The sequence below is a fragment of the Lampetra planeri genome, chromosome 4 (assembly GCF_965212315.1).
Source record: "Lampetra planeri chromosome 4, kcLamPlan1.2.h2, whole genome shotgun sequence".
NCBI lineage: Eukaryota > Metazoa > Chordata > Hyperoartia > Petromyzontiformes > Petromyzontidae > Lampetra > Lampetra planeri.
The window spans coordinates 7052435-7164622 of NC_136110.1; the positions used below are offsets into that span (position 1 = coordinate 7052435).

The 112188-nt window shown below is 46.2% G+C and overlaps 4 protein-coding genes and 2 non-coding genes across 8 annotated transcripts; 5 read left to right on the forward strand and 1 right to left on the reverse strand.

Annotated features, from left to right (window-relative positions):
* The first annotated feature begins 9824 nt into the window (after positions 1–9824).
* Positions 9825–9897, forward strand: TRNAT-UGU (transfer RNA threonine (anticodon UGU)). The gene has a single exon. It is a non-coding gene; the product is annotated as a tRNA-Thr (tRNA).
* A 32901-nt stretch (positions 9898–42798) lies between these two features.
* TRNAT-UGU (transfer RNA threonine (anticodon UGU)) lies at positions 42799–42871 on the forward strand. The gene has a single exon. It is a non-coding gene; the product is annotated as a tRNA-Thr (tRNA).
* Positions 42872–47465: 4594 nt separating this feature from the next.
* LOC144717640 (uncharacterized) lies at positions 47466–63483 on the forward strand. 2 transcript variants are annotated; one of them, XM_078593164.1, is made up of 13 exons: positions 47466–48067; positions 50677–50775; positions 51089–51150; positions 51747–51788; positions 51950–52043; positions 52797–52914; positions 53315–53490; positions 56247–56328; positions 58108–58247; positions 58654–59577; positions 60808–60933; positions 62544–62677; positions 62960–63483. In XM_078593164.1, the coding sequence occupies exons 1-13, from the start codon at positions 47932–47934 to the stop codon at positions 63095–63097; spliced, it is 2271 nt and encodes a 756-aa protein (XP_078449290.1). In that variant the 5' UTR covers positions 47466–47931; the 3' UTR covers positions 63098–63483. The 2 variants fall into 2 exon arrangements, with proteins under 2 accessions (XP_078449290.1, XP_078449289.1); XM_078593163.1 differs by having other exon boundaries at positions 47469–48067; positions 58642–59577.
* Positions 63484–65405: 1922 nt separating this feature from the next.
* Positions 65406–78141, forward strand: LOC144717630 (gamma-glutamyl hydrolase-like). 2 transcript variants are annotated; one of them, XM_078593143.1, is made up of 10 exons: positions 65406–65650; positions 67665–67782; positions 68755–68866; positions 69339–69389; positions 69905–69989; positions 72006–72144; positions 72751–72857; positions 75969–76062; positions 76730–76867; positions 77746–78141. In XM_078593143.1, the coding sequence occupies exons 1-10, from the start codon at positions 65645–65647 to the stop codon at positions 77892–77894; spliced, it is 999 nt and encodes a 332-aa protein (XP_078449269.1). In that variant the 5' UTR covers positions 65406–65644; the 3' UTR covers positions 77895–78141. The 2 variants fall into 2 exon arrangements, with proteins under 2 accessions (XP_078449269.1, XP_078449270.1); XM_078593144.1 differs by having other exon boundaries at positions 65491–65650; positions 67665–67808; positions 68727–68866.
* A 3389-nt stretch (positions 78142–81530) lies between these two features.
* LOC144717632 (uncharacterized) lies at positions 81531–85693 on the reverse strand. Its single transcript, XM_078593146.1, has 4 exons — positions 85477–85693; positions 83342–83642; positions 82804–82973; positions 81531–81862 (listed from the first exon to the last, which is right to left on the reverse strand). The coding sequence occupies exons 1-4, from the start codon at positions 85546–85548 to the stop codon at positions 81680–81682; spliced, it is 726 nt and encodes a 241-aa protein (XP_078449272.1). The 5' UTR covers positions 85549–85693; the 3' UTR covers positions 81531–81679.
* Positions 85694–85797: 104 nt separating this feature from the next.
* NCAPH (non-SMC condensin I complex subunit H) lies at positions 85798–111809 on the forward strand. Its single transcript, XM_078593145.1, has 18 exons — positions 85798–85874; positions 87527–87851; positions 88402–88492; positions 90797–90889; positions 91065–91194; positions 94004–94134; positions 94633–94822; positions 97031–97125; positions 97850–98061; positions 98897–99045; positions 99853–99959; positions 101008–101130; positions 101350–101457; positions 101784–101957; positions 102494–102598; positions 109099–109172; positions 109335–109410; positions 110195–111809. Exons 2-18 carry the CDS (start codon positions 87538–87540, stop codon positions 110255–110257), a joined length of 2235 nt encoding a protein of 744 aa, XP_078449271.1. The 5' UTR covers positions 85798–85874; positions 87527–87537; the 3' UTR covers positions 110258–111809.
* The last annotated feature ends 379 nt before the right edge of the window (positions 111810–112188 follow it).

Consider the following 112188-nt stretch of genomic DNA (forward strand, 5'->3'; position numbering starts at 1 on the left):
GTGGTGTAAAGAAGGGCCGCTTATTATACATTTCGTCGAGTGAAGTGCAGGATGCAGTCTTTAGTCAGGACCTGCATGCGTTGCGTTGCACTTCACACTTGCGAGCTTATGACCACGTGTATGCCCAGCAGCTATAATATGCGCCACCGTTCGTCCCGTGTAAACGTTTTGCTGCATATGTGAACGTAATGGGATTGGATCATTATTGCTTTGATGAACACATGAACTGATGTATTGCACAACAACCGTGGATATGCGATGTCATCGCGAGAGTCGTTACATTGCTACCACATCAGCCGGGAGGAAACGGACACGATGTTTCTCCTGCACTGTGTGTGGTTAACCACACAGACATTATTATCTGGTTACATAATAAAATACAAAGATCCCCCTATAACCTTAACAGGCTGTAGGGGCAAAGTTCTGTAAGCGAGCATCTATGAAGGCCGGCACGGCACACGAGTGGGTGGGTGGCCAGCACCACGCCCGTTCGCCTTTGTCTTCCTAGTGGCGATGTTTACGCACCGCACCAGGTACTAATTTGAGGCTGAGTCGAACTAGGGGAGGCCCAGGACCGGTTCAGATAGTCTTCACCGGTGTTGACCGTGAGCGGGAATCGAACTCGGGTCACCGGATTCGTAGCACGGCGTGCTAACCGCTACACCACCGCTCCCCACATTCATGCACGCACGCACGCATACGCGCGCAACATAGATCTGTGCAATATAGTTAAATAAACGCATGCGTGTTCATTCCATCTTACATGGCTATTCTTGCGCACAATAACGGCAATATGTTGGGGAGCTAAATGCCAATGTCGACGTTTGCTGGCCAAGACGTGGGGGCTTCCGGAGTGCGCTGGCGCGGTGTTTTGCTGCTCCTCATGCATTCGATTAGCACGGAATACGACATTACGGTCTGCAGATTGGGTTGCATGGCCACAGTGACACTGCTGTGTGACTGGCCCTTTAAGTTTCCATTCACGATGGAATATCTAGCTGGGAATTACAAGTGTCTTGTGCATGTATAAAGACACGCATTCTGTACATGCGTGTGCACATAGGCATGCCACTACAGCTGTGCACACGTGTGTTTTTGATTGTTGTATACGCGCACATTAGTACATAGCTGGCATGCGCACAGTGTACTGCGCATGTACATGCACACATCTACACAAAGGTGCGTACATACACACGGGCATACCGAGTGTCATCGTGCACGCGAACACGTGTATGTACGTGTGCATGTTGAACTTCTTTCGCACCGTACGTGGCCGACCGAGCCGCGATTATAAACACGGCTTGGATTTACACACACCTGCATAGCATTGTCTTCATTACGAGCTTTTGAAATGATACAAAGAAAATATCTATCTGATTCGGAAAGCGTCTTGATGCGCTAACACATCGCGTGTACGCGCCTCGAAGTGTACTATACACACGGTTATTTAATAAGCAAGCGTAAATATCAGCCGTTTACGATTACAAAGCCGACTGTTGTCATAACAATACTTACGATTACACGGATAAATCATGGTTGAAATGGCCCGCACTTGTGCAACAAGCCAATTTACGATATTCAATATCGTTTGTCTTATATAATGGCTTTTTTGTCCGAATATTATATATGTATTTAGTGTGGTGGGTGTTGGTTAACCCTATACCTATCGCATTACAATTGTTTTTTTACGACAAATATTAACTTGTTATTGTTTTGAGCAAACACCGGCGTCTAACATTTCTCCGGCTCAGCCTTACAGCTAAACATTTTTTTTTATTATTTTGCGACAATATTAATAGCGGCCAGCGCACGGCGCGTATTCGTAAGATAAATAACCTGGAGTCGTTTCAAAATAAGAGGCACCAAATGGTGCGCGTGGGTGGCTCGCTATTTACAAGCGCAGAGCAAACAAAGTCCTCACTCTACACTCTCCGCTATGTTTGCGTTACGAACCTTGGCTGTTAGACTCCGGGCCCTCGCAAGCGCCATGGGCAGAATAATATAGAATTAATTACCGCGCGCGCAGAGGGCGCGAATTTTGGGTGGGTGGGTGGGTTGGTGGATGGGTGGATGGGTGGGTTGGTGGGCGGGTGGGCGGATGGGTGGATGGGCGGATGGGTGGATGGGTGGGTGGGTGGATGGGTGGGTTGGTGGGTGGGTTGATGGGTGGGTGGATGGGTGGGTGGGTGGGTGGGTGGGTGGATGGGTGGATGGATGGGTGGGTGGATGGGTGGGTTGGTGGGTGGGTGGGTTGATGGGTGGGTGGATGGGTGGGTGGATGGATGGGTGGGTTGATGGGTGGGTGGATGGGTGGGTGGGTGGATGGGTGGGTGGATGGGTGGGTTGGTGGGTGGGTTGATGGGTGGGTGGATGGGTGGGTGGATGGATGGGTGGGTTGATGGGTGGGTGGATGGGTGGATGGGTGGGTGGGTGGATGGGTGGGTGGGTGCTGTGGTCGGTGCGTTTTGCGTTTAACATCAATGGCGAGTGATATTCACCAACCGGGATTGACAATCGTGGTGAAGTATGGTTAAATATAAAAAACATGACCGACACAGCGTGGGGAGGGCCTTAACCCATTGATGTTTTGAGAATGTCTAGAATTTAGTTGGTAATAGGGCGAATTTAATGTAAATTATTTGCTGTGGCGCGATGCGCTGTTGTACACATCACAGAAAAACGAATAATACAATTTACAGCCGCTGTCGATTAATCAAATGCTGGATATTTGCTTCCCCACGTGATGTAAGTTTTTGAGCGGTGTTTGACCATACTTCACCACTGTGTGGGTTGGTGAAAGGTGGGGTGGGGGGGTAGGGTACCCGAACTGAGGATCGACCGGTGAAAATATCACTCGCGACTGATGTTACCCCTTTGCCGTGACACCAACGAAGGTCGCTGAGTTCAAAGCGCAGTTTATGAACCACTGCACCACCACCGCTCTCCCAAGAATAATGAAAATAATGGCACGCATTCATTCCGGAAACCCTCACCGAGTCACAATACTGTACTTGTTATGGTGTGGGGTGGGGTGTGGGGGGGGTCGCGGAATGTCTGGACAATTCCATTCGTGAACGTTGAGTATCTGGAGAACACCCGCGCATACGAGGAGATGCCACTCGAAATTCCGCATTGGTGGATTCACCAATCTCATGTCTGCGTGATCCAGCAATCCTCGCGTCGATCACGTGCGATCTGCTAATGTACTGATATATGCAAGCGATGTTCGCACATAGCAGACCAGTTACTTTATGACCCATATTTCAGGTCATATGGCTGGAGTGGTGGTGGAGTGGTCGTGGAGTGGTGGTGGAGTGGTGGTGGAGTGGTGAGTGGAGTGGTGGGTGGAGTGGTTTGCGCATGGTTCGCCACGGTGGCGGCGAGATGTTAACTACCTCGCCTGGTATACAGGAGGTCTTAGGTTCGAACTTAACACTGACGCCTGTATATTTGGAGTTTGCATTTTCTCCTTGTGGTCGCGTGGAATATTTTTCTCCGGGTCCTCCGGTTTTTTATCCCTCCACATTTATGATCAACATCACGCGTTTCGAGGCATTGGCTGCTATACATTTCCACACGATGATAAGCCACTTCGTTGAGCTATCATTTGTGATAGCCAGGTCGCTTCTGTAAAAGAGCCGCATAGCTCAGTGCGCCTTACCTGGTCAAATAAAAGAAAATGTTTACTGTAGTTTAGCATTGCGCTATGAACCTGGCTACTTGAGTAGCGATTCTGGGGTCACGGCTAAGGTCTGTGGCGAGCGATATCTCAACCGGTCGTGGGTCACCCGGTCTTCACCACCAACCCGCATTGCCCATGGCGTAAGGAGGCCTTCATTCAGCAGTGGATTATACATATTATTTACTCCGGCCTACAGATGCAATCGATGTAACCAGGCTCTGTCCGGGCGGGTGGCGCAGTGGTTGGAGTAGACGACTCCAAATCAGGTTGCGAGTTCAAAGCATCGATCAGTCATCGATTCAGCATTTCAAGATCTCCGTGGCCGATAAAACGCGTACCACTTTGCGGGACGTTACCATTGCCTGGCCTATGAAAGGACTCAGCCCCGTCATCAACAAGTGGGTGCTCCACCAGTGATTAGAGCTGTCAACGGGAGATGAACCAACCCCAAGCACGTGTGACTCGTCGAGCCACTTAAGACTTAATCATCACCCATTACACGCGTCGACTGTAATTATCATGAGCCATGTTCTATCCACCGCTGAATGGATGCTTCTTCCCCACGCCGTCGCTACTCCACCGGCCGATCTCATCGCTCCATCTCCTTGGTGGAACCCTCGTCTCGGGCGTGTTTGCCTCCTTTGGCTGCTACTCCGTCACCAGTCTCGTCCATCGCCATCCTTCTCTTGACGTGCCCCGTCCAAGTCAACCGACAGTCCCTGGCAGTAACTTACGATGCCCTCTGCCTTAGTTCTCAGATCCACGTGGTTGTACCGTCTTCCCATTGCTATCCGCAGCACGCATGTGCCCCTCCACTCTTCTTTACGCGCAATTCTCGGATGTTTGCTCCACGTTCATTGTGAGTGTCCACGCTTCGTATTCACGTCCTGCCGAGTAGTATAATGTGCATTCATAATGTAGATAAATTCCCCAAATGAAAAAAAAATGCCTGCTTTCGATGCACACTGGGACGTAGCCTTTCATTCCCACATTAACATCTTGTATCTTTAATACATCTATTTGATTCCGGGCCGCCTTCAATAATTGCCCTATATATATTCCGTATAATATTTTCTGACTCTCCAAACATTATTTAACGTACATTTATATTTATGTGGCATGTATCTTAAAAAATTCGCACCAGCAAAATTATATATTACAATTCATGTATACGATCATTGCATATGAACCGTAGTGTAAACATACGACCTATAGACCATATTATTTTTTGAAGATAAACAAAGTTGTTTAACCTACGAATAGCGATGAACGATTCATATTTTAGTCTTTAGATTAAATAAGTACACTTCATAGTATCTATTTTAGCATAGTTTTTCCCCCAATCATATGCGTATCACTTACATTCTCGTTAGCTATGAACACCTAACGAATACACTATTAATCGATTAACGTAGAATCGATGTTTTTTTATTCGTAGGTCGTTGTGTACAATGAGTCCGGCTTGATGCCGTGAAACTAATCGAAACGTTACAAGTGATAATCTATTACTGAATCGATACGTGATCAATCATCATCGAATCAACGGTGCGGTGTTAAGCATTACTTGTAACACCTATAATGATCATTATTATTCATTACATTGCGGGTAAATGTTGGCTACTTAATTAAATATATTTTGCTTTCATAAAATAACAACTCACACTAATTGGCACAATCCTTCATCACCACCATCATCATCATCATGAAAAGGAGCTAATCGAATTCCTACGGTATGAATACATATTATGATCCTGTTTCTCAAGGGTCGAGACGAGCTATGAAGTGGCAGTCAAAGTCCTGAAGAGCGCACGCACAGTGGAGATGGAGCGATAAAATCAGCTCTTGCGTAGGAGCCGGACGGATCGTTGCTTCTCCAGACCGCGATAGATTGACGGTTCGTTGTGGCAATCATCCAGCAGTGGGTCGATCATGGCTGATGACCACACATTGATTTTGGCGGAGATACACAAGTAACAAATAACACCTCGTTAACAATTGTCGTAACATTAAACACAAATCACATAACACGAGACGTCTTGTAAGACTCTTTATACATGATCCAGTGTGATGCTCAACTACATCACTAAAACATTCAGGAAGATTGACAATGGTCAAGTAAGGTGCGGGTTATTGTTGCGCTTTGTGTTAAATCTGGACTGAAAACTAATTTCTTTCGAAATGCTTTTTGTGTTCAGGCTGTTGCCCTTCTCCGCACCTGTTGGGTACGCGTGCATGTTGAACCTCTTTCGCACCGTACGTAGTCAACTGTGCTAATCGGAGGTACGGCGCGAAAAGAAGTTCAGCATACACAACGTTGTTTACAAGGTTCCGCATTTGTGCCGTGCAAACACCTCCACCCAACATCTGCTAAAGAGTTGACCGCATCAGCCCCTCGTCTCTGCGTTATTTCACCACGGAATCGCTGCTTCTAACTTCAAGTATTTCCCTCTTCTTACGTGCGGGGTGGAGGGGGGGCACCGTTGTTTCGATAGAGAGCTCTTACCAACAAAACGTGCCAATTAGTAACTACGTAAATTTAGTTCTAGATGTAAGAAATAAAACGTGATTTGCAATTTTCATGAGATTAAACAATTGCCACGTTTTGCTCGCGTGACAAACCTTACTAATTGGCTGTTACGGATTCAACGACACACATTTGCGCGATATAACCCAAACAAAAACTTTTTTGTACAAATTTTAAGTAGTCAGACGTCGCCACCTGGCGTAAAAGTAAGAGAATGTCCTTATCTCCAATTGTGCGTGGTTTAAGGTGTGTGGATTTCAATGGGGCAAGTGCTGTTAGCGAGCACCTATTGAGGCCGGCACGGCACACCAGAGGGTGGGTGGTCAGCACCCCAAAAGTCGGTTGTGGCTGCACGGGGGATCTTTGTCTTTGTTGACTTTAATGGGAAGCGGTGGTGCAGTGGTTAGCGCACTGCGCAGTGAATCCGGCGACCCGAGTCCGAATCTCGCTCGCAGAAAACGGCGGTGACGAAAATCCGAGCCGACACTGGGCCTCCTCTAGGTCGACTCAGCCTAAAAAAAATGAGTACCTGGTGCGGTGCGTAACCATCAACAGTGGGGAGACAAAGGCGGCCGGGCATGGTTGTTGGCAAGGCCACCCCCTCGTGCGCCGTTATTCACACTCTGTACCGCAAATGTGCAGCGTTCTTCCGGCTCTCGGTTCGATAGAATTCTAGGATGAGATTGACAGCGCGATCCCAGAAGGGGGTGGGGGTGGAATCGGGGGGGGGGGCTGGGTCGTTATTTATTTATTTATTTGCCTATTTATTTATTTGTGTTTTGTTGAAGTCGTTACCTCTACTCTGTCACGAGGTGAAAGTCAATGGACGCCGTAACAATGCATCTCGCTCCCTGCACACGAATTCATGTCAAATCTCCGCTCCATCTCCCTCTCGGCGTCGTGCTCTGCCGATGAGCCTCAGAGGGAAAACCGAAACCGCTTCGCGAGTGAACTCCCCGGAGCGAACAAACTCATCGATGCTGTTCGATCTATCGCGTGGGTGCCGATACGCGCGCGTTACTTTGCTCGTTACCCTTTAATTAAAACGGAGTGACATGTTCGTTATATTATTTGGGGTCTTTCGGTAAAGTCGCGTAGATAGGTTCAAAGAAAATAACAAAAACTACGACGTTTCGATCGCAACACAATCGACCGCATGCGATCGAAACGTCGTCGTTTTTGTTATTTTCTTTGAACCTATCTACGTGACTCTACCGAAAGACCCAAAGAATATGAATTCCTGCAGTCACGAAAGCTTTAAGTCAAGGTTTAGGTTCGTTATATATATTTAGATGCTGCTGCATTATTTTGATCGGTGCAATATCGTGCTTGTTGTAATTAGGGGCCGTCCATAAATGACGTCACGCACCTGGGGGGGGGGGGAGGTCAGACATTTGTGACGATGCGTGACGAGTGGGGGGGGGTTGAGAAATGTGACGTCACATCAAAATGCGCAACTTTAAATAAATATAGACAACACGTTCTACTTTATTAAATATACTTTTTAATAAATGTTTTCTCCTACAACATCAGAGTGCAGCGCCACATTAAATACGCACTACAATGCCAATAGTTTAAAGCGATTTGAAGCATGTTTTATGGTTTTTGGGGGGAGGGCAGAGCTTTGTGACGTCATATTTGAGGGGGGTCTGACTTTTTGTGACGCAGTGTGACGAGGGGGGGGGGTCAAAAGTCGTCCAAAATCGCGTGACGTCATTTATGGACGGCCCCTTATTACTGTAACATGAAAATTGATGTTTCTCAGGGAAACTCTTTTTCCATTTGCGTTCTGATGCCTTATTTGCAACATGTTGTTTAATCATAATTCTCACTTTCCTTAAATATTTCAAAGATTATCTATAATATACTTCATATTATGCGATTTGTTGCAAATGTTTAATCTCATCATTATGTGTCTTTTTATCTCGAATTGTTCTGGCGACCTGTTGCGCACGTCACGTCTGACCAGTGAACCGATGCTTTTGTTGACGAGACCTCGATTCAAGAGGAAAACAACAAAAAATTAGCTCGCAGGGTCCTTCAAAAGAAACTGAAACTGATACTCTTAGTTTTTTTCGGTAAAGTCACGTAGGTAAAAAATAAAATTAAAATTAATAAAAGTAAAATAAATGGTGATTTTTTATTTCACTTTTATTAATTTTAACTTAATTTTTTTACCTACGTGACTTTACCGAAAAAAAGAGTATGAATCCTTGCGGTCACGAAAGCTTCAAATTTCAAACTGAAACTGAGTTTGAGGTTCCGAGATGATGAGATCCGTGGACGCGCCTTTGGCGCCCTCGGCCGTGAAAACAATCGAACTGCATCGACCGCCAACTTGTGTGTTCGTTCGCTCGCTCCACGACGACGATGACTCGATGGGCGCCGCTCTCGTGAGATCAAGAGCAGTAATCGGATGCGCGTGTTGTTGACGAACGTGTTGATTTCTGTGAAGCAGCAGCATGGGGTCGCGCAACACCGCCAACTCACGACGCGAGTCCACGAAGAGGCTCACTCCGAACTCGTGCGACAATAATCCGGTCTCTCCTCTCGCCTCGACAACTCTACAATTCGTTGCCTTCATTGATCACCCGCCTCGGAGCGACGGCGACGGTGGCGGCGGCGCTGCTGTTGGGGCACTGCGCTGTGAGCCTCTGAAGCCTCGCCACGCCACGGCGGTCTTTGAGAGGTGTTCGGTGGAGGGATGGAGGTGGGGGGTAGATGGAAGGGGGGCTAGTGGGGGGAGAGGCTAGTGGGGGGCGGGGGGCGGCAGGATCAGTTCAGATATCACTCGCTACTGATGTTAGCCGTGGTTGGAAATATCGACCTCTGGTCGCCAGGTCCATAGCCTCGGTGCCCTAACCAATGGGCCACCGCCTCCCTATTGCATTGACGATCGGGCTTACGAACGTTACGCGTAAGAAGTTAGCTGCGATTCGCTCGCTTTTTATCGGCCTTAGCCGTCGCATTCCCACGGGAGGCGAATTACTCGTTTCACCGGTGATTGGCATCGTGTAGACTGTGCGAGTAGTTAGTTAGTTAGAGAGAGAGAGAAACCCACAGCGCTGTGGGAGTTCAGTCTGGCCCTGGCCCTGTCAGCGAACCCTATCGACCTTCATCTTCTTGGTTCTTTCGGTAAAGTCACGTCGAAGGGAAGTAATAAAATAATAAAAATAAAACATAATAAAATAATATAATTCTCACGACGTTTCGGCCACAACGCAAGCAGCCGTCCTCCCCGACAGACCTGGTCTTCACCTCAGGACGGCTGCTTGCGTTGTGGCCGAAACGTCGTGAGAATTATATTATTTTATTATGTTTTATTTTTATTATTTTATTACTGCCCTTCTACGTGACTTTACCGAAAGAACCAAGAAGATGAATCCCTGCAGTCACGAAAGCTTTTAATCAAAACCTATCGGCCTTCCTCGGAGACCCTAAATTTTGTGTGGGAGTAGAGGGGGGGAGGTATCAGCATTTTTTTCGGGTGTTTTCTCGTGAATAATGACACCCTAGCGGTGTCAACTGTCATAGTATCCCCATGCGAGGTCCATTCGATGCTGTGTGCGTTTAGAGTAACATTCGCACATCGACCATGCTTCACCAAGCCCCAGTCCTGGCTCCTTAGCTCAGGGGTTAGAGCACTGGTCTTGTAAACCAGGGGTTGCGAGTTCAAATCTCGCAGGGGCCTTGGGTTTATTTTTATTTTTTCGGTTCGTACTGCATATAACGAGACTGCTGGTGCGGAGTTGAACAACTTTAAAATGGTGCGCCCTTCATTTATGCGGCATCAGAATCAGAATATTTGTTTATACTGAAGGAATCCGATGAGCAATAAAGCTCTTTTTCACTGATGTCCAGAAGGGGCGCAGGGTCAGAACATTCCAGCAACAAATAATGCAACAAACGCGATCGGAGTGCAAAGTATAGGAAAAGTAAGCAAAATACTAAAAAAAATATACGAATAAAACTAAGCAATACTCTTTGGTTCTTTCGGTAAAGTCACGTAGGTAGAAAAATAATAGATCACGACGTTTCGATCGCAACACAAGCAATCGTCATCAGGTGGGACAACCACAGCAATAAAAAAAACTGCTGTGGTTGTCCCACCTGATGACGGTTGCTTGTTTGGCGATCGAAACGTCGTCATCTATTATTTTTCTACCTACGTGACTTTACTGAAATAACCAAAGAGCATGGATTCCTGCAGTCACGAAAGCTTCAAATCAAAACTAAACTATGTTTCATTTCATCTGGTAAAGCCCACTGAACTATTAGATTTGTTTTCCAGAAGTGATCTGGCCACAAATGATAGCTCAACGCCGTGGCGTGTCAAGTGAAAATGTAGTGCGGCCAAATAGTCTAAATAACCTCAACACATGTTTCTAATAATCCATAGGCCTCCCAGCTACCAACCCTATGCAATCATAATTTTAAAGACGTATTCAGTGGATGCCGTGTTGGCAGTGGTGCGCAAGCATCATTTAACACGAACAAAACTGGACACTTGTCAATAACACCCCTTTAAAATGAATGAAAGTAGACGCTAGGCGACGTTTCGGGCAAGAGCTCTTTCTCATAGCACGTGCATCGTTTATGAATGTGCTCATGCAATAATGAGACTCTTAAATTTGAAATTAGACGATCGTGTATCCTACACACGTTTTGTACGAGTTTGCACACGCACGCGTATCTTCCACACTCGCGTGCCTACGGATAATATAAACATTTGAATTACCGGTAAAATAAAAACGAGTGAATTCTAGCGCCACGGAGAATCGATTGCGACGGAGTTAGATCAGAAGGTTGCAAGTTCATGATCCCTGCTAGGCCTCGACATAACCCCCAATCGCATCATCCACATCATCATCATAACCATCCTCACCATCATCATAACCATCATCATCATCACCACCATCCTCGCCATCATCATCATCATAACCATTTTCACCATTATCATAACCATCCTCACCATCATCATAACCATCCTCACCATCATCATAACCATCCTCACTATCATCATAACCATCCTCATCATCATCATAACCATTTTCACCATCATCATAACCATCCTCATCATCATCATAACCATCGTCATCATCATCATAACCATCCTCACCATCATCATAACCATCATCATCATCACCACCATCCTCGCCATCATCATCACCACCATCCTCACCATCATCATAACCATCCTCACCATCATCATAACCATCCTCGCCATAATCATTATCATCATCATCTCTTTCTGGGCATGGTGGCACGCGCCTGTGATCATGTGCTTGTGAAGACAAGGGTTGGCGGATCACACAGAGATTTGTAAAACCTACAACGCCGCTGGATGCGAGTTGGCCACGAGAAGAAAACAACCAGCACTGCGACCAGCCTGGTGAAGTATGCTCGAACAGACCTCACGACCGACACGGCGTGGATAGTAAATCATCCAGCAGTGGATTGGCTGCTTGCTGTTGTAACGAGCTGGCCCGCCCATTATGGACATCTGTGAAAAATAGCTTCATAGCTCATCGGATTCTTACAGTCCAAATAAAAATTGTGTGATTCTGATTCTGACAACGGGATGGATGTTGCACACGCATTTATAATGTTTCAGGTACAAGGTTGGAAGATTGTGACGCTTGAGCTGAGACAAAGCGCAAACAAAACCTCCGATGATGTCGCAGTTACAAACACAAACCATGAACATAACCACTGCCAAAACATCGGAGAGCTATGAGCATACCCTGTAACGACGTGTGCGTGGGTGAGTGTGTGGGTTGGTCAGTGAGAGCGTGAGTGGGTAAATGTGCGGGCTTGTGAGTGGGTGAGTGCGTGAGCGGGTGAGTAAGCGTGTGGGTTGGAAAGTGAGTGGGTGAGTCTGTGAGCGGGTGAGTGTGTTGGTAAGTGTGTGTGTGGTTGGGTAAGTGAGTGGGTTAGTGAATCAGTGGATGGGTAAGTGTGTGGGTTATACAGTGAGTGGGTGAGTGTGTGGGTGGGTGGGTGAATCGGTAAGTCAGCGAGTGAGTGAGCGGGTGAGTGTTTGGTTGGGTACGTGAGTGGGTGAGTGAGCAAGTGAGTGTGTGGTCGGTAAGGTGAGTGTGCGAGCGAGTGAGAGGTTGGGTGAGTGGGTTAGTAAATCAGTGGATGAGTAAGTGTGTGGGTTAGACAGTGAGTGGGTGAGTGTATGGGTGGGTGGGTGAGTCGCTAAGTAAGCGAGTGAGTGAGCGGGTGACTGTTTGGTTGGGTACGTGAGTGGGTGAGTGAGCGAGCGAGTGAGTGTGTGGTCGGTAAGGTGAGTGTGCGAGCGAGCGAGCGAGTGGGCGAGCCGTAACTTCGGCAGTTGGAATCCACACGCTGGGGCTACACGGGGGGATAATTTTGACTAATGCCCTTTAATGAGACGAGCCTGACACCGCCTCCCATTACATCCTGCTAAGCCCTCTCGCCAAACTGAGAGCCACGGTAGCGTTTGCTCAGCTTTACTTCGCTTCCTTTGGTCCGGCGCTGGGACAATGAGACCCATCAACACGTGCGCGCATATGTAATTCCTCCCGATTCACTACCGGCGGGGTATTTCTGTGTGTGCGTGTGCTTTTTCTTTAAAACAAAAAAGGAAAGCGAGAGAATGGTGGCGGGGGGTGACTGGGTGAAAAAGTTCAATTCTCATTCATCTACTAATTGGATAGCCTCGCGAAAAAAACTAAATGGTGCGCATTTCCACACGCCAATTACAATTTCCGTTTAGAAACGGTGGTAGTGGTCAGAGTTGATTTTATGATGATGATGATGATGATATTGGAATTACGTTATGTAATACAGGTATCCCTCGTTTTATGCGGGTTCGGTTTGTGCGATTTCGCGTGCATGCGGCGAGCCTATTACGACCCAAAATTCGTCATGTGCGATTTGAATTCACTCGCATGCGACTATGCGGTCGGACGCGGATCAACATTTTGTGAACTGTCCTGTATGCGCTGCTCGGCAGGCAGCTGTCTCCGACTGCACATCTGTGAAAAAGAGCTTTACAGCTCATCGGATTCCTCCAGTCTGATTCCTCGTGCGGTTTCGCTTTGCGTAACCATCCTTTTTTTTATCTTGGAACGCATCTACTACTATGCCGCTACTTCTCCTACCGCACAGAGCGAGTGAACCCCATACTGGGCAGCTTCCTCGCGCCGTGTTTGCTGGTGGGGCTCATTCAACCCGACTTGATCACGGCGGGGAGCATAGACGTGGGTTATACTGCACTGCCCGTTGCTGCCCCCCCCCCCTCACCCACCCATACCACGTAACCCCGCAGCAGCCGAAACGCCCTGCTGTGCAGTTATTGTTTTATTGTAACGGGCACCAGTGGTGCTCAACCGGGGGTACGCGGACCCCTGGGGGCACCTGGCAGTGTCCCAAGGGGGTGTACGCGAGGTGGTTGATAAATGTGTGGAATAATGGCACGCACGCGAGTCATTTCGGCGAATAATCACGCGTGAATCCGCCGATGTAAAATCACTTCGATGCAATTTAAATCCAAATAGCGACCTAGAACTACGTGGAAGATTTTGACTTAAAACTTTCGTGACTGCAGGAAATCATATTTTTGGTTATTTCGGTAAAGTCACGTAGATAGAAAATGAAAATGAAATATAATTAAAATAAACAAATAAATGAAAATTTAAAGCAAAAAACCGGATCGAAAATAAAAATTAAATTAAATAAAAAATAAAATAAAACTAAAAGCAAAAAAACACGACGTTTCGATCGCAACACAAGCGGTCTTCATCTACGTAACTTTACCGAAAAAAATCAAGAGTATATAGAAGATCTTTCTAAACTCGTCGATCGTAAACAATGTCGGTTTCCAAGAGTGAGCGGCGAGCGCGCACAGACGACGCCACGTGAGGGAGCGTCCGTCGAATTATTGTCTTAGTCGCTTGCAGTTACGAGCAGCTAGTTAGGGTAATATTCATATATAATATTCATATTCATATAGTTAGGGTAAGCTCGCAAAATGGACAATTGAGTTAAAACATCGATGTTCTCTATTCGTAACATTTATTTATCGGAACCGTGTCGGGTCACGCAAAGCGTGTATTTGTTTGAAAGACATTTCAACAAGGGGGTAATAAGTACGGTAGCGTCAGCACAAGCTGCGAACTGCTTCCATATATACGATCAGGTGTGGTACAAGCTCAATGACATGCCGTTTGAGTTTAAACATTGTTGGCGGGGTTTGTTTTTCCTTTGACTCGTCACGGCTGTTGTTGTTGTTGCGGCTGCGGCTGCTGCTGCTTTTATTGTTGTACAAAGACGATGGCGGAGATTTTGCGTATCATCGTGCGCGCGTGATTTTCACAAAGCGTCGTGCCCTCGTGTTTCGTTCGGCGCCTGGGCGGGCTCGAATCTTCCTCGCTCGAGTCCCCCGCCTTCACGACGAACCGCGGGGCCACTAACGACTCGGATTCTGGACTCGCTGAGGAAGGAAGAGAGAGAAGACAGCTCACCATCACTCCGGGGTCGCCTTTACCGTCATCTCTGTTCAACAACAAATCACAATATATTTTAAAACGAAATTTCAACAAAGACGGGGTGTGAAATACATATCGAAGGAGTGTCACGGGATTTTACGCATTCATTTTACGTGACAGAAAAGTGAAGTTTAGTTGTTTTGTCAATCGTAACTTACCACCACTCATCAACCACTATCACCCACCATTGCCATTACCACAAGCTACAAACACCCAACGCCACCATCTTTACCATCGCCACCACTAGCATCACCACCAGCACTACCAACATCACCATCATCACCACCACCACCACACCCAACAATACCACCAAATTCCCCACGACCACCGCCACCACCCGCCACCCCCTCCCCTTACCGTTCTGTTTCTCACCCCCCACGAAGCCCACATCCGATCACTTTCTCCAGCTCGCCTGCACCAAACCCATATAATGTACAGCCCAGGGTTTTCCACGCTGTGTGGTTGTGGGGTTTACTTGACCATATTTCACCAATCAGGTCACAGTGCAGGTTGGTAAGGTGGTGGTGGGGGGTGGGGGGGTTTGTACAAAGTTTGCTGAGCGCAAGCCAAACGGTCAGCAACAAACAGCACTGTCAAAGCCGTGATAATAATTCACGCGCCCCTCATATTGCGCAAGATTAGTATTCGCTTTCTTGGAAAAGAGACCACGTGGTATGGACGAAAGCACCCAGGACCTGTTCAGATATCACTGACGTCAATCCTGGCCGGGAATCGAACTTAGGTGGGTGGCGGTCACAGGCGCAGTGCGCTAACCACTGCGCCACCGTTCCACCACCAGAGTATGTGCGTATTCAATTCAGGCCAAGAACACCCCAGTGTGTTCTTGGCCGGTATCATTCACGAGTGACTTCAATGTGGCAGGAAACCAAAATACCCAGAGATAACAACAACAACAACCGCCATTCGCCACTAAGTGAGGGTAACGTCACCACGGCGCTACGTGCACTTTGAGGCCACGTGAAGTGCTGGCTGCAGGAGGTCACGGGACAGATGCAAATGCCGAGGGTTCACTGAATGAGATGACTGGCAGACGCACCACCTGTGCCCTCTACTGTGCCAGCTTGCTGTGTTTTGGCCGCCCAGCGCTCCGCTCGTTATTGTGAGCGTCGCTCCTCCGCCCTCCGTTGTTTTTGGAGGGCGACTGCCTCCAACTGCACAGTAGCGTCCTTCACGAGCCTCCTCTACAAAGGCCGATCTTGCCACCGCTGGTACCAGTCATCGGCAAGTCAACTCAGCATATCCTCCTGTACCACATCAGTTCCATCTCCTCTCCAGCCCGTGCCCCGCCCGTGTATTCCCCCTCTATCGGGCCAGACAACAGCTGTTCAGGCATGCGAAATGTCGGACATTAATGGCCCACCAGGGGTAACACGCACCACTGCCATCTCCTAACCAGCCGGGTAGCCGCCGTACACCTACAGCACCCGACAAGCCCTGCTTGTTATCACCCACTTCTAACGATGTTGCGATGTAACGACAAATAAATCACCTAGCGCCTGCCCCGCAAACGAGGTGATCGCATGGCTCCGTCGCCGAAGGGTAGACGACCTCTCGGACGCGTTCCATCCTTTGACCCCTACAGGTTTACTAATTAGGCTAAAACCTGCTCAGCTTCCGAGATCCGATTGCGCATTCAGGATTAATTTGGGTCGCGAGCGACGTGTGAACATGCGCGCGCTAATCGCTGTTAATGTAAGTGAGTCACGCTGCGTTGATAAGCAGATCAATTGTAATGCGTCGCCAATGCCCGCCTAAGAATGTTAAGTGGCTATTGTGAACTCATTTGGACGTCATTTACACCAGAGGACGGTGGAGTGGTTGAGTGTCGCGGCGGCGCAGGTGTGGCGGTTGGGAGGAACAGGAACGCGGGGAGCTCCAAAGCACGTGCCGCGAAACGTCGGACTTAGACGATGTATGCATGATAATGCCACATCTTGACACAGGAAGTCCGCGGTACGCTTCTTATCAGGACTAATTGTAACAACGCTACGTCGAGTACCCAGGACAAACCTCTCTCGTTGTCAAGGAGGGTCCTGCGACATTGGGATGTTTGGCCAATTCCATTAAAGTGAGTTTTTTGACCTCTTATGGCAGGAAACCGAGGGGCCGGATTTTTTGTTTTAAACACCCAAATATGCGATGCGTGAAGCTCCGCACAGATGGATTCAAGAACACACTGGGCTTGTACGTTGCGCTGCACGTGCTCGGGATCCCTCTGCGAGCTGTCAGCACGTGGAGCGAACGGGCGGGGGGGAACCCGCTTCGAACAAAACGCGCGGCACAACACGACAAATGAAATCGCACAGCCATCCAGCAAACATTGCGCAAAAACAACAACGTCGCAAAGCGGTGGAATTCTCCTCCGATCGCTCTCCGTCTCTCCCCATCTCTCTCTCTCTCTCTCGTCTCCATATTTCGCCCAGCGCCAGGTTGTCGGCAACCTGCGGCTCCGGAGTTGCGTGCAACTTGTTTTTTTTTGGGGGGGGGGGGGGGGGCGAGGGGGGGTTAACTGGCTTCGTGACGTTTATTTATTAAGGACCACCGTCTCGTGTTCACATTGCGACTCTTTTTTTGTTGTATATATGCATAACGAATTTTGGAAAAAAACAAATCATTCTTCTTGTGATTTTGATTACCGACCCCTGCCCAAGCCCTCCCTACTCATTGCCTCTCTCTCTCTTTTAGGGGGGCTGGGGGGGGGGAATCCATCTCCGCCCACTGCTTGCTCTCCCTTCCTTGCCCCCGTGTCGCCGCCTTTATGTGGCCTGGGTTGTTCTCAGCCAAAGGGATCCGCATTAACTCGGCAGGGCAGCGGAACTTCAAAGCGTCACAGCCACAACTGGCCCGACACGACACAAGCCGCTGAATAGCTGCAACATAAACACACGGGCCCCGGTGTGTTTACTTCGTAGCCCCCTCCTCCTCCTCCTCCTGCTTCGGCGTGTTAAGAAGTTACGCTAAGCTAAAACAGTTACTGCTAATGGTAATAATGATAACAATACAATCGTACACTTCTATTGATGTGCGTGTGTGTTTTTTGTTGTTGTTGTTGTTGTAGCCGTGCCTCTCACGTGCATCGCACTTGTGCAACACAACGGGGCAGGTGGAAACCTTCCGTAAATATCAAATAAATCTCACATTTACTTTCATGCTTCGTCACCATGCAAAGTCGATACGATCAATGCGCAGCACAATGAGGGCACCGCGAGTATACAACCATTGCCCAGATTCTGCGTCTCGGCGTATAAAGCAACACGTGTCAGCCTAAAATTGCCCTTCCAGACAAACACCGCATCATCAATCGGAGTTTGTCAAAAGCAAGCAAACCCCCGGGGGGGGTGGGGGGCGGATTCGACTCTCTGGGTCTCATCAGCAGCAGCTGAATGAGGCTTTGTTCATCATAAACGCCGCTGGATTGCCATGTGTTATTGTTGTTGTTGTTGGCGAGAACGCTCTACTACACAAAAAGTGACCAGAATCAAAATCTGATTCTTTCTTTATACTGGATGAATACGATGCCCAGTCGCGATGCCGTGCACGAACTTGTGTTTTTTTGCCAAGCGGGTTCTAAACAAAAAAAAAACAGATGGGGAACGGGGGGTGAAGGGGGTGGAGTGGCGTGGGGGGGGAGGCGAGTGTAGAGGAAACTAAAAAATCAAACGCCGCTTTTAAACTGGCCAAACGCGTGAGTCAGTATTGTGTGCGCGGTGTGCCTTGTGAACGGCTATAACAGGGGTTGAGGATGGGGTGGAGAGAGGGGGGGCGGGTGGTTGTCATGTTATTTATTTACTGACTTCCTCGCTTGGGTTTTTTTTAATGTGTTCACGCCAATTCTGTAAGTGTCCTGGAAGGGAAGGATTTTAAATGGGCCACCCCTGAGCCTCGGTGTTGCCATCCCCCCCCGCCCGTCCCGTGCCAGACCACGCGCTGCTGCTACTGCTCTCTTTGTCCCCGGCAGGCAGGAGGAGGTGGATCCTGGGGGGGGGGGGGGCATCGGACCCCCGCATCTTTCTCGTACACGTGGGTGCGAACTCATACCCCTCACACCGCCCCCCCACTGCCAAGGTAAACTGAGCCTCTCCCAAACTCAACACATTGCTCATTAACACGGAACCATTGCCCTGGAACGTGACCCATTAACACTGCAACCCCCGCCCACCCCCCCCCCCCCGCAGAGGATAACGATACATAAAATAAGACGTTTCGGGCACTGACCCTCATATATACATTTACCAATCTCAACACATGCAACTCGACACATTTGTTCAATGGCACAGAGCTAAGACGGTGCGCGCAGCACGTGCACAGCAGCAAGGATTGACACACTGAACTCTCAATACAAATGTCGTTGGTTCGATCTCCCGGTGCGGCAATTAAACAATGGGCAAATCTTTATGTTTATTTATCTCCCTACCACCCCCCCCCCCCCCCCCCCCCCCATTCTGTCGACCCGGGTGTGAGTCTTCCCACATCTTCCAATTAGTCTGGCAAGCGTGGAAGAGTAGGCCAAATACCCTCTATTGGGGCTTTCTCAAGCGCCCCTCTAATGGGAGGCTCTTCTGCACAGCATTGGCGTTTAACCACGCCGTTGCAGGGCTGCTCCTTCATCTCCCTTGAAAGAGACGACTTCTCTATCCGCACGCGCTCTTATTCCTGATCTAGAACCAACAAACATTTTTATTTGACAACGTCAACATTCGACTAAAAGCTAAAACTGTTTTATTTGACCAGGCAAGGCCTACATGAGCTATGCATCTCTTTTTCAAAAGCGACCTGCCCACAAATGATGGCACAGCAAAGTGGCTTATCGCGTGGACATTCATAGCAGCCAAATACCTTAAACGAATGTTGATTCTAAATGTGGAGGGGAAAGCCCGGAGGAGAAGAGTCCACGCGACCACGGGGATGGAGACACGCAATCTCCAAATGTACAGCAGCAGGCGTCAGGGTCGGGATCGAACCCACGCAACTCTTGCACACCAGGCGAGGTAGTTAACATGTCGCCACCACGGCGCCATAATAAGCACAATAAAGTACAATGTACATCGCTCTAAAAACGCAACCATTACATTTCCCCGCCACTAATGTGGTGTGTGTATGCAGAATATGAATTGATTTCAACGGAGTCCCAAGACCAATTTCCAAGAGGATCCTGATTTGAGACAATGTTGTTGGCCCAGTTACTTGATGGAGTACATCAGAGGTCGCAACCGGGTACCCGATACCCGTACCCTACCCGATACCCGGCTACCCGTACCCGGCCAGGTACGGGTACGGGTAGGCGTGAGTCACTGGTGAGTAACTGTTTGTCACTCATTTCGGGTAGGGTACGGGTAAGGAACGGGTACCCGTACCCGGCTGGGTACGGGTACCCATTTGCGACCCTGGTGCGGCCGGGTATGGGTACGGGTAAGGAATCAAAACCCGTTTGCGACCTCTGTAGTACATTTATCGTTTCACGTTGGAGTGAACGAGAGAAAACACCAAACTCTGTCAGGAAGCAACGAGTATCGTCATTATCAGCAGCAGCAGTAGCAGCAGCAGTAGCAGCAGCAGTAGCAGCAGCAGCAGTTGCAGCAGCAGTAGCAGCAGCAGTAGCAGCAGCAGCAGTAGCAGCAGCAGTATCTTCTTATAATTGGCTCGACATTTCAGATACATACCTGCAACATGTGATGCTTGAGATCACTTGTGTGGCAAGGATTGCATCCAGCGGTGGGCTTGACGTTGTCCGATAATGAGGAGGATGTTGTTCAATGGATATTTCTCAATTAAAAATCGTACAGAAATTATAAAAGAAAGTATTTTTTTCTTCTTATTTATACCGGGTCGTCGTTCGTGCGAATTGCGTCTCACAATCGCTGGGGAACCAACAGGCAAGCTGAGAGGCACCGTCCAGGCGGTGAGCCGAGGCCACCAACAATTTCCCAAGCTCTGCAGTCCTCGATACATTAAGATGTTTTCAACCATTTAAAGGGTTTTTCTACATAGATGCACAAACATCATCATTATCATCATCAACAAAATCAATCAAATATCATCTTCCATCAATCATCATCATCATACAATTGTCATCATTATCAGTCCACGATCATCATCATCACATCTATCGTCGCTGATGTTTATGGTGATATCGGACTGGCGTCGTGGTTGGTTGAGAGTCCGGGATGTGTGATCTTTCTCGGCTCGTTAGGCAGAGGTGCAAAAGTTGACCAAGCGCCCGCGGTTAAATCGAGAGGCATCAAGCGAAGCGGAGCGCGCTAATGGGCGCCTCGATCGCACCCTCGTCACAACTCCTCCTCCGCCGCTGTGCAAGCAGAGGTGGTGGTGGGGGGGGGGCTCAATAACGACTCCCTTTGTGACGCACGTGCGGCGAGCGTGCACCGCAGCAGCGACGTTCCCACGGCCGAGAGACGAGGTGTGGGCGACGAGGGCACGAGGTGGGTAGGGGGGGTGGAAGAGGTGGAGACGGCGTAGAAATCCGAGTTCGATTCCCGCTTACTTGCGAGCATCACCATTGGGCGAGTGTCTGATTCGGTCGTGAAGCCCCCACCGCCCCCCCCCCTCCCAACTAGTACCTGCTGCGGTTTGTTAAAAGATTGCCGCTGGGGAAACAAAGGCGGTCGTGTGTTCGTGGTGCTGCACGGCATCCCACAACCCCCATCGTGTGCCGTGCCGGCCTCCGTAGGGTGCTACTCGCTAACAGCACTCGCCCCAACAGTCTGTTGAGGCTATACGGGGGAGCTTTGTCTTTGGGGTGGAGGGTGGTGGCTGAGGCCGCATTCACAGCGACATCAGAAGACGACGTCTTACCAATGTTCTGTGAATTAAGGGGACGGTAATTTTGTTTTCATTAAGTTGCATGTGCGGCCATCTGTTGAAGAGATGATCACAATTGATTATTTTCTGTCCTTTGGCAATCCACTGTTAGATCAAAACCTCCTCACTCCGTGTCGGTGATAGAGACGGGGGGGGGGGGGTGGGTGGGTTTCGGGGGTGTTTGACCATACTTCACTGCGCTGGTCAGTGCGGGCTGATTAGAAACAAAGGGGGGAGGGAGAGGAGGTTTAGATGTCACTCGCCGCTGATGTCCGCTCAGGTGGCCCGGTTCATAGCGCAGTGCGCTAACCACTGCGCCACCGCTCCACCTCGAGGCGATGGAACAACAATGGAAAGGAATCAAGTGCTTCGGTGAAGCTTGGAATTATTCTCTTTTGTTTTTTCAATGGAGCGGGGAGGTGGTGATAAATGGTGAAATGCGTGAGTAATTGTGCGTGTGGCCCACTCTGTGTGCCGCGTCGCAAAATCCAATGCCCACCGGTGGAGATACAAAGGCGGTCGAATTTTTGGTCTCAATACCTGCACTGCTGGCGATACCAACTGCCGGCAACGCGCGCTCGGCATGTCATGTACTAAATATGAAGGCTCAGTCAACCTAGGGGAGAGCCGTGCCACGTAGAGTTAACTCAGCCATGGGTCCACAGCGAATGTTGAGCTTGGCTCTGTGAGATTCGGGCACTGACACTGATGCCTAGATTTATGGTCGCCAGATAATCCGACAAATCGCTAACCTTAAACACCCAGTCGTTCATAAAAGTTTAAGGCGTTATAGTACTATAGTAAGAGAGCAAGTGCAGAATCACTGAACCGGAATTGATAGCTTGAGAGCATTTAGCGCGGGGCCCTTGAAAGTGCGGGGCCCGTAGCAGCAACATACGTAGCTATTTTTGCTACGAGGATAATCCGGCACTGCTCAAGATATCGCTCGCCACTGATGTTCGCCGTGTCAAAGATGACATCGGCAGGGCCCGGGACAAATCACGCCGAACCCTCGGTGACGGCTCTGATCATCGGACAGCGCAAGCGCCACCACTGTGCCGATGCTCTCGCCCCAAAGCGCTCTGTTTATTCGCGTGCGCGCCATAACCATTGCAGTCGAGGAGAGAACGCGTCCGCGTGGACGAGCGCCGCGGAGATGGAGCGACGAGATTGGATCGCGTCCTGCAGGAGCGCCATGGGTGGTGCGAGTAGCGCTGGACCGTGAGGGATGGCCGCCTTCATCCAGCAGTGGATATACAATGGCTGTTGCTGCTGCTGATGATGATGATGAAATGATGATGATGATGATGATGAAATGATGATGATATTCTTGTATTGCACCCTTCGAATGTTGCTTCGCGTTTGGACAACACTAAACAACGTGTGATACTGCGCTGGAAGTGGATCCATATCTGAGACGTCTATTGCTTACTGGTTCCTCTGTAGGGCGGTATGATTACCGAATGTGTCGAATTAGGTATTTGTTTTTGCGTGGCTTTTTCTTATACGTCTCGCTAAGCACGTGCCGTTCTTGTAGTGTTGGTAGTAGCTGCTGTTGTTGTTGCTGCTGCTGTTGTCAATTTAGTCTCAGCTGCCCACGCTCTCTCTCTCACTTTCTCTCTCTCTCACGTTAACCCTAAGCTCATTATCCAGCCCCAGTCAATGACCGTGCCCACGTGAACGCACTGCCACTGCACTCGAGACGCGCAGCGGTGTTCATCTCCAACGTGGGGCTGGCCGTGTTTGCTGCCATCGGCGAGTACGACTGCCGTATTCTCACGATTATAAGACGCTTCGGAGAGTAAGACGCACTCCACCCCCCTCTAACCTACCCCCCCCCCCCGCGCAACAATTTTTGTGCCCGGAATCAAATGAAGGTATAGAAAATCACACAAACACACACACAGGGATCGGATTTAAAAGACGAAGCAGCAGCCCCAACGATTCGTGAGTCGTATCAATCCGGAGAATGCGGTATTCGCATCGATTAAAATAAAACGTGAAGACCAATGCTTGATCGATCCACATGCCGGACCGTCGGTCGCGACGGTCGTTTCACCAAACTTCACCAAACTTCACCAAACGTCACCATACTTCACCATACCTCACCAAACTTCACCATACTTCACCAAACTTCACCAAACTTCACCCACGCTGGCCTTGCACGTGTGCGCGATGGGCGCCCCGTCTCTCTTTAGCATATGCTAATCCACTCAAAGAGCTCCCTGCAGTTCTGTCGGCCAGCTCGATGTGTCATTACATCAGCGGCATTGTTTCGAATCGGCCCCTGCAAATGTCACCCCCCGCCCCCTTCAACCTCACCACCAAACACCAACCACCCCCCGTGAATGTCCCACCTCCTCCTCTCCTAGCACCCCCCCCCCCTACCGTGAGTGTCCCACCTCCTCTGCCTGCACCTCCCCCCCGCACCCACCACGCGAGACCACGTGCAATCGGAACATCTCACGGTGGCCGCATCACCTCATTTGAATGTCACAGTCGCGCCATATAAAGACGGTGGTGGCAGCACCCGCTTGCTTCAGGTCACTTTGGCTCGAGACCACAAACCCAAGAGCCTCGAAGCCCTTCGCCTCCTTCAACCCTCGACAGACAAGAAGCAGACACCGGCCACCGCCTAAACCCCCCCCCCCCCCCGCTACATCCCCGTCCCTCTTCCACGGCGTCACGATGCAGGGCCCTTCGATCATCCACCGCGCCCTTGGAGGACCCTTCTATTACTCGGCTCTCGTGACTGCTCCGCCGATGATGCTGCCCCCGTCCGCAGCGTCTCAGGTCCTGCACTTCGCGCGTCCGCTCCTGACCACTCGGAGTCACCCTCCGTCGCCTTCCTCTTCCCCGCTTTCCCCGGCACTCGCCGCCGCCGCCGCTCTTCCATCGCCGCCGCCGCCCCCACGTCACCCTCGCCCGCCTGCAGCCGCCGAGGACACCTCGGCCGGGAAGAGGCCCTCGTTCAGCATCGAGGCGATCCTCGCTCGCTCGTCCGACTTCGAGTCGAGGAGGGCTCCTCGCGACCGCGCGGTCGCGGCGTGGACGAGGCCGGCACAAGCGGGGCCCGACTCGGGCACGCAAGCGCCTGGGTCCGCGGGCTACCTCCGAGGGGTCCCTCCGTCCCCCTTGATGTACCCCGTTTCCGCGCTGGGATATTACCCCTGCTCGTGCCACGGCACGGTCCTGCGCGGCCGCGGTGAGTATCTTCCCCGTCGTCGTCATCTTCATCACCATCACCGTCGTAGTCTTCATCATCATCACCGTCATCATCTTCATCATCACCGTCGTCGTCATCTTCATCATCACCGTCGTCGTCATCTTCATCATCACCGTCGTCTTCATCATCATCACCGTCGTCATCTTCATCATCACCGTCGTCATCTTCATCATCACCGTCGCGAGTCTTCATCATCACCGTCGTCATCTTCATCATCACCGTCGTCATCTTCATCATCATCACCGTCGTCGTCTTCATCATCACCGTCGTCATCTTCATCATCACCGTCGTCATCTTCATCATCACCATCGTCGTCTTCATCATCACCGTCGTCATCTTCATCATCACCGTCGTCGTGATCTTCATCATCACCGTCGTCATCTTCATCATCACCATCGTCGTCATCATCATCACCGTCGTCATCTTCATCATCACCGTCGTCGTGATCTTCATCATCACCGTCGTCATCTTCATCATCACCATCGTCGTCATCATCATCACCGTCGTCATCTTCATCATCACCGTCGCGAGTCTTCAGCAGCAGCAGCAGCAGCAGCGTTCAACACTTTCGGTCGCTAAGAGTAACGTTCAAAAAGTAAAACGCGAGTAGATCTTGATGCTTGAAGGACACATCCACCTCTGGAAACTCGTTTATTATAAATATTATTACTGCTGCTGCTGTTGCTGATGATGATTATCGGCAAAGTGATGCGTGTGGCGTTGCGTCAAATCTCGGAAGCTAAACGTGAACGAGCCCGGTTACTCGTGGTGAGCGCCGTTACTTCTAATGGGAGACGGCCCCTGGAAGATCAGGGGTGTTGTAGACTCTGGTTGCGAAGTGGCTGTAGAGAGGTGGTGGTGCAGCAAGCAAGAGATGTTTGAATCCATCTGTGTGGAAATTGTAGCGTGTTATACTCGCGTATGCGTGTTGAGTTGTCTCCGGGTTCCTCCTACGCAAAGCCGCAATCTCATCAATGGAATTGGCCAAACATCACAATGTGGCAGAGACCCTCCTGCAAAATAGCCTCGAGACTTGCCTGAAAATAGAAAGGGCATTACTGCGGTCATTGACGATGATCGATATATCGGTCATTCACGATGATACATATATCGGTCATTCACGATGACCGATATATCGGTCATTCACGATGATCCATATATCGGTCATTCACGATGATCGATATATCGGTCATTCACGATGACCGATATATCGGCCTGTAGTCGCTGGAGGGGCGTGCCTCCAGCTTGAGGCGGCTACAAACTCCACCCCGCGTTTTCCAGTCCCAGGTGATGCACAAAGGCAAGGGATGATGATGATGATGATGCTGCTGCTGTTGCACCAGAGATGCTCAGCGTCCGTGAGACCAGTTATTCTGGGAAGCTGCACGGACGTCTGGTTGAGAAAGGAAAATGTTCTGATTGAGGAAGTCCCTGCCAGACCAGTTGCTACTCCCAATGCGCGTGCAACGTGATCATTGAAACAAATCCCGGTATGGGTTTCGTAGCCGATTCAACCTGGAACCACGAGACGCCACTGTCTATGCCAACCAAAGGTTCATCACCCAGTCTCATATAACTTAATTAAAGTTCATGGGCCCAGACTAGCCGTGTAATAAGACGGAAACCACCCTAAGGTGCCCCCCACCCTCCCCCCGTGCCAAGCCACTGCTGGATAAGCTCCCCTCCACGCCGTGCGGTTCGCGAGGGTTACTTGACCCTACTTCACCACGCTGGTTAGTCGGCAGTGCAGAGTGCGTACATTCAATTTGCTGCACCGCCATCTGCTTGCCCAATTACGGAGCAGAGCCGCGCAGCCGCTGTCTTGGACGGTGTTGAAGCCTGCGCCGAGCGCTGTCCAGGCTTCAGAATATTCCGCTCAAGTTTCCGAGATGTGACGAGAGAGAGAGAGAGATGGAGCGCATGCCGGCTGATTTACTCATCGGGCAGGACTACGTACATGTAAGCCGTGCAATGCTTCCCCGTTTGTGACTTGTTCATCGGCTCAGTTGCATCATGGATACGCACGTACTTTTTTCGAGCCACGACAGTAAATTTATTTAATCAGGGAAGCGTTCGCGACTGCAGCGAGGAGGTCGTAGTCATCATTAGTGTGACATTTTATATATATTCAGTATATACACACCCGTCGGCGTGACTGGGCTTAGGTAGACGCAAAACTCATGGAGCGCAGGAGATGCATGGACAGAATGGAGAGTTATGCACACACCTCGGCAATGGCATTCTAAATGTTGGCAAGAAGGGTTGAAACTCTTTTTTTCGATATGATAACGAAGGGTGGTATGCCACTTAAGTAAAACACGTTAGAGTTAAGAATGATAATACAAAACAATCTGCGGTATTTTATTCAATTAATATAAAATAAAATCGTTTACAGCCCTCTATCAATCCACTGTTAGATAAAGGGCTCCCACACTTTTCGGTTACGGGCAGTTGTGTGACCATACTTCACCGCAATTGGTAAAGTTTGGGAAGGGATGGGATGGGGGGGGGGGGGAGCGATAAGGGGGGGGGGGGGGGGGCGAGAGGGGGGGGCCAGAACCGCTTCAGATGTCACTCGCCTCTGATGTTACTCGTGGCCGGGGATCGAACTTGGTTTCGCCGGGTTACCTTGCGCGGTGCGTTAACCGCTGCGCCACCGCTCCACCCCCGGCCCTGGGTCGCGTGGATTGGTGAAGTAGCAACCCGCGAGACGGGCACTCCGCGTATGTAGTTGGGAGGGAGAGTCGGCTGGGAGAGGGGAGTGGTTCTTCATCCTGCAGCCGATTGACTACAGAATTAAAGATCCTCCGACGATAAAGTCACGTGTCTTTACCGAAAGAACCAAGAAGATGAATCCCTGCAGTCACGAAAGCTTTAAATCGAAATTTAAACCCTCCGACGACTTCGAGTACTTTTTTGTGCATTCGCAGTCGACTCCGAGCGCTACGAGCCCTGCGACTTGAGCAATGAGCGATATCTAAGCCGGTCCCAAGGCATCCCCCGAGGTGGACTCAGCCTCAAATGAGTACCCGGTGCTGTGTGTAGTAAACATCGCCACGAGGGAGACAAAGGCGTCCGGGCGTGGCGTTGTCCTGCCCCCCCCCCCCCCCACCTCAATCCGCGCCCTGTCCTCCCCACCCTCTCGTGTGCCGTGCCAGCAGCCTGCCTGAACAAGTGTTCGCCAAGCGGCCACTTGCCCCAACAATCTGTTCAGGCTCGACTGCGGCGCCTGGTGGCCTTTAGTGGGGCCCCTGGCGTGCCCCCCCCCCGCCCCCTCCCCCCCCCCCGACATTTTCACGACAGACGAGACAACACCCACCCAGCCATTGTCGTCGTGCTCTCCAAACCCCGGTGGTTTCAAACGCGTGGCGGCACTCACGCTGATGTCTCATCGGCGAAAGTGCTCCCTCACTCGCCCCCGCCCCTCGCAAAATGTAGTGGAGATCACTGATCGATTCTGGATGTGGAACCGTCACAGCACGACTGCTGCATCAGTCGCGCTGTGACGGTTCCACCTGAAGACGGAAGCTTGTGTTGCCTCCGAAACGTCGTGATTTTTATTTTATTTTTTATTTTTTACTTTTGTTAATTTAAATTTGAATTTTTTACCTACGTGACTTTACCGAAAAAACCTAAGAATATAGACCGATCGAATGTATATGAATGGTGGTGGGATCTTTGTCATTTGCAGGGGATGCATACTTTTATTAATTTATATTTTTTTACCTACGTGACTTGACCGAAAAAACCCTAAGAATATCACCGATCGAATGTATATGAATGGTGGTGGGATCTTTGTCCTTTGCAGGAGATGCATGCCCGGCGCACCGCGCGGCTCTGCACGGCCCGTCGGCCCGTGCCCGAGGCAGCAAATCGAAGCGCCTGAGGACCATCTTCACGCAGGCGCAGCTGGAGCGCCTCGAGAAGGAGTTCGCGCGCCAGCAGTACATGGTGGGCACCGAGCGCTACTTCCTCGCCTCGTCGCTCCATCTCACCGAGGCACAGGTACTGCCGCTCGCTCATCCTGCGAATGTCAATGTATCAAGGCCGTAGCCGTGGAGTCAACATTGGGGGGGACCAAATCTTCCAGGGGGGTCTGGCGGTCCCCCTCCCCGCCAGAAAAAAAAATCTAAATTTGAAAACGAATTTCCTGGCTAAAATGTAAAAAAAATTCACTAACACGTAAGATGGACTTTTTTTTTTACAATAATGTGTAATAGTGTATTGTATTGTATTACATTGAGCTGTTTTTTTCTTTTTTTACCTTTTCTTGTTTCATTGTATGTAATGGCAGAGATTAGGGATTAATAAAGTACAACCATAACCACAATCATATAAACAGAAATCTATTTTACAGCAATATTTTGGGGGGACATTTTGAGCATATATGAATATTGGGGGGGGGATGTGTCCCCCCCCCCCCAATATGTGTCCCCCCCAATATATATTATAATTACGGCCTTGAAGTGTATTTATTCATCGACCAATGCGTGTGGTAGTGGGGCGGTTAACACGCTGCGCTACGAATCCGGGGGACCCGAGTTCACGTGCAACACCGGTGATGATCATCTGAACCGGTCCTGGGCCTCCCCGAGGTGGACTCAGCCTTAAAATAAGTGCCTGGAGTGGTGTGTAAACATCGCTACTGGGGAGTCAAAGGCGGCCGGGCGTGGTGCTGGCCACCCACCTCCTCGCGTGCCGTGCCGACCTTCATAGGTGCTCGCTAACAGCACTTGCTCCTACAGCCTGTCAAGGCTATACGGAGGTGGGGAGGGGGGGTCTTTGTCTTTGTCTTTGTGGGGAGCGAGAGAGCGCAACGGTTGACGCGCCGCGCTCCGAACCCGGCGATCCGATCTCAAACCTCTTCCCCCGGCGCGCGTGCAGGTGAAGGTTTGGTTCCAGAACCGGCGCATCAAGTGGCGCAAGCAGAGCTTCGAGCAGCAGCAGGCGCGCCTCGCCAAGCTGGGTCTGGCCCCGCTGCCCACCCCGACCCCAGCCCTGGTCTCGGGCCAGATCCAGACGGGGACCTCAACTCCGGTAGCCGCCCAGATCCCCGGGCCCTCGACACACGGCGGCGGCAGCGGTAGCGGCAGCAGCAGCAGCGGCAGCAGCGGCGGCGGCAGCGAGAGCGACGCGGAGTCGGAACGGGCGTCGGCGCCACTTACCGGCGCATCGCCCCGTGATTGAGGCGGAGGAAGATGGGGGGCAAGGGGGGGGGCAGGGAGGTGCGTTGGGAGGAAGAGGAATGGGGGGGGGTCGTGATGAGAAGTGACGCGTGCACTTGTGCCACTTGGGCTTAGAGTTCCCAGACAGGCGCCTTTGGAGAATCTCATCGTTCCCGTTATTGGTCTTCATGTGTTTCTGCTGCTGCTACTGCTGCTGCTGCTTTTGCTTCTTCCTATTCACATTCATGCTTTGAGTTCATCTTCAACTGCTGCTGCGGCTTCATTGTCTTCATCTTCTTTGATCGCATCATCGGCTCCTTCTCCATCGTCGTCTCCATTGCTCAGTTTCTTATTCAGCTGCTTCGGCAGTTGCCTCTTGAGCTACTTATTTTACGATATCTTATTTGGCTTGTTTGTTTTAATTCATCAACTGCTTCTCCAACGTCTTCTATCTTAATGTTTATTTGATTTAACGGCTTGATGTTCAACATCCGCTTTATCGTCAGCTTCATCTTCCGCTCTAACTGTCAATGTCTATTTATGGTCACCTTACCAACTTTCTCCTAATTTAGCTGCTGCAAGAATCTTCATTTATTTGTGCGCGTGTTGAAGCTTCTCTCGCTTCGTACGCAGCCAGCCGGGCTCATCGGAGGTGCGGACATTGGGACCCAAACAAAGCCAAGGCAAACGGTTCCTCGTCAAGATGCCTCAAAACCTTTGATTGCAGTCCCACCAACCAAACATTTCTTCATTCTCAGCGTCGCATTGGACCGTAATAGCCTTAATTGCCTTCAGCATTTCAACGTATACTTTATTGCGTCCTTACTGTTTTTTTTAACCCGTGAACATACATCTGTGTATATGTATATCCCATAGAGGTAGCAGAACATACCCTCCGTTGAACGGAGGGGTGTACATATTGTATATTATAGTTGCTATTATTACTACAACTACTACAGACCTACTCCGACTGTACCTGCTATCTTGTGAGTTAATTAAATAGAACAATGTCGTGGTGCATTGTGGGCAGGCCGAGCTTACAATCTTTGTAACTGCTGCATTATGTGTGCGTTTGTTTTATACTACAGATTAATATTAATAAATATAGTTGATTCTACCTGCGTATGTGTGTTTCTATAAGCAAAGTAATGTTCCATCATGCATGAACAATGTGTTGAGGATTGTTATGATTATTATTACAATGACGATATTTCGCCTTGACACAAACCACGCATGTCAATTGCTTCACGACAACACTGAGTTCAAACGGCCACGTAGATCAATCGTCGCCCAGCCTTGGTCTATCCACTGCTCGATGAAGGCAAATCTCCCACCGCAGTCTCCATCCTTCACGCTCCCGCGATGATGCAGCAATTCACCTCGCTCATCCACCTGCGCTGATCTTGTCGATCCGTTTCCGCGGCGGTCGTTCCATCCTTCAGCTGCCATTCCGTCACCAGGCTCCTTCAGTCTGGCACTGACTTGACGTGGTGGTGGTTGTGGTTGTAGTGGTGGTGGGGTAGTGGTGGTGGGTGGTGGTGGTGGTGGTTGTGGTGGTGGCGGTGGCGGTGGTGGTGGCGGCGGCGGAGGCAGTGGTGGTGGTTGTGGTGGTGGTGGTGGCGGTGGCGGTGGTGGCGGCGGCGGAGGCGGTGGTGGCGGTGATGGTAGTGGCGGTGGTGGTGGCGGTGGCAGTGGTGGCCGCGGTGGAGGCGGTGGTGGCGGTGGTGGTGGTGATGGTGAAGAAGCTGGAGGCCACTCAAGACTTGAGTAGTTGTGCTGGATATTTTGTGTGTGTGTTTAGTTGTCCTTCCCCCGCACCTCCGATTAGCATGGTGAGTCATCATCATCATCATACAGGAAAGCGCGTTCGCTTTGTCATGCCGAGCCTATACACTTTGTAAAGGCGCAACCCTGCAATTGCTCGCTGTCGCCACTGCTGGACAAATGGCGTCCACTCAGAAATATAATCTTAATTTAGACTGAGATGAGATGAAGATGTCCAGAGGAAGCTCCAGAGAGCACCCCTACAGCTACGTTTGGCCTACTCTTCCACGCTGACTAGACGTCTCGGAGGAGTGGGGGAGTAGCCACGCTTTACCCCACCACACGCGGCCTGCCCAACGACTCACCGTGGTGTGCACATTGACAGCGCTTCCTGCAAACTGCTGGGTGGCCCCAGGCGGTGGTTGGGATTTGCTTTAAATAAAAATGTCGTTGCGCATTTTCTTGGTTCTTTCGGTAAAGTCACGTAGAAGGGAAATAATAAAATAATAAAACTAAAACATTATGCAATTATCACGACGTTTCGGCCACAACGCAAGCAGCCGTCCTCAGGTGAAGAACAGGGCTGTCGGAAAGAGTTCATTCAGACGCTGTCTTTCCGACAGCCCTGTTCTTCACCTGAGGACGGCTGCTTGCGTTGTGGCGGAAACGTCGTGATAATTTTATTTTATTACGTTTTAGTTTTATTATTTTATTATTTCCCTTCTACGTGACTTTACCGAAAGAACCAAGAAGATGAATCCCTGCAGTCACGAAAGCTTTAAATCGAAATTGTTGCGCATTGTTGCAACTGACCGCGCAGGGAGATCGAATCGAACTGGCGACGACCTCTGCATTTTCAAACCGAGTGTGCAAACCCAGTGCACGAGGGCACAATCCCTACATACGTATATAAACTATTTAAACACTATTTTTTTATTTTACCAGGTAAGGCCCACCACTGAGCTATACAGCTCTTTTCCAGAAGCGACCTGGCCACAAATGGCTTATCGCGTGGAAATGCATTGCAGCCGAATACTCGAAGCGCACGTTGATTCTAAATGTGGAGGGGAAAAACCGGAGGACCCGGAGAAACATCCACGCGACCACGGGGAGAGAGACACGCACACTCCAAATATACAAGCTTCGGGTCGGGATCAAACCCACGACCTCCTGTGTAGCATGCGAGGTAGTTAACATCTCACCACCGTGGCGCAGTTCGTTTTTTACTTGTGATGTAAATTAGTTTGCGGGGAGATTGTTGGCACACTTACATGGGTTGCTTCATAATGCTGTATATATTGTGCTTATAATGGTAAAATAAAAATGTCCACGAATACAAAGCTGTTCCGATTGCAATGTCACAGCTGTTCATTTGTAAACTTTATTAAAACGTCCCAGTTTATTTATTTTTTAGGCCACACAGTGAAAGGGCGACCTCCAACTATAACATCAGCTTTTTTGACTCTCTGCTCTTAGGACGGTCCATTGTCCGAAACGTCAGCCTATTAAATATATTATTTGCTTATCAGTCAATGTTAATTAAGTATTTCGTCAATCGGGCTAATTATTGTGAGTTGTGTATTTATATACAGGGGTCCCAAAAGTCAGGACTCATCGGGTTATTTAATGTGTCTTAACACTGGCATTAAGCATAATAAATAGTTTATTCATCATCTTAATATTGTAGTTGTTATCGTTACTAAGATCCTGTGGGGTCAACTCAAATAGGTATTTTACAAAACTCGACCGAGAACCCTGAATAGATTGATACGAAACATAATTGATTCATGTTCAAAGGTTGCACACCCGTAATCTTTAAACAAAGTTCTACATTTATTTAAATAAGAGACTTCACGCACGCATTAATTGTCAATTGAAGTCAGTTTGAACATCTGTTTTTTAATAAATGAAATAAGCTCATGTGATTTGTTAAAGAAAATATAATAACCCTGTGTGTCCTGACTTCTGGGCCACCCTGTATAATGGTACGTCGAACTGGAACCCCGTGGCATCAAGAAACCGTCTTTGGCTGAAAGATCGACAGTTCAGCAACATTGCTTCAAACACACCTGACCCTTATAACAAAGGTGTTTGGGTTAGATCGCGTCAGTATAAATGTGGCGTATCCCTCCACCACCCGACACAGCCAACTAGTAAGGGATTTGTCACGTAAACAAAACGCCAATTAGCTACTACTTCAGCCCACCGGTGTGTTGGAGAGTATATCCACAACATTTACATCGATTTTCCAAATCGCCCGATGATGCTGGATGTTATTACCAGCAAAACGTCGTACTCCAATTGTAAATGTGGATTTACACTCCAACACACCGGTGGGCTGACGAAGTAGCTAATTAGCGTTTTGTTTACGTAACAAATCCCTTACTAATTGTCTGTTTTGGGGGGGGTGGAGGGTTACGACACCTTTATACTTACGCGATCTAACGCAAAAGCCTTTGTTATGAATAATATTGGTGGCGAAAGCCTCCGTGTTAATCCTGACTTTTCTGATGAGACACTGTTTGTCGAGACCGGACAGACAGACGTAGTGACTGGAACGAAGACACGCGGCCGAAGGGACACACCATGTGCCCGGATATTGCAACAAGTAGCCTCTGGGCTGCCTTTAGAAGAAATAACCAAGTACTAATTTGGCTCAAGCCGAGACTAATGTGACTTCAGAAAAGCGATTACTCGTAAAAATGAAGAGGCGGCCCATCACGTGAATTAATCGTTCAGTACATGGTCACGTGCGTCCATTCATTCGCCGAGATTGCGTTGAGAGCCCACCGCTAATTACAGCGACCAGGGGAAGATTTAGAAGAGGGCACCAGGGTGGTGGCTATGCAGTGGGGGGAGGGAGGGGAGAGTGCCTTTGTGTTTGTGTGTGTGGAGGAGGCTCGTGAAGGACGCTGCTACTGGGCAGTTGAAGGCAGTCGCCCTCCAGCAACAACGTAGGGCAGAGGAGCGACGCTCACAACAACGAGCGGAGCGCCGGGTGGCTAAAAGAAAGCAAGCTGGCACAGTAGGGGGGCACAGGTGGTGCATCAGCCAGTCTTCTCGGTCATCTCAGTCAGTCGACCCGTGGCACCTGCTGGGTCTGCCCCGTGACCTCCTGACAGCGGGCGTGCGACACTTCACGTGGCCTTAACGTGCACCTAGCCTGGCACAAGCGCCGTGGAGATGTCACCGCCACCTAGTGGCGAATGGCGTTTGTTGTTGGTGCGTGTGTGTGATGTGTGTAGGTGGAGCGGTGGCGCAGTGGTTAGCGCGCTGCGCTACGAAACAGAATCAGATCGGAAGTTTATTTTCCGAGTAAAGTCCATTGAGCTTTTTCGAGGGCGACTCGGCCGGCAGACAACATCAACGCCTTCCAAAAATCCGGCGACCCGAGTTCGATTCCAGCTCACGATCACGAGTAGCGGCAGCCACGTGTAAACATCAGCAAGGAGAAACAAAAGCGGCCGGGCGCAGTGCCGGTTAGAAAATCCCTTCGTGCTGCTGTGCCCGCCTTTGTTGAGGCTCGCTAACAGCACTTGCCCCAACAGTCTGCACGGCTATATGGGGATCTTTGCCTTTTGCATGTGAACCTTATGGCGGTACCTCGAGGTCACCATAGTGCCCCGGCTCTCGCATAATGTCCGTGATGCAGTCACGTTTAGTCTGTTGATGGTCGGCGAGGCGGCAATCGACTCATCTAGACGAGCTGTACACGATGCAACTATTAAAAGTTTAATTTTTCGATAGCGGATTTTTGTATGCTGATGTTCGGCGTTTCGACATCGCGGAGTGTTCTTCTTCTTGGTTCTTTCGGTAAAGTCACGTAGAAGGAACATAATAAAATAATAAAAATAAAACATTATAAAATTATTCTCACGACGTTTCGGCCACAACGCAAGCAGCCGTCTTCAGGTGGAGAACAGGTCTGTCAAGGAAACAGAGTCTACGTGACTTTACCGAAAGAACCAAGAAGATGAATCCCTGCAGTCACAAAAGCTTTAAATCGAAATCGCGGAGTTTGGCACTGATTTCGGATTGATTGGTACCCCAGTCGCGGAGTTAAGTACACCCCTGGAAAAAATAGTGTCCCAGAAATAAAGTATTTAATTGCCTCGGCAACTTTGTATTATTTGGTACTCGGGGTACCGCCATAAGGATCATGTGTTGTCGTCCTTCGAGTGCGAGTACTTATACATGAGTACACATACAAAGATCCCCCGGATAGCCTTTAACAAGCTGTTGGGGAAAGTGCCATTGGCGAATACCAAAGTACATTATTGACTTTCCCACGATGCAATTCATCACTCAGATTCGTTAACATTTCCTAAAATCGGTTCACACGGTTTTTTTTTTTCAACTAAACGTTTCATCGATACTCAGTGTCTACTCATGAAAAAAACTGACGCAGCGCTGCTCATTTTTCAACTTTCCTCAGGGATGCCCCAGCTCCTCACGAACCCACACAATGTAAAAGTGCATCCTCTGATTATAAAGTCCTATCAATTCTCCCTCCACTCTGTCTGCACTTAAAGGGGGTTCGTTGGCCGATACGTCCACCGAATAAAGAGATGTGTTATGAGTGTTCTTATGCGACTGAAGAAGGGAGCGAACTGGGATTTTTTTTCGGGGGGAGTGGGGGGCGCAGAGAGGGACAGAGTGTGGTGAGGGTTGAAGAATATGATGATGAGAAGCAGGTGGTGTAACAGGATGAGAAGGAGATGAGAGTAGAAGATGGAGGAGGAAGAAGAAAATCTATTATTCAACCTGTATGCGAATCTTCGTAAGTCGAGTGTTCGTAAGTCGGAGCCTGCCTGTATTCTCCCTCTTGCAAGTCACCGTTAATGAAGAATGCGCGCGGTGAGTGTCTTTTTTTTCCAACGCAGTGAGGGCGAGAGAGACAGAGAGACTTTGACTTTTAAACAACTTTTATTGCCGCCAGCAGCAAAAGCACTGGAGGCGATTTCGATATGAAATACACACAGTCACCAGCAACACAAATGAAATATAAACGCTACAAATCGACGTGCTGTGGCGCTACAAACACCGCGCACAACACGAAAGAAAAGCCACGTGGTGGCTGTGGTTGTGGTGGTCATCGCGCACGCCACGGTGACGAGCGAGCGCTTCAGAAGGTGAACGTGAGGGTGCCGTGCACGCTGGTACAGAGGGAGAGACACAGAGAGAGAGAGCGGGGGAGCGGGGGAGCGGGGAGGACGAGTAGGATGATAACTTTGATGAGCGCCCAAGAGTTCTGTCTGCGTTCACAAGGGAGCTTTGTTCGCGGAGCCGAAAGACGCCGGGAATCCACGCGACTTACCCCCCCCCCCCGCTGCTATTGTATCCATCCTGCCGTAATGAGGGAGAGGGCTGCCGTGGAGCGGCATGTTTGTGTGTCTCGCTCGCTCTAGACGCCTCGGGGCCGGTGCCTGGCTCAGCAGCGCCGTAATTGGCTCTCTCCCTTCCTCTGTTATTGTGGCGTGCCAGGCGGAGTGACTCACTCTCTCTCTCCCTCTCTCCACCCCCCCGTCCACGCACTAATCTCTTTCTAATGAGCAAATGTTTAATCGCGATGGGTGGAACATGAGATTTGTGAGGATCCGATCGCTCACGCTGCCCTCTCCTGCTCTTCCTCCCGTCTCCCCCTCTGGTCCCAACCTCCCCCACTCATCCCATCTTAACGTTAGAGAACGGCTCAATAAAAATAATAATAGCACACACCTCCTTGTCAATCCAAAAAAACACCACTATAAACTATTTGTATTTTATCTAGTAGAGCCCACTGAGCTATAGAGCCCTTTTTTTCCCAGAAGCGACCTGGCTATTACACATGCAAGCTCCACGGAGTCGCTTGTCGCCATGTGGACACGCAGAGCCGCCAGTGACTCGAGACGCAGGATGTGACAACACTCCACGCGACCACGGGGAGAGAGAGAAACGCAAACTCCAAATGTACAGCAGGCGTCAGGGTTGCAATGGAACCCACGACCTCCTGTACACCAGGCAAGGGAGTTAACATCTCACCGCGCACCGTGAAGGTCACAGGGGGGGGGGGTTAGTTGTTTGACCATACTTCATGCACAGTGTTGAGTCTATGGGCAGTGTTGAGTCTATGGGTAGTGTTGGGTCTATGGGTAGTTTTGAGTCTATGGTTAGTGTTGAGTCTGTGGGTAGTGTTGAGTCTATGAGTAGTGTTGAGTCTATGGGTAGTGTTGGGTCTATGGGTAGTTTTGAGTCTATGGTTAGTGTTGAGTCTATGCGAAGTGTTGAGTTATGGGCAGTGTTGAGTCTATGGGTAGTGCGAGTATATAGGCAGTAAGTTGAACTTCTTTCGCACCGTACGTAGTCACCCGTGCTAATTTGACGTCGCTCGTCATTCAGCCGCCGGCAGCCATTGAAAGGAGTCTAACTCAGCTGGGTGGCCTCAAGCACGCGCGGAGCTCGAATCACTGCGCCACCGCTTCACGCATTCGACGCAGCGTTACACGTTCTTTCACCACTTACATAACGCCGCCGTTGCTGTTGTTGCAAGCACGCTTGCTGGTGATTATTACACAAGTAATATGCTTAACGTTTAACGTCTCGCATGTATCCTCATAAAGTATAGATACATAAAGCGCTGCTAGAGAGAACACGTGGTGAGGCCAGCCGACAAATTTTCGGCTGCCTTTGTCTCTCCAACGGCGATGTTCACCTAACCGCACAAAAGCACTCGTGTTTAGGTCGAGTCGACCTGCAGGAGGCACAGATCAGGTACAATTTCACCGTACACCATGAACCCGGTGACCTGAGTTCAATGCCCCTGGTAAGTAGAACTACTTTATTTAGCCGAGTTGGTCCCCCCACCCCCACCCCCGTCCCACCGATTCACGAAACCCATTGTCACCAGCGGGGTGAAGTATGGTCAAACAAGTAAAATAAAAATAAAATAAAAATCAAGTGATACAGCAATCGTGCTGTGACGGTTCCACCTGAAGACGGAAGCTTGTGTTGCCTCCGAAACGTCGTCATTTTTAAATCCTTTATATTAAGTTCACTTGCTTGCTTGCTTGCGCGCTTACGACCGTGCAAATCTTTCGGTCGTTTTTAACCCACTTCCCGTGATCCAATCGAGCTGACATTTTGCACACAGACTCGTTGTGCGTGACAATTTATTTTTAGGGAAAAAAATTCATATTTAATTTAAAATACCAATGTGATAAAAATGAAACTCTTACTCAAGAAAAACAGAAATGAATAATAAAATAAAACCGATGCCACGCATATAAAAGATTTATAGTGAAAAACTTTGTTTTTGCGGGTTAATTTTTTATTTTATTTTTATTTTACTTTTATTAATTTTAATTTCTTTTTTACCTACGTGACTTTACCGAAAAAAACTAAGAATATGAATCCTTGCAGTCACGAAAGCTTCAAATCTAGAAAGGTCAAACAACCCCGCCACGATCGACACGGCGTCAAGGGGACACGTTCACACAGCAGTGGGACTGACAAAATAACCCTTACGGTCACAATCAGTAATATTCAATTAGACTACAATAGTTGGTGCGTTTAACAGGATTTAAAGGGATTACGGGGGTTTATCTCCTGCGGAGAGCTTCAACGCAATCTGTCACATTAATACACAACAATTGGACGAGTGCTTGGCTTATTATGTGCATGTATATAGGGCACGTCTAGAGGAAATGTAATTATCATTCACAAGCTTACAAGCTGCTGTTGCTGCTGTCGGCGGTGAGGTGGGTTTAAGGGGGGGGGGGGGTGTTTGACCATACTTCACTACGCTGGTCAGTGCGGGTTGTTGATGTTTGGATGAGCGGCGGGGAGCGGCTCGGGCGAACGAGACGGAGACAACGCCCGACTGCTTACCGCCTGTGAAATTGAAACTTGCTTAGGAAATTAAGCAGAGTCTGTGTGTTGGGGCTTGGGGGGTAATTGGATTAGCAGCGTTCGCGTTCCGGGGTAGTGGCCCGGAATCGCCTCTGCCCGATGCACCACCGCCGCCACCGCCACCACCACCACCGATACCACCACCGCCACCGCCACCACGTCGTCATCTCCTGTCGTTCGCTCTGCCGGAAAATCCGAGTGAAATCTCAACGTCTTGCCCGCGACGTTGAAGCCACGTCCGTGTGTGTATTTCTGTGTGCGCGTGTGTTTTTCTGTCTGTGTGTGTGTATTTCTGTGGGTGTGTGTATTTATGTATGTGTATTTCTGTGCGCGCGTGTGTATTTCTGTGTGTATTTATGTGCGCGTGTGTGTATTTCTGCGTGTGTGTGCGTGCATTGGAACAGTAGGGGGGCACAGGTGGTGCATCGCCCAGTCACCTCAGTCAGTCGACCCATGTCGCCTGGGTCTGCCCCGTGACCTCCTGCCAGCGGGCCACTCACCCACTCGTGTGCCTATCCGACCTTCATAGGTACTCGCTCACAGCACCTTCCCCAATAGTCTGTTAAGGCTATACGGGAGGATGTTTGATTTTTGTGTCTCGCGCTCAAGGTCACCAACATCAGTGACGATAATTATCGGTCCTAGGCCTCCGGTAGGTCGACTCAGCCTCAAATTAGTACCTGGTACGGCGTATAAGCACTGCTTTACGAATCGGGTGGTTTGATACTAAGCGCAGTGCTTTAACCGATACATCACAAGCCAAAGATCCCCCCTTATAGCCTCATCAGACTGTTGGGACAAGTGTTGTTAGCAAACACCTATGAAAGCCGGCACGGCACACGAGGGGGTGAGTGGCCAGCACCACGCCCGGCCGCCTTTGTCTCCCTAGTGGCAATGTTTACTCACCACACCAGGTACTCATTTGAGGCTGAGTCGACCTAGGGGAGGACCGGGACCGGTTCAGATAATCGTCACTGGTGTTGGCCGTGAGCGGGAATCGAACCCGGGTCGCCAGGTTCATAGCGCAGCGCGCTAACCGCTACACTACCGCTCCCAACAACATACACACAGACACTAACATAGGCTCCATCCATATGCCCACTCTCTCTCTCCCTCTGTCTGCCAACAAAGGGGACGTGAGACGTCTCGTGTGGAAAGATCCCGATTAGGATGTTTGAGGTTTGCGGCGACGGATTCCGTGAAATTCTCGCTTGTCTGGCCGCTATGACCCTGCGGAGGTCATGGGGGGGGGTGTGGGGGTTTCTCTCTGTTACCCCTTGGGCAGTTTGAGCTCCTTCTCGTTATTAAACACGCGTATCCCATTGGCAGCTTGTGGGTTACCCCCCCATCCCCCCCCCCCTACCTAAACAATGGTATTGCTCAGTGTCCTTCACTAATTTCCAGAGGGGAGACACTTTCGCCAATAAAACAGCGTCATAGTGAGGACCGCCACACATTTGAAACCATTGGGGGTTGACAGCAGCACGATGATGATGATGCTGATGGGGTGGGTGTTCTCACATGTTGTGTACTGTCAGGGGCCTCACTAAAGGCCACCAAGAGGCAGTGCCGGATGAAGCAAGTGCCGGGGCCTGTAACATATGTTATAAAGGGGCCCGACATAAAAAAAAACACGTAAATATTAAAACACTAATTTGTAACTTGCGTAGTAAAGTAAATATATTTTTTCATTTGCTATACAGACAGATATTACGACAAATCGCTAACCTTAAACACTCAGTCGTTCATAAAAGTTGAAGGCGGTATAGTACTATGGTAATAGAGCAAGTGCAGAATCACTGAACCGGAATTGATAGCCTGAAAGCATTTAGCGCGGGGCCATTAAAAGTGCGGGCCCCGTAGCTACTACACATGTAGCTACTACACATGTAGCTACTACACATGTAGCTACTACACATGTAGCTACTACACATGTAGCTACTACACATGTAGCTACTACACGTGTAGCTACTACACGTGTAGCTACTACAGCTACTACACGTGTAGTACACGTGTAGTAGCTACTTATGCTGCTAGGATAATCCGGCACTGCCAAGAGGCACCCAGTGCTCCGCGGGTCTTGCGATGAGAACCCACAGGCTGGCAGAGCTTACAATAATTATTATTATTATTGGACAAGTTGTGGAATATCATGCACGCATACGCGCGGATTCGGCGGATAAGAAACGCAAATTAAACGCGCAATTCCCATTGCGTGCCAAGCGAAGCGGGCTCGTGTTGGGCAGCGTGCGCTCTGTGCTCAAGGGTTTGGTGGTCGATGGCGGAGGAGCGGCACAGCCAAAACGGGGAAAACCGCGCGCCCTGCAGAGGACGTCCATCGCGGACGACGGAGCAAATCAATCGTCGTCAGCTCGATGGTGCTCGGGAGCACGTGGATGGTTGCACCGCAGGGCCGTGAGAGATGACGACAGCTTTGGAGGGTCCGCCTTCATCCAGCGGTGATGATGATTCATCAGCCAAGCTCAGAGCGAGCTTGATTTCTCTCGGGTTTGCAATGCGTGTCACGTGAATGGATTTGATTGTATAGCTCCAAATTACGTTGTGATGTCGAGTGATTATTATAACATTCCATAGTTACAGTCCCTCTATCGAGGGGCGTCCCACGCGGTGTCGGGCCATAGGGGGTTGCTTGACCATACTTCACCACGCTGGTCAGTGCGGATTGACGAAGGGTGTGGGTGTGTGTGCCCCGCACCACCCACCCCGCTCCCCACGCACGGGACCGATTCCGATATAATTTTGCCACTAACGTTAACCGTGACCCTAAAAGAAAAATTATACTGGCAGGAATCTCCTGGTTACACCAGCCCACAGGGGATTATTGTGTCCGTCGTGCAGGGAGGGGCTGGGTGGGGAGGGAGGGGCTGGGTGGGGAGGGTGGGCCTGGGTGGGGGCTGGGAAGGGTGGGGCTGAGTGGGGAGGGGCTGGTCACCCCGTGGTGCCCTTATAAAACTCAACGTTCAACCTACTCACGCCGGCTTGTGCCCGCCCTCACAGTCGGGCATATTTGCGGAATACAACACGCCGCCGTTGACCCTGGCAATTGACCGAGCAACCCAACGTTCATACCAGCTCCCTCCGAAGGAATGTTATTTATCGCTCAATATCGTGTTTTTTATGGTGTTTGCTGCTCGTAGTGTGTTTTTGTAGAGGAGGGATAAGACTCACAAGGGGGCTCCTTAGCTCAGGGGTTAGAGCACTGGTCTTGTAAACCAGGGGTCGCGAGTTCAAATCTCGCAGGGGCCTTGGGCTTATTTTTCTAATACAAACATCTCGATTAATAAAAAAAAAATCCATTGCGTTTAACAACGACGACGACCGTGTGGTGTAACGGTAGAACGTTGGCTGACCAATTGCAACCAGCATAGACGTTCGACGAGGTTTAATTTGTCTACTTTTAATATCTAAATTTTGGAGCTTTCGTGACTGCAGGAATTATTCTTTGGTTCTTTCGGTAAAGTCACGTACTTGCCTGAGTGTTACACAATGAACGTGAAATGATACATGCCAATTGCGCAACAGCGAACGTGCATTGTTAACCCTGTCCGTGTCATCTCTGCGCGTTCAAGCCCGGGCTGCCGCTAGATGGCAGCATTGCACTTCTCGGCGTGGGATTACCGTATTCTTAGATCGGGGGACGGGGAAGAGAGAAAAAAACGACCCTGGCAGACATCGTCGAACAACGCAAACGTCCAGAATGAACGCCTCGTTTGTAGTATGGTGTATGTTGAATTTCTTTCGCACCATACGTAGCCAACCGTGTTAATTGATTTGATACCCCAAACATTGCACCCTATTTGGCCTTGACACTCCGCCCTCCTCCTCGAAGAAGACGACACTGGTTTGTTTAATTTCGTTTGTTTCATGTATTAGGTGTAGTCCTGTGAGCCATGCGGCTCTTGACTCGGTTGCAACCGCAACAAACAAAAACATGAACAAGAAACATCTTAAAGTGACTACGCGCAACAGAAAAATCCAGGAAAAACCAGCAAAGTATTCCAGAAAGAAAAAAAAACACGCTGTGTGCAAAAATCCCAGTGGGATGCAAGTCAAACAATAACAACCATAAGACAATTTAGATTAAAGTTATCAGGCTAACTCTGTACTTCAAACAAACATGGCTAAACCATACGTTTACCGAATCACCAAAATAAAGCTATGAAGTAAACAATGTAACAACAATCATAGGAACTGTGATTCAAATGTAACAATAAACGATATCCATAACATGTACGACCAAACTTTGCAGCCATTAGCTGCTGGTGGAACCACCAACCGCATCGGAACATCGACAGGCACATGCGCACATCTCATTCGTGTGCGTGAATTTAACACGTTCCTTCGGAGTGGGCAGGTAGGAACATGGTTGGACAGCGCATTCGTGCACGACAGCCAGACAACTCATACCTGGTGGGCAGTGTGGAAGCTGTTACTACCTGTATAAGTGTAGTGTATCGTGTCGTGTATAGTGTAGTGTGTAGGTTAAACGTTGAGTTTTATAAGGGCACCACGGGGTGACCCACCCAGCCCCCTCCCCTTGCTTAGGCCCCTCCCATTACCCCCCTCCCCTAGGCCCCTCCCCTGACCAACCCCCCATATCCTTAGGCCCCTCCACGTGACCCCCCCTCCCTTAGGCCCCTCCTCTGAACCCCCCCCCCCTCAGGCCCCTTTCATGACTCCCCCCTTCCTTAGGCCCCTCCCCTGACCCTCCTCCCTTAGGCACCTCCCCTCTCCGTACCCGGCAGTAGGTCTCCACCAATCAAAAAGCTGTTTGTAAGGTCTCCACCAATCAAAGAGCTGTGTGTATTATATATTTATTTATGCACGTCAGACAGACAGAGAGTCAGACAGACAGACAATTAATCCCTGGTGGGCAGTGTGGAACATTGTTCCTACCTGTAAAACCCAAGCTATGGAACCGCAGTACAGCAGTGTTCACTCATTGTCAGGGGGGGAGGAGGGGTGGGGGGTCACTTTGGCCGATGAGACATCGTCAGTGTGAGTGGCCGCCACACGTTTGAAACCATTGGGGTTTGACAGCAGCGCGGTGTATCATGGGACCTCATTTGCCAGTAGCAAAATATACTAATAGGGGTTTTCCCCTTTTTTCTGGCAACAAAACTGACACCTTTTGCAAGGAATCATGTTTATTGTGGTTAATGTAGACATGATTCCTTGCAAAAGGTGTGAGTTTTGTTGCCAGGAAAAAGGGGAAAACCCCTATTAGTATATTTTGGTACTGGCAAAGGAGGTCCCATGATGTAGCTGCTTACCCCGAGCTCTCATTACTCTGGTAGTGCGTTGTCTTTGAACTGTGTGCCTTTTGGCGCCATCTGGTCGAACACCATATAAGACTAGGCTCTAAAGAAAGCTGTCTCTGGTGTGGACCAATCAGTTTCAAGGACAATGCATAAATGATCAGAGTATTGTTTTTAGTTTGCATTTGACTGCAAGTATTGTGGTTAATGCAAACATGAGTCCTTGCAAAAGGTGTCAGTTTTGTTGCCAGAAAAAAGGGGGAAACCCCAATCAGTATAGCAGCACGGTGGTGACGGGGATGGTGATGTCACGTGTTGTGTATTGTGGGTGGGGGGGGCACGTCAGTGGGCCACGGGGCCTTGCTGCAATGAAGAACGCTGACATTGTAAAACCACTCGACTCTACGCTCCTTCAACGGAGGAGGAGGAGGAGAGACATCATAACTGCACCAACTCTCTCTCTCTCCTGAAGCCCTCTCATCGCTGCTAGCAGACATCGATATTGTCATTTAGCTTTCTGAACATCTTGCCGAAACAACGGTAGTTTTCGAATTCCATAATATTTATTTTGACAGCGGGCACAACTTTTGTAATTCGTATTATTACTTTCTGAAGTGTATAATATGGAGATTACGGTGCCGTAATAGTATTACTGACGTTTAAATGTATATATGCATTCACATCTCCGGGCCATTCGATGATGACGGATTTGCGATTTGATTAAATAATCGATTCACAGCGGTGACCGAGAAATCGAACCCATTCATAATGCAGCGCACGAACCACTGCGCAACCGCCCGGAGCGAAATATCACAATCTAGTATTGCCATCAAATTGTGCCAATGTCTTCACTTTTCACAGATATGTCGCAAGATAGATCCCGCTATGCCAGGGTTTCCCAAAACGCCGGTTCTCGCAACCCACCGCCACCACGCTCCATCTCACCAATTTACTCATCCCATTCAAATTCTCTCGTTCTACGCTGCACGCGCCTGATGATTGCTAAACACGTCCCACGTGGCGCTTTAAGCAATTGACGCTGTCTGCGTCAAGCTGAACACGTGTACACGCCTATTTAAAATGTTATTCATTTCTCAATCATGGGCAGGCCTCTGCCTTGAACAGCCAAAAAGCACAGGAAAAACAGGAGAACACATGACCATAACCCGAACAGGGGATCCTTTTGTAACAACCAGTGCCCTTACAGCAGATGCACAGAGTACGACGCGATAGAACTTCCCATCCTACACACCCTTTAAGCAAAAAAGCAAAAAAAGTTCACCGTCGCGAAGGAGGATACATTAATCCACCCATCCTGCACGGCCGAGGGCATTCTCAACCAGCACAATTCAACCTATGCCACACGGGGGTGGCGGCCACCGCCATTTCAACACGTGTACACGCACACACACCTGCAAGACGTGTACACGCACACACACCTGCAACACGTGTACACGCACACACACCTGCAACACGTGTACACGCACACACACCTGCAACACGTGTACACGCACACACCTGCGACACGTGTACACGCACACACACCTGCAACACGTGTACACGCGCACACCTGCGACACGTGTACACGCACACACACCTGCAACACGTGTACACGCACACACACCTGCAACACGTGTACACGCACACACACCTGCAAGACGTGTACACGCACACACACCTGCAACACGTGTACACGCACACACACCTGCAAGACGTGTACACGCACACACACCTGCAAGACGTGTACACGCACACACACCTGCAACACGTGTACACGCGCACACCTGCAACACGTGTACACGCACACACACCTGCAACACGTGTACACGCACACACACCTGCAACACGTGTACACGCGCACACCTGCAAGACGTGTACACGCACACACACCTGCAACACGTGTACACGCACACACACCTGCAACACGTGTACACGCACACACACCTGCAACACGTGTACACGCACACACACACGCATATATAAGTCTCCATTTGGTTCGGCGCTACTAACGCAGAGAGCGTTAATTGCTTAGCGCGTCGCGACGCACGTGTTTAACAACTATCGGGTGCGCGTGGAACGACTTCATTCCGACTTGAATGGTAGGAGTACATTGGTAAACGTACTCTTAGTTTTTTCGGTAAAGTCGCGTATGTAAAAAAATTGAAATTAAAATTAATAAAAATAAAATAATAATAAATCACGACGTTTCGGAGGCAACACAAGCCTCATTTTTTTTTAATTTTAATTTAAAAAAATTTTTACCTACGTGACTTTACCGAAAAAACTAAGAGTATGAATCCTTGCAGTCACGAAAACTTCAAATCTCTAGAATTGGTAAACGTGTTTAGTAAATTGGTAAACGTGTTTACCAATTTACACGTGTACACACAATTTACCAATGCATCACCTTTCAAGTCCAACTTGTTTTTTGTACACGCTGCACACGCCTGATGATTAATTGTCAAACGCGTCCTACGCGGCCAACTGATAACAATCAGCACCGTCCTCGTCACGCGGGACGCAACACGCACACAATGCATTTATCTACATTCAATTCACCGCTCATTACATCACGTAAAACAAAGATGATCTTTCCGGCACGTGCAACGTGTTTAGCAAAAATCCGTAAAATACGGGTGAACACGTGACGCCGTTTAACTTGTATTTTTTAGAGGAGGTAACATCGGTCGGATAGTGAGGAATTGGCGTTGGGTTGCAAGCCTCTCCGCTGATATTTTTTTTAAAACGACAAGAGACACAAAACACGCCAACATTCTCAACGCGGATCGAGAGAGATTCCAGGAGCGGCACCACATTGCTCGCCACCCGAACTTGGCCTGAGCTCTCATCTGCGCACCTCCGGTGCCCGATGCACCGCACTGCCGTGGAACAAACCACCACAAACGCTTCTTCAAAACGTGACGCGCGCGCACGCGAACACAACTATCATAACTTGTAGATCTTCAGCCGAATTAGGGGAGCTGTGAGCGTGGTTAACGCGGAATGCCCCGGCCCTGTGTCGGGCGTTTCTGAGCTTTGGTGCGTTTAATGGGTACGTCTGTCGAGGCCTCCGGCGAAGTTCTCTGGATCGTCTCGTCGCCCCGGTCCGTGATGACGGGCGGGAGGAGTGCGAAGGTTGCGGCGTCTCCAATGCTACTCGCGCTGCTCGTTATGCTCGCACAAGGTCGGTGGCGTTGACGGATTGGCCGTTGTCTTTGTTCCGACTACGCGAGTCCTCCTACGTTAGTTGCCGAGCAGTCGGCAATTATTTATTTTTAACGAAATCTTCTAACGCTGTGTAGGACAGGAAAACGACTTTTTTGAAGGAAAGTTCTGGTAATGGCCCAGTCAACGAACGTTGACCCCCCACAACGTTGTCGGAATAACGTTGGGCTCGACGTCCCATGTTTACCGAGGTTATGCTGTGGTCGGTTTGATGGTTGGTTTGATTGAAATGGTTTTCAAAATCGCAGTACTGCACTGCTCCGTATTGAGATGCTCGAGGTTTTATTCATTTTTAAATCCCTTTATATTAAGTTCGCTTGCTTGCTTAGGACCGTGCCAATATTTAGGTCGTTTTTTAACCCACTTCCCGTGATCCAATCGAGCTGACATTTTCCACACAGATTCGTTGTGCGTGACAATTAATGTTCGTGAAAAAAAATTCCCAAATTTTACACTTTTTAGGACAAAAATATTATATTTATTTACCAATTGCTTAATGGTGCAATGCAATCATCTGACCCATAGATGGCATCCATCTCAAGCCAGAGGACGAGAGGACTCTAGCCACCACGCATATAAAGGATTTATAGTGAAAAAGTTTGTTTTTACGGGTTATACTTATTATAAAATGAAGTCCTTCTGAGTCGGTACATTTATTTACGCTGGAGGAATCCGATGAGCTTTAAAGGGCACGTGCCGATCCACGATCTGACGTCAAAATAAAGCCGCACTCCATGAACGGTTCACCATTGGAACCTCATTTTCCAGTAAAAATATGATGATTGGTTTTTACCCTTCTATCTGGCAACAAAACTGACACCTTTTTTACAAGGAGTCATGTTTACATAGACCACAATACCTGCAGTCATAATGGAAAAAAAAGGCGTGCGCCTTTTGGCGTCATCTGGTCGAACCCATGTGAGACTAGACTCTAAGGAAAGCTGTCTCGGGTGTTGACCAATCAACTTCAAGGACAGTGCATACATTATCAGAGTTGTGTTTTTTGTTTGCATTATGACTGCAGGTATTGTGGTCTATGTAAACATGACTCCTTGTAAAATAGGTGTCAGTTGTGTTGCCAGATAGAAGGGTAAAAAAACAATTATCCATGAACGTTGTCTGCAACATCTGGACGAAAATCCCTCCAGACGAACTCCGTCTATCGAGCAGTGGTGCTTCTTCACCTGGGGTGCGTGCACCAGCTGCGGGTGCGAGATGCACTTTCTGGGGGTGCGAGACGTGGCCAGATCGGTTTTAGAAAGTAAATAATCGAAACACAAATTAAGCACTGGCACGTAAGTGTACAATCCCCTTGCTTCGTCAAGCCCCTGCGTATTTGTTAACGCAATTTTTTTAATCCTTTATATTAAGTTCGCTTGCTTGCTTATGACCGTGCAAATCTTTCAGTCGTTTTTTAACCCACTTCCCGTGATCCAATCGAGCTGACATTTTCCACACAGACTCGTTGTCCGTGACAATTAATGTTCGTGAAAATTTTTTTCCAAAATTTTACACTTTTTAGGACAAAAATATTATTTCATTACCAATTGCTTAATGGTGCAATGCAATCATCTGACCCATAAGTGGCAGCCATCTCAAGCCAGAGAACGAGATGACTCTAGCCGCCACGCATATAAAGGATTTATAGTGAAAAACTTTGTTTTTACGGGTTATACTTGTTAACGATTGAGAACCAAAGCGATGCTGTAGTAAAGGTCGCTCTATATTGTAGTAAAGATTGTCGGTGTGGTCCGCGACGATCCCCCAGGTGAGTCCAGGGGGGGGCTGTGATGCAAACGCATCTTGATGCGGACAACAATTACAATGGTTATACCTTATTGTTTCACACATTAAATTAGTATTTTACTCATGATATTTGATTTTAAAGTTAAGTTTGGTAAACTACCATAACGCTAAGATCTAAATTCCCCCCCCCCTCCTCCTAAAAAAAGTATCGTGGTGTAAAAACCGACGTTTTAATGTTCTGGTAATATGAATAGTGTAGTTCTGGTATTTATGGAGAAGTGAATGCGTTTTGTCACCGGGGTTGGGAGGGCTTGAGTGGTCTTGCGGGCCAAAAACCGAGACACACCCGCTCTACGCTTTGAGGTCCTTTTCCCAAAAGTGGCGTGGCGAGCAGTTGCAGGGGCTGTGCTATTTACCTTTTGTTATACTCTGCGGAGCATTGTTGTGTGCACGTTAAACTTCTTTCGCGCCGTACGTAGCCAGCCGTGCTAATGGGAGGTGTGTGTGTGGGAGGGTACGACAAACTAAGCAGTCTTAAAGAAATTGTTGGCAATGGATAAACGCATGCGCGCGTGGTACGGAAACAATGTTGTTATCTTCTTGGTTCTTTCGGTAAAGTCACGTAGAATGGAAACGTCGTGAGAATTATTTAATCATGTTTTATTTTTATTATTTTATTATGTTTTATTTTTATTATTTTATTATTTCCATTCTACGTGACTTTACCGAAAGAACCAAGAAGATGAATCCCTGCAGTCACGAAAGCTTTAAATCGAAACAATGTTTGTACTTGAGTATGAATCTAACCTGGCTGCGACTTAGGACTGGCCCAGGTGCCGTCTGTGGGGAACCGGCGTCTGGAGCGAGTCCTGCAGGAGAAGCGAAGCGCAGAGCTGGACACGATCTTTGAAATCAACAAACGTGAGTCCCTCGTGTGTATGGGGTGAGGAAGGGGGGGGGCAGTGAGGGCCCCCCCCACCTCCCTCTCCCCCGCTTGAAACCCTGCCCAATGGGTGTGTTATTGGGATCTACCAGAAATCAATACGGGCTTGAAATGCCGGGACTGCCCCGGGATCCATTGAAAGACTCTGGATCCACCTTTATAATGGCATAATAATGAATGTGTACTGCTGGTTGAATGCATTTTCTTAAAAAGTAAACTACTATGTAGTATGTGTATTGCGTGCATGTACGTGGAGACGCCTTATTGTTGAATGTTCCATGTGTCGCTCAGCGTTAATCTTCAATGAGTATTTTCGTGCAACGTTCCTGGTGGAAGCGGACATCGTGAGCCCGGTAAGGACGGTGAGAGGGGTCCACGTGACCTTCTAACTGCGACCTCGTGACCTCGTGAGCTCGTCGTCGGCTTTAGCGACTTGCTCATCTTTGTCGCTGTGGGGCGCTACGAGAGTTTCTGTTCGTGATAATTCGCCTGACGAAGCTGTGTTGCCGTCACCAGCGGAAACGTCGTACTGAAATTGTACACGTTTTGGGTTTTACTCGCCAACGCGCACCGGTGTGCTGAAGGGGCCGTCCATAAATGACGTCACGCGATTTTGGACGATTTTTGACCCCCCCCCCCTCGTCACACGGCGTCACAAAAAGTCAGAACCCCCTCAAATATGACGTCACAAAGCTCTGCCCCCCCCCCCCCCCCCCCAAATAAAACATGCTTCAAATCGCTTTAAACAATTGTCAGTGTAGTGCGTATTTAATGTGGCGCTGCACTCTGTTGTAGGAGTGTTATAACAATTAGTGTTAACAATTAGTGTTGTTATAACACATCTATACTTATTTAAAGTTGTGTATTTTGATGTGACATCACATTTCTCAACCCACCCCCCCCCTCGTAACACATCGTCACAAATGTCTGACCCCCCCCCACCCCCCAGGTGCGTGACGTCATTTATGGAGGTCCCCGAAGTAACCAATTGGTACGTTTTGTTCACGTGACAAACCTGTGTCCGGGTGGTCGTGGTTTAACGACACTCATATTTACGCGATTTTGCACAAAATCCTTTATTATGAATAATATCTGTCGCAAATTCCTACGTGTTAAGCTGACAATCTTTCTAATTGTGTGCGTGCGTCACAGCTCGCGCGAAACGCGGTCGCCAATTTAGGCTTTAAGTGGGCAAAATCGGAAGACGGAAAAGTCTACATCCCTTACGAGATGTACAACCGCTACGGTGAGCGACGCTGCCGTGTGCGTGTACGGTGGTGCCAGGGTGGTCGCGGTAGTGCCCTGTGGCCCCTTCTCCGACGGTGCGTTTTAGGGCCGTTAACCGCGTGTCTGGCACGTTTTTGGCTTCGCTTGAAGAGATCCACTGAACCACCCCCCCCCGGCACCGTCAGAGTAGTTCTTGACGCATGAGAGGTTTCTTATCCGCACGGAGGCAGCTCTTGTACTCCGACTGATGCTCCTACTGTTGTGGAGTGACTCATGCAGCCTGCTCTGGCTGCAGAGTTTGGTGGTACATGTTGTTTACGTCGTTTGTTGTGAAAATTCGGTCACAGTTCCTATGACCACTGTTTCATTGCTTTTATGGCTTTATTTTGGTGATTTTCGAAAAGTTTTTTGGTTTGGCCATGTTTGTTTGTTGTAGTACAGAGTTGGACTGATGGCCTTAATCTAAGTTGTCTTGTGGTTGTTGTTTGACTTGCATCCGACTGGGATTTTTGCACACAGTGTTGGTGTACGGTGCTTTTTCTGCAATATTTTGCTGTCTTTTTTTTTATTTTCTGTTTGCACTCGGTCACATATTCACTTTAAGATGTTTTTTGTTTGTTGCGGTTGCACCCGATTCAAGAGCCGAATGGCTCACAGGGCTATCTTACCTATAAATGAACTTGAAATGAACTTGAACGCTGTTCCCATCTCAAGCTTGAATGAGTTTGAGACCTTGGTGGGGTTGGGGGGGGTGTGGTCTTTCTTTGTGCAGAACTGGAGCAGCAGAGGGCCATACAAGAGGCCATGAATGAGTTTAACGATCGAACGTGCGTCAGGTTTGTGCCACGTGACAATGAAGCCGACTACCTGGCCTTCTATCCCGTCATGGGGTAAGTTGGTGTGTGTGGATGTTTGATTTAAGGCTCTCACCTCCACACCTCGTGGTGTTTTTTTTTATCCGAGTCTGTAAAGCAGTGAGGCGAGTCATACAATTTTTTAAGCCGAGTTTAAGTCCAAACTCTGTGGGGAAATTGCAAAATTGATATATTTATTTATTTAAATATATTTTTTATCTCTAACGTGTACGCTTCATTGCTTATTTACGCTCTCATTTGGCATTTAGTTCATATTTTTTGGACCAGTCCAAATGGGCCAATTTAGAAGACCGCACGACAATTTGGGCCCGTTGTGTTTTACAAATGCCTGGGCCCGATTTTCTGTTTAGTCCCAGTCCCTCCATCGCTCATTTGTGGATGATCATCTGTGGACGACGTGGGTGGTTGGGGACAGATGCTACTCGCTGATGGGGCACCACAGGGGCATGCAGATCGTGTCTCTGGACGAGCGCTGCCTGAAAAAGGGCATCATCCAGCACGAGCTACTGCACTCGCTGGGCTTCTGGCACGAGCAGGCGCGCAGCGACCGCGACCGCTTCGTGTCCGTGCAGTGGGACGACATCATTCCAGGTCGGCACAACCTCGTGTGGACCCCCGTGTTTGGCCATAAAAACGTGGCTCTATCGGGTACCCACACGCCTCCCGAGGTGGCAACTGCTTCCACCGATGCTTTTTCTTTTCGGCATTTAATCTCCTAGGTCACAAAGTCGTGTGGTAGCAATGTCAAGGTGGTAATTTGTTTGTTAAATGTATACAGCATGTAGGAATTTGTTATTGAATGGATTCCATAGTACAGTATGTGTAATAGAAGAAAATAATCTCACGTCATTTGAAAAGCCCACGGCATGTGTGCGTGTTTATCTGAAATGGTTGTTATGTTACGCTCCACTATCTGTCCATGGTGGATGGATACTGCCTGTGGGTGGGGGGGGATACTAGCAAGTAGCATTCGTCTCCCCACGTGGTACTCACCCCCCCCCCCCTTGGCTCATGGGCTATTATTATTTATGGCTACCTCGTCTACTTGTCTTGCTCCATTTCTCACTCTGTTGTCGTCATCGGCAGCCACGTTCTAGCCACTGCTGGATGGATGTCTCCGGCAACGTTGTTTTTCAATCCGACGATCTGCTACAGCGGCTGCCGCGTACGATCCGGTCTCATCCCACGGTGGACCCGGCCTCCTTTAAGAAGCGGCCCTCTCCGTTGGCTGCAGACGCCCTCGTTGGTCACAAATAGATAGATAGATAGATCGTTTATTGTCATTGTCACCAGTACAACGAAATTTAAAATGCTCACCAGTCAGGGCATCATTCATAAATTTAAATTAAATAAAAAAAAATATATAAATTAAATGAAAGATAATCAATTTATACTATATATAAAAACAGCCCAAGTATACCCACATACCCACATAAGGTTACATTTTGTCATTGCACATCTCTATTTCACATTCAATTGTAAACACTATTACTTAATAATTAATTAGCATTATTGAGTGTGGTGATCGCTGTAGGATAAAAGCTCTGTTTGAATCTGTTTGTCCTTGTTTTGACTGATCTGAATCGTCTACCTGATGGCAACAGCTCAAACAGTGAGTGTCCAGGGTGTGAAGAGTCCTTTAGAATGATCTGTGCTTTTTTGATGCAACGTGAACTGTGTAGTTCTTCCAGTGTGGGGAGATGGCAGCCGGCGATCTTTTGGGCTGTGTTGATGACCCTCTGGAGCGCTTTCCTCTGAGCCACTGTGCAGCTGGTGTACCATACACAGATGCAGTATGTAAGAATGCTCTCGATGGAGGCTTGGTAGAAGGACACCAGCAGTTTCTGTGTGATGTTATTATTCCTGAGGATTCTCAGGAAGTAAAGTCTCTGCTGGGCCTTTTTCAGAAGCTCAGTGCTGTTGGCGCTCCAGGTCAGGCCCTCCCCAATGTGGACTCCCAGGAAGCAGAAGTCTGCCACCCTCTCCACACAGTCCCCGCTGATGATTAGTGGTGGAGTGTCCGTTTTCTTTCTCCTGTAGTCTATTATGAGCTCCTTGGTCTTTGCGGTGTTAAGGAGCAGGTTGTTGCCCCTGCAGTATGCTGTCAGCCGCTCCACCTCGTCCCTGTAGGCAGACTCATCCCCCCCAGAGATGAGCCCCACCACTGTGGTGTCATCAGCAAACTTCACAATGGTGTTGCTATGGTGGACGGCGGCACAGTCATGTGTGTAGAGGGAGTAGAGCAGGGGGCTCAGTACACAGCCCTGGGGGGAGCCGGTACTGAGGCTCAGGGCTGTGGATGTATGACGGCCCACTCTGACCCTCTGTCTGCGGCCCGAGAGGAAACTATGTATCCACATGCAGGTGGAATGTGGAATCCCCAGGTCGCCCAGTTTTTCCACCAGTTTGTGTGGGAGGATGGTGTTGAACGCAGAACTGTAATCCACGAAGAGCATCCGCACATAGCTCCCCTGCTGCTCCAGGTGTGACAGTGCAGCATGTAGTGCTGTGGCCACGGCGTCCTCCGTGGATCGGTTCGCTCTGTAGGCAAACTGGTGGGGGTCAAGGTTTCGGGGCAAGCTTCCTATGATGTGACTCCGGACCAGTTTTTCAAAGCACTTCATCACCACTGGCGTGAGTGCTACTGGCCGGTAGTCGTTGTAGCTGGAAATGTGGGTTTTTTTGGGCAGGGGGACTATGGTGGAGGACTTTAGGCAGGGTGGTAAACCACAGACGACGAGCCCCTCTCCCACCCCCTTCTCGTGATGTGTCCCGGGCCAAGCCCTGTCTGTCAGAGGTCGCAAAACGGGTTTTAATTCCTTACCCGTACCCGGCCGCACCAGGGTCGCAAACGGGTACCCGTACCATACCCGATACCCGGCTACTCGTACCCGAACGGGTATTGGGTAGGGTACGGGTACCCGATTGCGACCTCTGGGATGAAGCCGTGTTGCAGGCGCGGGTGGGTTGATTATAGGAACTTGAATTGTGAGAAGAGACAAGACGTTGAGAAATGAGTGACAAACGGTTACTCACCAGTGACTCGCGGCCTACCCGTACCCAGCCACACCAGGGTCGCAAACGGGTACCCGTACCCGGCCGGATACGGGTAGCCGGGTATCGGGTACCCGATTGCGACCTCTGCTGTCTGTGCGACGACGGGGGGGACGCGTTACTCTTACTCCCCCACCCGTCTGCACCTCCGATTAGCGCGGTTGGCTGTGTACGGTGCGACAGACGGTTCAACATACATTTTACGCACGTTACAAAGCTGAGCGCTGTCGCGAATACGGTGTGCGAATCTCGCGTTGTAGCCTTTTCAGCCTTCGTCGTGTGTCGTCGCGCAGGATACGAGCACAACTTCAACAAGGAGCAGACCAACAACCTGGACACGCCCTACGACTACGGCTCTCTACTCCACTACAACCGGTACGGGCGGCGGTGGCGGCGACCCAGCGCTCCGTCGCGTTCAACGCCACGGTGGCGAGATTTTAACTACCTCGCCTGGTATACAGGAGGTCGTTGGTTCGACCCTGACGCCTGTATGCTTGGAGTTTGCGTGCTCTCCCCGTGGTCGCGTGGATTTTTCTCCCCGGTCCTCCACATTTCGAATCAACATGCGTGTTTAGAGAATGTGGCTGCTTAAAAATGTAAGCCACTTTCAGCTGTCAATTGTGGCCACTTCGCTTCTGAACAAGTATAACCCGTAAAAACAAAGTTTTTCACTATAAATCCTTTATATGCGTGGCGGCTAGAGTCATCTCGTCCTCTGGCTTGAGATGGCTGCTACCTATGGGTCAGATGATTGCATTGCAATTGGTAATTAAATATAATATTTTTGTCCTAAAAAGTGTAAAATTTTGGGAAAAAAAAATCACGAGCATTAATTGTCACGCACAACGAGTCTGTGTGGAAAATGTCAGCTCGATTGGATCACGGGAAGTGGGTTAAAAAACAACCGAAAGATTTGCACGGTCCTAAGCAAGCAAGCGAACTTAATAGAAAGGATTTAAAAAGAGCTACCATAGATCAGTGGGCTTTATCTGGAAAAATAAAAGTTTATTTCAGTTTTTTAGCTCTTGCTCGCAGACCTCCAATGCCACCGCCCCATCAGCTCCAGAATCATGCCGCATACGCGATTCGTTATTGTGGTATAATGCGTGTATTTTGCATTTTATTTGCCATACTTGTGCGTTGGGAATATATGGCAGTTTAATTTCATTGAAATGTCCGATTGGGCCAAGGGGGGTGGATTTGATTGCCTTGTTCTCTCACGGGAGCGAACCTTCCCACAATGCAATGTTGCCAGCAACACTTTATAATGCACTTTTAATATAAATTAATGTATTTAGCAATGATTGTTTTAATAGGCGGTTTGTCCATTACACGAGCTACTATTAAATAACTATGCCTATGCCATTTTAAATACTGGCCATCAGAATAGTTTTTATTCAATTACTCATCAGGCCCTATGGTATTAAGCACAGTCTCAAACGCTTATCTATCTCTAGGCCTTGCTCTGTGCCATTTAAGAAGCGCTTTTGCCTTGATCATTGTTTATTACGTTTTTAAGGTCCCAGTATTATTGACGATTGATGTTTAATGATTTACTTCCGGTGCAGCTTGTACCAAATGAAAGCACTCGGCACAATACTTGAAGCATTGCAGAGCTTTCGGCACAGTGGTTCAATGCGCACTGCACGTGGTTAACCCAAGTTAAATTCCTGTCCATGGCTGATATCTGTGGCAAGCGATTCCGAATCGTCTGGTCCGGTGGATCCATGACGGGAGTGTTCGAGATTTAAATGTGTAGGGTTTGGCGGCAAGACATGTTAGAGCCTTTATAATAAAATGTTGCTGTCTCCTATAATTATCTTATTTCGGTGGGGTATCTATAAATGGATCCGCCTGTACACTGCAACTTTAAAATGCCCTTTTAAAACGACACGCAGAAACCTGTGCAAAGGGCACTCCTCGGCCTTTGTGCATTATTTAAAAACCATTAACAGTGTGCTGAACTGCATTGTGGTTAAATTTCGATTTAATGCTTTCGTGACTGCAGGGATTCATCTTGGTTCTTTCGGTAAAGTCACGTGACTTTACCGAAAGAACAAAAGCTTACTAGTATTCGTTTCTGTGTTTGTCACTTTAATGGTTTTGTGGCCTGCACCGGGGTTTCTGTTAAAATCGTGAGCTTTCCGACCGCAGATTTGCGTTCACGAAAAACAGAAGGCCAACGCTCGTACCGACCCCCGAGACGAACGTGACCCTGGGGCAGCGCGAGAAGCTCAGTGACCAGGACGTCTACAAAGTGAACCGGTTTTATGCGTGCAGCAAGCACATCGAAGGTACGCGGTTCTCTGTGCAGTCAAGATGTCTGGTTGCGTTCATGTAGAGTGCGTGAATGGACTGTGACCAACTCGCTTGGAATGAAAGGCCCCATCTCATCCTTGGCAGGATTTGAGCCTGGATAAACTATTGTGCATTAAAAAAAGGTCGTAGACTCGTGCAACGAGTGTTCATTGCGTGTCAAGCAAACCAAAATGCTAAAGTATCGGAGCTAGAATGTTTTGTGCAGTCATTTGTGACCAGGCAGAGAGACCATTAACTCGCTGCACTAGAGGAAGCCAGTTTAGAAAATCGGTGGCTGAAACCTGGATACTAAATATTTACTCGCCTTTCAAGCGTCTGAAATTTGTAGCAGTGCCCTCTAATTTTCCTTTACTTTATTTACTCCACGAGGTGCCGTTCCAGAAAACAAGATGGACAAAAACGTGACGACATCGACGTCAAATTCCTCTTCATCTCGCATTGAAATAACCATTGGCAATGACAATGTCGCTCTAACCACGCCACCTCGAAACGTTTCCGATTCTACCAGCTCGTCTGTGAGCGACGGCATTGGCTCTTCTGCACTTCCAATGAACGTGGCGACTTCCGAATACGCTTCGCAACCTTTGAGTCCTCCTGGAGGCACTCCATCGCAAGAACCCTTGTCGACCATGATTCCGTGTTTAACCACGATCCCATCTTCGGCCACAATCCCGCCGTCAATCATCGCTACGGAGACTACGCGTTCTCAAGATGTCACGAGTCTCCCCGTGCCTGCTGGACACGTAACTGGAACCGCCACGGCAAAAAATACGACTGCCATGACTACATCCAGTGCCAGTACAATATCTCCTTTGGATGCCTCTCCATCGACGAGAAGTGACCACGATACAGCCTCGCAAAGCTCTGTGCCTCAAGCTACAGAATTGCCCGGAGTGGAGGACACGGCCAAACCGGACGCTACTATGCTGCCCGCCGATGGCTTTGGATCATCCGACTACGCAGGACGGACAACCTTAAAATCGCATCCGGACGCTCGCCCAGCAACAACGACGTCTGGTGATCAGCAGCCACTGACCACCAACGGTTGGACACAACCGACTACTCCGCCCGGCGATCTGGTGACCGGCATGACCGGAAACTTCTCTCTGCGTCACTTGCTGCCGGGAAGCGCCCCGCTTGCCGTGCTGGATGAGGCTCTCTGTGACTTCGAGACGAGCTCGCAGTGCCCGTGGGCGCAGTCTATCGCAGATGACTTTGACTGGATGTTGGCGTTGGGCAGCACTCCGTCGTGGAACACGGGGCCCCGTGCCGACCACACACTCGGCCGGTGTGGAACCCGGACCGGTGAGGAGCACCACCGACCCAGCCCTGTCGTTGCGACCCCTTTGTTTTTAATGCTTTCCCGTTCCGCGACATCTGTAGGTTGCAGGGTGGGTCCCGTTCACCGCTGAATCTCGGAACGCGCAAGCGGTTCAGCTTCTATTGTATTTAGAGGCAAAGCGCCGTTGTTTTAAAGACAATGTACTCGTCACAGAACGGTAGTGACATGACCACGCTATGATAGCTGGCGCCAAACTGCCATACCCCCCCCCCTCCCACATGGCCTTGTGGGAGCCTTGGTACCGATAAAGTTATTTTATTTAAAACTGACGTACACGTACGTCATCGAAACGGGAAAGTGTTCAATGGGGTGTACTGAATCTCGGCCGGCACACGCGACAAGGTCGACGTTTAAACCGGCTGTTAGTGAATGTTTAAATGCTAAATTTTGATTTGTAACGATACTATTTGCTCTTGTCCATAGGGCATTCTGTGCTCGCTCTCACGCTTTTGTCTATTTTGGGAAAGGCTATGATGATGCCCGTTGCTTAATTTGCCATCGGTTTTAAATGTACCAATAGTTGAGGCTACGGAGCTGAGTAGATGGCTGGTGATGGCCGGTGCCAGGGCTTTTAACTTCTCGCTAAATTTTTCCCAGGTAGACTGGAAGTTGGCACTAGACTAGTAACTTTCCAGACTGATTATTATCAAGCCGCATTTGTTCAAGCAAGTAAACTCTGGGACCAGTTTTGGCCTGCTCTCCGAGTCTTGTAATCAGAGTGAAGCTTGTTAAACTTACTGCTGGGGGGTAATCAGACGTTATTGTCTAGAGACACAATTGTGAGGAGCGGTAACGCAACGGTAAGCGTGCTACGCTTCGAACCCGGCGACCCGCGTTTGGTTCCCGCTTGCAGCCAACACCAGCCTCAAATGAGTAACCTGGTGCAGTGTAAATCTCGCCACTGGGGAGACCAGGCAGCCGGACTTGGTCCTGGCTACCCACCCTAGTGTGTGTCGTGCCGGCCTTCAATAGGTGCTCGCTAACAGCACTTGCGCCCCCCCCCCCCCACAGTCTTCTATAGCTATATGGGGGGGGGATCTTTGTCTTTTATATGCTTTTACCCAAAATGTTCCAAGGCAAAGCAGTAACGAGGTTCGTATAAAATACATAGGGACGACATTGATGCGGTGTTTGCACCTTAAGAATATATTCAAAGGCTTCTTCTTCGTCTTCTTTCTGGCGAGTGTCGTCAGGTCATTACTTGTACACGGAGGCCTCTTATCCTCGGGAAGACGGTCACACGGCTGTGCTTACCAGCCCCCTCTTCCGAGGGCCCAAGTGCATGACCTTCTGGTACCACATGAGGGGCGCGAGCATGGGTAAGTGAAACGGCAAAGGCACAAGTATAACCACAAACGCATGACAATATTAGAATAGGTTTTAAACCCTTTTTCGCCATTAAATAATAATGCAATTTATAACGCGCGCAAATTTTCGAACGTAACGGCCGCAACTCGGAGGCGCGGAGCCAAGCTCAGAGTCGCTCGAAAGCACGTGGCTGTAGAGGTGAGTTTTTAAGTGTCTCTTGAAGGAGGCGATTGAGGTGATGCTGCGAATGTGCAGAGGGATATCGTTTCAGACTGTTGGGGCTGCCACCGAGAAGTGGCACATAGACATGGCCATCCTGGATCAGGAGTTAAGATGTTACACCAAACGGAAACCTTTTGCAAAGAAGCATGACGGTGTATTGCTTGCATTTGCGTCTTTTTATGAAGATACAAATATGTACGTTTTATTACAGAAATGTTTAAATTATGTTGGGTGCGTTGTGCTCTGACACTTTTGTTTCAATTCACCGTTCTCGTAGAGCTTTGTGCACTATCTTGTGGTGTTTGTAGAATAGCCCACGTAAGATGACGTTATCGAAACTTTGAGGGAGGAGTGGGGGGGGATATTGGGAAGGCCGTCTTCCTGACGATGGTGTAATGATGCTGTGATCTCTCCAACCACTAGAGTGGAAACTAATTGATGGATTCGTATTCTGAATCGTGATTCATCGGCTCCCATTTTGGAGAAGGGGGCTGAATCCTTTCCTCTAATAGTCCATATCTGCAAACATATTCTTGATTCACCAATTTAATAGAACAATGTAGGAGTCTAGAATAAATGCTTCGACCAAGACCCAAACAACACTCGCCCTCCTAATTTTGGCATTCCTCCTCAAAGACGCAGCTGTAAAACCATTTACCACATTTCGATTTAAAGCTTTCGTGACTGCAGGGATTCATCTTCTTGGTTCTTTCGGTAAAGTCACGTAGAATGAAAACAATAAAAATAATAAAATAAAACATAATAAAATAATTCTCACGACGTTTCGGCCACAATGCAAGCAGCCGTCATCAGGTGAAGACCATTCAGACGCTGTCTCTCCGACAGACCTGGTCTTCACCTGATTGACGGCTGCTTGCGTTGTGGCCGAAACGTCGTGAGAATTATTTAATTATGTTTTATTTTATTATTTTTATTGTTTCCATTCTACGTGACATTTACCACATGTGCACATTAGCCTAGTGATGTTCTCATCTCCTTTCATTAATGGTAAATAATAGAAAAGCCTACAGGAGTACAACTGGCCATGCAACCCAAACTATGGAACATGTAGTCCGTGCTCCTTGAATGAATGAGGAACAGAAAAACTACAACTCTGTTTTAACACGTAGGTTTTCACAACCAATATCAACACACCTGGTGTGCTGTACTAGTAACGAGGCATGTTTTGTTTAGGTGACAACCCTTACTAATTGGCTAATCGGGTGGTGGCGGGTTTAAAGACACATTTACGCGATCTAAACCCCAAAAACCTGTTATACACCACCTCTCCCTCTCCTGAAGCCCTCTTGGCGTGGCTAGCAGACCTCGACGGTTGGCATTTATATGTCTGCTATACAGTGCACAAGAAATGTAATTCACCGCTTGTGTTTGTTCCCAGGAACGCTGAGTGTACGTCTTGAGTGCACCGATGGCGCCGATAGGCCAGTCCTGTGGTCCGCCAGCGGTGACCGCGGCAATGCATGGCTCTACGCAGAGTTGGGCATTTTTGTTCCGCCACGACAGCTGTTCAAGGTAAGCAGCCATTTGTCCATCATAGGTGCTGCTCGAAAAACGGCACTTGCCCCAAAAGTGTGTTTTTAAGGCTATACAGAGTTGGGGGGGGGGGGGGGTTGGGAGGACCTTTGTCTTTGTGTGTGTGTTCTTCTTGGTTCTTTCGGTAAAGTCACGTAGAAAGGGAAGTAATAAAATAATAAAAATAAAACACAATAAAATAATTCTCACGACGTTTCGGCCACAACGCAAGCAGCCGTCCTCAGGTGTGTGTGTGTTCTTAAGGAGCTTTTGTTGTTTCAGCTGCACCTTGAAGGTGTCCTCGGTAATGGTTTCCAAGGAGACGCGGCAGTGGACGATGTGCTGGTGTCGTGCAGGAGCTGCGGCAAGGCGCGGCAGTGGCAGCAGCGGCCGGGTTGTGACCGCGATTCGAGGCCGTAGCGGCCGTCCAACGAGCGGCCACGGGGAAGGAATTTCCACAGCCAAATTGCGCGAAACCCGCTCCTGAATGTTGCCGATTGAGAGCGCTTTTCCAGTGCAAGGTTTTTAATGAAACGTGCGGCCTCGCCCGTGTGATCTCTCATTGTGGTGCGCTGCGACTGATGCCACCGCCCAAGAAGAATAATCCGGATGAGATGGTGGAAAGTGAACGTGATAAATCCCCATATAAAATGTGGTGTTTCAAGCGATGTTTTGTTTTTTTACGTCCAGGTTGGATTATTTATAATGGCAAGTAAATGCACGCGTGTACTTTAATTGTCCTCTTCCAAAAGAAAGTATGTTTAAATGTCTTGCAGAAATCAAATAAAATTATGATGTGTGGATAAGCTTACGTGTGAATTTAATTCGCTTTGCTGGTAACCACTGGTCAACACACTTTTTCTGGCATAAGGTATTCCAACGGTTTTAATGTAATTTTGGGATGCTGATTCCAAATCTGGCATCAGTTTTTGAGATGTAAAATATTGCATTTTCAATAAAAATTGCAGAAGAAAAATATTAAATGTGGCTATCTACGTAAAATGATGTTATAAACACACTATCTTAAAAATACAGCACCATATTTTAACACTAAAGCAGTCACTGACTCGCAACAACTTGCAATCATAAGTGACAAAGTTAATTTCGGGTAAAATCAATGAAAATGGGGTATGCCGATAGCATTAAATGAGATGTGATAGAGCAAATCTGAGATCAGATTTGGAATCGGCACCCTGAAATTAGTCTCAAACAGCTGCAAAAGTCCAGGCCAGAAAAAAACTTTTTTTTGACCAGTATAATTCTCAAACACGAAATGAAGACAATTTTCACTTTCTCTGCTTGGTTCTTTCGGTAAAGTCATGTAGAATGTAAATAATAAAATAATAAAAGATAATAAAATAATTCTCACGACGTTATGGCCACAACGCAAGCAGCCGTCCTCAGGTGGAGAGCAGGTCTGTCGAGTAGACGGTCTGTTTTAATCTTCCTCGGCATCGTGTCTAACTATACCTGCTTAAGTTTCTAATTGTATAAAGGTCTGCTGCCCTGCCCCACTGCATTATTGTCTTTGGGCGCCCTCCTCCAGTCTCTTGTCACACAATGAGGCCCGCCTCGCTTCCAGAAGGTTGCGGCGCAGTCACGACGTGTCGTGTTCGAGTAGTAAGTCGAGAGCCCAATCTCTCCCAATGTTCAACTCATCCAGTGAGGCGCGAGGGGCCTCCTTTTATATTAGTGCCCCATGGTGAAATGTTGACCACGGCTGGACTTGCAACTCTGAGATCGCCGGTTTGATTATTACATTTTCCAGCGCAGCGGTTGGACGTTTTTCCGGTAAATTCACCCAGAATAAAAAGTTGGTACGAAAGGTTAAAAGTCGAAAAACACCCCCCATAAATCACATCTTCGCGGGACCCCCTTGTTGACATCTCTGGTTGACATTGGGAATCTTTTTTGAAGCACAGCCCCCCCCCCCCCCCGGTTGAAATTTAAGCCGAGACGGCGTGGTCTTGCTGTATGTTGAATTTCAATCAAGCAAGTCTCTAGAGCACTTTCGTGCAAAGATGCCAAAGTGATGTACAGATATGAAAAAGAACTACTAAATTGTGACAATAAAAACAAATTCCACACAATTGCATTATAACAAATTGATATCGAAGGCATATAAAATAACAAAAAACAAATCTTAAGTAAAAGCAAGTTTTTAAAAAGGTGATGTTTTAGATTTGATTTAAAATTGCGTAATGATTGCGTAGCCAAGACAAGCGTGCACTCAGTGCCGGATTATCCTCGTAGCACAAGCTACGGGCCCCGCGCTAAACGCTTTGAAGCTACCGGTTCAGTGATTCTGCACTTGCTCTATTACTATAGTACTATACCGCCTTCAACTTTTATGAACGACTGGGGTGTTTAAGGTTAGCGATTTGTCGTATTATCTGTCTGTATAGCAAATTAAAAAATGCTTTTACTTTACTGTGCAAGCAAAACATTTGTGTGTTTAATATTTACGTGTTTTTTTTTTAATTTAGGGCCCCTTTATAACATGCTACAGACCCCGCACGAGCTTCATCCGGCACCGCGCGCACAGCCGCGTCGCTCCGGAGTGCCGATTTGTTTTGCTCTGTCCGGCTCGCGGTTCCCCCACGTGGATGTGTGGGGGTGGTGATGGTGATGGGGGGTGGTGATGGGGTGTGGCGGTGTGGGGGGTGGTGGTGGTGTGGGGGGCGGTGGCGGTGTGGTGGGGGACTGGGGGTGGTGGCGGTGTGGTGGGGGTGATGGGGGTGGTGGTGGAGGCCACGTGCCCTCGTCAACACGACCACACAGTGACGGCAGCGGACGCAAGGGGGAGCTCGTGTTGCGGACATTGTTTCTCTCGCTCGCTCGCTCACACGGAGGGAGACACGGGGAGGGAGTTGCTTTGCCTGGGACGAGCACTTAAGGGGTAGAAGAGACCCCGACTCGCACACACAGACAGCGAGACGGACGGTGTCTGATCGTCGCTCCTGGACGATGCACGTGAGTCGGACGACGACGACCTTTGTTTGTTTGTCTGTCGTCCAATGACGAGCGAGCGTCGTGTGTCGGCTTTGCTCGCCGTCGGCTTCCGCTAATGCGCTCGATCGCCTTTCTGCGTCAATGAGATCGTAACGCAGTCGTTCTCGTGTGTGTGTGTCTGTGTGTAAACCTCGTGTGCGGGGAGCGGTGGGATAGCGGTTAGCGCTACGAACCTGGCGACCGGTGTTCGATTCCCGCTCACGGCCAACACACCCAGTGACGATTATCTGAACCGGTCCCGGGCCCTCCCCTAGGTCGCCTCGGCCTCAAATGAGTGCGGCGTGTAAACATTGCCACTGGGGAGACAAAGGCGGTCGGGCGTGGTGCTCGCTAACAGCACTTGCCCCTCCAGTCTGTTGAGGCTACACGGGGGACCTTTGTCTTTGTGCGCGTGAGCGTTGTCGCACTGCGCTACGATGCCGATCAATGGACCTCGGTTCGAATCCCGCCTACGGCTATAACCCCTCGGTGATTGATTATCGAACTGATTGTAATGCGGCACCGACCAGCGAGGTGAAGTATGGTCCAATGGGGCCCAACGGGGCCCACGACCGACGCGACGTGCAGACGGATCCTCGTCCTCCAGCAGTGGATTGGCACGGGGCTGAGAGCTACCATCGCTGTGGACCCTATATAAGGAAGGGTTATACTGTATAGTATGTGGTGTGTGTGGTGTGATGTGTGCGTGTTTGTGTGGCGTGTGTGTGTGGCGAGTGTGGTGTGTGTGGCGAGTGTGCGTGTGGCGTGTGTCGCGTGGTGGTGTGTGTGTGTGGTGGTGTATGTGGTGTGTGTGTGTGGCGTGGTGGTGTGTGTGGTGGTGTATGTGGTGTGTGTGGCGTGGTGTGTGTGGCGTGGTGGTGTGTAGGTGGTGTGTATGTGGTGTGTGTGGTGTGTGTGTGGTGTGTGTGTGGTGTGGTGTGTGGTGGTGTGTGTGGCGCACTTAACTCCCAAATCCCAACAACCCGTGTGGGCTCAACGTGTGATCTCTCTCTGTGTGTGTGTCTGGTGTCAGGCGCTGCGTCAGGAACCAGGCGAGGCATTCGATTGCCGCTCACGGTTTACATCAGTAGCGAATATGTGAACCGGTCCCATGGGTCTCCCCTTGCTCGACTCGGCCATAAATAATTATTATTTATTACTGTACAAATGGTGCCATTATGAACTGAAGTTAATATCCTGGCCACGGATAAGCCTCGATGATAGGTGGCGTCTAAACTGATTCCCAAGCATACATTAGTCGCTTATTAATTATTCTCATATCGAACAGACTCAAGACTTTTTATTTCAGCTGGTCAAGGCCCTATTGAGCGAGGCAGCTCTCTTCCAAGGACGATCACATACCTGTCAACCCCTTATCAGTGCCCCAACTTATTACAGACCCATTCAGAGACCTAATTGGTCACCCCGTGGCCTTATAAATCTTAACGTTCATCATACAACGTCCCATCACAAGGGAGAAACACAAACACAAAAACTACATTTTGCTCGTATTGAAACGGCTGTACGCCGTATGGACCTGAAAGCTCAATTTACCTGCACAAGAATACGGGGTAAACTGTGTGGGTTGACAGGTATCCGATCGCAGCCCGAGGCCAAGTTGGTAGTTACAGGACGCTGCACGGAGAGGATGTGCAAAAGCGAACGCCGTTCACACAAAGCGCTCACAGAAACTTACCACAAACAGGAGAACGAATAAGAGTGCTCAAATGTATCATCAAAAACAGTATGGAAAACACAGACATTTTTCCCCGCTAAGATATAACAAATAAATGGCTCCAACAGTTTAAAAAACCGTACAAATTTCGCCACAGGAAATACGGGACACCCTTTATATGGCCGTGTGTGTATAAGCAAACTCGCCGCGTATAATGGAACTTACGCACACCTGGGCTCGTGTCGGTTCATGAAAAAAAAAATTGGTGAGTTCGTCTAACACGGCGTTCTTTGCGTGCGGGTCTCTGTTTTGTCCACGCAGGACAACAGCGTGGCCCGCTGTGCCGTGCTGTTCTCGGCGCTCGCCGCACTCCTCTCGGCCGTTCTCAGCGCTCCGACTGGCCCCGCACGAAAGGGCGTCAATGACAGACCCATCATCGGCAAGTGCTTACACTACCCATCAGAGGTGTGGACTCGAGTCATGTGACTTGGACTCGAGTCAGACTCGAGTCATGAATTTGATGACTTGCGACTCGACTTGGACTTGCATAACAATGACTTTGTCCCACCTCTGAGATGTGGACTCGAGTCATGTGACTTGGACTCGAGTCAGACTCGAGTCATGAATTTGATGACTTGCGACTCGACTTGGACTTGCATAACAATGACTTTGTCCCACCTCTGCTACCCATCATCGTCGTCGTAATCGTCGTTGTCTATCCACTGCCGGACGGAGGATGTCATCGCCACGGCCCTGCACACTTAGTCGGTCGCCGGATCGTACGTAGGTGGTTGGGGCAGCAGTGTGAGTGCGCCTAAACCTCTATCCGGACGTCGAGCCGGTGTGGAAGAGTAGGCCAAATATCCTCCAGAGGGTGGTCCTCGAGAGAGCTGCCTCTAGTGGAGTCCCTTCCGCCAGCAGTGTCGTGAGCGCACAGTTGCAGGGCTGCGCCTTTGCATTTTAGGTTGTACGGTTCAGCTTTAGTCACGCCGCTTGAATGCCACGTCACTTTCATTTTTAGAAAACATTTTAATCTGCAAATGCCGTTTATAGTCACCATTTCACCCAATGTATGGTTTAGCCGAGACAAAAAAAAAGAGTAAGAGCTTTACAGATTTGCGTATTTAACATAACTACTCCTACTGCATTATCATATACACATAGATGACTGAATGCATGTATGTATGTTGAACTCTGCACGCGCCGTTGGGACGTCACCGCCACTTGGTGGCGAATGACGGTTGTTGTTGCTGAACTTCTTTCGGACCATACGTAGCCAACTGTGCTCATCGGAGGTGCGGGAGTGAGTGCGTGAGTGCTCGTAGCGCAGTGCGCTTGAGTGTGCACACCGTTACGTCTACGTGTGATTCAAAGTCGGCGAAGTCGGTCGGACTCTGTTTCTGCCGTGCAGGTATTGTCTCCCAAGCTGTGTTCCCGGCTAGCAAGCAGTTTGGAGAGTCCTACATCGCGGCATCATACGTCAAGTACATAGAGTCTGCCGGCGCCCGGGTCGTGCCCATTCGGTGAGGATCTCGTTGTCGTCACCATCATCATCAGCCATGCTCTATCCATTGTTGGATGAAGAGGCCTCCACTAGAGAGGGCTCTAGACAGCCCCTCTCGGGAAGAGGGAATTTTGGCCTACACTTGCAGTGCTGGACAGACATCTTGCAAGAGATGGTTTTGTATAACAACTCATAAGTCCCATGTCCCAGCTCTGATAGCCGAAGTACAGCCTCGGGGTAAGGCTGAATGAATGTCATCGGTGCCTCTGCTGAATTTAACCGAGGTACACAATGTTTCGCAATGTCCCAGTCAAGTCAAGTTTATTTATTGTAACCAGGTGAAAACTCGAGGACAGGATGAGTCTCATTAGCAAGAGTGACCGGAGTCACCCTCTCTGGTCCATGGTCTGGTCAGGTTCTTAAACAGTCGCATGCCGTTTGCCGTTTCCTTTCACATGACCTGTAAATGTTTGTGTTTTTTCCCGATCCAGGAACGACTTGTCTGACGCAGAGCTGAAAACACTGTTCAGTTACCTCAACGGGTAATCATTACACTTGAGTTTTAAAGCAACTAAATTCCGGATCACGTGTGTTTCAGATTCTATCCGTAAGGTTTCTGTGGTGTTGGCAAATACAAGGCCTGCAACAATTCATACACCAATGACTAGATGAATCGTCACGATTAAAATCAGGAAGTGATTCGTTTCATTTCGTTTTTACGATGCCAATTGTATTGTTTATTATGCTTTTATCTCTCTCTGTGCAGTTTATTTTGCTCGATTAACACATATAACACGATCGTATAATGAGTAAAAAAGTAAACAATCCGATCTTAAACGCACGATTCACTGCATATGTTGTGAGCGTAACATTCTGTTATTTTAGTGATCTCTGCAGAAATTGACTCATTTGTTACAACGGGACAGTGTGTGTGTGGATTATAAGCAGCGTTTGGGAGTGCCGTGTCTGTGGTTTCAACCAACACATCTCAGAGTCAAATAGCTTCGAGCAGTATATATAATAACTAATTTACCAATGTGTGATTTGCATTTCAAAGGGTGCTTTTCCCTGGCGGTGGTGTTGACCTGAAAACGTCTGGTTACGCAAAAGCTGCCAGGCTTTTGTTTGATCTTGCACTCAAGGTGGGTCACGTGGCGCGCGTGTGTCTTTGTGTATCACTGGGGGGAGCGGCAGTGTAGCGTTTAGCGCACCGAGCTACGAATCTAGCAACCCAAGAGTTCGATTCCGGCTCATGGCCCCCAACAACAGTGACGTTGTCTGAACCGGTCGGGGCCTCCTCCCCTAGATCAACTCGGCGTCAAATGAGTATCTGGTGCGGTGTGTAAACATCTCCACTGGGGAGACAAAGGCTGTTGGGAGTGGTGTTGGCCACCCACTCCTTCATGTGTTGTACCGACCTTCATAGGTGCTCGCAAAAAGTGCTTGCCCCAAATGCATTTTAAGGCTATAAGGGGGATCTTTGTCTTGTGTTCAGGCATACGAGTAAAAACATCCCACGAAACAAACAGCAATCTCGCACGAACCGTGTGCTTTGTGTAACATACAAAACACGTGATTTGGGCAGCAGGGTTGATGCAGTGGAAACAATTGGCGCCTGCACAGCAAGAAGGACCCGGGTTCAATTCCTGACTCGGGCACCCTTCTGTGTGGAGTTTGTATATTCTCCCCCCTTATCTGAATGAATTTTCCTCTGGGTTCTCTGATTTCCTCCCATAGGTAGAAGGAAGGGTAAAAAATACACTGTCAGTGGTATTGGGTAAACATCGCAATGCAGGACCTTCCTTAAAATAAGAGACTTGAGCCTAAGTGTGGCTGTCCTGGGTAAATGATGTTTTATTATTTACATACATTGTTGCAACATGTTGACTTGATGTTGCCCTCGGATTAAGATTTTTTTTTCACGCCAGCGATGGCAGACATTTCGTCATCGTCGTAATCAGCATCTCCTGCCTTTTACTGTTACCTGAGAAGCAAATTAACACACCTTTTTGAGATTGAGTAAAAAAATGTGTTACCTGCATCTGCGCGTGGTTTGAACGAAGACGTAAGGGCACTGCCCGCTCACTCTTTGTGTTGTAACGCTCAACAACAACAACCGCCAATCGCCACTAAGTTGCGGTGACGTCACCACGACGCTTGTGCCAGGCTATGTGCTCCTTGAGGCCACGTGAAATATCGAACGCCCACTGGCAGGTGGTCACGGGGCAGACCCAGGTGCCACAGGTCGACTGTAATGCTCAGGCACATCCGCACACACACACCACCACTCAAGTGCAATGAATAGCCGATGAGTGCCGAAAACAGACAAGCATTAACGGCGCTCATTAAACACCCACGGTTGCCTATTCCGCGTTGTGATAAATGTTACAGACCAGATTCACGCACTCTTGAAATGGCCAAAACTCCTGCAATGACATTTTTATTTGTTTTGTGTAAACCCAGAACAAAAATAATTCGGGGGGGGGGGGTGTGTCAAGCGAACGTACGCAGGTGGGGGAGGGGGTGTAAATAGTACGCGTGCGTACAGGGAGAGGGGTCAAGTTTTGACATTTTTGCATACGTACTAAATGGAGGGCCCCTTAGAGTATTTGGCTGCTACAAATTTCCATATGATAATCAGCCACTTTGTTGGACTCTCATTTGTGGATAGGTTGCTTCAGCCTTGCCTGGTGAAAAAAAAATGTATTATTAGTTTAACTTATATAAGTGAAACTTTGAACATTCTTCTCTGCTGCCCCCAATGTCTGGAACATCCGTCCCACTCCCCATTCATGCTGCACACTCCTCACCTATTCAAGCGGCAGACTCGGAGACCTGCATTCTCTTTTCTGCATCTGACCGACTGCCTCTCTCAATAAAATAAATATACCTACTGTCCGGGACCACACTTTTCGTAAAGTACGTGACCAAACAAGGCCTATCACTTCACAGTGCTACAAACCCCATTCCTGCACTGTACTTATATGTTTCCCAACTTAATAAACCTGCACCAACCAACATGGTGAAGCATGGTCAAAATAACTTCCGAGACGCAGGGAGACCCTCATCCAGCGATGGATTGATGGGACTGAACGTGTAGATACTGGTCACAGTACCCGTGTGTGATTCATGTTTGTGTGGGTGTGTGTGTGTAACAGGCAAATGATAACAATGACTACTTTCCTATTTGGGGAACGTGCTTGGGGTTTGAGGAGCTGAGCGTCCTTATCAGTGGAGAAAACCTGCTGACGCACACCAACACGAGCAACAACGCCATGCCATTGGTCTTCACCAAAGGTGAGGCCCACAGACCGACACAGACAGAGATCCTCCTGTAGCCGTACAGACTGTTGAGGCAAAGTGCCATTTAGCGAGCACCTATTAAGCCGGGCGGCGGTGGCGCACGGCTGCAATCCAGCACGGTGGAGGCGAGGGTTGGTGGATCGCACGGATGTTGCGAAAATCCGTTACCGTGGGCTTTGAGGTGCCAAACCGTGGCTCTCCAGGAGAAGACGGCACAGCAAAGTGTAGACTATTATCATCTGTTCCATCTTTATGGGATAGAGTGTTACTCCCTTGCAGGCGTGTATTTTCTCCTGGTGCTCCGGTTTTTTGCCACGCGTATAAAGACTTATTCATTAGCTGAAAACATCTTAATTTGGCGAGGACTGCAGAGCTTGGGCAATTGTTGACACCGGCTCACCGCCTGGTTGCCTTCGCGCTTATCTGTGCTTTCTCGGTGATCGTGAGAAGCAATTTGCGTGAACGATCTAATGTGCTGCTGCAGTCGCTTCGCGAATGCAACGTGGCGATGTCTGTGTATTAGCAGAACAAAGTTCGGAAGCGACGACAGCACGATGACAGTAAATTGACCCTTAATTTTTTTCGTTCCATCTTGCACAGATGCAAAGGAGAGCCGTCTATTCCGGAATTTTCCCACGGAAGTTATGCACGCACTCAAAACGAAACCCATCACAGCCAACTTCCATAACTGGTCCCTCTCGACGAAGGTAAGTGGTGCAACATTTAGTTCCGCGTGTTTCCCAATGCGTAACTTTGCTGGCGACAACGTTTGACGAGAATGTATTACAGCTTCAAATCTAGAAGTATTACAGGGTGTTTTAAAAAGATGGACCCAATTTAAAAGCAGTATATTTCACGATGGCTGCATGTTACAATTACACAAAAAGTTACAAACGGTTTAATGAGTTATCAAATTTTACTAACCATTTTATAAATGCTCTTATGTGCCCTCCACCTGCTGTACGGACAATATCGAGATAGTTGAATTTGTCCCAAACGCCTCTCAAAGTGTCTCCTTACACTGAAGTCACCGTTGTCGTGATTCTGTTTTTGAGGTCATCCAGATTAGTCGCTAATGGTGGCACAATAACACGGTCTTTGACGTATCCCCACAAGAAAAAGTCGCAGGGTGTGATGTCTGGGGATCTTGGGGGCCAAGAGTGTAGCGCCAAGTCTTGGGGTCCCGTGCGACGTATCCAACGTTGAGGCAGCGCGTCTTGCGAATGACTGAGGCTAGGGGCTGTTTGTGCGCTGGGAGAGGCATCTAGCGGTAATCCTTTAAAACTCTATGCCCCGCCCTTTCAAGTGGTAAGAGTTTCATTCATGGGCGGTTCGTGGTTGCAGAGATATAGCGATTTAAAATCGGATCGTTTAGTTTAGTTTTTATATCACGCCGATCATCGTGCACATTTCAACTCGCAATCGCTGAGGAAACCACAGACGACCTGGAAGGCAGCAAGGCGGCGAGCTTGGTGCCAACATTTATCCAAGCTCTGCAGTTCTCTATTAACTAAGAACTTTCAGCTAATTAGTCGGGTTTTTTTTACATGTGGGAGGTAAACCGGAGCATCCTAAGAAAACCCAACACTGCATCCCATACAAAAGCGACAGATTCTATTAGTCCGCTTATTGCTCTACCGAGTTCTCCTGGCAAGCCAGGGGTATGGCTCTTCGACACCAACGGGAAGGGAGTTCCACAGCATGTGTGTGATCCACCAACCCTCTATGCCTCCACTGTTTTTGGATCACAGGCGAACACCACCATTTTATTGGTATCTTAATACAGGGAGGAACAATGTTCCGCACTGCCCACCAGGGATTATTTAGCTGTCTGTCTGACTGTCTGTCTGTCTGTCGTGCATAAATAAATATATGATACACACAGCTCTTTGATTGGTGGAGACCTACTGCCGGGTACGGAGAGGGGAGGTGCCTAAGGGAGGAGGGTCAGGGGAGGGGCCTAAGGAAGGGGGGAGTCAGAATAGGGGCCTGAGGGGGGGGGGGGTTCAGGGGAGGGGCCTGAGGGGGGGGTCAGCGGAGGGGCCTGAGGGAGGGGGGGTCAGGGGAGGGGCCTAAGGATATGGGGGGGGGTGCTCAGGGGAGGGGCCTAACAGAAGGGGGGTCAGGGGAGGGGCCTAAGGGAAGGGGGGTCAGGGGAGGGGCCTGAGGATATGGGGGGGGGGGTGGTCAGGGGAGGGGCCTAAGGGAAAGGGGGTCAGGGGAGGGGCCTAAGGGGGGAGGGGCCTAAGGGAGGGGGGGGGGGCGATAGTTAAGGGGGCTGTCTGCCTGGCTACCTAAAGTCAAGTTATCTTTTATACATACAGGTAGGAACAACAGGTTCCACACTTGCTCACCAGGGATTATTTGTCTGTCTGTCGTGCACGAATGCGCTGTCCAACCAAGTTCCTACCTGCCCACTCCGAAGGAACGTGTTCAACAGTACAATAGTTCTAGATTTGAAGCTTTCGTGACTGCAAGGATTCATACTCTTCGTTTTTTTCGGTAAAGTCATGTAGGTAAAAAAATAGAAATAAAATAATATTAAATGAAAATAAATCAAATAAATCACAACGTTTCGGAGGCAACACAAGTTTCCGTCTTAATTGATTAAGACTAGTTGAATTAGTTACTAGTTACAATAGTTGAATGCGCAAAAGGGGTTTCCGATATTCTCCGCGGGTCATCGACAGTGAGTAGTAGAATGTAGGAAAGAAGAGCGAGGGGCGGGGGGGGTACAGGATATGACGAGACGGAAAGAGAAGGAAAGGGTGGTGGCAAGGCCAGGCTCATCATCAGCATCATCAGCCATGTTTAGTCCACTGCTGGATGAAGGCCTCCCCAAGCCAACGCCTCATCTCACGAACCCGCAATGTAACAACTCACCTTGCACCTGCATGCGAGCTGATTTCATTGCTCCATCACCTTCTCCGACTTGCCATCAGACCTCTGATTAGCACGGTTGGCTACGTATCGTGCGAAAGAAGTTCAACATACGTACATACAGACACATTCCATTCCTAGGCCACCACTTATTTATTCTTGACCATTTCCTGGGTAAAGAATAATAATTATAAAATCCATTTTAGTGATGTATCCTGCCCAAGCCCACTTACACATTTCTTCACGGTTTGAATGATGGAATTAACCTGCTTGTGATCTCAAATCCATGCATTCCTCTCTTTGTCTCACGGTGTAATGTCAATCATGCAAGCATTTGTTAAAATGAAATGAATAGTATTTATTTAAACGGTTTGAATTATCTCATTAACCTATGTATGGTCTCTAATCCATGTGTTCCTATATCAATTAGTCAATTTAATTCAAAGATTATTATTCATGTTACTATATTGTTAAAAAAAGTTTTGCTGGCTGACTCGCGGGCAGGCAGGCAAGTGCGCGGTAGTGACGTCATCACACACATCTGGGTGATGACCTTACGCCTGCACTACGGCAAATGCACAGGCAGTGCTAGTCACGCTGAACATGTATTATTATCCTGTCTAACTCAAAAACCTTTATTGTGAATAATATTGGTCGCCAAATCCTACATGTTAAATTAAACATAAGTGTTGACAAAAAAATATCGGTACAGCAAAGAACTATACTCTTAGTTTTTTCGGTTAAGTCACGTAGGTAAAAAATGAAATTATTTCATTTTTATTAATTTTAATTAATTTTTTTTTACCTACGTGACTTTACCGAAAAAACTAAGAGTATGAATCCTTGCAGTCACGAAAGCTTCAAATCTAGAAGCAAAGAACTATGTTGTTCAATATGTGTATAGGCAGCTAACCATTGTGGCATTTACTCTCATGCAGAACTTCACAGCCAATGAGAAGCTCAAGTCGTTTTACCGCGTGATCTCGGTGAACACCGATTCCACCGGTGTCGAATTTATCTCCACAATGGAAGGTAAACGTGCATTTCCGCGTGCAGCAACCGCAAGACCTGGCAGATGGCAGGGAGTGTTGTTTGTATGTGTGTATGTATGTTGGACTTCATCTGCACCGGATGTAGCCAACCGTGCTAATCGGAGGTGCGTTGCTTGGCGAGGTATGATGGCATCAACGGTTTTGGCCACGATGATCAATCATGGGGGTTGTTTGACCATATTTCACCACGCTGGTCATTATGGGTTGGTGAATTGGGGGGTGGGAGCAGGACCGGTTCAGGTATCACTCGTCGCTGATGTTAACCGTGGCTGGGAATCAAACTCAGGTCACTGGGCTCATAGCGCAGTGAGTTCATCACGTCATCATGGCACCACCGCATATCCCTATGCCTTTACAAGCCCCAGAGTGAATCATTAATACAACCAAAGGCTTCTCCATTAACTACTCATCCGTTCATCACATGATAGGAGGCTAATGAGTGCCAGAGTTTTGGCAGCATAGGTTGTGAATGAGGAGGGTGATGAGATCCGGAGTTCAGCTGTACTGGTTGAGAAGGAGGGGAGTGATGAGTTCTAGAATTGCTTGGGAAGACTTACATCTGAATTCCAGGCTTGGGCTACGACGTAACAGCACAGCAATACTGCACCCACTGTGTCGCGCTGACCCCTGTTACGTTGTGTGTGCAGCCTTCAAGTATCCGGTGTATGGAGTGCAGTGGCACCCAGAGAAAAACCCCTTTGAGTGGAACATCAAGCACCAGAACCCCCACTCGATAGACGCCATTCGCGCTGCCTTCTACATGGGGGACTTCTTTGTGAATGAAGGTGCGTCTGCCTGCCTTTTTCCTCCGCGTCGCTAAATTATATACGCCACTTATAGGTTGTACCAAACAACGGTGAGAATTACAGATCCATTATCCTCTTATCCCATGTAAATATATTGTTTTACGGAGATAATTGGTGAGAGAATAAGATTGTGCGTGTCGGAATTGATCGTTTACAGTTTCTGCATATTTTAGTTGGTTCGTATGACACGTGCAGCCATTAGAGGTGCAACATTTGCCAGTAAAAAATATATACTTGAGTCGAGTTCACAATGAATCATGATCGTTAAATTCTAAGAATTGTTCGAGCTGGACAAATGAGTGTTTGAAAGCTGTTGGATCAATATGAAATACATTTGACTTACCCTCTTCTCTGAACAACCTGTTTTAGATCAGGGACATACCTTGAGTTATTTAAAACTGCAACAAAGATGAGCTGCACACAACTAGATGCTTGTTACAGTTTAAACCACATTTCCCCTTGGGCTGAAATGTCAGCTGAGTGTGATAACACTCAAGACATATTGCTGGGTTTTGTGTGTTTTCGACATTTTATCGTACAACTCGCGCATGAGTTGCAGCCCAGTATAAATGTCAACATGCGCCTGCAGTGCAAACTTGCTTAGCGATGAGTTGAACATTTTCCACACCCCGGCTGTATTCCAGTTGATAAAGGCAACCTTTTTTAACCATAAAATGGCTCGTTTAAAATCTTAGTTGTACACGTAACCCATGATGGTAATATAGCAGTCGCAATGTGATTACCGTTCTTCAATCGTTGCCGATCTTTCTTTTTTGCCTCTTCATCTTCGGTTTTCTCAGGTTAACGCGACAGTATTGGCTTAGGCTCATCGCGTGTTTTGCTTTTGAAATCTGCAGCTCGCAAGAACTTCCACAAATTCCCAACTGAGGCGATGGAATCAAAGGCTCTCATCTACAACTACAATGCCGTCTACACAGGGAACATATCCACCTTCTCGCAGACTTATTTTTTCAATCGTAGCGAACCTCACCAGCTGCTCTTGTAATAGCACACGCAGGGACATGTTGGTGTGTCTTTTTTGGGTGCATTAGCATATTGTTGGGAATGGATCTTAATATAAAGAAACTGCTTCGTGTTCGTATTTTAATTAATTAAATTGCTTGAATACTTCAAATGACTTTACATGATTTAAGAATGTTACCTGATTGTTAATGACTGTATGTCCATCTTCAGTCTGTAGTTTGAAGTTCTATGTAAATTTTTATTTCAAAAATAAAACACAAATAAACAGGGCCCTTGGTACGTGTATCATTATGAGTGAATTTTGTGACAACTTTCATAATCTACTTTTACCATTCGACATAAAGAAGTCTTATAGAATGCTTTGGGAGGCTATAAAACAGCACCACATAATGAACCCAGATGAGGCAAAGTAAAAGTTGATTTGCCCAAGTTTGCTGCTAGATACTAAAACTCTATAACATCATGGCTCATCATCAACTTCAGGCCAAGGGATCTTGTTTTCTCATCTGTGTGACCATTTCAAAACGTGGACGTTTCTTCCTTGTCATGTCTTGGATATGCAAGACATTACACGGGAGAAACATACCAAAACCACTCCAGCACTGAAGAAGATCAAATCAGGGAATCCATCAAGCAAGGACAAGCTATGAAGAAATTAGTCTCCTGCCTGGACTGCACGTGCAGCCACATCTAGGTTGTGTTGTGTCAAAGTATCAACACTGCACTTGGCTTGCCAATACCTGACAAATAGGCTGTGGCTGAGCACATACACCAGGGCACCAGCTGTGGGTCAACTTCAACAAAGTGATGGTTCTAAGACGACCAACAACAATTTATCAGTGTGTCATCCAGGAAGCGATACAAATGACAGACTTCTCGCAATTTCAAGAGAGTTAAGCAGTATCTGGAAAGCTGTGCTGAAGGCTTTATGAATAACGTAACCTCCAAAAACCCGCAACGCTGAAAAGTCTTGGCCAGGATATGGCAATCCATCTGTTTAGCGAACGAATGTTGAGATTTCGTTTTCCTTCCAAATGAAGCATAGCATTAGCCGGCCTACGTCAGAGTCGAGCCAGTCGGCATCAAGAACCGGCAACAACATCATCATCAGCAGCAGGAAATGCTATACCATCGAAGGAGAAGTGAGCTGCTCAATTCAGTTCCTGAAAAAACTCCCAGCATGTGGAGTGAAATGTCAGCCATCATGCCAAACAACACACGGTACAAGCTGATAAAACATCGAGGGACAATACAGCACAATTGTAAAAACCTACGCTGTACCTCAATTGGCTGGATCACCTAAATGTGAGTGGTGCATTACTCTTGATGGGTATCTTCACCAACTCGGACTCACCAATGTGGTGAATAACTGTATATCGTCCCCTCAATGAAAATGTAGCCTGAAGCCTGGTCCCCGATCACTTTCAAATCTAATTTCATCATTCTAGATGACAGCAGGGTAGGTGTCAGCAGTGTTGGCCATAACAACAGGAGATGCCTTTTTTCATTTGACCATTGATAGATTGTGCAGACTTTTACCTTAAGCATGAAACCTTGTCGAATTGTGGACATTAAAATAATGGGTCATAGTTGGTCTTAGCAAGAAGGAAATATAATTCCATATTTATGAAGAGTGGCTACCTGTTTTATAATTTAGGGAGAGATTATGTTCACGAGAGAGTAATATTATTAGTAGACATTAAGTTTCAGAGATTCTGACCACACTGATAGAAGTAAGCTCTGCCCTTGAGTATGCAAAAGGGGGAAACTTCCAGAACCAGAGAGTATAGCTATAGACATCACCCAGAGCCAGATAATGACCCAAAACAAAGTGAATGTTTATACAGTCGTGTGCCGCCTCTTACTAAAACATGACAAATAGATTTAAAAATAGGAATTCTAAGAGTCCCTGCAGTATAAACTGAAGTGAAATGTGCTCCACAGAGACACACATTTTGCAATATGCATCTGCTTCTCGAAACGCCCGATGAAAACGGTGACTCAGTGTTAACATACCTTGGTTGAACCAATCTTGGGATGGGCATTTTCATCGTTTCTTTATTGTTCTTTTCAGCAATTAAATTACAACCACAAGCATCAGATTAACTTCCAAAGGCTTTACAATTAATACATGCAATGCTCTCTTAACTCGCATATCGCCTCGAACACAGCAATAATATACAAATGTGAATTAGACTTCTAAAAGTGCAAACAAAATTTGTTTTCATCAAGAGAGCATTATCTCAATATCAATTAATGGTGGAATACCACAATACAACAGTTGCAGGACTCAAGTCCAATGAGATCAGCTTATAAATGAAAACCTATACATTCACAATGTCACTCACAAACACAAGACCTACTTTGGATATAACAACCTAATGCCGGGGGGAACGCCAACCGGCGTATGCTCCAGAGCAGCATGCGGCTCATTACGGAGTGCTTCGTGACGTTATTTATAAAGGACCGCCGTCTGGTATTCACTACATGCATTGCGGCTCTTGAAATGTTATTTTTACCGAATTCGAAAAACAAGGCTCGTTGTTTTGGTTGCCGACCCCTACCCTCGTGCAATAAGGCTTCCACATCACCTTTTCAGGCATTCCAACATTCAGCAGATCTTTTGGCGAGTTCCCTGAAAAGGGTAATTTGTATTTTTATTTATTAATTATTATTAAGTAGTTTTAGTATTTTTGTTCTCTATTATGCTCGTGAAAAGTGGTGTCGGTGTATATTTTTAGGTTAGGAATAGAGTTGGAATGACTGTCTGAAATACATCTCTTAAGTTTTTGCACTAAATAAACAGGGGTAAAAGCAATTCCAATTCATGAATTTTGTTTTGTGCATGTTTGTTAAAGAATGCGTCCCTTTCTCAAATCGAGGTTTACCTGTACAGTATTACTTTTTTTTATTTGAAGCTTTCGTGACTGCAAATATCCTGTGATCGAAACGTCGTGATCTATTATTTTTTCTACCTATGTGGCTTTACTGAAAGAACCAGAGTATTACTTTTTTTGTCATGACCAATAGCATCATCGCCCTCTACTGACAGAATAATGCCCACTTGCCGGCCAGCGCTGCGTCACCTTGTGCCATCGGTAAAAAATAAAACTATAGCTGGCCTATGGAATTATTGAAATTAGATTAAATGAGGTGCTTTGAGATGCTGGGGCATTTAAGTGCCCAATTAATGAAAATCCCCATAACCCAAATAAAGCCAGCTTCATCCACATTTCTAATACTATTTCTATGCCACCATAAACATAATAAATGTAGCCATGTTGGACAGCCATTTGTAACCCATGACAACCGCATGAACCTGTCCAACCAATCGGATCGTTTTCTGAGTCTAACAATAATTGGAAGTTGCAGATTTTGTGCAACTTAATTTCCCTAGGGTTCCATCTCATGTTAAATGGAGCAACACAAACATTAATTTATATAACATTAATAATGTAGGAATACTGGACCGTTTAAGTTCAGCCTGAAACAGGGATAGGAATATATTGATTTGCGACTGCATTTCATGAAACTGAAAAATTAATAACAGGTTGTAAATGAAAATTTTCTATAAATGCAAGCATCTTAGCTGCAATAATCAGTTACTAGAGGGAAATATTTTCACCCTTGAAACACTTTCAAATTTGTATCATGCTCCGTCACCTGAAAGGTAAGCCATACATATTTTCCACTTTAAAAAAATCATAGTGCAAGTTTAAATGTCAAAAACATACGCTACAGCAAATGGCCTGGCAAACAAGGCAAACTCTGGGTTCAGGACTCTCAGCTTGCCCTTTGCTTCACTTTTTAGGTGAAGCAGTCCTCGGTGGAGTTGTATTGCAGAAGATCAGGGTCCAGGCCCATTCCAGCAATTATCTGACCCAGGCTGTAAACTTTGTCGGACGTGGCTTCCTGCTGCAGGTCACACAGGAGGCTCTGGCAGGCGCTCCTCCACTTGAAAATCAGCCTCTCCAGTTCCTCCAGGTTATTCTGAACACAATGAGAGGCTTGGATGAGCTGTGCAGTGACCACAATTGGGATACCGGAATTTTTTTTTCAAATCTTTATCTTTTCTCGGTGATATTACATTGCTTTGTGTAACAGCAATACATCCCAGACAATAGCCTCTAGAAGATAACATCACGTAACTACTTGGGATGTCCCTTCATGTAATCTCAAGGGGAAACTCATGGTGCACCTTCTCGCATGCCATACTATAGTGGTTTTTGATACATGACAAACCAACTTGCTTTAGTCCTCACAGCGGGAATATGTGGATTTAAGTGGCAAACCAAAATGAATGTTTTTATCATGGAATAATTGGTCAGTAGGTTCATGTACATGTACAATCACATGATATGCACTTTAGTTTCTGCCATTTAGCCTCACGAACAAATTCCGATATACTCGAATACATTGATTTTAATTTGCTGGACCACACCTGAGAAAAAAACAATACTGCTCAGATTTTTCGATTTAAAGCTTTCGTGACTGCAGGGATTCATCTTCTTGGTTCTTTCGGTAAAGTCACGTAGAAGGGAAATAATAAAATAATAAAAATAAAACATAATAAAACATGTTTTATTCTTATTATTTAATCAAATAAAACGTAATAAAATGTTTTATTTCTATTATTTTATTATTTCCCTTCTACGTGACTTTGGCTTGTGGTTGTTGTTGGTGTACGATGTTTTTTTCTGCAATATTTTGCTGTCTTTTCTTGGATTTTCTGTTTGCACTCAGTCACATATTCACTTTAAGATGTTTTTTTGTTCATGTTTTTGTTTTTTGTTTGTTGCGGTTGCACCCGATTCAAGAGTCGAATGGCTCACAGGGCTATACCTAATAAATGAACTTGAACTTAAAGAACCAAGAATACTGCTCAGCTTCACAAATGGGGGAATGTAGATGGCACAGCTCCATGCAGTTACCTTACTCCTGTAGCTCGAGACCATTCGGAGCCTGCGCAACAATTCCTCTTTCGTTGCAAGCGCTCCTTTCATATCCTCAAGCTCCTTCGCCATCTGTTTGATAGTTGTGGCCTGGCTCTCCGATAGGGCTTTACCTGATCCAGGAGTCCACATCACACCAGGGCTGCTGCCTGCAGAGGTCAATTGTATTAAAATATATTGTACAGTTTGAGAAAAAATGCTTTTCATTGTTTTAATCACATTTCTTGACGATTGTACCTCTTTTTTTAGATTCCAAAGTGCCGTAGATTCAGTTTTCTCAAAGGTGCTACGTAAGCTTATTATTGCTACTAATAAATATTACGAAAAAATAGCAACTGTCATTTTCAACACATGCAGTTCTTACATTGATACATCTCACCTTTATTAACCCGCATTGACCAGTACGGTCAATGCGGGTACTTCGTACAAAGGAATTGTTATAAAATACTCAAAATTATTAACATTCAAACGATAAACAATTATGCGCTACAGCTGAAAATGACTCGATTAGTTTTACCTGTACTAATATTCAAGCGGGACGCAGGCGTACGCTTTAAGTCCGACTCTCCCGGTGATGCGATTGAAGCACATCCCTCCGGTGTGCTTAACCCCAATCCGGTGTTGCGTTCAGGGGCACCACGATCGGGCGACAGCACGCAGACACCCTCCTCCAGGATCTGGCTGGGTTGCTCAAGCGATAGGATTGTTCCAGACGCCAGCTCCTCGGTGCCGCTCGCAAGGCACCGTCTCTTGGGGTGGGTCAGTTCGAAGGACCGCCGCGACTTTATGAGTCTCTGTCGCAGCATGGAACTCATGCGCTGTTGCAAAACAATCACAGGGTTTCCATGTTTAGTTATCCGTTTGAATAAAGTGATGTTTATTCAACGAAACATTGTTTGGAAGAAAAAAATGGATAGGCCAGATAAAAAAATATACGCCATGATAATTATCAGAAAGAAAATGTACGTGTACTCTATATACAGCATTTCAAATGAATACATGTTGGCCAGTTAGTCTATGAGCTCAAACCAGATATTTAATTTGTGATTGATTTGCAACAGGGCAGGAGTTCCATGCTGCACCTGAGGTAGCATAACTTAAAGTGGTTCCAATTTTTTACGTGACCAATGACAGTAAATTACGTAATAAACACTTGAAACTAGTGGGATATCAAATGATGCAATCTTTTTTTTGCCATATACAGTGAATACATTTGTATTATTAGAGTTTTTATACCTTAGATTATACCAATTTCTGTTCTGGCCCAAGGACTAAGTGAAAGAGAAAGTTATAAGGTACACAAGACGAATTCCATAGTCAGTGCTAATTACTATACTCTTCTACGCTGTGCACAATGCGTAAACCAGCTATATAATACCAACGACAGTGGGGTTGTGTACAATTCACTGCGAGATGGGGGCCTCCCCACTCCGTGACAGCCGTGGCGGTTATATGATCACACTTCAACACACTGGCTCGTTTGAGTTGCGAAAGATCGGACCAAAGAATAAATTTGGTTCAACAAATTAAGTTTACTGGTCTAGCTGCTCTCTGCTGACCACAATGCAGTAGACGGTTGAGTAGCAACACTTTGCTCAGTTCTGCAATTAATTTGAAAAAAATGGGAAGTATTCCACTTACACGAATACGTGTACAAATTTGGAACAAAATGAGTAAAAATGTTACTTCTTATTCTTTGGGTCTTTCGGTAAAGTCATATAGATAGGTTCAAAGAAAATAACAAAAACTACGACGTTTCGATCGCAACACAAGCGGTCGTCATCAGGAAAAGGGGGTTATAGCTTCTAAAGGCAAACTGCTTATAAAGGTTTGAAATGGGCGTAACACAAATATCAGCAGCCAATGTTAATGTAAGTGGTGGGCAGCCCACCACTTACATTAATATTTCAACAGTAGGGGGGAGATATGAAGTTGGGATTACTTCATGTGATCCCAACATGAAGTACTGGATGTGAAAAATAGCTTTTTAGCTCATCGTATTAGTCCAGTAGTAGAAACACACAGTGATTCATGTGATATATCTGTTTTATATGAACAGAAGCAAAACGTAATCTCCTTCGCATTAATAGAAACGCCCAAATGCATTTGGCATTAACCCTGCTTTACAGACGAATTATTGGTGGAAGGCGTGCCTACTCTTAGTTTTTTTCGGTAAAGTCACGTAGGTAAAATATAAATAATTATAGAAATAATAGAAAAAATAAACATAAAATAAGTTATTTCTTATTTTATTTCTATTATTTTTATTCGTTTTATTATTTATTTCACATTTTTTACCTAACGTGACTTTACCAAAAAAAACCTAAGAGTATGAATCCTTGCAGTCCCACTGCACGTTACCGGGAACACGGCTCACGGCACACATCAGTGGCAAGTGAAATCGGGAACCGATCCTCAGATAATCGCCTCTCCTCCTCCCCCTTCTTCACCAACTCCCATTGACCAGTGTGGTGAAGTATGGTCAAACAACACAATTAACCGAAGCCTTCATCCCAGAGTGCGAATGAGAACCGACGACTGGGGGGGGGGGGGGGGGGGGAATTCATTTCGATTACGTCCCTGCACTGTTGTTGCTACCGCAACTGGAAGTTTAATTTACTTTGTAAAGAGAATTGTAAAGATTAACGTTACGTCGTCGGTTGGCGAAGGCGCTTCAACGTTGCGCTCCGCGACCGAACGTTCGTCTCCACCGCCTTCGTTCATCGTCGCAAACGGAAGATGACATGAAGCATAACAAACAAAACAAAACAAATCCCGCGATGTCCAACGTTGGTAAAGCGTCAAACAATTGCAGGTCACCGCCTAAGAACAAACAACAATTTTCCCGCGCTTTTCACACATCTACTTCAAATTTCATACACCGCATTGTCGACGCCACCGAACGCCGCCGCGTCCCCGTTGGACGGTTTCTCCCACGTGACCGGCCCCGGCAACGACTGTCGGCGCTGGGAAATCTAAACCTGGCAGCAGCCGCGCATGCGCATTGCGGCCGTGCGCGATTTTCAAACTCGGATCCGTTCCGTCGTCTGGTAAAGGAGACTTTAAACACTTTTACATTCACGAATTGTATCACAAATAAGACTTTACGATAGCTCCTATGCTCACACGTTACTTAGTAATCGCGTCGTCCGTGACGGGGATAAGCCTCGCGATGTTTGCTTCGTTAACTGTCGAGTGCGACTCGGCCGCCAGCCTAGACGAGGCCTAACATTGTGCTTGTGTGTGAGCGTCTCTCATCATTACTTCTTTGACATTTGTACTCGGGAATTTTAAAAGCGTATATCTTATTAGCGTGTTTTATTTCAAGTGAATATCCGCTCGCTAGTCTCTGCTTTGTTATTTCTCACAGTAATTGTGCCATATACGGATTCTGGGTAATACGGCCTTGCAATGGAAAAGTTAAATTCCTACAAATTTTTCTTCTTGGTTCTTTCGGTAAAGTCACGTAGAAGGGAAATAATAAAATAATGAAAAATAAAACATTATAAAATTGTATTATTTCCCTTCTACGTGACTTTACCGAAAGAACCAAGAAGATGAATCCCTGCAGTCACGAAAGCTTTAAATCGAAAAATCCCTACTCATTTTGTCTCTTAATTCACATTAGTGCTATTAGTTATGATCACACCCGACATCTCATTTAATATCGTGTTTTGTTTCAGGTAATGATCACACTAAGCCTGTGCTTTGTTGTTTTACAACGGTAGTTGCATATGACCCAATGTGCCAGATCACGGAAGCTAAGCAAATTCGAGCATGTCTAGTTCTTGGATGGGCAACCACCATGCACAATAAGTTGATATCGGCTGCTGTGTAGCTACATTGTGGAGAGTATAGGGACAGTGCTGGAACATAATTTGCATTGTGCTATGCTCACGTCTGCCCCCCCTTGCCTCTCACTTACCAGCACCGGTCAGCGTGGTGACATTTGGTCTAATAGCCCCCATGACCTACAGTCCTACACGGTATAGGGAGGCCCTCATCCAGCAGTAGATTAACAAAAGGGTTGTGTGTCCAGTTTATTAGATATTCTATGAATTGACTTTCCCTGGAATAACAATGGAAAACCCACTCATTGTGTCGCATTATAATTAACGTGTGCTGTCGTTTTAATACCACTTAATAAATACGAGGTTCATGTTTTTTAATTAGATTATATTACTAGGCTACGCTTTGTTTATAAAATAACTAGTTATAGGATAGATACATTATGGATCGACTTGGGCTTGCAATGGGATTGTCGAATATCCACCAATTTTGTTTACACTTCTTTTAATATTTGTGCTGTCATTATTGATTTCTGTAATAATACCATAGACAAGTTCTGAATTAGGTTCATCAACAGTCAGGCCTGTTATATATACGACAATATTATTCAATTTTACCGTTATGTGGAGAGACTTTATACCTGCTCTTTACTGTTTATTACAATCCTCCACATCGATGCGCAGTTCGTTTTTATACATCGTCGTAATATCAGCTGGCAATAATTACACTCCTATATAGTATTTATACAGGTGAGAGAGCCCATTGCTTTCCCACTAGCTGCGTCCATTGACACACAACGGGATTGTTGCGCACAGTAACCTGATTTTCGTTAAATGTATGTGTATAAAGACAAATTAATTTGTAACATGCAATGTATCTCATGAACTAACACTGGTGTTGCTGAACCTTTCAGGCTTTGCAGCCATGAGCTCTCCGCAGGTGCGCTACCGCAACCAGCTCTTAACACCGGGCAGCGGTGACATGTTCACCACTCCCCGGCGCTCCACGGGCTCTGGCATCCATGGAGCAACGACATCCGGCGGAGGAGTTTTCCTCTCGCCGGCCACGCACCGGCAGCAGAATGTCCCCGGCTGCAACGATGGATCGGTGGCCAACTCGCCCCTGTTCCTCGGCAGCAAGAAGAGTGATGCCGACGACCGCAAGGAGAGGCGCAAGTCCCGGGTGATAGAGTTGCAACAGAGGGGAGGGGTGAGCCCCATCTCGCCTACCATAGACCGGTAAATATTGGAGTAGACCTGAATATAAAAATACGTAGCTTTTGGATATACCAGCTAGAAATCTGCATTATTAAGGTGGGTCATTGAACGAAAGAGGCAAGCAAATGCAGGTTGGAGTGCATTTTTTAATCAAATTATAATAAAAAGGAACATGTTTCTGAAGAAGTAAGTTTTCATCAGACATCTGAACAGCCATGATCATGTTTGCATTGGAACTTGGACTCTGACCAAGAACTTCAAACAAAACCTGAAAAGTCCCTAAATAAATATTGTGTGCTGACTTGGGATCCATATCATGGCAGTACGGAGACTATAACGTGTTAAGTGCATCCTAATTCATTCGTAAAATATTAGCCAGTTTAAACTCACAATGTTTATACTTTATAATTCACAAATTAGCCAGGATTGTATTTTTATTGATCTAGTTGATATGTATAATAACCACATTAGGCTTTTATTATGGTAGGATTTTCCAGTTGCAATAACATAAGCAACTTCTAAATGTGATGTTGCATTGAAATATTCTGTCATTTTTATATCTGTTGTGCAGGCGCAGATCTCTCTTGACCTTGCCTGGTGGGATGACCAACACTCAGCTATCTGAGCATTATTCCACGTGCATCAAACTATCAACTGAAAATGTTAGTGTACAATGCACTGGTGTCCAGAATGTCTCTGAAATATTCAAGTATATATACTTTAGCTGATGATCAAATCGTCAGGAATTTGCCTGATCTCATTATATCTCAGAAGCTAAGCTGGGCTGAGCTTCTCTCGTGCTTAGATGGGTCACCATCTTGCGTAAAACAGGTGCTATAGGCTACATTTTGTCAGCAGTGGAGCAAAATATAATGGTCTCTTGTCCTATACTCCCTATATTTACCAATCTGCACTAACCAGCATGGTGACATTTAATCAAATAACCCCCACGACCCACACGGCATGGGGAGGCCCTCATCTAGTAGCAGATTTATAAAAGGACTATGTACGCAACAATTTAATGCACCCTATAATTGTACTTTCCCTTGACCATTCAATTCTAGACTTAATGTTTTTTATCTTGATATATTTACTTGATCTGTGGACACTTGCATATGTCCTATATGACATATGCAAGTGTGAGCTTACAAAATTAGAAAACGTGCAAGTGATTGTGATGAGATACACAACTGGCCTTGCTCCACCAGGCCATCATAAGTGGTCCGCAAAAATGTTTTAAGATACGATTTTTATCCACAAAACTTATTTTTTACTTGTACACAAATATCTCGGCCTCGCCGTGCGCTGCGTTGCACCGCTAGTCGAGTAGATAACCATGTGTTCAATAAACCCTCGGAGCCAGGATGACCGTCCAACTCCGATCGTCATTTATTGATTGTAACAGGTAAAACTGGTGAGAAAACACAGATACAGCATCTGTTATAATCCGGAAACACCCACACAATGAACACCACAGCATCAGAACATTGTCTTAGATAACAATAGATCCTGGAAGGACCAGGCCCCCACATTACCCCTGAACAACTAGACAAAGGCACAAGCTGGTGCGTTGCATACAGGCACATAGTGTATTCATCCCACTGCACCCCAAATGTACAGCATTACACTTAACACTAAACTGTGGATGAGATACTTCGTCATCACTCTCAGGATCGCAACATAGGCACAAGTCTGACTCGACCTACTAAATCACAAGTAACATCCACAATAAGGAAAGCCACAGGCTTCGTTACTAACTAGGCCTCGTATTTACTACAACAACTTAACGGCACCATAAAGGCATTTACATTGCTATAACGGTCATTCCAACATTACAACAGCATTTCCAATATTATAGGAATATAAACAACTTACAGATAATGCTTCTTAAGCTCCCACAATGGACAAGTGCGGCTGTGGTCTCACTGAGATGCGATGCATGCCGCTATCTTGACTTATCTGTGTAATGGCTGACGCCCGCGTGGTACAGTGGAAATCTAACATCGTCACTTTCTGGTCACGTGACCAACATTAGCATCAAAAAACAGGAACTTCCTGTGAACGCACGCTCCACATCTGCCGTGAGGCAAGACAACAAACATTTTGAGAGTTGACTAGTCCACGGGTCCAGAAAATTTGGGAACCACTGCTGTAGAGGAACATGTTTGTGCGAGTTAGTACTGTATGATACCAAAGATTGCCATGAGATGGCGGTACTATGATACATGATCCACGATGAACATACCTTCCATTTTCTTTGGTTCTTTCGGCAAAGTAATATAGGTGAAAATATAATAAAATATTTGTTTTTTTTCTTTATCTATTGTGGACTTTAATTATTGGAAAAAGTAAACAAATGGAAGGTATACTAGATTTGAAGTTTTCGTGACTGCAAGGATCCAGACTCTGGTTCTTTCGGTAAAGTCACGTAGGTGAAAGTAATAAAATACCTTCCATTTGTTTACTTTTTCCAATAATTAAAGTCCACAATAGTTATAGTAAAATAAGTAGTGTTTCGTAAAATGTTTTCCAGAGTAATTGAATGCATGATGGTTATATGATGTCCTCATTCTCGAACGTAACTTCATGGATTAATAAAATCTTGTTTAACTGACATCCCACATGCATTATAAGCATTATATATTGTAAAGTTATAATGATGAGAAGACTTATGGTAGGCTTGCTTTGAGTGAATTTTATTTGAAGAACTTTTAGTTTGCCAATTCATACTTAAAATACACAAAAACAAGTTGATGAAAATGTTAAATTCAATTACAAGCTTAAGAGAAGCTGATATCGTTATAATTGTCCTCGTAAAATTTTATATACTTTTGTAAAAATATATATATGATGGTAACTAACTTCCTGATCATCATGCGCAAATTCAATCATCATAGTCGTTGACTGTATTATGTTGCAATATTACACAATTGATGGCTGACTGTGCTTTGTATTTTTTTCTTCAGAAAATCACAACCAAGAATGCTTTTGGCCTGCATTTGATCGATTACATGGCCGACTTGTGTAAACAAAAAGGAACTGAAATGACCAACTTTCAGGTATACAATGGCATTTTATGGTCAACACTATATTCCAGCCGTATTTTTCTGTTGTCGGTGATGATTTTGGTATTGACTTGTTCACAGATATTGCTTTTGGAATTTAACCTACTCTGAAGTTCTGCATTTTACATATTTCCATTGACACCAAAAACTTCCGTATGTGCCATTGCAGATGGCAGCAGGGACATTGGATGCCAGCACCAAAATTTACGCAGTGCGAGTAGATTCCGTGCACGCCGATGCTTACAAGATGCTGGGAGATATTGCTGGAAATTCTCAAACCTCAAATGAGCAGCAAGCAGGTGAACTCCCATGTCATAATCCCCATTGTTAAGGTGTTGGATGTGCATAGGGAAATGTGTCACTTTCGATAAAATCATTTCTAAACTTGTGTAAAGTGAAATGCTTACTAGTCAATGTGTACTGTATATTTGCCTCTGAACAAATTAATGTGAAGTTATGCAGGGTTGAATCGGGGTAGTGTTTTGATGGTTGATCACCTTGCCTAACCACAGGTGTTTTAGGCATTATGGGCTGCAGAGGGAAATGAAGCAACATCTCATTTTTATACTCTAATTTTATGATTTCTTCAACATCCCACACTGACCAGTGGGAAAATTATGATCAAATAACTCCCACCAACCACAGCCTAGGGAGGCCTTCATTCAGCAACAGGCAGAAAAAAGGGAATTTTCCTCCAGTACATTGCAAAGGATATTCGTAGTCTGATTTGTTTAATTGTACTTTTACTTTGATAGTGTTTATTAATCTTGTACTTCTAGATTTGAAGCTTTCGTGACTGCAAGGAATCATATTCTTAGGTTTTTTCGGTAAAGTCACGTAGGTAAAACATCAAAATTAATGAAAATAAAATAAAACAAAAATCACGACGTTTCGGAGGCAACACAAGTCTCCGTCATCAGGTGGGACCGTCACAGCCGAATTAGCTGCATCAAGTGAGGCAATGATTCAAGAAGTAATCCCTTATAAGCAAGTTGAAGGGGGGAGGAGAGGGGGGGGAGCTCATCAGAATGTGGTAGCCAATGAAAAAACAATGGACTACGGCTTGGACGAGGTTGCTGCTGTACACGCCAACACAATGGACAGAGAGGGGGGAGGGGAGGTCTGATACACATGATAGACAAAAGAACGAAAATGCCCATGTTTATACCAATGCTGGCTGAACAATGAAGAGAGCACTGCCAAAAAATAACTGGGGATGTTAACACTCGGTAAAGTAAAGTAAAATAGTGCCTGTCAGATAAGATGGTCCAAAAAAGTGTAATTAAGTCTTTTTTGCGTGGTTGATAACATCTTTCCAATGATTACTAAGTTTGTACCCATCATCACGGTTGAAATTATGTCTGTGTTTGTATATTTGTATGGCTTCGTGTACAAACCTTTGATGGTAGCCGGGAGGTTTGCAGAGAACCTTGGTCTCGGAAAAGACAATTTCATGAGAGCCCACCGAGTTGTAGCAATGATCGGCAACGGCAGAAGAATCAGTTCTGCCGTGTTTCAGATCTGACTTGTGCTCGCGGACACGATCAGAAACATGACGTTTCGTTTCTCCAATGTAGCAATCACCACAAATGCAACTCAATTTGTAGACTCCAGGATACTGTAAGTCAGGAACGACATCCTTCACAGATGGAATCAGATCACGGATTTTATGTACTGTACTGAATCGGACTTGGATCTTATGTTTGTTTAGAATTTTGCAGATCTTTTTGGTCACGCCTGCTATGTATGGTAACGTGATGGTTTTGGTCGGAGTTTCAAGTGGCTGTTTCTGTGTGGTGGGAGAGACAGCTTGGCGGATAGTACGGTCAGAGTATCCGTTCATCCTGAGGGCCCGATGTACATGTCTTAATTCACCGGTCAGGTGGTGTTTGTCAGAAATGCCATGGGCTCTGTGGTATAGCGTTTTGATGACAGAGCCCATGGCATTTCTGACAAACACCACCTGACCGGTGAATTAAGACATGTACATCGGGCCCTCAGGATGAACGGATACTCTGACCGTACTATCCGCCAAGCTGTCTCTCCCACCACACAGAAACAGCCACTTGAAACTCCGACCAAAACCATCACGTTACCATACATAGCAGGCGTGACCAAAAAGATCTCCAAAATTCTAAACAAACATAAGATCCAAGTCCGATTCAGTACAGTACATAAAATCCGTGATCTGATTCCATCTGTGAAGGATGTCGTTCCTGACTTACAGTATCCTGGAGTCTACAAATTGAGTTGCATTTGTGGTGATTGCTACATTGGAGAAACGAAACGTCATGTTTCTGATCGTGTCCGCGAGCACAAGTCAGATCTGAAACACGGCAGAACTGATTCTTCTGCCGTTGCCGATCATTGCTACAACTCGGTGGGCTCTCATGAAATTGTCTTTTCCGAGACCAAGGTTCTCTGCAAACCTCCCGGCTACCATCAAAGGTTTGTACACGAAGCCATACAAATATACAAACACAGACATAATTTCAACCGTGATGATGGGTACAAACTTAGTAATCATTGGAAAGATGTTATCAACCACGCAAAAAAGACTTAATTACACTTTTTTGGACCATCTTATCTGACAGGCACTATTTTACTTTACTTTACCGAGTGTTAACATCCCCAGTTATTTTTTGGCAGTGCTCTCTTCATTGTTCAGCCAGCATTGGTATAAACATGGGCATTTTCGTTCTTTTGTCTATCATGTGTATCAGACCTCCCCTCCCCCCTCTCTGTCCATTGTGTTGGCGTGTACAGCAGCAACCTCGTCCAAGCCGTAGTCCATTGTTTTTTCATTGGCTACCACATTCTGATGAGCTCCCCCCCCCCTCTCCTCCCCCCTTCAACTTGCTTATAAGGGATTACTTCTTGAATCATTGCCTCACTTGATGCAGCTAATTCGGCTGTGACGGTCCCACCTAATGACGGAGACTTGTGTTGCCTCCGAAACGTCGTGATTTTTGTTTTATTTTATTTTCATTAATTTTGATGTTTTACCTACGTGACTTTACCGAAAAAACCTAAGAATATAATCTTGTACTGTTTGTGTATGATTACAAATAGGACCATCTTGAGTTCATAAACTGTGTCTCCGTATAGGTGATGGAGAAGAAAACCCAGATAACGGAGTACAAAAAGGCAAGCAGAAGCCGAGGAAGAAGAATTCAGTGAAGAATATCGAAACGAATTTGGACAAAATCACAAACAGCAAATTTGATGGGGAGGAGCAGGTGGGATTACATATGCACACATACAAGTTTATATAGATGCACATATATTGCGCATTTGAGCACTGTTTGGACCATGGAATTGAGCCAACAAGTTTGCAACTACAATGAACTGTTGACCAGTGAGTGCTGGGTTATTGGACCAAGGTGTTGATGGTACATACTCATAATACATTTTAAGCTTAAATATTTTTTCAAATGCATCTTTAATGATAACACAAATGCATCACTCATTCTGTTAAAGTGGCAGTTGCTTAAAATTCTAAAAGTATATTCTCTGTTTTAGACATTTGGGTAATGGAAAACCCCAAGAGTTATGAGTACACAACCTTCTGTAAAATTTTAACGATTAGATTTCAAACGACAGGTACTGACTGAGATCTTCTTTGCCCTACACCCTCTAATGTATTCTCCAGCTGCAAACACCATGTTTCGTGAATGATTGCTCCCGTTCCTCCGTGCTAAACTCATGTATCCCTCCTGCCCACCCCCACTTTTCAGTGTCAGCCATTGTTGAAGACTGGTACCTCGTACGACGAGTGTGGAACGATGGGCCTCCTCCTGAATAACCTCAAGTGTGCGGACTACAGCTGTAATCTTCTGTTCGACTGCGACCTGGTGCCGCTACGAGTAAACTCCAAGTACACGCCGCCCACCATTAGCACTCTCACCGACATCTCTGAGCTACGCGGTGCGTATATCGGTGCCACATAAATGTAATTTTACAGCATTGCAGACTTGCTCTATAACCAAATCGCATGGCATGAGCCCGATCTCAGTAGAGCTTGGAAGCTAAGCAAGGTTAAGGTGGGTAAAACGGGTATTACAGGTGGCGCTGTGGGGCGATGTTGTCAGCAGAGAGCAGTGCAGGTAAACCGATAGTACTTATTATACTACACTCCAGCGTCTGTGCTCCCTGCCGTCACCAATATGTATTGCTCCAGCATGGTAAATTATGGTCAAATAACCCACACGACCTGGATAGTGTAGGCAGGCCTTCATCCAGAAGTGGACTGACAACAGGGCTTCCATGTACATGCATGCATACTTGTTGGAGGCAAGATTAGAACAGAATTAAGGTTGAATTGATAGGCCTGTTATTAGAAATAATTGTTGTGTGTTTTCAAGTGAAAAATGAGTTTTGTGAATTCAAGAATGACTAATCGGCTGTTGGGAATTGTGCCTGTCCGGTCCTGCATAAGCGGACGAAATTGTGCGGTTTCTTTTGGATTTGTCCGATTCCTTCTGTGGCCATAGACAGCCACTATTATTACCGTCTGCGGTGCCAGGGTGTGCCTCATGGCATACAGTACATTCCAGGACTGGCCTTATTGTCTAGGAGGGTCCACGTACACCCAGTTGCATGGAATACCATTTTTTATGAAATGTAACACCTTGAGAAACTTTTGATATGAATCATCTCATGATAAGTGTTCTGGGGTAATAACGCAACAACATATTCACCTATAATGTTTTACTGCTTTGTCTTCCATAACTAAGGACTGATTTTAAGAAAATTGTAAACCTTTTTTTTCCCATTTGTATATTTTAAATATTATCCATATGGACACTTAATTATCTCTTTCCTGCAGTATTTAGTACCTTAAAGTAGATGTGTTGTACACAGCCTGTTAAAGCAACCACCTAAAATACCCGGCATGTGATAATTCACCTCCTATCCTCCTGAAATTCCAAGCATTGTTATGATTCTGGATTTTAATTTATTCAAGAACCTTTGTTATTGCTGTTTTACTGACTTTTTTTATTGACCCTCTTATGTTATGTCTAATTTGTTCTATTAGCGTTGGTCAATATTGCATGCAATATCCAGTCTTTGTTTTTTATATAATAATTTTATCATGCTTTTTTCCTATTTGCGCTTTTGGTGTCATGTCTAACAACATGGCACTGTACTTTTGCATACCAGTGTATCACCCTGTTATAAAATGTCCCACAGAAGGTGGCATCACAAAAATACTTGAGCTCCCTTTAAGTGACCTCTAATGCGCACTATACTTACTGTGTTTCCTGCTATCGAGATGTTTGGTGGAGGCAAGATTATTTATTTTATATTTGTCGAAGTTAAGTGAAAAATGTAATCTTATGTCATTTTTATGCACTCCGGGCTGAGCCCATTAACCAACTACATTTATACTTTTGGTTCTATCGGTAAAGTCACGTGACTTTACCGAAAGAACCAAAGAGTATGGATTTCTGCAGTCACGAAAGCTTCAAATCAAGATTAAGCTTCATTTAATTACAGATGGCTGCCCAGATTCAAAATTACAATCACAAGTGTCAGCTCTGCTGTGACCAATGAGCTATCCACTCACCACCAATAATCTATTCTTACATGCACTCTTTGATGCACATATTGTGAGCAATTTAATCGATTGCAATGGATGAGTCAATTGTTATGTGCCTCTTCAATCACAGTTCATAAGTATTACATTAAGCTGGACGTGTGCTGCTATAGTTAGTGTTGGTTCACTTAAACGTAATGCTCAATAGTGTTAAGTTGATAATAAGCAGTTAATCATTATTTGAAATGTCTTGTTGATCACTTGTATTGCCCATTGCAAAAACAGGGCTGTTTTTTTATGAAACAGTCATCGACCATAAAATGTGCCGCTGGCAAAGGTGTCTAATACAGTTAATGTAATTCAAATCAGTCATACATCTAGAAGGGGGACCACATATTTTGAAATTCTGTCTGCAGCGTGTACTTGTTTTAGCAAGTTGAAACATTTTTGGAATTTTACCTACTCTGAATTGAACCAGCAATACATATTTTGTTGTACAAATGCATTTATGTTACCCATACAGTGTTTGGATTTAAATGGTGACCTTTTGAAGGGGTGGCTTCTTTCCTAATTTTAACTAGTGCTTTACATTACAGGAATTCTGCAGCAGTCTTCATTTGAGGAGAAGATGATTTGTCCTTCCATGGCCTCTTTCTTGTTCAATCAGGGTGATAACGATTCTTCAAAACTGGTACGTGCTTGCTGTTAAGAGTAATTTCTCAAAACCCTGACCCTGGTGGTAATCAGCTGGGCCTTTCATCTCTGATTCATGTAGATGTGTTTATGCTTTATATGACATCACATGACATCACATGAAGTCAGCTTGTGACCACCCTTGAGACATTGATGTTGGAGGTTTCTCCAGAATAAAATAGTAATTTTATTGTTTTCTCACGATGTAAGTTTATAATTTATTCATCAAGGAAGGTTTAACTGTAATCTTTTTAGAGTTATATAAATCTGTGTTCCACCAACCCTTGTCTCCAAAGTACAGGCTTATAGGCATGCCCCAGCATGCTGACTAATACAATGGGTCATTTAAAATACCCAGATATTACTTATGTTGTATTTTTGTTAAAATATTGATATGCTACAGTACATTACTGCTTTAATCAAAATTAACATCTGCAGCTCTTTGATAAGGGTGAGGTGTTTCATAACCCTTCAGCTCAGCCTTGTGGTCACGTGGATTTTTCACCGGGTCCTCCGGTTTCTCCCTCCACATTTAGAAACATGCGCTTCGAGTATTTGGCTGCTATAAACTTCTACATGATAAGCCACTTTGTTGAGCTATCATTTGGCCAGGTTGCTTTTGAAAAATAGCTACATAGCTCAGTGGACCTTACCTGGTAAAATAAAAAATAATTCAGTTTAGTTTTCTGGGAAGTGTCGCTTACGCGTGTGGTTTCACGCAGGATGCCATGGCCATGCTAGAGAAGCTCAAAGGTGGCCGTCTGGCCTTTGATATGGATGCGGAGCCTCAACCCCTAGAAGATGACTACGAAGATGACGACAACGATGGCGGCGGTGACTTCGGGGTCATGGGAGACGATTTCAATGGTGACAACGGCGAGGGCGGGACGATCAACGAATTCAGGACCGGTTGCGTTGCCGTGGCTGGGAAGAGGTGTGAAACACCGAACCGTCGCGACCACACAACAGCAGGAGAGACCACCACATTCCTGTGTTATTACCGAGAATGGGAGAACATAGTCACTTGGACAAAAACATTAGGGCTTTAGTTCTTAAAATCCCAGTCATTTGAACAATTTTCATAATTCTGGGTCACGATTTGTTATGGTCTTTCCTGTGTCATTTGTACTCCCCATCTCTGCTGTCTGTTTTGTCTTGTTTGTACTTTGTGATCCTACTTATACTCTAATTTGTATTGTTTGATTTGTCCTTTTTTTGCCGTCTCATAATATCTCAATCTGTCTTGATTGTGCTGATCATGAGAAATAAAAAAATTGGACGAATTGGACATAATTTATACATACTCATTTTAGTTGATCTAATTGTGTGAATAGTAGAGGTTTTTTGGTTAGATCGCATAAATATATGTGTCGTTAAAACCCACCACCACCCGACACAGCCAATTATAAGGGTTGCACGTAAACAACATGCCAATTCGTCACTCGTACAGCACATCGGTGTGTTGGAGAGCCAAGCCACAACATTTACAATCTGAGTTTGACGTTTCGTCAGTAATTACAACTAGCTTCATCAATTACTTCATGTAATGGTGAGCAACACTTGTTTGGAAGTCACAAGTGATTATGGTTCTCGGACTGTGTTAAACATTTGGCTCCTAAGGTCTTTAGTTAAAGGACCGATTGCAGGTTTTTAGTGGGGAAAAAACAACTGTCATTGATTTCACTGATGGTCGTCAGTCTAATTTTATTTAAGTATTGAATATCCGCTTACGTTTTCATTTGAGAGTAATGCTTAGCTGTATTTTGCAGCAATGCTGTCATGAGGATTGAGAATGCTGGCATTGAGACAATGCGGGGACAGCTGTCTCTCCAGCCCAGCGAATACTCTTACTTTGATCCCAAGTTACTGTCAACCTGGGCAGGCCCTGACCATTGGAGGCTTAAGCCCAGATGTAAAGGTGAGTGGCCATGTGTAATATTCTAATGAGTGAATCACTGATTTGTTTTGGCAAAAACAACGCTCCACTTGCATCTGATGGCCTCAACTGTGGTTACTTTTTCTGTAATAGTAGTGCATCTCTTCCATATTCTACACGTCCCATTATTGTCAAAGTAGATGTTCTTGTGTATTTATGTATATATTTTTTCTTCTTGGTTCTTTCGGTAAAGTCACGTAGAAGGGAAATAATAAAATAATAAAAATTAAACATAATAAAATAATTCTCACGACGTTTCGGCCACAACGCAAGCAGCCGTCCTCAGGTGAAGAACAGGTCTTCTGCTTGCGTTGTAGCCGAAACGTCGTGAGAATTATTTTATTATGTTTAATTTTTATTATTTTATTATTTCCCTTCTACGTGACTTTACCGAAAGAACTAAGAAGATGAATATCTGCAGTCACGAAAGCTTTAAATCGAAATTTATGTATATATTATCTGTTAATATTGATTCTGCAATTTTCTAGAGGTTGAACCAATTAATGAGTGGGAAAATTGGTAGTTTGGGGAATTATGTGTGTATAGTTTTTACAAAATGTATTCATAGTAGACTGCAAAAGTCGTTGTATATGTAAAAATTGAGGGCTCCTTTCTGACCAAGTAACTTTAAACAATATATGGAGTGACATGCATTTCAAAATATTGAATGATTGTGTTGTGCACATATACTGTACACCGAAGGATGGGATTGTCGAGTTTTAACTTAATTGTTGCGGTGATATTTGCGTGGGCTTTTTAATGTCACGTGTGTTTTTTTGTCCGTTACAGTTTCTTTATTGACTGACAAAGATGTAACTAAAACACTTAAAGTGAAGAAGATGTTCGATCTCGACTTTGACCAAGAAATCAATTTGAATGAATTCAAGCAGTCAAAGGTTTGTGTGCAGTTTTATTGTTAGATTTTATTTTACAGTGCTTTGTATTAAACGAAACTTTGTTAAACATGTGTTTTTTAGTGGTTCAAAGTAAATACACAGTTTTTGCTTTTCTATATGTTTTCTTTGCAGACAAATAGAGAAGAGTGTGTATATTGGATTTTTTTTAGTTAATGGAAGTTTGTAGTTATACAATGCAATGTTCATATTTAAAGCTACATAAAAGCTTTCAACTGATCTATTATCAAAGCCCGGCATTCTGGTTGTCCCTAAACTAAATTATTCGAGCCTCCTGAACCAGTATGATCAATTCAATTATTGTTCCATCAATTATTGTTTCAACCATTATCCATAAATACATAATATCCATCTATTGAGCATTTCTATTATAAAAGCCCAGCATTCCGTTTGTCCGGCAACACATTATAAGAGCGTTTCAGGAGGCTTGAATAAAAAAATTATCCAACAGGTTTACAACAATTGTCAACCCCCCCCCCAAAAAATGTTCACCCCCACCCCCAAAAAACGAAATTTATTTTGCAGGCATATATGCCGACACACCCTACATACAATAGTCAGAAGTATCTGCAAGAGAACATCAGTGGGGGGCGATGGGCGAGGCGAGAAGTGCCAAGAAGCCCTCTGCAGGAGCTAGAATAAGTCGGCCACAAGCCGCCGAAATTCTAGTGTTTTACAAATGTGCATAAATGATGCACCAGTAAACAATGTAACCAAATAATTTAAGGTTACTGCCCTTGATAAAATATACTTGTGATGTATGTGCAGATCGGTAGCGTATCGGTTAGCGTGCTACGCTATGAACCTAGCGATTATCTGAACCGATCCTGGGCCTCCCCTAAGTCGACTTGGCCTCAAATAAGTACCTGGTGCGATGTGTAAACACCGTCACTAAGGAGACAAAGGCGGCCGGGCGTGGTGTTGGCCACCCACCCCCTCATGTGCCATGCCGGCCTTCATAGGTGCTCGCTTAACAGCACTTGCCCCTACAGTCTGTTAAGGCTAGATGGGGGATCTTTGTACATTGCAGGCAGCTACAACCATCACAAAGACAACTGTGGAAAAATACAACAGGAAATCAACGACCCTTCCGGATGACTTTCACTACGACCCGGAAAACCTTATCCGTGCGTTCCTCAGACCTTCGCTCAAGGTGAGTGTCCCACCTTTATCCAATAATCATAGTTCAATGATGATAGGTCACTGGGGTAGTTAAGAGTATTGTACTTGCATTCTCCTTCACCTTTGCATCAATCATCATTACGGTCATAAAATAAATTCGCCCATGGTTGATACATTCCTCACAGTCTTGTGAATGAGTTGTTCCATTCCCGCGTGTCGCGCATCACAAACGGTTGTTCTGTTGCTGCAGCTGATGCGGGTCGTCCGAGCCGACATGGGCAGCAATCATGACGACGGCATCGCTGCGTACAACTATGATAATGCTAACGACGCCGCCAATTACTGCCCCGCGCTGCCGGTAAGTCACGGTTTACGCTTGGTGGGAGGCGGGTCCTTGAATGGCCAGCAGGTGGTGACTTCGATGTGAGAGGATTTACAGGCAAACTTCATCAATCGCACATCTCCACTTTTGTCATTAATATCTGTCGACCGATTCCTAGTCTAAGTTAAGCATCTAATTATGGCATGTACATAATTACAGGTTTCTCAATTAAAATAACCAAACACGTGTGACAATTTATTTCAAACAGTGCTGTTAATACAGAAGTACAAATGGCAGTAAATGAAATGTGTCCATTGTAAGAAGCTTATGTGCTCGCGCTAATGTACACGTGTTGTGTTCAGGCTGCTGATGACGACGACGACGACGACGATGCGGGACCTGCATTCGAGCCTGGACAATTTAACACCACAGACCAGACCCAGAACTTCAGCCAGACCATGTGCTTATACTCAGACTCCATGAACAACAACGCCACCCTCTACGGAGGAGACAATCTTGTTGCCGAGCCTCACAAGGTTAGAGTCTGCAGTCTCCTCCCTTGGGTGTCCAACTTTACATTAATGTCCACAACTAATGCCACATTCCCACTGTGGCAGACCCCTGTAACAACACTATTGTTTTCTAGTGGGCAGCATTTATGGATACATGAACATTGTCTATAAGAGAACATATAGGCTATGCCCAATAAATATCTATTTCTGTTTGATAACTTTTTATGTTTTAACTTTACTGCAAAACCCCTTAACCAGTCACTACTAAACTACCATACAGTGTATGAGTACCACTACCCAGATCTTTATGATTCTTAGACAAGATTTGCACTCAAACTTTTCATAAAGCATTTTTAATATGGTTAAATACACTTTGTTGCCTATCTGCGAGATGTAACATGTGCGTTAGCAATGTATCCATGTGTGTTTGCTTGTTACTAAGCACAAATTTGATTGTCCTGTTGAGTCTCCTAACAAAAGGAAGGCTTCCATTAAAAAACACTGGCTTTCTGAACTTGCTTTAATGAGCACGTTTGTTTGTGTGTGACGGACCTGGGCAGGTTAACAAGATTCTGCTTGATTATGCGAAAACGGCAAAGAAAATGGACGTCAAGAGGCTGAAGCAGAACATTTGGAATATGCTGACGATGCAGGAGGGAGACAAGGTATGAACAACCTTTAATGCAATGGTACCTGGATTATATAGCGCAAAGAGGTGCCACATTCAAATATTTTAATAACGCGGCTGTAATACTAGAAAACCCCACTGCTAATAAAGTATCGCTTTTGGTGATGTGATTAGCACACTGCACAATACACCTGGCAACATACGTTTGAATCTCAGCCACGACTATTTGATATTACTCACCATTATTGGTGAGTAATATCTCTACCCGTTGTCGGCACCCGCTGCATCATCCTACACTGACCAGCGTCGTGAAGTATGATCAAACCATATCCCAAGGTGTGTTGGGGGAGATCTTCATCCAGTCGTGGATTGTCAAAGGGATGTAACTTATTTATACACTTTTAAACTGCTATATATTTACTGTATCCCTGTCAAACCAGTCCTGTGACTTAGTCTGTTAGGCGCTTGAAGGTGAAAGATACTGCAATGTGTGTGTGTTATGGAAGATGTGTTGATGGGTTGGTGGGGGTACAGACAGATGACAAGCCATGGGGGGTGGCTGTCTCATGTGTCTAGCTGGTGTGCCCGAGCGTAGGTTGTTATGTCCAGGTGCTGAGCCTCCTGAAGAATAAGACCCTCCCTTGAGCACTGACTTGCTCACATCCCTAGGGACATACGCCTGAACTATCAAATATTGATGAAAGTGTTTGATGTCTTTTTATATATATTTAAAACATTGGGGCATACCTGATTTTTTTTACATACTTTATTATGTTTACCCTTATAAAAAATGTTTCTCGACATATATTGGTGTGTGTACCTATCTTAGCAGACGTCTACAACATTTTTATTTTTGCATTGTTCCCACTCATCTGGTGTTCTGCCTTGGTGATTTCCTTTCTCCACTCAATCCTGTCCACGTGAACTCCACAGTCCTTCATGTCCTGATTCACCACTTGGAACCCACCTATTTCTAGGCCTCCCTCTCAGTCTCCACCTTGAGTCTTCCATGTTCATCACATCTTTCCGATGTGGTTTCCTTGTCGTATTATGGTATGTCCTACTCATCTGAGTAAATTTAATTTAAGCTTGTCCGAGATGGAGGTTACCACTCATCTATGCATTTTTGAGCCGGTGAAGTATTGTAATCCCCGAGATCCATCTGGTCATCTTTGATTTCTGTGGAGCACATCTGTTCTGCTGTGGTTTTTAGCCTAACGTTCAGACCCTATGTTAATACTGGTCTTATCACTTTTATATACTCTCCGCTCATCCAAATGAGAGTCGTCTCACAAAACTCCACCTATTTATCTGTAGTACTGCCTTGCCTTTGGACCCTTGCTTTGATTTATTTATTCACACATATCTCTGTATCTCTTTGTCACTTCATCTGTAGATTTGTGTCTCTAAATTTGTTTGAAAATTAACTTCGGCCTTATAGAAGGGGATCAATTAAAGAGCTGACTACTGTTTATTTAATTACACTAATTTAGCTCTGCTGTGTAGTAAATACACGTGGAGATGTTTACATCCGAGTATGGATTGGTCGTCATTGCAGGAAAGTTCACAACATTAGGCGTGATATGTTTTCGTTGAATTTTTATACTTTTAACTTTATACTCGCAATGGGCTTTATTTATTTGTGGATCCTCAGAAGCTTGGTATTTTGTCAAGATTTTTTTATACGTTAAATTATCAGCTGCTTGAGAGATTACCAGTTTAAACCAAACTGAATAGAAGTATCCCTAACAGCCTCATCGCCTCCCTACTTGCTATTGTGTACGAGGTATTTTCTGAGACTTGTTGGCATTTGGTTTCCAGGCCAATGTATTTAGATTGTCCGTTAGACTTGGCAGTGCAAAACAGCGTAAGACGAGCTGAAGGGAGCGGCCCATGCCAGAGTACATACGACACGTTTTAACAAAATGCACGATGTCCCCGTGTCGTCCCATCATGGAAAAGTCATCGACAGCAAAGTTTAGCCTACCCTGGACAGTTTTAATCAACATGCTTTATTCTTGTTTTGTGAATGTAGAAGCAGCGTTTTAAAATGTGTTTCACCAAAAGTAAAATAAATTAAATATTGCGTTTATCACAATACTTAGGTTTAAATAATTATTTTCCCGACCGTAAATCCAGTGCTTTGTAAGGCAAGAATTTGTCAGTCATGCAAATGTATTCCCTGTGCTGTGATGTGGCCAGGAGATGGCAGTGCAGCAAATTGACTTTCATCTATTTGTATGGAGCTTTGAGTGTTATTCCCTTTGTAGGTATGGTATTTCTCTGGGATACTCTGATTTACTCCCACACGAAACAATTAATGGCATTGTAATTGGCCAACTCTCCTTAAAAAAGTTGATATATAATTCGTTTGTGTGGTGTGTTTTGTTGTATATTATGCAGCTGGCAAAACATTTCCTAACTCAACTGGCGCTGTGCTTGATTCCCCTACTCTAACCCACCTTGGCATTTTACCAATAGTTTTACAGTTTATTGGTTTCAAGGCAAGCTTATATTAAAGGCAAGGGCGATACATGTCTTTGTCTCACCATTAATGCCATTGCGTTTCATTCATAACCTGTGTAGATTAGTAGGCAAGTTCAAGATTTGCTTTGCATGGAAAAAAAACTTCCCCAACAGCTGCGCTTAAAAGCTTTAATAGTTACCGCAGTGCACATTTACAATTTAAAAACACCCAGATCAGGGGAGACTGCATTCCTCTAACACGTTGTTATTCTGCCTTGGTGCTTCATGAAGTTTTGTCTTTGTGTGGGTTTTTATATTGTATGCAGCCATGCTTTGTGCAAATACAAATGTACAGCTATAAATAAGAGTTCAACAGTGCATTACGTCTTCAGTGTGGGAACAGAAGCAGCGTTTGTGCTCTCTTTTATTGAATTAGTTTTCAAGGAGGACTTTTTGCAGAATTGCTGGTGGGGGCTGGGTCTTTTTTTTGTTACCCTTTAAGCAGAACAAAGAGTGGACTCTCATGGGCGCTTTTTCTTTGCCAGTGAAGATGGCTCCCCGAGTCATTAGGATGGTCAGGATGATGATAACCTGTCGAACTTGAACCGTTTCAATCTACCCTTGGACAGGAACAAATAAACAATGCTTGCTTTATCTGACTGAGCTTGGCTGCAGTAGACAATTGATGTCAACCTGTGGCTTTTGAGAAAAAAATGGTTCCATCCAGCTGGGCTGGATCGTGTTTACATCCAATACAGAGAGACAAGCCATCATTCAAAAACACGGTGTGGCGAAAGCACGTGGTTTATTGTTTTCCAACACCACCAATGAAAACGTTCTCAACCTCACTTGGAAAGGGGACGGTTTAAAGAAGGGAACTTAAAATAAATATATAAAATCCCAGGGATTCAAATGTTCATAGAGAAGCTGTTGGTTATGGGGAGGGGGGTGAGGGGTGGTGCGGTCGGGAGCCTTCTGCTGATTAACCATACCCAGTGAGACGGAACGTTGTTATTTGCCTTAGGTTTAATGGAAGAGGATATGGCATGTTATCTGAGGCCTGTTGCAACTCGTCGATGGAGAGAGCCTTGAGGTTTTCGTGAAACTCTTTTAAACTTTGTAAATTTTCAGTAATGGCAATACTGTACTGTACTCAACTCGCACAGTATCCCAACCACAACAAAGTCATTGGGTTAACGATGCAGTAATGATTGATGCGTCCAGCCCTCTCATTGCCCCAATATTAAAAATACAGCTTAATTTAATGCATACCTAGGAACATTACAAATGTTTTATAAACTGTTATAAACTTAACGTAAATATTGTGGTGGATTGCACAATTTTTATATTAAAGTTGTCAACATCATTTTTCATTGTGAGACTGAATACACGGGCTACAAACAATGCTACACCCAAGCCCACGGCCAAACCTCAGGCTGGCATGACTAAAACCACTTTTCATTTTTGGTTAGAACATAAATCACTTGTCATGAAGTTAGTCAATGATGGGGTACCTGTCTAAATGTTATGTGAATCTTACAAGCTGTTGCTATTATATCTACCATTCATGAGAAGGAATTCAACGTGTTATTTTACTTTGTCAAACACACATTACGGAAGTGGCTAAGGCTTTTTCATTACCTTCTTAAGTTGGCTATTTATAGAATTAGCAATATGAGATTGCAAATGGTCAGATCGAAATTTAAAGTTTGGTTCCTCAGTCAATGTGGCTTTTTATACCGATGTTTTCAAGCAGCATTTGTTTTAAGTATGCAAACCCTGGATTAGCAATATCAATTTATGAGTATCATCAGCAGATGACTTGGTCTCAGCAGACCCTGTTCTCTTTACTAAAATCCACCAAGACTGCAGAATACATTTAATATATTACCGTAATTTGTTTTCCATGCATCGGTGAATATTGTTGAAATCCCAGCCAAATAAATTAAAATGAAAACAACTAAATTAAAACAAATCACGGCGTTTCGAAGGCAACACAAGCCTCCGTCAACTTATGGCTGCTCCAGCAAAATTACTGTAGCGTATGAGAGGCTTGTGTTGCCTTCGAAGCGTCGTGATTTGTTTTAATTTAGTTGTTTTAATTTATTTTATTTTGTTTTTTACCTACGTGACTTTACCGAAAAAAACAAAGAGTATGCATCCTTGCAGTCACGAAAACTTCAAATCTAGAACAAACTGTTTACCAATTTTTAGGTTTAGAAACTTTTTTTATCACTGGAAATGGTTTAAGATGTAGGATTTGCCTCCTTTTTCTATTAAATCATAAACAGCCTTGATATATTTACTGATGGATAAAAGCCTTCCTAAGCCTTCATACCTTCATCATGGAATGATGCCTGAATCATTGTGATATTCAAAAGAGATGATAAAACTGATGTTAAAAATTACAAACCTATTTTCCTTTTATTGCACATATATTTGTTACGTAAAGGAAATCAATATTTAGTTTATGATGACAAGTACATTAAAATGAATCTTTTATTTTTCAAGATGCCTCCTACAAAGTACGTTATAAACTTGATTAGAAGCTTTCGTGACTGCAGAAATTACTCTTTGGTTATTTCTATCATTTAATTAATTTTCTTTCTCCGTGACTTTACCGAAAGAACCAAAGTACGTTATGATTCATTTAAGGTCTTAATGTAAATGAATCATTAATTTGTTTTGTGATCCTGAAAATGTGAACATGGGCCAGCACACTACGTTATGTTCAGTGCCTCTCTTATTCATCCCCCTGGTGTCATCAGAAGTTGTGACGTTTTGCTATGACTCAACCCCAAGAGAGAGGTTTTCACAAACAAATCGCAGCTTGCGCACTCGCAGTGAGTGTGTCTATTCATTTGAGCTTCACATAGAGGTTGGATGCGATGTGTCGAGGTGGGGGTGGTCGAACGTTTTTCTGCAGTTAAAGGAGTTTGTCAAAACTTGCCCGAGTGCGGTGCATGTGGTCGACCCCACCTAAACCCCCTTGAGCTGTTTTCTGTGCCACTAACGCAACAGTCAGAAAGCCATTTCAGAAAGCCACGCGGAGCATTCCTGGAGGGGTTTTGTGGCTGCTTATGTCTGCAGCTCACGAAGACTGTGATTGTGACACCAGAGTCTGCACTTGTTGACTTGTAGATCTAGATAGGATCCATTGCTGTTGTTATGTGGCGCCAATCTCAAGTTATTCTCTCCCCATTCTTTACACTGAAGTACATGTGTGTCTTGATATTTGTTTTATTCAAATGCAAGAGAAAATGTGCCATTTGAACATTGTGGTCCGACTGCTACACATTGTGTGTGTATGTATATAATGCTACAAAATGGGGAGCAGTGGCTTAGTGGTTAACGCACTGCGCTATAAATTCTGACAACAACAAAAATTTGTGGCGAATGATATTGGGAACGGTTCCAGGATTCTCCATAATTGAACTCAGCTGTGAATGTATACACGGTGTGTTGTGTAAAATTTGCACTGGAAAACAAATGGTTGGCCAGGTATGCCATTCCATCCTTAATAATTATAAGTGCTCGAGAACAACGTTTAAACCAATAGTCTCTTAACGGCTATGTTAGGGATATTTTGATGTTTTATAATGTGTTTTATGTATATTATTTAGTGTATGGAAGACTGGCCAAATGTATGAAGTCCCAGTAACTGCAGTTCAGTTAAGGCTCATAAACACATTCCTACGGAGGGAGCTTGTAGGAACGTTGGGTTGCTCGGGCAATGGCCAGGGTCAACGGCAGCGTGGTGTATTCCGCAAATATGCCCGACTGTGAGGGCGGGCACAAGCCGGCGTGAGTAGGTTAAACGTTGAGTTTTATAAGGGCACCACGGGGTGACCAGCCCCTCCCCACCGAGCCCCTCCCCACCCAGCCCCTCCCTGCACGACGGACACAATACTGTAATCCCCTGTGGGCTGGTGTAACCAGGAGGTTCCTACCAGTAAAATCTACATTATACAAAACACCAGCAGTTCAAAATGTTTAAATATAAAAACCGCAAATCAATTTGAATTAAAAAAATTAAATGTTTTTTGTAATCAATGTTTATATCTTTTTTAGAATAATGAAAATGAAGAAGCAAAAGTCTCCAAAGAAATTCTCTTTTCAGAAATGTACAAAGAACTACCTGCCAGGTGAGAATCAACGCACTTTTTCACAAATACATTCAATTGTCCATATAATGTCATATTTGTATAGTTACACTCTCAGTTATAACTGTTACTTACATCCTATAGTTATTCCCGTGGCTTGTGAAACTGCTCTGTATCATGATGTGTGGATATTGCTTCCCCAAGGTTACCCATCTCGATGTCTAAGAACCTGTCGGTGCCCATGGCGTTTGTCTGTCTCCTGCACCTGGCCAACGAGAAGGTACATGTTTTACACAGTACCAAACTTCATAATTCTGTTCATACGGCTATTAATTAGAAATTATAGGATGCAATTTCAACGATGAGTAAGGAAGGTAGGTCATCTTCTTGGTTCTTTCGGTAAAGTCACGTAGAAGGGAAATAATAAAAATAAAACATAATAAAATACAATTCTCACAATTTTATTTTTATTATTTCCCTTCTACGTGACTTTACCGAAAGAACCAAGAAGATGAATCCCTGCAGTCACGAAAGCTTTAAATCGAAGGTAGGTCACTGAGTATCTAGGACTGATGTATGTGTCTAGGGCCTTACACCAAATCACCCGCAATGCCCCAGGTAATTTGATCTCTGTTCTAAGCAGGGTTGAACCTGGATTGTGCTTTGATGGGTGATCACAATGCATGTCATGGTGGAGTATGATTATACTGGTAGGAACCTCCTGGTTACACCAGCCCACAGGGGATTATTGTGTCCGTCCGTCCGTCGTGCATCCAAAAATGGGAGGAGTGGGGCTGGGTAGAGAGGGGAGGGTGGGGAGGCGCTGGTCACCCCGTGGTGTCCTTATAAAACTCAACGTTTAACCTACTCACGCCGGCTTGTGCCCGCCCTCACAGTCGGCCATATTTGCGGAATACACCACGCCTCCGTTGACCCTGGCCATTGACCGAGCAACCCAACGTTCCTACCAGCTCCCTCCGCAGGAATGTGTTAGCCCCCGTCTAGGGGGGGGGGATAGTCCTGTGTACGTATTTCTCATGATGTTTTCTTTTTTCTCTCCAAAGAACCTGGTGATCTCTGGACAAGAAGACCTGATGGACCTGAAAATAAATCAGGACCTGAGCTAATAGCCGACGTACAACTATGTTACGTCTGCTTGTACAGTCTCCCAGCAATACTGTTCAATGCATTTCTATTGTAATACAGAATGTACATGGGGTCATCGTTTTTAAATCTTTATTACATGGTGGGCTTTAGGCAGAATTATTCTGAACAGCAAATATCTGTGTAATGTTCAACTTTTTAAGGTAAATGGCTATTGGAAGTATTTTTATAAGAAAAATCGCTAGTACTGTTTTTATATCAACAGAGAGAGAGAGTAAATTGTAATTGATTTTAACTATATACAGTCGTTAAAGTAGAAAATGTGAATACTTCAATGTAAATGGCAGGAATTATTTTTTTAATGTATTACCTGTTTTCACTAGTTTGAGTCGTATTCATTTTATTGTATTTGTCAATATATCCACCTTCGATCTATCACAACTTTCCAGGTGATGTCTCAAATGCTTTGGCACAAATATTTATCGGCGCCAGTGCACCCCGGATATCCAACCATGCCATTGAAGGAAAATCGCTTACTCAGTGGGGGAGAAGTGACATGGCCTAGTGGTAGCTCGTTCACCACTTGTTGCAGTTCGAATCCGGCAGCTGCCCTAATTACTCCTGTGGGTATCATCAATACAAGTCGTCTGCTTCAGAGTTGACATTAAAGATCCCCCCCCATCATTCGCAAGAGTAGACTATTGTGTACCTGCGTCTGGGTAAAAATTTGAAAAAAATCTAAACTTATCCACAACTTGCTCAATTAGGATTTTACATAGCAAATCATTGCCTCCTACTGGCAGACTAATTCCGGTCTTCAGGCAGGCCAGATGCCGAGTCACCCGCAGGGACAACTGCCACTAGGGGTGGCCTTTGAAATGTGAGATATGCTGTAAATCGCCATGAGATACCAAAGCGTATAGGGCATGAATGAATGAGCTTTATTACATACCCCATTTCAGTGTTCTTTTTCTCGTGCACTGAACTTGATTGGTCTGGCCTGCCTGTGGCTACTGGGTCTTTGTTATGGTGATTAGACAAGCAGCTTCACAATACTTTAGCTTGTCTTAAATCGTGTGAAAAGTTATCCTTTGGTTGTAAAGGCTGGAAACGTACATGGTCTGGTGTGGCACTGCGCCAATGCTTGCTGCCTGCCATACTGTCCCAGGGTCGAATTCCTCCTTGTGCTTTTTGTTGAAGCCTGCATTCAATTACACCTTCATGTGGTATCTGTGTAGAATTGCCAGTCTCAATAGTGCCTTGTGCCAAGAGAGCAACATTTTTTTACTTAAATATATAGCCTTGTATTTATAGACCGCTGTGATAGGTGCAAGATTGGAGGATTTCTTTTTATAAAAATGGATTGAATGATTGCATGCTCACAAGTAGACATTTCAATGCATTTTTCTTCATATTTTCCTTCTGCTCTTTCCCACCAACACAGCTCCAACATCACAGGTAGCTAGGTTTGTGACTATAAAGTAAACTTTTATCCAAGTGGACCTGGGGCTGGGGTCTCATGTCAATGTTTTATTTGACCACTTTTTTTGTAATAAAATTAGTGCGAATATGAAAGTTCTTGATCCTTGAGTCCTCCTGAGTTTAGTAACGCTGTGGTTGCAAGTTATATGCAGTCATGTCAACCAATGACTTTCTGAAGTGGACGATTGTGCATAATTTGTTTACATGGAGGGCTGAAAGATCAAAGCACTAGAAATGGATGGCCTACGGTATTTATATTCTTAGGTTTTTTCGGTAAAGTCACCTAGGTAAAAAATTAATAAAAATAAAATAAAAATCATGACGTTTCGGAGGCAACACAAGCTTCCGTCTTCAGGTGGAACTGTCACAGCACGATAGCTGTATCAAGTGAGATACAGCTATCAAGTGAGATACAGCTATCGTGCTGTGACGGTTCCACCTGAAGACGGAAGCTTGTGTTGCCTCCGAAACG

Bases quoted from the DNA above. Each gene is read 5' to 3' on its own strand.
- LOC144717640 (XM_078593163.1), top strand. From the start codon at position 47,932: ATGGGTACGTCTGTCGAGGCCTCCGGCGAAGTTCTCTGGATCGTCTCG. The intron at 51,789-51,949 runs GTACGTTTTGTT...CGTGCGTCACAG, and splicing joins GTCCCCGAAGTAACCAATTG to CTCGCGCGAAACGCGGTCGC. The intron at 62,678-62,959 runs GTAAGCAGCCAT...TTGTTGTTTCAG, and splicing joins CGCCACGACAGCTGTTCAAG to CTGCACCTTGAAGGTGTCCT.
- LOC144717630 (XM_078593144.1), top strand. The intron at 72,858-75,968 runs GTAAGTGGTGCA...ACTCTCATGCAG, and splicing joins ACTGGTCCCTCTCGACGAAG to AACTTCACAGCCAATGAGAA. The intron at 76,868-77,745 runs GTGCGTCTGCCT...TGAAATCTGCAG, and splicing joins GGACTTCTTTGTGAATGAAG to CTCGCAAGAACTTCCACAAA.
- LOC144717632 (XM_078593146.1), bottom strand. From the start codon at position 85,548: ATGAACGAAGGCGGTGGAGACGAACGTTCGGTCGCGGAGCGCAACGTT. The intron at 82,974-83,341 runs GTAAAACTAATC...TGACCTCTGCAG, and splicing joins CCGCTTGAATATTAGTACAG to GCAGCAGCCCTGGTGTGATG. The intron at 81,863-82,803 runs GTAACTGCATGG...CATTGTGTTCAG, and splicing joins TCTCGAGCTACAGGAGTAAG to AATAACCTGGAGGAACTGGA.
- NCAPH (XM_078593145.1), top strand. From the start codon at position 87,538: ATGAGCTCTCCGCAGGTGCGCTACCGCAACCAGCTCTTAACACCGGGC. The intron at 94,823-97,030 runs GTGCGTATATCG...TTTACATTACAG, and splicing joins CGACATCTCTGAGCTACGCG to GAATTCTGCAGCAGTCTTCA. The intron at 102,599-109,098 runs GTATGAACAACC...TATCTTTTTTAG, and splicing joins CGATGCAGGAGGGAGACAAG to AATAATGAAAATGAAGAAGC.